The sequence below is a fragment of the Oncorhynchus keta genome, chromosome 1 (assembly GCF_023373465.1).
Source record: "Oncorhynchus keta strain PuntledgeMale-10-30-2019 chromosome 1, Oket_V2, whole genome shotgun sequence".
NCBI classification, from domain to species: Eukaryota; Metazoa; Chordata; class Actinopteri; order Salmoniformes; family Salmonidae; genus Oncorhynchus; species Oncorhynchus keta.
Genome location: NC_068421.1, coordinates 29,570,196 through 29,688,860, shown reverse-complemented (window position 1 = coordinate 29,688,860; position 118,665 = coordinate 29,570,196). Strand labels below are relative to the sequence as shown.

Sequence of the window (118,665 nt, the reverse complement as noted above, 5' to 3'; positions counted from 1 at the left end):
ATCTTCAAAGCCAACTCCTCCGTTGACCGCCTTTCCTTTCAGTTCTCTGCTGCCAATGACTGGAACAAATTGCAAAAATCACTGGAGCTGGAGTCTTTTCTCCCTCACTAACTTTAAGCATCAGCTGTCAGAGCAGCTTACCGATCATTGCACCTGTACACACACAGCCTATCTGTAAATAGCCCACCCAACTACCTCATCCCTATATTGTTTTGTTTTTTTGCTCCTTTGCACCCCAGGAACTCTACTTGCACACTCATCTTCTGTACATCTATCACTCCAGTGTCTAATTGCTAAATTGTAATTATTTCACCACTATGGCCTATTTATTGCCTTACCTCCCTAATCTTACTACATTTGCACACGCAGTAAATAGATTTTTCTATTGTGTTATTGACTGTACGTTTGTTTATCCCTTGTGTAACTCTGTGTTGTTTGTGTCGCACTGTTTTGCTTTATCTTGGCGAGGTCGCAGTTGTAAATGAGAACTTGTTCTCAACTGGCCTACCTGGTAAAATAAAGGTGAAATAAAAATCATTTTATAAAAGTTATCTTATCGTATTATTACATTTCTTATCCGGCAGGGGGCAATCTTCTACCATAAAATGTGCATCTATTTTGACATGTTCTCCAAAACACAAAACACAAATTATATTAAATTAATTGAGTAAGTCCTGAAGGTATTGCTTTGCATATAGAATTACATTCTTTATAATGTATTGTGAAGTTATATGTTTCTAAGAACTTTCTGTAAGAGAGTATATTTCCTTATTTATCAATAGAAACTGCTACTACCTAGTGGCTACTAGTACACTGCATGGGAAGGGAGAGAGCCCCATGAAGTGGGCAGGGCATGTCGTGTTGACAAACGTTAGCTTCTAGCTAGACTACGTCACCGTCTTGATTTGGGGCGGGGGCTTGCAGGAGATTTAATAGGAAGGTGGCAAAGACGCTGTGAATGTTTACTGTTTTTAATCGAATTGAGAGACATTTAACCACACAACCAATATATATATATTACAATACAGAAGGGTTTCACGTATATTTGAGAGATTATATCACCAGACGAAGATGGGTAGCTGCCTTACAGTTGGACCAAATGAAGCCGTGGTTGTCTCTGGTAGGTGTCCCCCCCCTTCCTGCCATGCTACTGTAGCTAGGAAGCTAACGTAGATAGCTTTCTATCATACAAGCTTAATTGTTAATATACGGTTATTTTAACCCATTCGTTTACCAACGGTTCAGTTAATGTATAGTGCTTCTACGCCTGCATTGCTTGCTGTTTGGAGTTTTAGGCTGGGTTTCTGTACAGCACTTTGACATCCGCTGATGTAAGAAGGGCTTTATAAATAAATGTGATTGATTGTATAACGTAAACTCGTACATCGCATTGGTCCGTACAATTGCCTTTATTTTAGCGCCCCAAAAACGTAATACTTCTAGATCAACTGTAATGTCAATGCCATTGTAAAGCACAATTTATCTCCTTTCCAACAGAATCAATTACATTACCTAAACGCTGCCCGTTTCTGCATAATTCAAGCAGGCAATAAGTCCCGTCGGGTCTTTTTAAAAATGGCTTTTTAAAAGCGAAACTAATGCAGAAGGAGAGATGTGTGTGTAACAGTATACATTTTGACCGTCCCCTCGCGCGAACCAGGGACCCTCTACACACATCAACAACAGTCACCCACGAAGCATCGTTACCCATCGCTCCACAAAAGCTGCGGGTCTTGCAGAGCAAGGGGAACCATTACTTCAAGGTCTCAGAGGAAGTGACGTCACCGATTGAACCGCTATTTAAATCAAATCAAATGTTATATGTCACATACACATGGTTAGCAGATGTTAATGCGAGTGTAGCGAAATGCTTGTGCTTCTAGTTCCGACAATGCAGTAATAACTAACAATTCCAAAACTACTGTCTAATACACAGTGTAAGGGGATAAAGAATATGTACATAAAGATATATGAATGAGTGATGGTACAGAGCAGCATAGGCAAGATACAGTAGATGGTATCGAGTACAGTATATACATATGAGATGAGTATGTAAACAAAGTGGCATAGTTAAAGTGGTTAGTGATACATGTATTACTTAAGGATGCAGTAGATGGTATAGAGTACAGTATATACGTATGCATATGAGATTAATAATGTAGGGTATGTAACATTATATTAGGTAGCATTGTTTAAAGTGGCTAGTGATATATTTTACATAATTTCCCATCAATTCCCATTATTAAAGTGGCTGGAGTTGAGTCAGTGTGTTGGCAGCAGCCACTCAATGTTAGTGGTGGCTGTTTAACAGTCTGATGGCCTTGAGATAGAAGCTGTTTTTCAGTCTCTCGGTCCCAGCTTTGATGCACCTGTACTGACCTCGCCTTCTGAATGATAGCGGGGTGAACAGGCAGTGGCTCGGGTGGTTGTTGTCCTTGATGATCTTTATGGCCTTCCTGTAACATCGGGTGGTGTAGGTGTCCTGGAGGGCAGGTAGTTTGCCCCCGGTGATGCATTGTGCAGACCTCACTACCCTCTGGAGAGCGTTACGGTTGTGGGCGGAGCAGTTGCCGTACCAGGCGGTGATACAGCCCGACAGGATGCTCTAGATTGTGCATCTGTAGAAGTTTGTGAGTGCTTTTGGTGACAAGCCAAATTTCTTCAGCCTCCTGAGGTTGAAGAGGCGCTGCTGCGCCTTCTTCACGATGCTGTCTGTGTGAGTGGACCAATTCAGTTTGTCTGTGATGTGTATGCCGAGGAACTTAACTTACTACCCTCTCCACTACTGTTCCATCGATGTGGATAGGGGGGTGTTCCCTCTGCTGTTTCCTGAAGTCCACAATCATCTCCTTAGTTTTGTTGACGTTGAGTGTGAGGTTATTTTCCTGACACCACACTCCGAGGGCCCTCACCTCCTCCCTGTAGGCCGTCTCGTCGTTGTTGGTAATCAAGCCTACCACTGTTGTGTCGTCCGCAAACTTGATGATTGAGTTGGAGGCGTGCATGGCCACGCAGTCGTGGGTGAACAGGGAGTACAGGAGAGGGCTCAGAACGCACCCTTGTGGGGCCCCAGTGTTGAGGATCAGCGGGGTGGAGATGTTGTTGCCTACCCTCACCACCTGGGGGCGGCCCGTCAGGAAGTACAGTACCCAGTTGGACAGGGCGGGGTCGAGACCCAGGGTCTCGAGCTTGATGACGAGCTTGGAGGGTACTATGGTGTTGAATGCCGAGCTGTAGTCGATGAACAGCATTCTCACATAGGTATTCCTCTTGTCCAGATGGGTTAGGGCAGTGTGGTTGAGATTGCATCGTCTGTGGACCTATTTGGGCGGTAAGCAAATTGGAGTGGGTATAGGGTGTCTAGGGTAGGGTATAGCGTTTCACATCCGTTACATGTGGGAAAATCGTTTTTTTTTTCACTCGATCTGTCCAACTTTTCACCTCAAATGTAAATAAAACACTATAAAGAGTTTATATAATGTGTCATTACATACCTATTTGAAGGTTTGTGTCGAATTTGAATCGGGGTTTTAAGTGATCTTAGAAGTATACAGCAGCTTTGAGAATGATGATCCCATGCAATGATGAAGCAAAAAATGACGAGGTATCCCCCTTACCCCCGCCACTGTCCATTTCTTGTTTCTATGAAGTGCTACACCTGGTGGAGAGAGATTGTAAGACAGAAATAGTTGCTTTATGCGTGCTGTACATTACGACATGACATGTCACGATGTAACGGAGGGTCCGTTACATTACCATGTCGATCAACGCTTGAATAGAAACAGTTCACAGCCCAGATTTTGAAGTCAACACAGTCGCTACAGTCCCATTCCTTTTCTTTGTAGCCTCCTTTGAATGTTGCGGTTGTGCACATTTGTACGGAATGGGGTGAGTTTACATTAACTAGTTAATGAAACGGTCATTGCATTGATTTTGCTCAACGGATATTTTTTATTAATTTTTTTATTTCACCTTTATTTAATCAGGTAGGCAAGTTGAGAACAAGTTCTCATCTACAATTGCGACCTGGCCAAGATAAAGCAAAGCAGTTCGACACATACAACGACAGAGTTACACATGGAGTAAAACAAACATACAGTCAATAATACAGTATAAACGAGTCTATATACGATGTGAGCAAATGAGGTGAGATAAGGGAGGTAAAGGCAAAAAAGGCCATGGTGGCAAAGTAAATACAAAGTAAAACACTGGAATGGTAGATTTGCAATGGAAGAACGTGCAAAGTATAAATAAAAATAATGGGGTGCAAAGGAGCAAAATAAATAAATAAAATGCAGTAGGGAAAGAGGTAGTTGTTTGGGCTAAATTATAGGTGGGCTATGTACAGGTGCAGTAATCTGTGAGCTGCTCTGACAGTTGGTGCTTAAAGCTAGTGAGGGAGATAAGTGTTTCCAGTTTCAGAGATTTTTGTAGTTCGTTCCAGTCATTGGCAGCAGAGAACTGGAAGGAGAGGCGGCCAAAGAAAGAATTGGGTTTGGGGGTGACTAGAGAGATATACCTGCTGGAGCGTGTGCTACAGGTGGGAGATGCTATGGTGACCAGCGAGCTGAGATAAGGGGCCACTTTACCTAGCAGGGTCTTGTAGATGACATGGAGCCAGTGCGTTTGGCGACGAGTATGAAGCGAGGGCCAGCCAACGAGAGCGTACAGGTCGCAATGGTGGGTAGTATATGGGGCTTTGGTGACGAAACGGATTGCACTGTGATAAACTGCATCCAATTTGTTGAGTAGGGTATTGGAGGCTATTTTGTAAATGACATCGCCAAAGTCGAGGATTGGTAGGATGGTCAGTTTTACACGGGTATGTTTGGCAGCATAAGTGAAGGATGCTTTGTTGAGGAATAGGAAGCCAATTCTAGATTTAACTTTGGATTGGAGATGTTTGATATGGGTCTGAAAGGAGAGTTTACAGTCTAACCAGACACCTAAGTATTTGTAGTTGTCCAAGTATTCTAAGTCAGAGCCGTCCAGAGTAGTGATGTTGGACAGGCGGGTAGGTGCAGGTAGCGATCGGTTGAAGAGCATGCATTTAGTGTTACTTGTATTTAAGAGCAATTGGAGGCCACGGAAGGAGAGTTGTATGGCATTGAAGCTTGCCTGGAGGGTTGTTAACAGTGTCCAAAGAAGGGCCAGAAGTATACAGAATGGTGTCGTCTGCGTAGAGGTGGATCAGAGACTCACCAGCAGCAAGAGCAACCTCATTGATGTATACAGAGAAGAGAGTCGGTCCAAGAATTGAACCCTGTGGCACCCCCATAGAGACTGCCAGAGGTCCGGACAGCAGACCCTCCGATTTGACACACTGAACTCTATCAGAGAAGTAGTTGGTGAACCAGGCGAGGCAATAATTTGAGAAACCAAGGCTGTCGAGTCTGCCGATGAGGATGTGGTGATTGACAGAGTCGAAAGCCTTGGCCAGATCAATGAATACGGCTGCACAGTAATGTTTCTTATCGATGGCGGTTAAGATATCGTTTAGGACCTTGAGCGTGGCTGAGGTGCACCCATGACCAGCTCTGAAACCAGATTGCATAGCAGAGAAGGTATGGTGAGATTCAAAATGGTCGGTAATTTGTTTGTTGACTTGGCTTTCGAAGACCTTAGAAAGGCATGGTAGGATAGATATAGGTCTGTAGCAGTTTGGGTCAAGAGTGTCCCCCCCCTTTGAAGAGGGGGATGACCGCAGCTGCTTTCCAATCTTTGGGAATCTCAGACGACACGAAAGAGAGGTTGAACAGGCTAGTAATAGGGGTGGCAACAATTTCGGCAGATAATTTTAGAAAGAAAGGGTCCAGATTGTCTAGCCTGGCTGATTTGTAGGGGTCCAGATTTTGCAGCTCTCTCAGAACATCAGCTGAACGGATTTGGGAGAAGGAGAAATGGGGAAGGCTTGGGCGAGTTGCTGTTGGGGGTGCAGTGCTGTTGACCGGGGTAGGAGTAGCCAGGTGGAAAGCATGGCCAGCCGTAGAAAAATGCTTATTGAAATTCTCAGTTATGGTGGATTTATCAGTGGTGACAGTGTTTCCTATCTTCAGCGCAGTGGGCAGCTGGGAGGAGGTGTTCTTATTCTCCATGGACTTTACAGTGTCCCAGAACTTTTTTGAGTTAGTGTTGCATGAAGCAAATTTCTGCTTGAAAAAGCTAGCCTTGGCTTTTTTAACTGCCTGTGTATAATGGTTTCTAGCTTCCCTGAACAGCTGCATATCACGGGGGCTGTTCGAAGCGAATGCAGAACGCCATAGGATGTTTTTGTGTTGGTTAAGGGCAGTCAGGTCTGGGGAGAACCAAGGGCGATATCTGTTCCTGGTTCTAAATTTCTTGAATGGGGCATGTTTATTTAAGATGGTTAGGAAGGCATTTAAAAAAATATCCAGGCATCCTCTACTGACGGGATGAGATCAATATCCTTCCAGGATACCCCGGCCAGGTCGATTAGAAAGGTCTGCTCGCTGAAGTGTTTCAGGGAGCGTTTTACAGTGATGAGTGGAGGTCGTTTGACCGCTGACCCATTACGGATGCAGGCAATGAGGCAGTGATCGCTGAGATATTGGTTGAAGACAGCAGAGGTGTATTTAGAGGGGAAGTTGGTTAGGATGATATCTATGAGGGTATCAAGCTAACTAGCTTCTGAACTAGCTTCTGAACTAGCTTCTGAACTACCTTCTGGCTAGCTTCCTGGAGTTTCTGGCTAGCTTCTTGGAGGATTTGTGAATCGATAGATTGATTATTTGATTGATTTAGCTGCCAGGGCCAGTCTACCTGTGAATATAGCAGTGGTGTAAAGTACTGAGGTAAAAATACATTAAAGTACTACTTAAGTCATTTTGGGGGGTATCTGTACATTACTATTTATATTTTGACAACTTTTATTTCACTACATTTCTAAAGAAAATATTATACTTTTTACTCCATACATTTTCCCTGACAACCAAAAGTACATTTTGAATGCATAGCAGGATATTTCTTGAACTGCATTGTCGGTTGAGGGCTTGTAAGTAAGCATTTCACGGTAAGGTCTACACCTGTTTTATTCAGAGCATGTGACAAATACAATCTGTCTCAACATCCTCACACTTGGTTTGGAGCATCATAATCTCCGGTGTAATCCAAATGAGGGACAAAAATATTTCAGGTCAAAACTATAGTTTTGAATGAGCTAAGTCATACCAACACTTCCATGTTTTGATTGTTTGAGTTACTACATCCTTAGCTATGTACACTGTAATATGATCCTCACTTAGCTACCAAGTGCAAGGCCAATGGATTTCTAAGCTTGCAGGGAAATTATACACAAGGCTATGTAATCATGTAGCCTACCCTTATAGAAGTCTATGAGTAGCTTATACCTACACATGTTTTACATTTGGCCCTGTAGTAACCTAGCTATTGCATGGCACCAAGACAAAGGAATTGTTGTGGTAACAACTAAAAAGGGTGTCAACTGAGCATCTGTAATGAGTGCAGATGAATGATAGTCATTCCCTGATGGAAATCTTGTGCCACTGCTCACTCACGCCTTGTCTGTTTCATTTCTCAGGTGCCTGTTGTGGCTCAGATGAGAAGACCTACATGGTGGGGGGCTGGGCCTGGGCCTGGTGGCTCATCACTGACATTCAAAGGTGAGACCGTCTGTGACGATGCCATGTTCTGCTATAGAATTGTCTTCATCAGTCTATCAGCAATCATGGGTTGTTTTGCAAATGGTCTGGAGGAGGCTTGTTTTATTTATTCAATGGATAAATAAGACCAAATGTTTCCATACAAATACTAAAGGTATTCCTGAGGTTTCGAAACACACGATCATTTATGGACACAGCTCCAACAGGTTTTTCAGCTATCGTAGATTTCCACAATGATAGCCTATAATTCAGTAAACGCACCAATCATCTGCGGACTAAGAATCAGCCAGGAGGTGTGTGTGTGGAAGACTATTATTTATTTTATTTTTTTATTATTTTATTGCCACACTTTCCTGACTGACCTACTGTATGTTAATGAATTATGGATGTTTCAAATGGAAACATGGCAAAGGACACTTGACCCCACCTTAAACTACAGGACACATTCACTATTCTGCCTTTTTTCCCCGTGTGTCACTTGGCCCCATTCTTACCATTTTACACAGTAGGTTAGGTGCTGTCCTCTGTTTATTAACTGACTGTAAGGCATTCTCCCCTGGGTTTACATGAAAGCATGCAATGTTTTGTTTAGGGTTTCTTCAGGGTATTTTTGCTCAATAGCCAGTAACTAGTCGTTTGGGGCGTGTCAAGGAAGTGGTGGCAATAGAAGTAGTAAATCTCCAGAAACAATAAACATTCCACTACAGAAATATTCCATCACTGAAATGTTGCCATTGTGAAACTCCTCATGTGACTTCCCAATTATATTTATTCAATGATTACATTTACATTTACATTTAAGTCATTTAGCAGACGCTCTTATCCAGAGCGACTTACAAATTGGTGCATACACCTTATGACAACCAGTGGAACAGCCACTTGCATCTAAATCTTGTTGGGGGGAGAAGGATTACCTACCCTTACTTACCCTATCCTAGGTATTCCTTGAAGAGGTGGGGTTTCAGGTGTCTCCGGAAGGTGGTGATTGACTCCGCTGTCCTGGCGTCGTGAGGGAGTTTGTTCCACCATTGGGGGCCAGAGCAGCGAACAGTTTTGACTGGGCTGAGCGGGAACTGTACTTCCTCAGTGGTAGGGAGGCGAGCAGGCCAGAGGTGGATGAACGCAGTGCCCTTGTTTGGGTGTAGGGCCTGATCAGAGCCTGGAGGTACTGAGGTGCCGTTCCCCTCACAGCTCCGTGGCGAGCACCATGGTCTTGTAGCGGATGCGAGCTTCAACTGGAAGCCAGTGGAGAGAGCGGAGGAGCGGGGTGACGTGAGAGAACTTGGGAAGGTTGAACACCAGACGGGCTGCGGCGTTCTGGATGAGTTGTAGGGGTTTAATGGCACAGGCAGGGAGCCCAGCCAACAGCGAGTTGCAGTAATCAAGACGGGAGATGACAAGTGCCTGGATTAGGACCTGCGCCGCTTCCTGTGTGAGGCAGGGTCGTACTCTGCGGATGTTGTAGAGCATGAACCTACAGGAACGGGACACCGCCTTGATGTTAGTTGAGAACGTCAGGGTGTTGTCCAGGATCACGCCAAGGTTCTTAGCGCTCTGGGAGGAGGACACAATGGAGTTGTCAACCGTGATGGCGAGATCATGGAACGGGCAGTCCTTCCCGGGAGGAAGAGGAGCTCCGTCTTGCTGAGGTTCAGCTTGAGGTGGTGATCCGTCATCCACACTGATATGTCTGCCAGACATGCAGAGATGCGATTCGCCACCTGGTCATCAGAAGGGGGAAAGGAGAAGATTAATTGTGTGTCGTCTGCATAGCAATGATAGGAGAGACCATGTGAGGTTATGACAGAGCCAAGTGACTTGGTGTATAGCGAGAATAAGAGAGGGCCTAGAACAGAGCCCTGGGGGACACCAGTGGTGAGAGCGCGTGGTGAGGAGACAGATTCTCGCCACGCCACCTGGTAGGAGCGACCTGTCAGGTAGGACGCAATCCAAGCGTGGGCCGCGCCGGGAGATGCCCAACTCGGAGAGGGTGGAGAGGAGGATCTGATGGTTCACAGTATCGAAGGCAGCCGATAGGTCTAGAAGGATGAGAGCAGAGGAGAGAGAGTTAGCTTTAGCAGTGCGGAGCGCCTCCGTGATACAGAGAAGAGCAGTCTCAGTTGAATGACTAGTCTTGAAACCTGACTGATTTGGATCAAGAAGGTCATTCTGAGAGAGATAGCGGTAGAGCTGGCCAAGGACGGCACGCTCAAGAGTTTTGGAGAGAAAAGAGAGAAGGGATACTGGTCTGTAGTTGTTGACATCGGAGGGATCGAGTGTAGGTTTTTTCAGAAGGGGTGCAACTCTCGCTCTCTTGAAGACGGGGTATTTACAAAGATAAAATGCATTGATGAAATAAGATAACAATATTTCAGCTGAGCCTCCAAATTATTCCATTACTTCTGCTCCTGATGTGTTGTCAGTGACATTGTCACATAATACTGATGCAGAGTGTTTTTCTCTTCTCCCTCTGTTATATTGTGCTGTTAAAGGGACAATCTGCAGTTGCTATATCCATTTTTGGTTAATGATATGTAACCATTGATTCTTGAATAATTTTACTTATAAAGGCCGCATGAGCTTTGTTCAACTGTCGTACTCCATCAGAACGCAAAATATAAGTTTGTTTTACTATGATTGTAAACAAAGTGAATGTAAACAAACACTGTATACTATAGCCTCAGAAGATGGTTAAAACTATAATTTTGAAATCATGGATGGTCACTCCTTGTATCCATAGCTCTGTCTATTTATTTGAGTGGTTGCATTTCTACAGCCACATCCCTTAGCTTTTTTCCGAAACAGTGGGGAGAGAACGTGTCGTTATTGTTTCAACTGCAGGTTGCCCCTTTAAGGTCTGCATTAACAAAAACACTTTTTTCCCCCTCATATAGGATTACACTGGAGATTATGACACTCCAACCCAAGTGTGAGGATGTTGAGACTGCAGAGGGGGTCGCCATCACTGTCACTGGGGTGGCACAGGTAAAAAAATATCTATTTCGTCAGTTGTATGAAACCGACACCATTGATTTCGAAAATGTCTTACCTATTTATAATTTTAATTGTTATTGATTTTAATATCTTTTAATTACAAATTGCAGCTGTAGCGAGCTCTTTGTGTAAACTAACTTATAGCCGTAGATCAAGTTTTTAAATCACAATGATTCATATTTGCGTATGCAACCAGGCCACAGTCTGTCTTTCCGAATCTCTCCATCTCTTCTCCAGATCAAAGTGATGACAGATCATGATCTTTTGGCAATTGCTTGCGAGCAGTTTTTGGGCAAATCCGTCCCTGAAATCAAAGGAGTGGTTTTGCAAACCTTGGAGGGACATTTACGCTCAATTCTAGGTGAGGAGAATCTCTCCAAAGGAAAATATATAGATTTTTTATATTACGGTCTTCTGTTGATTTCAGTTGGTTGTTGTCAGCTTTGTTCTCTGTTAGCTGATGTAAATCAGTGGCTAAACCTCAGCGTCACACATACACATGGGTTTTGCTGATGGGTAGTTTTTCAACAACAAAGAATTGCAGATGGGTAGCTTTTCAAACAGTTTGTTCAAGCTTTGTACTAAATATAGCCTGTCTAAATTAAAATAATTTAGAAAAAAGTAGAAATTACAGTCAATGTAATGAGAGCCTGAATGTGTGAAAGGGAAACTTCTAAAACCACAAAACTGAAATCTGAGAATATAGACTGCACTATTGAAAAGTAGACGTTATATGTTCTGTATTATGAGATTTTCATGTTTTACTTTATGATGATGATGACTTTAGAGATCTATGTGTTTTTATCAATGCATTTTATCTTTGTAAATACCCATGAATTTCGGTGATTATTTGACTACCATGTGGGATAGCCTTAATTAAGTGAAGTAGGTCTATATCCAGTGTTGTAGAGACTGACAGGCTCTTCTGCTCTTCCCTCTCCCCAGGTACACTGACGGTGGAGCAAATCTACCAGGACAGGGACAAGTTTGCCCAGCTGGTGAGGGAGGTGGCAGCACCTGACGTTGGCAGGATGGGCATTGAGATCCTCAGCTTCACTATCAAGGTGAGTCAATTGGTGGTGCCATGAAGTGTGGAGGGTAAATGCAGTTAAACACACGTTTTTATTTTAATGTTTTTGTTTTATTGGTGTGTTCTATCCTATGGCATTTAATGGATGATGTAAACCTGTTGATTGGGAGGCGACTCCACTTAACTAGTCTTCACCGTTGTTGATTAGGATTGAGTAATGGATTATTAGTAGTTCTAATAGCTGTGAGTTAGCCTAGACTGTCACAGTCCCCGTCAATGAGATCCACTTTTTATTATCAACTTGTCGTGTCTCTAGTATGGTTAAATGAGATTACATGCTATTTTCAAATCAATTCCATATGTGTAATTATTGTTATGTGATTAAACTAATCATGCAAACTTAATTAACTAGGAAGTTGGAGCACCACTGAAGCATTAGTTTATATAGAGCGGCTATCTCCCGAATCCACTCTTAAAGATCTGAAGATCTTTTATATCAATAGCAATCAATCATTAATTATTCTTTACATTATATCAGTCTCATCTGAACGTCGTAAAATTCTTGGTTATCTGCACGAACACTAGAATAAATTATGAAACAGTGATATACAAATTGGCATTCATTATTTACTAACTAATCAAATCACATAAATACATAACAAACAGTAGATATTGTTTACTAACAATGATTGGAAAGTCCCTAGTGGGTAAAGGCGATATGACCGTTTGGTAGACAAAAGGGAAGGGTGAGACTGAGAGCAGGAAAGACAAAATAGATTAATTACACAGTATATATTTATATTAATTGAAATGCTAATCCTTGCACATGAACGGCTGCTCATTCAAAAATAATTGCAAGTATATATTTACGCCCGTATGTCGTTGTTGTCTTCTCTGTTGGAATCTCTCTGAAACCAGTCTCTCTGGTTGCGTTTCCCTGAAGATTAAAAGTATTTTGTGGTTGTTAGAATGGATACTAAAGAGTACCATTTGGGAATGTTCTCATAGGATAGATGTTTCGGCGGTTGTTGGTATTCTCGTTCTAGGTTTACATCATTTTTAGCTCCGGACTAGTAATTATACATCTAAGATTTGCTCTTATTCTGTAGGGATCGATAGCCTTAGAGTTTAACCATTCCTAGCCATGTAGCCAATGCTCCATGTGGTATAGTCCTGTCCTTTGGTAGAGTTGTAGTTTAAACTACTTCACACACCAGCATCTCTAAGACATGTTTTGGTCTTAGAGATTCAGCCATTTGCAACCTTAGCTTACACTGGGGTTTGTGTGGTCTTAACTGGGATTTGCGTGGTCTTAACCATTTGCAGCTGGGGTTTGCTTAGTCTGATGTGAATTTCATCAGGAGTTGGTTTTATACGTAACAGTAGAAAAGGGCCGTCCATGGCGCGTAATGTGATGTCTAGGCTCATGGGGGTGTGGCTACTGACTAGTTCATCTTTAGATGTTAACCTGGCAGCTGGGAAATGTACACTTTAAGAGATACCGTTATGTGTGAAACACACTCGTCATAACTGTCCTTTAAGTGTCCACGGATTATTCTCAAAAGTAGCAATATGTTTTAATTCTCTTTTGGGGATTAGGAGTTTGGCCAAGTCTCTGTTCTGGGAGACACTCTCCCTCAATACTGCATGGTAGTTTCTACCCGGTATTTACGACCGGAGGTGATAAACCTGGGTTAGGAGAGAGTGTGAGAGAGGGTAGAAGCCATAATCTACACCCAGAAAGGGCCACGTCATGACAAGCACTTTACTGCAAGTGCGACAATCAATTAGATGTTATTACATGTTGATGTTGGACATTTTATTTACGTTTTTGTTCCCTCAAGTATCTCTGGTAGTGTATGGTAATCTGAGCTACTGTGTGTGTGTGTTGTAGGATGTCTATGATAAAGTGGACTACCTGAGCTCACTGGGGAAGACTCAGACAGCAGCAGTCCAGAGGGATGCAGACATCGGTGTGGCAGAGGCAGAAAGGGATGCTGGGATAAGAGTAAGATTCAATTCATTCAATAAATGTAATAATTCCAGAGGGGCAATTATTTATAGGGTTATGGTTGTCTGTATTAATGTACATACATTTCATTTGATAGGTTTGTAAGCTCATTTTATTAATTTCCCCTTTTCCTCTCCTCATACGCTTCCACTCTGTTTCTCTCTCCTCATCCTTTCGCCCTATCTCTCTCTCATGTACATTCTAATCTCTCTTTCTCTCTCTCATTGTCTCACTCTCTCTCACCAGGAAGCAGAGTGCAAGAAGGAGATGATGGATGTCAAGTTCCTGGCCGACACAAAGATGGCAGACTCCAAACGAGAACTTGAACTGCAGAAGGCTGCTTTCAACCAAGAAGTCAACACCAAGGTCTGCATGAACTCCATACTCCACTTTTGAATGTCAGTTAAATGAGTACAGTGCAATAGAAATTCCAGTCTACTAAATTATTCTATGATGTTGGTCCATCTGAGTCTAAATTATCAGTAGGCGTTAGTAATTTAGTAAATGCGACATTTTATGCGATCAGAGAGCCCGGAATTAACATTAAATATAGCCATAAGCAGCCAAACGCTCCCTCCAGCCAACCTCAACATTAAAAACTCCTCTATCAACATAGACGGCCATGTCATGATCCTGTCTCTCTGTCTGTGTGCTTCAACATGGACGTCTTGGTCATGTCTCTCTCTGTCCCTGTGTCTCCAGAAAGCGGAAGCCCAGCTGGCCTATGAGCTGCAGGCAGCTAAAGAACAGCAGAAGATCAGGCTGGAGGAGATGGAGATTGAGGTGGTTCAGAGGAAGAAGCAGATCACCATTGAGGAGAAGGAGATTTTCCGCACAGAGAAGGAGCTCATCGCCATGGTGAAGAGGCCTGCCGAGGCAGAGGCATACAAGATGCAACAGCTGGCTGAGGGACAGAAGTGGGAACAGCTTTTATATCATAACAGAGCATACCCACAGTACCGTTATACGCTTACCTAGCTGCAACATACAAACTGTCGTTCACTAGTGATTCCACTCAACTTTATGTGCATTGTCTTCTATCACAAAAACATTTTCTACACATGTAGATTGGTAGCACTTCATTTAACTGTAAAAAAAAAAAAAGAAGCTTGTTTTTTAACAAGTGAGCAGTTAAAATGGTAATTACACAATAATAGCATATTAATTAAATAGTTTCTTTTGGAAACTAGCGGATACTTTTTTGTCTCTTTTGGAAAACAATCTAGTTTCCCAGTTGTTCTGATACAAGTGTGTTGTGTCTTTCAGGATGAAGAAGGTTCTGACGGCCCAGGCAGAGGCAGAGAAGATCCGGAGAATAGGCGAGGCAGAGGCTGGCTCCATTGAGGCTATAGGGAAGGCTGAGGCTGAGAAGATGAGACTGAAGGCTGAGGCTTACCAGCAGTATGGAGAGGCAGCCAAGACTGCTCTTGTCCTGGAGGCCCTGCCCAAGGTAAGACTATGGAATTAATTTGTTGTTTTAAATGCAGTGTATTCATGCGTGCATTCGAATGGTTTAGATTTGATCAAATTAAATCACTACTGCCTTGACGAGACCTTCATACAGATGTATTCATATTGAGGTAGTAATGTGTAGATGTACAGTAGACACACTCATTAACATGCCCCCAGATAAACCTAGTAACAATGATACTAATAAAGCAGTAATAAACTGTTATAATCTAGTAACCGTAATAATGCCGGTGTTTGACTTTTTATTTCTGACTGGACAAAGTACAGTAGTATCAGTCATCAGCCAGTAGTTATCTACAGTATCTTTGTCAGCCAGTGTTAAGAGGTGGTAGCCTGCATGTATATGTGTCAGATTACACCATCTTAAAGTGACTCAGAAGTCAGATGATTTGTTGATGTAATATGCCATTATATACCATAAATGTGTCTTGTGATGTGAGCACAATAAAAACATCTCAATGTGCCCGAATCTTCCTAGATTGCAGCCAAGGTGGCGGCGCCGCTGGCCAGGACCAATGAGATAGTAATCCTGAGCGGGGAGGGAAACCATGTGACGGGGGAAGTGAACCGCCTCCTGGCTGAACTTCCTGTGTCTGTCAACGCCCTCACAGGAATTGACCTATCAAAGGTAATTAGGGGCTGGACAGGAAGTGGAACTTCACTTAGCGTCAGTATAATATTGTTCACCAGACATGCATGGTGAAAATGGTAGGTAAAACAGATTAGTGAGTCCATAGAAATATAATTACACCCATCATGGAACGTTGACTTGTATAGAGTGGTAATGTCTGTTCCAATAATTCTAATTCTATGAATTAGCCAATATGTCCTACAGAATCCTATTGGTGCTGCTGGATTATTCTAACCTACATGCAATTTTTCAGAAATAGTGAAATGAAACGTTAGCATACAATATCTCTTTCTACCCTAAATAGATTTGTTTTGTTCCCTATTCAACAGATCCCACTACTGCAGAGGATGACTGATGCTCAGGCCTGAAAACAATCTTTCCCTTCTACTCTCTGTTTTATGCACTCTCATAGACTGCCTTCAATACCCTTGAAATTATTATTTATTTATTAAATATGAACAAGTGGATTTTTTTAAACCTCTGGTGCCTTAATTTCTACAGGACCAGAATATCTGCATGTACCGCTGCTCCTTTATATACTCTATGTATCTTTTGAGTTCACTACTTTTTGAATCATGAAGCTTTTTACAATAAGTAGATCGCATGACATTGTTATTATTTAGCATGAACTGAGCCTTTTTGATTTTACTCATACACCTCTCTAGTCTCTACCTTACCATATCATGTCAGTGAACAGCTGTCAAGAAGAGCAACCTCTATGATTTTCTTTCAAAGTTGTAACTCACCGTGCCTATTATATACTTCATTATTACTCAGTAATTATCTCTTCTTGCGCTCATGTGACTATTTTATAGATTATGGAAGTTACTGTACTCTAATGTATATAACTTAATTTAACTGATTTAATTTGTGTCCTTTGATGAGTTATGGGTTTTCACAATCAGGTGACAAGTTGTATCAAGTGCTACATGAAACAAGGTGCTCACTGCTTACTATCCTCAAATAATTTATTTAGGTTTCTACTTAGTCAAAACTCTGAGTAACTGGGAATTCTTCCCACTCTATAAGAAATCATGTGTTTTCATGTAGTTTTATGTTGTAAACATAGTTTAGTACATTATTTCAAACACTTTCATTTATAGCAACATGAATGGCTTTTTATACTCATCCCAGAAACCTGATTGGCAGTCCTTTTGTTTCTTTGGCTATGATGCATCTTTCTGAATTGGCGTGAAGTAAATTGAATTACTGAATTGACTTGAAGTAAGTTTGAGGGAGAGATTAAGTACTTTGTGGGATTCTAATGATGTAGTGTCATTTATTGAGAAGTCTTTGTCCTGGTGAAAGTTCAGTATGTGAAATATTGAAGGGTTTTTGAATCCAAGAAGTAAAATGGTGTAACTCATAGCCAAACGCTAGTCATTGATCCTTATCATTTTTATTATACAGGAATAGGTATTTAAAAAAATATGAGCTGTGATATGTTTTTAAGAAGTAATTTTGTTCATTCTGTTGATTTCTTAATTTCATGTTTCAATTGATTAGTGTGACTTGATTATAACATTGACAGACACTTGTTGCAGTTTTATATAGTAATATAAGTACATTTTAAGCCATGTAAGACAGCTCTTCAGGTTCTGTCCACGATGTAATCTTTGTTAAAGATAACTCTGTATATCATACACTTGTCAGAGAAAGATATCACTCCCGCTTAGACAATGCTGTTCAATGTATTTAGTCATTTATCTTGCTTTTAATCATCTATAATTGTGAAAATGGGTATATGTACTGTTACACTATTGTCATTCCACATGACCTCCATGTTTATGATCTGTTTGTTGAGCTCATTCCAAGACTGAATCACAATCTCTGATTTATATTGGCTTTTTGTTGTATTGTGGTTAGTCATCGTAGAGGTGAAATACTACATTTCTGCTTGTTGTTTAGTATGACTATTTACGTTGTAATCTTAACCGAGGTGGAGAGTAGCCCTTTGTACAAGGACAGGGAAACGGCAGATCTTGGTCATTTATATATATATATATGTGTGTGGATGCCATCATCACTGATTTGGAGACTTGCACTATTCAACATGAGATCATGGAAATGGGAAATCAAGATGGGAAAACTCCCAGCTATCATGTAAGTGGACAGATTACAAAAAAGCACTGAGCAAATTATAAAGAAAATCATCGCTCAAATGTGTTTAGATTGGAAAAATGTTTCCTTGTCCTTTCCCCCTCCCAGACATATCATAATGTTCGTTTTAATTAGTCAAATGAAAACTACTTGTGAAGGACTGTTACTGTAATGTTTATTTTCGTCTGCCCTCAAATTGATTTGACTCTACTTCATTGCAGCCATTGTAATCTAAGTAATTTTGCCAATACTGTGAAAAGGTTTCAGTTGTGTAACAGCTGTAATTTGGATTTTTGAGTTGCATTGTGGCTTCATGACCAAATGCATTGTTCTGGCTAAGCTTTTATTTTTTTTGACAATCCACTAAAGATACTTTTTTACTTTTTGGATACTTTTTGTGAAAATAATTATCACTTTACTGTTGTGTCAAATATGCACTCCATCTTTTTGAGTCAATGTAGATGTTTTTATTTTTCAACAGGACTAGATATTTGTGAATGTTACACAATATTACCATATTTCAGTCTTGGCATCTGTCATGCTAATAAAATTACAACAAATAGTTGTGCTCTTTTTCTAATAATTCAGTATCTTCCATCGATGTGGACAGCTGCAACATTCATGGCATGTAAATCCCGATTTTTATTTAACTAGGCAAGTCAGTTAAGAAATTCCGATTTACAATGACGGCCTACCGGGAAACAGTTGGTTAACAGCCTTGTTCAGGGGCAGAACGACAGATTTTGACCTTGTCATCTCGGGGATTCGATACAGCAATTTTTCGGTTACGGGCCCAACGCTTTTCGGTTACCGCCCCAGTTAGTCTTGCGATACTTTATTAATTTGAGCCAAAGCCTGTCTCCCATTCAATCAATCCTTATCATAATTCGTTTTTAATGCATCTAGAAGAATCTCAGGACTTTCATCTCATCAGGAATCTCAAGGAATATCAGTCAGGCATTAAGTATCCACACCTAAAATATGCGTAATAAAGGTCCTAAAACCCACAGAGTGCCCACTGCGCATGTGTTCTCAAAGTTGCTGTTGCAGAAAGCAAGCAAATACCAGAAATAAGGCATTGGTGAGCTAACAACATAACCAAAATATCTATGTTCGATCATCTCGCTAAAATGACGTTTTCGCAAATGCCTTTCTCTTGACTTCGCGGGGAGTAAGTATTTAGTGTATTATTTGTTTTTGGTGTTTCCTTTAGCAAAAGTGTTACTTACTTCAGTAGCCATCAGTAGCTGGCTAACGTTAGCTAGTTAGCCTAGCTGATCGCTAGCAGCACAAAGAAGTGTTCAATGCTTTGGTGCTATGACTCGAGGTATTTAACACTAGCTTGTTAGCATTCATAATTGGCTTGCTTCTTTATTAACCAGTTAACTTGGGCTACAGTTACACGAGAAGGTAGCTAGTTAAGTAACGTTACAGTAGAACTACAATTCCAGGGTTATATTATACATTTGAAAAATATATACTTTTTGGCACGCAAATATTGTCAGTACAGTAGCTAAGTAGCTAGCGAGTGTTCATTTACATTTTGAATGGTCTATTGACTATTAGACAATGCTGCTCAAAGATGACACCAGCTAGATAATAATTAAGAATTCTTTGTATTCTAGATCAGAGAAGCCCTACCTAGTCTACAACCACGTTGAATGACTAGTGTTATTGATATTTACGCAATGATGCAGTAACATTTCTGGTAGACCCAGTCATCTGACTGAATATATTTATTGTAACTAGTAGCTACATGTCCATAATTTTCAAGAAATGGTCAGCTGGATACACTAACCAGCTACAGTGTAAGACGTATCATGCTTGAGTCATTGGGACTTCTGAATTCTGTCACATTTAGCTTCGTTACAGAACTGAAAAGGGTTCTGGGTGACAAGGCACCATTACATACATCACACAAAGCTGTTCTGCATTGCTTATTATTGTAAACTATTGACACGCATACCTAAATGGTACCCTATTCCCTATATAGTGTACTTCTTTTGACCAGAGCCCTATAGAGTGGTGAGGAGTTTATTGTGTCCGGAAGGAAATTCACCATTCATTTTCTGTATTCAGGGTTCACTCAAACATCCTTTTGAGTTTTGTTCTACTGTTGACAGTTACAGCTGATTTTGAGATTGTACATCGACTTGCTCCTTAAATATAAGTCATCTGACTTATTCTTTTCAGTCTGAATTGTTTAATCAAACTTTTCGTAGCTGGTTCCTTATATCAGGGCATAAAAACTACTATATGTTTCCTGAATTAGCCTAGTGTGCATGTGCGCCCAGCTGGTACACATGCACACTACTGTTGGCCCAAGCTCGTTTTCCCTGGCTAAACTAGCTGGCTAACTGAATGCTAGTTTTCAAATACTGCACCCTCAATTGTGATTCTAACAACACAGCCAGATATGTACAGTACCGTATCCTTTTTTTCAACTGACTATTGTAGTTGTTGATTAAATCAGACTTTATTAATATAATGAGCTATCCAGAAATGTCATGAGGTAATTTGCACAGGAAAATATCAGCTCTACAGATCACAATGACTATAATGAATGGCTAAATTACTTCCGGACACTAACGGTCTTTGGAGTGCCTCTTCCTCGTCACCACCCTATGGGCCTTGGTCAAAGTAGTACACTATATAGGGAATTGGGTGTAATTTGGGGTGCACACACAGAGATTGGTGAAGGCAGCTGGAGACTCTCTAGCCGGTAGCCATCATGCAGTCTGTCCTGCTGTGCCCTGAGAAAGGAGAAAAGGCGTCTCCATCTTAAGCCCGCTGCTATCTCTGTCTAGCTGCAGGCAGCATGTTTGCTGTTGAAGGCTGGGGTGAAAATGCCGGCTGATTACTGACTGCCATTTTAGAACGGTCACATAATGTACAGTAAATAAATAGCCTCATGGCTGAGTCATTTTACATGGTCAATGTGGTGTTTGACTGCTGATGTGTGTGTCTCTCTCAGCATGGTGAGGAGAGCGTTTCCCATGTTGCGTTAGTGGAAGTGTGACATGCTGGCCTGTCTGCCAGCTTCATCAGGTGAACCTACCCCCCGATTTCTCTCCCACACGCAGATGAACACTGGACTTCAGCAATGTAAGTGTTTTTATTTGATATAATTGAGTACTATAATATCAGAGAAATCAGTTTCCTCTTCATATTTCTACTTAATGAGTTGTATATCTGTTCCAGTCATTAGTTGAATGAATTAACTTTGGTTAGGCTAAAAAAGATTGTTCTCTCCCTCTATCCTTGTTCCCATCCTAGGGGATACTACACAGAAGATGAAATCTGCCAACTATCCAACCCCAGCAGAATTGGATGCCTTTGCTAAGAAAGTCGCCAACAATCCTCTGACCATAAAGATCTTCCCCAACAGTGTCAAAGTACCACAGAGGAAGCACATCCGCCGCACTGTGAACGGGTTGGACACATCCAGCTCCAGCCAGCGCCAGAGTTCTTACCCGTCTCAGGTCAGCAGCACCAGAGCGGGCCTCCTGGCCGTCCTCCGCACTTCGCCTGGCAAAGGCGTCCTCACAGACACGGACAGCAGCCGAGCCCATCTGCTTCCCAAACCATCCATGAACCTCCACAGCGGGCCATACGTTGCTCAGAGCACTTTAAACCTCCCCCAGCCTGTCCCCCACCTCCAGGGCATGTCTCAAACCCAGCCCCAGGCATTGGCACAGAAACAGGGCCATCCACAGCATGCTCTGCAGCACAACATGCCTCACCACATGACTTCACAGCCACCGAATATGCCTCAAACCTTACAGAAACAGAACATGGCCCACACTCAAACTTTACAGCTGCAACAAAGCTTGTCCCAGCTGCAAACGGTACAGCAGAATGTCCAGCGGCAGCAGGGTTTGCCTCACACGCAGACTTTACAACAGCAGCAGCAGCAAAATCAGACTCGGCCACAAACCTTACAACAGCAGCAGCAACAACAGCAGCATATTCTTCGTCCTCCGACTCTGCAGCACCAGACTCTTCCCCACCAACAAGCTTTACTACAGCAGGCTCGGGCTCAAGGTCTCCGGCACCTGCCTGAGGTAGCCCAGGCCCAGCCTCCACCTAGTCTGCAACTTTCCCAGGGCCTGCAGCACCCCCACTGCCTGCCCCAGTCACAGCCTCTCCCACAGGGCCTGCGACACCTGTCTGATGTTGCCCAGGCCCAGCCACCCAGTTTGCAACATTCCCAGGGCCTCCCCCCATCTCAGCCTCTCCCCCAGGCCTCCAGTGTTGGCCCTGGCTCCCCCTCTGCTTCCAATGCCCTGCAACCCCAGCCAGGCCCCCCCTATGGCCCCAGGAAGCTGCCAGATGCAGACGCCCCACCAAACGTAACCGTGTCTACCTCCACCATCCCACTGTCCATGGCGGCCGGCCTGCACCACAACCGGCCGGGCACCGACCTGAGCAGCATCGTGCACCAGATCAACCAGTTCTGCCAGGCTCGGGCTGGACTAGGCGCCACCTCGGTGTGCGAGGGCCAGATCGCCAACCCCAGCCCCATCAGCCGTAACCTCCTCATCAATGCCAGTTCCAGGGTCAACACACCCCACAACTTTGGCCTCCTTCCCTCGTGCCTGCTGGGCCACACAGAGAAAGCCCCTGGAGGGTCCCAGGGCCCTGCTGGTGCTAATGGCCTACAGCCCAACATGGCTGTCATGAACCGGATGCCACCTACTTTCCACACTGACACGAAGCAGCAGTTACAACAGCAGCAGTTACAACAGCAGCAGTTACAGCAGCAGCAGTTACAGCAGCAGCAGTTACAGCAGCAGCAGTTACAGCAGCAGCAGTTACAGCAGCAGCAGTTACAGCAGCAGCAATTACAGCAGGCTCACCAGCATCAACATCAGTTACAGCAGCTCCAACAGGTTCACCAGCAGCAGCAACAACATCATCAGTTACAGCAGCAACATCAGCTCCAACAGCAGCAAATCCAACAGCAGCGCTCCTGGAACCAGCACCAGCTGGCTCACATGCAGCATCTGCCTGATGGAGCCCAACCCTGCAAGAACCCCAGGAGGGAAGCCCCCTCTGGGCCTGGCTTCCCTGCCAAGACCCACAATTACCCCCAAAAGCTGCTGGCCCCACAGCCACAATCTTTCCCCATTAAACACCCATCAGACAAGACAACCCCCTCGCCCACCGTCACCGGCCCAGCGGGCGGCACCATGCCAAGCTACACCAACGGGCGCTACTTGCAGGTTCCATGGGACAGCGTCCTACAAGCAGCTGAAAGTGACGGTCTAGGCCCACAGGATTTGCCCATGGCCTTCCAGGGGGGCCCGGAAGGGGCCTCCATAGACTGCAGCACACCAGGATCACAGTACCGACCTGGAGCCAGACCCGGGGTCCCAGACCTGGGTCAGACCAAGCTGATGCAGCAGAATGTGTCTGATTACCTGTCTGGGGATTTCCAGGCGTTCCAGCAGAACCCAGGCGCCATGGGGAAGATGCACAGGCCCCCCATGGGTAGAGCTCCAGCCCAGAGCCCAGAGCTAGGTAACAGTAGAAATATCCATGCTCACCACCCAGGCTATAGATAGATATCTATCTCTCTTCACCTCACCAGTCGTGTGTTATGGTTGGTGAATGATTTCAAGGTTACAATCAGGTGTAAACATGTAGATATCTTGCAAGTGATCAATTGAATGTTCTCCCTAGTCGGTTGCTCCTGATCTCAATGTTTTTTTTTAATGCGTCCTCAGCCCTTTAAAATGGTATCTTTTAAACCTTAGTGCCAGATGAAAGGTTTTATATTGTTATTCCGGTGATGAGGAATACTTACTCATACCACAACATGGACATCTGCTGATTGTAGTATTTTCTGGGATACGCTATTGTGATCTAGGACTAGTTAGAGAACATAGTAGGGCTACTTCCTTTCCACATAATAAGTGCCAGTTATGCCCAGGTTGTCATGGACCCAATGTCTAAGAGTATATTCTTACTTCAATCTCTCCCGATATACAGTAAGGTAATGCTACAGCCATTGTGTCCTGTCCTCTTGTGTATGGTAAGGCCTTAAGACGGAGTGCTTTTGAAGTCATTTTTAATTGTTTATTTTATCCCTACCGTGTGCTGTTACTTTAATTGTCTCTACTTGAATTTCACCGGTGACGTTTTCAGTATGAAGACTTAGAGAATCAAGATGTTATGCTAAAAATGTACAAAAGGAACAAAAGCTCACTTCTAGAAAAACATTAAATGTCTTAGAATAACGTGAACCCTGTAGAATCAATCCCCTGATCTTGAAAGGGATTGTCTGTGTGCGCAAAGACCAAATTGATCACTTGCAAGTACAACTGAACATACCAGAGGGTTAATGTTATTTGCTACTTTGTTTCACCATTATACACTACTGTAAACAATTCCTTGTGGATCTTTGCTTGTCTGTGGGGGTTTTGGTAAGCTGAGGGGTATCCTACGAAGCAGGTTTGAGGACTAGAGAGGTAACTTTGGTCAACTGAGTTCAACTCGGGACAACCGGTCATACGAAAGTGGCTCACCTTTTAGCCAGGTAAATCTCTGGCAACAAATCCTTCAGCACTAACCTGCTCTGGGGAAGGCTAACTCCACGTACACTGAATGAAATGACTGAGCCACGAGTGGAGGACCAACAGAGTTAGATTTCCACCCTCTTGCAAAGATGGCGTCATGATCCCTTTCATTTGAGGAAGATTAGTGATTTAAATATTTAATACATTTTTTTTGTCTTAAAGAGTAATGTTAAAATATATCACATGACATATTTGGTCATGACAATGGATTTTATACTTCACACCTAGTAGCACTTTTAATAACTTTAAAAAATGTTATCGATAGGAGTGGGGGGAAAAGGTCCTTGTGGTTGTTCATTGATTAACCACACCAAGTTGGCATCAACGACAAGTAATAAAGTTGGTGCTTCTAAAAGCCCATTTCATTCCATAGTCTGGTATTTGAAAGTTTTTAATTTTGATTTCACCACAAATGAAAATGTGGCCCTGACTCGCCCATGGATTGATGTTTCAGCCATGTGCGACATACATGTGCAGTTACTACCCTACCCTGCGGCTGAGCAATATCCACTGTCGTAGTACGAATAAGAGCTGGATTGTGATGCTCACAGAATCTGGCTAGCTTTAGAAAACCCTGAGTAGATCTAGCTTACTTCGTAGGATACGTCTGTCCTTCACTTGCTAGCCAAACCCTGATTGTATATTTTCTCTGTACTACCTAGAAAGAAGAACTGAGGTCCAGTTCTTTTAAATGCAGGTTACCTCATGCTAGTAGATGGGTCTAGCCATAGAAATAGATTTACTTGTTATTCTAGTAATTGTATTTCTATGGGTCTAGCATGCTGCATTTTCCCTCAGTTTAGCTTGGGTGACGGCTTACTCTTGTGATGGCCCCACATTCCTCCTCCCTGATAACTCTTGAAAAAAAGCCTTAAAATGTTAACCTCGACACCTTAAATGTTGTATGACTTACTACATACACCATGCTGGATTTCCTCAAACTGCATGGTGTAGAATCCTATATCAAATAGTTATGATACTAGCAATTGTTTCTGCATATGTTTTTATTTAAGGACACTTAAATTGCTAAGTAAAAATCCTCCTTTTAATGGATGAAAAGTATGAATAATATTTAGTAGAGTTTTTTTATAGGTGTGTGTGGCACTGGGCTGTAACTATGGTCTTCAGACTACATTTATTTAGTTGTTTCTATGTGACAAATAGCCTTCAGTAATTTAGATCTTAGCTAATTTATTTCCTTGATCACTGCATTCTGAAGCCATAGGTTTTTCCTCATAGGTGCCATAGGTAAAGCATATCATCAGACACAAAACAATGCAAACCGACGTACCACAATTAGCTGCATTCAGTAAGAGATGGAAAGGTCATAAGTAATTTTATGTAGCCATTTCATAAAATGGCCATAATATATCTGCAGTAATAGTGGAATGATATAGTTTCATAGTATTACATACCTGCCCAATTAGCTGTGATATTCGTCTCCCGCCAGAGCAACATGTTGTTGAAATGGGAAAGCTGTTTTGACTTTGGCTGTGTTATTTAGTGGAAATCGGGTCAACCGGGCAATGTAAAAATCGCTCCGTAATTTCCTGGTTGCTAAAATTCCACACGGTTCCCTCAATTTCAGTTGTATGTGAGAAAACAAGCACTGAATAGTGTAGGGAATCATTGTACCATCTAAATCTCAGTTAAATATATTTTCAATAACAACAAATATATCGTTTTTACAGCTGTTACGAAGCTGGTGGACCAAAACCGAAACTAAATGGCTCAAGAGTGAGTCTCCATGTTATAGGGAAATGGGTTGCGGGAGAGGGTAGATTTTGTTTTGGAAGTAGCCTAATGCTGTTGCAATTCACCAAGCTTCCTGATAGAACTTGTCCCCTTTGTAGCACCTTTTAATCTTATGGATTGAGCTTTCTTCCCTGAGGGCGGTAGCTAGATTCTGTTGTTTGGCTCTTACTACTGTTGTGTGCCTGGCCCTTGAAGCTGCTAATGAATTCAAGCCTGAACACACAATAGTGTGTGTGTGTGTGTGTGTGTGTGTGTGTATAGTAATGATGTATGGGTTGTACTAGTGGAATAAAGGTTACTATTTATACTGTGTTGTCATGGATTTTAGAAATGTGAGATGGTAAATCTTTGCAGTGGAAATGGACCAACTGTTGCTACAGTGAACCAAGCAATGTACCTGTCGTTCCATTTTAGCTGATTTGACCTGTTTTATAATGTTGTACAGCTCGAGAAAATCAGGTTTACAGTTACTATTTCATATGAAGTACCTCCACTGGACTTAATATGGAATGTGTGTCCGCGAGAGCGAGAAAGGGTGTGAAGCATAGCCTAGGTGCTTTTGCACACTACACAGTTGTGCACTTCTATCCATTGTTGGGGGCCCAAGCTTCTAACTGTAACTACTGATACTAGACAGAAGTTCGTTCTCACGTGCCACAATGTTTCCAGACACTGTTAGGAGTCTGAATGATTGCTACTGAACCACTGACCAAAGTCACCAAGCTTTCCCCACCACCATGGCCCAAAGCCTAGATACAGGCTGTGTACAAAATGGCACTCTATTCGCTCTATAGTGTATGACTTGACCTAGGGTACTATTTAGAAAATAGGGGGCCATTTTGGACACAAACATTCTTTGGGCAGGTTGGATTGAATTAAGTTTAATGACTCTATTTTAAGGTGGGGACAAAAGTTGTCTACTGTCCTCTAGACAGTTGTAAGAACAGCATGTGGGACTGTGATGACTAAATTGTGCTTGTGAGTTTCTGCTCCACATAAGTGGAAATGTGACATAAATGGCAGTGGTTGGGGAAGCTCATGTTTCTCTACTTTGTAGAATTGTGTTATTCCAGTTTGCCTATCCTTCAGAAACTATGCCTTGCACAAACATTCTCCCCTAACCAAAATAAAGTTTGCATTTGCAAAACCGATTCTGTTTATTTTATTTGTAACAGCAAGGCTTGATACGTATTGAATTCTCAAAGGATATACAAACAATGAGTCATTCTAAACATGTACAGTGCATTCAGAAAGTACTCAGACCTTGTCTTTTTCCACATTTTGTTACGTTACAGCCTTATTCTAAAATGTATTACTTGTACCCCACCCTCAATCTACACACAATATCCCATAATGACAAAGTAAAAACAAACTATCACATTTACATAAGTATTCAGATGCTTTACTCAGTGCTTTGTTGAAGCACCTTTGGCAGCGATTACAGGTTCAAGTCTTTTTGGGTTTGATGCTACAAGCTTGGCACACCTATATTTAGGGAGTTTCTCTCATTCTTCTCTGCAGATCCTCTCAAGCTCTGTCCAGTTGGATGGGGAGCATCACTGCACAGCTATTTTCAGGTCTTAGATCGGGTTCAAGTCCGGGCTCTGGCTGGGCCACTCGGACTTTAAGAGACTTGTCCCAAAGCCACTCCTGCATTGTCTTGGCTGTGTGCGTAGGGATGTTGGCCTGTTGAAATGTGAACCATCGCCCCATTCTGAGGTCCTGAGCAGGATTTCATCAAGGATCTCGGTCTGTCCTGTTGCTTCGTTCATTTTTCCCTCGATCCTGATTAGTCTCCCAGGCCCTGCCGCTGAAAAACATCCCGACAGCATGATGCTGCCAACACCATGCTTCACCATAGGGATGGTGCCAGGTTTCCTCCAGACGTGAGGCGAGGCATTCAGGCCAATGAGTTCAAACTTGGTTTCATCAGACAAGAGCATCTTGTTTCTCATGGTCTGAGGGTCTTTAAGTGCCTTTTTGGCAAACTGTCGTGCCTTTTACTGAGGAGTGGCTTCCGTCTGGCCACTCTACCATTAAGACCTGATTGCTGGAGTGCGGCAGAGATGGTTGTCCTTCTGGAAGGCTCTTCCATCTCCACAGAGGAACTTTGGAGCTCTGTCAAAGTGACCATTTGGTTTTTGGTAACCTCCCTGACCACGGCCCTTCTCCCCCGATTGTTCATTTTGACAAGGCGGTCAGCCTTTATGGTAGTGTGGCCAGACGCAAGCCACTCCTCAGTAAAAGCAACTGACAGCCCTCTTGGAGTTTACCAAAATGCACCTAAAGGACTCTGACCATGAGAAACAAGATTCTCTGGTCTAATGAAATCAAGATAGAACTCTTTGGCCTGAATGCCAAGTGTCACATCTGGAGGAAACCTGGCACCATCCCTATGGTGAAGCTTGGGTCAGCATCATGCTGTGGGGATGTTTTTCAGTGGCATGGACTGGGAGACTAGTCAGGATCAAAGCAAACATGAACGGAGCAAAGTACAGAGAGATCCTTGATGAAAACCTGCTTCAGGACCTCAGACTGTGGCGAAGGTTTCACCTTTAACCAGGTAGGCCAGTTGAACAGGTTCTCATTTACAACTGCGACCTGGCCAAGATAAAGCAAAGCAGTGCGACACAAACAACAACAGAGTTACACATGGAATAAACAAATATACAGTCAATAACACAATAGAAAAAGTCTATATACAGTGTGTGCAAATGGCGTGAGGAGGTAAGGCAATAAATAGGCTATAGTAGCGAAGTAATTACAATTTAGCAATTTATGCAAGCCGGGCGGTCGGGTGCGGGCAGTGATCGGTTGAAAAGCATGCATTTAGTTTTACTAGCGTTTAAGAGTAGTTGGAGGCCACGGAAGGAGTGTTGTATTGCATTGAAGCTCATTTGGAGGTTTGTTAACACAGTGTAAAGAAGGACCAGATGTATACAGAATGGTGTCGTCTGCATAGAGGTGGATCAGGGAATCACCCGCAGCAAGAGCGACATTGTTGATATATACAGAGAAAAGAGTTGTCCTGAGAATTGAGCCCTGTGGTACCCCCATAGAGACTGCCAGAGGTCCGGACAACAGGCCCTCCAATTTGACACACTGAACTCTATCTGAGAAGTAGTTGGTGAACCAGGTGAGGCAGTCATTTGAAAAACCAAGGCTGTTGAGTCTGCCGATAAGAATATGGTGATTGACAGAGTCGAAAGCCTTGGCCAGGTCGATGAAGACGGCGGCACAGTACTGTCTTTTATCGATGGCGGTTATGATATCGTTTAGTACCTTGAGCTTGGCTGAGGTGCACCCGTGACCAGCTCGGAAACCGGATTGCACAGCTGAGAAGGTATGGTGAGATTTGAAATGGTCAGTAATCTGTTTAACTTGGCTTTCAAATAATTTAGAAAGGCAGGGCAGGATGGATATAGGTCTGTAACAGTTTGGGTCTAGATTGTCACCCCCTTTGAACTGTGCACCGCCCTATGGGACCCCAATCGCTGCCGGTTGTGATACTGCCTGGAATTGAACCAGGGTCTGTAGTAATGCCTCTAGCACTGAGATGCAGTGCCTTAGACCGTTGTGCCACTTGGGAGCCCAGGTCTGAATATTATGTAATGTGATATTTTTTTAATTTTTAATAAAATGTGGAAACAGTCAAGGAGTATGAATACTTTCCCAATGCACTGTACATAACCAGATGCCAAATTCTCGAGAGGCTAGCCTTCATCCTACTATAGGAATGTACTCAAGGGACCAGTTTCCCGGACAAAGATTAAGTCTAGTGCTAGAGTAGAAAATCATGCTCAATGGAGAATCTCCATTGAAAGTCTCCATTGACCTTAAATTCTGCCTAGGAAACCATGCGGTCTTCATCTCCGGCCGACAGTCCCGTCTTCTGCACCTCTCCTGAGTGCAGTTTCTCTTTCAGACACATGGGCAGGTACCTCTCTGGGTCCAGGATAGTACGTGGTCTCTGGACACACACACGCAATCCAAACTTCTAAACAATTCACATGCTTACACACAAACACATACAGTTGCAAGAAAAAGTTTGTGAACCCATTGGAATGACCTGGATTTCTGCACTGATTACTCACAAAATATTGTCAGATCTTCATCTAAATCACAATAATAGACAAACACAATCTGACTAAACTAATAACACACAAACAGTTGTATTTTTCACATTTTTATTGAAGACATTGAGTAATCATTCACAGTGCAGGCTGGAAAAAGTAGGTGAACCCTTGAATTTAGTAACTTGTAGATCCTCCTTTAGCAGCAACAACCTCTGCCAAATATTTCCTGTAGCTGCTTATAAGACTTGAACAATGTTGAGGAGGAATTTTTAACCATTCCTCCCTACAAATCTGTTTCAGTTCATCAATATTTCTGGGTTGTCTTGATTGCACAGCCCTCTTCAGATCATGCCACAGCATCTCAATTGGATAAAGGTCAGGACTCTGACTTGGCCATTCCAAAACACGAATCTTCTTCATTTTCAGTCATTCTTTAGGTGATTTACTTGTGTGCTTCGGGTCATTGTCTTGTTGCATCACCCAACCTCTCTTAAGTTTGAGGTCATGGACTGCTGCCCTGACATTCTCCTGTAAAACGTCTTGATACACTTTGAATTCCTTGTTCCCACAATGATTACAAGGTGTCCAGGCCATGAGGCAGCAAAGCATCCCCAAACCATGATGCTCACTCCACCATGCTTCACAGTTGGGATGCATTTTTGGTGTGCAGTGCCCTTTTTTCCTCCACACATAGCGTTGTGCATTTTTCCCTAAAAGTTCAACTTTTTTCTCATCTGTCCACAGTACATTTTCCCAGAGGCGTTGTGGAACATCCAGGTGGTCTTGGGAAAACTTGAGAGGTGCCACAATGTTTTTTTTTAGACAGCAGTGGTTTCCTTCGTGGTATCCTTCCATGAACACCATTGTTGTTCAGTGTTTTTCTGATAGTGGACACATGAACACAGACTTTCGTTGTTTGTAGAGTTTTCTGGAGGTATTTTGCTGTTACCCTTGGGTTCTTTCTCACCTCTTTCAGGATTGCCCTTTGTGCTCTTGGAGTGATCTTCACAGGACACCCACTCCCAGGGAGAGGAGCAACAGTCCTGAATCTTCTCCATTTGTAGACCATTTGTCTTACCGTGGATTGATGAACACCAAGGTCTTTAGCAATGCTTTTGTAACCTTTTCCAGCTTTGTGCATCTCTATAATGCGTCTTCTAAGGTCCTGTGAAAGTTTTTGGGATCGAGGCATGGTTCACACTAACCAATCTTTCTGGAGAAGAACAGATTTGTCAGTAACCTGGCTTTGTGTGCCTTTATTTAAAGGGCAGGGCACCTGTGACACCCACACCTCCAATCTCATCTCCTTAATTGAAACAACTGACTCCAAATAGCTTTGGGAGAAGTCGTTAACACAGAGGTTCACTTACTTTTTACAGCCTGCACCGTGAATGATTACTCAATGTCTTCAATAAAAAAATGAAAAGTACCAAAAAACATTTTTTTTTAAATGAGCACAAACGTGCTCTTTACTCCACAGCATTAAAAAAAAATGTAATAAAAGTCTCACTATCAAAATAGAAGTCTCACAATACAGGTCCCATGTACACACCTCTTTGTACTGGATCTGCTCTGTGAACTCCAGGTCTCCCATGCCAGTGGTGAACTTGAACAGTGCCAGGGTGGTAAACTGGAGGTTGTTGAAGGGTGGTTTCTTGTAGTGTTTTCTTGAACCACCAACCCCCTACGTGAATGTGGACGTGATGGTGGTGTATTTCTGGCCAGTGTTCAATTCCCATGACGGGGACTCCTCTGTCACGGCCACAACAACGAGACATGGAAAAGGTTAGAAATGTTGCTGTGGGGAAACAATATGATAAATGCTTGCATACAATTCCATAAACAATGATAAAGTGGATATACCTGCAGAAAATACAACAATAAAGTGCAAGATGTTACCTAAGATCATCTGAGAAGATGAGAGCGAGAGAAAGCGTTCACTTAGAATCTACTAATGAATTGTTAATGGATCCTTTTCATAGCTTAAACTCTGGCCTAAACTCTTACATTTTGCATCATGACGTTGTACTTTGAGTTTGGAGCCTCTGGAGTAGTAGAGGAGGCTGATACAGGCAAGGGCCAGAGAGAGCACCAAGGGCCCCCATACTCCCTACAACCACACAACACTACACACACCATGAGGAGCGCTCCCTGTAGGTGTAACGGATGTGAAACCGCTAGCTTAGTTAGCGGTGCGCGCTAAATAGCGTTTCAATCGGTGACGTCACTTGCTCTGAGACCTTGAAGTAGTAGTTCCCCTTGCTCGGCAAGGGCCGCGGCTTTTGTGGAGCGATGGTTAACGATGCTTCGAGGGTGACTGTTATTAATGTGTGCAGAGGGTCCCTGGTTCGCGCCCGGGTATGGGCGAGGGGACGGACGTAAAGTTATACTGTTACATAGGAAACTATAGGAGAACAGAGAACGTCACTTGGCATCTTCTTCTCCTATAGTTTCCTACAGGGAGGTTTTGAATTCAAAATAGTTTGTCGCATTTACATTACATTTTAATCATTTAAAATTATTGCTTTTATCCAGAGGCACTTACACTTAGTGCATTCATTTTGTAATCCTTAGAAGTCACACATTCTCCCCCCTCTCCAGAAGAAGTAGACTGCTCTTATGACACTGATGAACTCGCCAATGAAACACAGGTAGTTAAGTGGTGTATACTCAACAGGAAATATGGGCTTGCAAAGCAGATAGATCAAATGTCAGCCTCTGTTATAAGTCTTTGATAAATATAGTATTTGGCAAAGACAATGCATAAAGAAATTGTGTATCTGTCAGAAAATAAATGTTATATCATTTGTTTGGGGGGGCGGGGGTAAGGTGTATATTAGGCGTATACATATTTGGGGAATTTTTGGTCAGTAAGAGACTCAATTGTCATTCCTTTCTGTAGGAGCCCACTGGTGAAGATGCCCAGGTATACCACGTAAGTCAGGAAGTTCGTCAAGAATATCTTTTTCATAAAAAATGTAAAAAATGTTACCTTTATCTTACTGGCAAACTTGTACCACTTCTCCTCGAGAAGTCTGTGAAGAGGATCAGCATGTCAAGATGATTCTAGTGCAAGCAGGGTAGGACATTTAAAGAAAGTCACTCTGAGAACACACCTATACTATACTGTATATGGGTTGTTGCACGAAATGAGTGTTTTTTGATATTTTAAGTAGAAATTGTGAACCAATATTGAATTTTAAAAGCCTGTCATATTAAATTAAGTGCCATTTAATATAGACCACATGGAGAATCCAATAAATCTGTTTTTTTATATGAATAAAGGCTTGCTGAAGTGCCAAAATTCAGCGTTTTGACACCTTCCGCCGTCAACTGTGTCACTTCTGGGAAGATTTTAACACACTCAATCCCAAAATGTATCCAAGTTTCACCATTACTGAAAAGCCTTAGTTATTGTGTTGCTTTGACAAAGTAATTTCTGAAGACTATTATTTAAATAATACGTTATATTTAACCATGTTGTTGTTATGTTGCTACCAAGCTGTGTTGTCATGTGTTGCTGCCTTGCTATGTTGTTGTCTTAGGAGGCCTTTTGGTAGGCTGTCATTATAAATAATAATTTGTTCTTAACTGACTCGCCTAGTTAAATAAAGGTTAATTAAATAAAAATATTAAAATAATGTGATTAGTGATTTATTCATATCTGTCCCTCATTTTAAGGTCAACCCTGTTACGTGACCCCAACAGTAATTTTAATATGGTGAAACTATTATTTGTAAAATATTCTTTTCAAAAGAAACATTGAACATCAAATAGTGAAATCATAAAGTTAAAGCAGGTGAGCTAGTTATACTCTTTTTGGCAATTTTCTGGTGTTTTGTGGTGGAAGACTGAGCGGGGTCGAGGAAAACACATCAACCCCGTTACCCACAGATAGACAGACTAGAATTGTTTTAACAATGTTATTTTTGGGGTGAAGCTTGTATTCAATTGCCAGTCCCGGTTGCACACAACAAGCTTCCACTCTCCCATCACAAGGGGATTTATGTCTGATTTACGAAGAAATCTTCAACCCTGTTACTTTATTTGGCAATTAATGGGCACTTACTATAGTATATTTTTTTATTTAATGTCTTCAGATGTGAAAACATGTTTTTTATGAAGTTGAACATTTGCTCTTTATGTTAAAATGAGGTGAAATCAAACATTTTTGTTTTACCATGTTACATTTCTCAAAAGGCACTGAATTGGTGGAACGAATCATATAATCATTGAATAAAACTTAAAAATCAAAGATTTACATGTCGAAATTATTTCACTAGAGTATTAGAGCAAGTTGATCCAGACGAGGGCCAGAGAAAGAACCTGTGGTTCCATGTTGGCTGAACATCTGCTTCTTTCTGTACCACCAACTCCACGTTTTTTAGTCTTCTTCTTCGGTGGGGTTTATTGGCGGTAGGCATCCAACATTATGGTGCATTACCGCCACTTGCTGTACTGGAGTGTGGACCAGACACAGGGAGAAACTAAATCCTACCTAACAGTCCCGTTGCTCTTAAAAAATATAAAATATTCCAGACTATATCTAATGAGGTTCTACTCAATATACTCCTGTATCCCCTTGTCCCTCATACTAGATCTCAGCCTCTCTCTTTCCCTCTGATACTGCCCACACTGTAGCAACACATGACGTCCTCCACTCCTCGACTTTCCTCTGTACTTGAAATAAATGCCTGCCCCGTAGTATCTCTATTCCACTTCTCCTGCCATCTCTGCACCATCACTGTCAATATCAGGCTTTTGGCTTCTGCCTTGCTCATTGAAACTACAACATCAACATCCCCACTACTAAGTGCTTGTTTAGCCATGACATCAACTGCCTCATTCTCCACCGACCCCACATGGGCTGGTACCCAAGTAAATCTTACCTATATACCCATCTCTCTATGCCATGGGTTTGTAGTACATCATAAAGCAAGTCTTGTCTGCTACGTGAGATAAAGGACTGCAGACTCATCAGCACTGCACATGAATCAGAGCATACTTTCTCCAACCATTGCAAGGCTAACAGTATGGCCATCAGCTCCGCCATATATACAGCCAGATAATCTGTAATACATTTGCAGATTGCCATCCCACGTTCCTGCACTACAAATGCTGACCCAGTACATTCTGTTCTTGGATCTTTTGAACCATTTGTGTAAATGGCCACAAAATCCTGATACACAGTATCCAGACGTCTATTAAACGAATCAGATGGATCAACACCCTCCCTATCTTTCTGTAGTCTCTCCAACACTTCTAGATCAACTAAACTCCACAAAGTCTAAGCTCCTCTCTATGGCCACATGCAGGGCTGTCTGACCTGCAGAGCAATGCCAATCAATCAACCAATCAATCAATAAATCAGTGATGGACAATAAATACCTACCGTATTTGTGTAGTTCCAGCATTTGCACTTGGGCATTTACCAAAGACACACTTTGAATTTTGTAGGAGATTGTAGTCTTTAAAAACTTTTTCCCACTGTTGTGTTCAGCAGGTGCGCAACTTTCACTGGGGAGATTCTGAAATTGCAATTTTGTCCCCCTCAGTTTTATCATTGGAATGCTTTAGGACCATGCGGAAGCCACCGAGCGGTTGGGTAGGCTGTTTGGAGTGTTAATCCAACTGGTTAAAATAATTAGAATAATTCTGTTCCCCTCACTTCTAAAACCAAAGTTGAATACTGTTGCTTTAAGAATGTAACGGGCATGTTGTGCATGTATTGATGTGTGAGGATTGGAAAAATTTGTTTGTTTGAGTTGTTAACATGTTCACATGAAGTAAAGCGTTAGGGAGTAAGAGTAAAACTGCAAAGACAGTTTAATTGCAGAACAAGCCTCCAGGCATTTGTAACATTTTGGCGATGAGTATGGCCGAGTTTAGCTTACCTACACCATCTGTATTTCTCATGGTCCCCAGAGATCCACCTGTTCCAGTTGTGTATGGTAGCTATCAATCTGCATGGAGCTGACAGTGCTGAGGGACAATGTGTCTTCTCTACTCTACAGCCAGTGGATAACAAGTTTACATCGGCAGTCCAAGCTCTCGAGGAACACGACAGTGGCTCACGCAGTCTGATCATGCCAGTGGCGACCCGTCATTGAGGGCAGGTGGAGTAGAGCCTCTTGGCATTCTCTCAACCAGCTTCATGAGGTAGTCACCTGGAATGCATTTCAATTAACAGGTGTGCCTTATTAAAAGTTCATTTGTGGAATTTCTTTCACTCTTAATGCGTTTGAGCCCATCAGTTGTGTTGTGACAAGGTAGGGGTGGTATACAGAAGATGGTCTTGGTCTTACCAAATAGGGCTAAGTCCATATTATGGCAAGAACAGATCAAATAGGCAAAGAGAAAAGACAGTCCATTGTTACTTCAAGAAATGATTGTCAGTCAATCCGGAACATTTCAAGAACTTTGAACGTTTCTTCAAGTGCAGTCGCAAAAACCATTAAGCGCTATGATGAAACTAGCTCTCATGAGAACCGCCACAGGAAATGAAGACCCAGAGATACCTCTGCTGCAGAGTACATGTTCATTAGAGTTACCAGCCTCAGACATTGCTGCCCAAATAAATGCTTCACAGAGTTCAAGTAACAGACACAGACACATTTCAACATCAACTGGCCTTCATAGTTGTATTGCTGCAAGGAAATCACTACTAAAGGACACCGATAAGAGAAGAGACTTGCTTGGGCCAAGAAATATGAGCAATGGACATGCCGGGAACTAGGGCCTCTTTCTAGAGCTCCGACCTGAAGATCACTGACGTCATGATTCAACTTTGTTTTTCTTTTTCTTTCTGTTCAGCACTTTGAGATATCAGCTAATGTACGAAGGACTATATAAATACATTTGATTTGATTTCAGAGTTCCCAATTTTCTTTAAAACACCATGAATCGAGAGAATGCCAGACTTTGATGACAAAGTTTGATGACAAAATTTGCCCACAAGAACTGTTCAAGTGAGCACAGCACAACCAGTTGAGTCTAACATTGTATTGTATGCTGCTGCATAAATGATGTAATATCCCAGGGAAATATGTATACTGTAGCTAAGTAATACTAAGTGTATGTTGTGTAGTAAGTTAGTAGCCCGTGTGCCTCACCCTAATAATTTGGTCCCTTTTCCCCCTCATAACTTAGCCTACTGTTCTGGCTCAGTGGTGCACATGTAGCCTATAGCCTATTTTAAAGAAATGTCACCATTTAATATTGTAAGAACTTTCATTGTCTGCTCATATGCCCCCTTATTTATCCTACGGTTCTGAATTGGTGTACAGTGAGAATACTGTAATAACGGCCCATGTTCTGAATTCTGTCGCTGTACATTTCAAAAGGGCTGAACAAATAGTTATATTGACTACGTCGTCTTAGCTCATCTCAATTGTCAGTATATATAAGTCAGTATAAGTCAGTCATATCAGCTATGATTTTTTTTTTTATGCAGTAAATGAGTCTGAATGAACTGTTTCGCTGCCAGACAAGGCTCTGCTGATAGTCAGGTGTAGCAGTAAGGATTCACTCCGTGGTGCTGAAAGAAAGCTGTTTTTGGGACAGCTTTATGTATGCCCTAAAAGTGTGTGTGACACTGGAGAAGTCAATTAAATGTATTTATAAAGCCTCTCTTTACATCAGCCGATGTCACAAAGTGCTATGCAGAAACCCAGCCTAAAACCCCAAACAGCAAGCAATGCAGATGTAGAAGCACGGTGACTAGGAAAAACTCCCTAGAAGGCAGGAACCTAGGAAGAAACCTAGAGAGGAACCAGGCTCTGAGGGGTGGCCAGTTCTCTTCTGGCTGTGCCGGGTGACAATTACAACAGTACCTGGCCAAGATGTTCAAATGTTCATAGATGACCAGCAGGGTCAAATAATAGTAGTCACAGTGGTTGTAGAGGGTGCAACAGGTCAGCACCTCAGGAGTAAATGTCAGTTGGCTTTTCATAGCCGATCATTCAGAGTTAGAGTCGGCAGGTGCGGTAGAGAGAGAGTCGAAAACAACAGATCCGGGACAAGGTAGCACATCCGGTGAACAGGTCATGGTTCCATAGCCGCAGGCAGAACAGTTGAAAGTGGAGCAGCAAGGAGTCATCAGGCATGGTCCTAGGGCTCAGTTCGAGAGGTCGAGAGAGAGAGAGAGAGAGACGAACCCGAGGGTGGTGCCAACCCGGACAGGAAGATCACCTCAGAGATTCAGCCCACTCAAGTGACACACCCCTCCTAGGGACGACATTGAAGAGCACCAGTAAGCCAGTGACTCAGCCCCCGTAATAGGGTTAGAGGCAGAGAATCCCAGTGGAGAGAGGGGAACCAGCCAGGCAGAGACAGTAAGGGTGGTTCGTTGCTCCAGTGCCTTTCCGTTCACCTTCACACCCTTGGGCCAGACTACACTCGATCATAGGCCCTACTGAAGATATGAGTCTTCAATAAAGACTTAAAAGATCGAGACAGAGTCTGCGTCTCTCACATGGATAGGCAGACCATTCAATAAAAATGGAGCTCTATAAGAAAAAGCCCTGCCTCCAGCTGTTTGCTTAGAAATTCTAGGGACAATAAGGAGGCCTGCGTCTTGTGACCGTAGCAGGATGTGTAGGTATGTACTGCAGGACCAAATCGGAAAGATACTTGGGCTGGCTCCAATCTAATGCTTTTTAGGTTAGCAGTAAAACCTTTAAATCAAATCAAATCACATTTTATTTGTCACATACACATGGTTAGCAGATGTTAGTGCGAGTGTAGCGAAATGCTTGTGCTTCTAGTTCCGAGCAGTAATAACCAACAAGTAATCTAGCTAACAATTCCAAAACTACTACCTTATAGACACAAGTGTAAGGGGATAAAGAATATGTACATAAAGATATATGAATGAGTGATGGTACAGAGCGGCATAAGCAAGATACAGTAGATGGTATTGAGTGCAGTATATACATATGAGATGAGTATGTAAACAAAGTGGCATAGTTAAAGTGGCTAGTGATACATGTATTACGTAAGGATGCAGTAGATGATATAGAGTACAGTATATACGTATGCATATGAGATGAATAATGTAGGGTATGTAACATTAGTTAAAGTGGCTAGTGATACATGTATTACATAAAGATGCAGTAGATGATATAGAGTACAGTATATACGTATACATATGAGATGAATAATGTAGGGTACAACTATGAGGCTAGCTACTCTCCCAATGTCTCTCACTCGTTGTCCGTTCCAGGAATATGGGCCAGTGCTCACATGAAAATAAATCTCAGCGGTGCCTCCAAATTTGTTACCCTTCCAATGAGCTTATCATATAAATATACAACGCGAAAAGTACGGTTTACTTCACATTTAATCATGTCAGCACAGGTAACAGCTGTTTACAGTTTTTCTTTAGTTTGTCATTCTTACTCTTCCCAATTCGCTTAAACGATACCCCCTAGTGGCTGGAATACAACTGTATTAAGCCCCTTACATATACCAGGGAGCTAGTTTATTATGACAAATGTTTTTTGTTATTAGGGGTGCGACAGCAACTAGGGTATTACGCAAGGTTAAATTAAGTTCCTCAGTTAGGTGGTAAACCGATTGTTGTACTCTGACGTTTGTGGGTAGGCGGAGGGAGTCTGGAAGGGCATCTAGGAATCTTTGGGTTGTACAGCTTTTGATGATCCTTGGTTGGGGTTTGAGCAGATTTGTTGAGATTGCAAACGTAATAAAATGGTGGTCCAATAGTCCAGGATTATGAGGAAAAACATTAAGATCCACAACATTTATTCCATGGGACAAAACTAGGTCCAGTGTATGACTGTGACAGTGAGTGGGTCCAGAGACATGTTGGACAAAACCCACTGAGTCGATGATGGCTCCGAAAGCCTTTTGGAGTGGGTCTGTGGACTTTTCCATGTGAATATTAAAGTCACCAAAGATTAGAATATTATCTGCTATGACTACAAGGTCCGATAGGAATTCAGGGAACTCAGTGAGGAAAGCTGTATATGGCCCAGGAGGCCTGTAAACAGTAGCTATAAAAAGTGATTGAGTAGGCTGCATAGATTTCATGACTAGAAGCTCAAAAGAGACGGAAACGCAGTAAAAAAATGATTATATTCAAATTTGCTATCGCAAATGTTAGCACACACCTCCGCCTTTGCAGGATGCGCAGGGGATATGGTCACTAGTGTAACCACAGTAAATTCATCAGGCTTAAGCCATGTTTCAGTCAGGCCAATCACATCAAGACTTTGATCTAACATTAAGGTGAGATACCACAATCTCTTTCAATAATGAAAGGAATGGAGGAGATCTTTATTCCAGTGAGATTGCTAAAGCGAACACCGCCATGTTTAGTTTTGCCCAACCTAGATCGAGGAACAGATACTGTCTGAATGGGGAAAGCTGAGCTGACTACACTGACTATTCTAGTGGCAGACTCCACTAAGCTGGCAGGCTGGCACTTACTATTGGAAAACAAATGGAAGTTTCTCTCGCTGACCTACATAAACTACAGAGTGTATCTCGGGGGCGCAGCTTCACACACTGGCTGAGGCACCAGTGCAAAATGCGCAGGAAACCACTGGGGGGCGACATTGTTCTAATTGTGGCTCCAGTGGGCATGCTCCAAGGGCATCTACATGTCCACCAAAGGGGCAATGCTACAAGAACTGCAACAAATACAATAATGTTGCCTGTTGTTGTCGTTCATTAGCAGCAGGACAGCGTCCAGCAGATGCAGGTCGAAGTTCACCCGTCTCCATTAACTCTGTACATGATGACTCAGTTGCGTTCAAGCAATGTGACTGCTACATTAAGGGTGTTAAAACCTCCCTGGTGATTGACACTGGAGCAAAAGTGCCACTTTTGAACAAAGCCACATATGACTCATTCTTCTTACATGTACCACTGCATAGACCAGCAGTATCCCTCAACATCTACAACCACACGCTGATCTCAGTCATTAGGACTGTCTCACTGCTAGTCTGTTACAATAAACAAAACTACAGGAGCCACCCAGTTAGTTCTACGTTGCTACAGATGGCGCTAACATCCTCAGACTGGACTTATTTCATGCCCGAGGGTTCAAGCTGTCAGATTCAACTGGTGCACATGTGCAGCACTTGCCTAGACCAGTGCCTATGGAGTATTCACAACTGTTTGAGGGGCTTGGTCACCTTAGAGGTTTTGTCCATGAGAGTTGAGATCTCACTGCATTCATAACACACAGGGGGGTGTTCAGGTACAAATGCATGCCATGCCAGCTGTTTCCAGAAGATTATGACTCTTCTTCTGGCAGGCATACATGGAGTGTCAATCTATCTGGATGACATTGTGGTGCACGATGCATCACAGACAGAGCACGATTCTTGCTTGCAGCAGGTGTTTCATCAGCTCTTCGAGAACGGGGCTAGACTCAACACAGAAAAGTGTGTGTTCAGGGTGTCAGACGTTGGGATTCTTGGATACAAGCTTTCCAGCCAGGGCATCACCCTCATCCTGTCCCAGTTGGATGCCATTCTCACCTTACCTGAGCCTCAGTCTGCAGCATAGCTGTAGTCATTCCTCAGCATGGCAATATACTACTTATAGTTTCTTCCAAACTACACTTCGCATGGCACATGAGGGGCACCTGGGCATCGTTAAGGTGAAGCAACGGTGCAGGGACACGGTCTGGTGGCAAAATATTGAAAAAGACATTGAGTCCCTTGTGATGAGCTGCACAGCATGCCTGATGAGTGGGAAATCAGGCATACCCACTCCTGCACCCCTGACACCAATGGAATGGCCATGCCATTGTCCTCTACCACCTCACAGATGATCATCCAAACACTCAAACTATTCTGTCAGTGGTGGTTGCCCAGCCCCCCGTTTGTCTCGAATGATCTATCTGTGTATCTTGAAAAGCAATCGATCAAGCACACCTGGACAGCTGTGTACCACCCTCAAGCAAATGCTTGAACAGGAACCTGAAGGAAGGAATACGGCCTCAGCCTACTGAGGGATGACCTTTTGATGTGGCTCTGAGCCTTACCCTACTCCACATCAGGGTTACCAAACACTCCACAACTGGGGTGTCTCCTGCCTCCCTGATGATTGGCAGGAAACTGAAACTCCATTTGGACTGCCTCTGCCCAAAACAAAAGAACAAGCCTACTGCAGCAAGGCAAGCCTATGTTGGAGCAGCACAGCAACAGATTAAATAATGTTATGACACGTCTCACATAGTGAAACAACAAAGCCTGAAGGCCCAGGACTGGGTGAGGATCAAAACTGACAACCGCCAGAACAAGCTCTCCAAATTTTGGTCCAAGCCCCTGAGATTGGAATGGCAGCTAGGGCCTGCAACATTCCAACTTCAGGGTGGATTTCCAAGTCCATGCCGCTGAAAAACATCCCCACAGCATGATGCTGCCACCACCATGCTTCCCCGTATGGATGGTACCAGGTTTTCCCTAGATGTGATGTTTGGAAATTCAGGCCAAAGAGTTTAATCTTGGTTTCAGCAGACCAGACCATCTTGTTTCTCATGGTCTGTGAGTCCTTTAAGTGCCTTTTGGCAAACTCCAAGAGGGCTGTCATGTGCTTTTTTACTGAGGAGTGGCTACTCAACAATAAAGGGGGCGGCAGGTAGCCTAGTGGCTAGAGTGTTGGACTGGTAACCGAGAGGTTGCAAGATCGAATCCACAAGGTGAAAATCTGTTGTTCTGCCCCTGAACAAGGCAGTTAACCCACTGTTCCTAAGCCGTCATTGAAAATAAGAATTTGTTCTTAACTGACTTGTCTAGTTAAATAAAATAAAAAAAATAATAAAGAAAGGCCTGATTGGTGGAGTGCTGCAGAGATGTTTGTCCTTCTGGAAGGTTCTCCCATCTCCACAAAGGAACTCTTGGGTTCTTGTTCGCCAAGGCCCTCCTCCCCCAATTGCTCAGTTTGGCAGCCAGCTCTAGGAAGAGTCTTGGTGGTTCTAAACTTCTTCCATTTAAGAATTATGGTGGTCAATGTGTTCTTGTGGACCTTCAATGCTGCAGACATATTTTGGCACCCTTCCCCAGATCTGTGCCTAGACATAATCCTGTCTCTGAGATCTATGGACAATTTCTTCGACCTCATGGCTTGGTTTTTGCTCTGACATGCACTGTCAACTGTGGGACCTTATATAGACATGTGTGCCTTTCCAAATCATGTCCAATCAATTTAATTTACCACAGGTAAACTCCAGTCAAGTTGTAGAAACATCTCAAGGATGATCAATGGAAACAGGATGCACCTCAGCTCAATTTTGAGTCTCATAGCAAAGGGTCTAAATATTTATGTAAATAAGGTATTTCTGGTTTGTTTTGTAATACATTTGCAGAACAGAAAAACCAGTTTTCGCTTGGTCATTATGCAAAATTGTGAGTAGATTGATGATGGAAAAAAATAATTGAATCCATTCATCCAATAAGGCTGTAATGTAACAAAATGTGGAAAAAGTCAAGGGGTCTGAACACCTTCCGAATGCACTGTACATTCTATCCAACTGGCCGCATTTTTGGATTACCTGCCTTTTAGGCGCCTAACTTCCACTGACCTTATCACAAAACATTGTCATATTATTAAAGAGTTGTTAAAAAGTTAATTACTTATGTTGTAAGAGTCTGTAAGAAATTAGTACAAAAATTAAGCATCTATATTCAAGAGTGCGCATCAACTTACGCGGTAGACTCCTTATCAGAACTTGTCTCGCTGATAAGTGGTTTGTCCAGTTCATTTGGGTTGTCCATTGAGGTCCAGTCCTTTGGGTGTGGTACACTGTTGTTAGGCTTGAGGTTAGATAAAGCAAAGGGGAGGGCCGTACTGAACTGGAGGAACAGGTCTGTCCTACTCCTCCCACTCACTCGCTAGACAAGAGGAATGGCATTGTTGTTGTTCTAGAATATCTATGACGTCTATTTGTTTTCATGTTTTTCATGATTAAAATAAAAAAGCATTGGTCATTCGTACAGAAGCATTTCATTTGTATATTATTTTGGGTGTGTAATGTACAGTGTCTATTTTGTACACACCAGCATTGTGTGCCAAATACAATTTACTCCTCAGGGACATTAAAGTTCATCCTATCCTAATTGAAATAGTTTAATATTGATACCTGTAAGGTTACTTGAATATCTTAATCTAATTCTATCTTCATATGTAGTCTATTGGTGTGCCATCATCTTTCACTAATTCAGCTAAAGAATGATAACTGAGATTTTGAAGTATGTAATAAGGTGTTACCTCACAAGTAATCAGTGACCAGACAAGAAATACATTTGCTCATTCAGTCGTTTATTGTCTAATCTTGATTCTAGAGAGATAGATTCATTGCAAAACCGTCAAGTTCATTAGCATAGTTATTGTACTAAACCCTTACATTGCCCTAACCAACTCTGATATGACCAACTGATCTGCCCCCAGAACCATACATTTGCCCAATTCATGTGAGCCTGTCTGCCAACGGCAGTGAATGTGTTTTTTGTCATTTGTCCCATAATTCAAACCCACAGTTAACAAATTAAGAATACATTTAAGAGTAATACATGTGCTTAAATGAAACTATTTTTATTAGTAAAAAAATAATGAAATATTCAAACAACAAATGAACAATTTAGAAATGAAATGATACATGGCCATGAAGACTACAGTTGTAAAGTAGGACAAAGGTAAAACATAGATTAACTGTAGATTATACAGGTTATCAGAAATGACAAAAAATAGCAAACTGTGTATGCTAAATCACACAATATTCAGTGATAAAACAATGGTAAAACAAATGTGATAAAACAAACCTGTAAACTGAATATTATACAGGTTATCAGAAATTACAAAAAATAGCAAACTGTGTATGCTAAATCACACAATATTCAGTGATAAAACAATGGTAAAACAAATGTGATAAAACAAACTATCCATCAGTGAATAACACAAGAATAGTTCTACAGAGGAAGCCTATATGCTGTCACGCATGATGTCCAGTTTAATTCCATAAGGAGTAGCCACTTTCAGTGAAGGAACCCAGAACCATCTGGTTTTAAGGAGATATGGCCCACTTTTGGACGTGCACCTCGCTGTTTACAGTCCCGGTGAAACATATAGCAAATGCCTATAGGTCAGTGGAAGCTGGTGAGGGGAGGACCAGTCATAATAATGGCTGGAACAAGCAAATGGAATGGCATCAAACCATGTGTTTGATGTACTTTGCAAGAGGTTGCAAGATTGAATCCCCGAGCTGACAAGGTACACATCTGTCGTTCTGCCCCTAAACAAGGCAGTTAACCCACTGTCCCTAGGCCGTCATTGAAAATAGGAATTTGTTCTTTAACGGACTTGCCTAGTTAAATAAAGGTAAAATATTTTTTTATACTATTCCACAGATTCTGCTCCAGCCATTACAATGAGCCTGTCCTCCCCAATTAAGGTGCCACCAACCTCCTGTCTTTCCTCGAGATTAAGTTCTTGCCACAAAGTCGACAGACACCACATACGAATTTTGTTGATGTCAAATTTGTCAGAGATTCCATTATCTCTAGATAACGCTAGCTAATATCTGTCTAGTAGCTAGCTATGGCACGTGCTTGCTTGCTCTTTACATTTGTTTCAATCTGGAATATCAACAAGGCAACACTCCATCTTAACTCCTCCTCCACATTTATTGCACTCTTAGAAAAAAAGGTGCTATCTAGAACCTAACAGGGTTCTTCGCCGGTCCCCATAGGATAACCCTTTGAAGAACCATTTTTTGTTCTACATGGCACCCAAAAGGGTTCTGCCTGGAACCAAAAAGGCTTCTACCTGGACCCTAAAAGAGTATGGATTAGTTGAACAGTAAAGAAGAGAACCTCCGACAGTTTCTCTCTCTCTCCTCATGACCAGAATGTGTGGCATCCCGCTCAGGCATGTCTTTTACGTCGGCTTCTTTTGTTTTTGTATTTAACCATTATTTAACTAGGCAAGGCTAAGTGAGCTGCTGCCATGATTAAACAATAAGTGATTAGGTCAGTGAGCTGCTGCCATGGTGTTAAATCTCAGGCGATGGGTCAGTGAGCTGCTGCCATGGTGTTAAACCTCAGGCGATGGGTCAGTGAGCTGCTGCCATGGTGTTAAACCTCAGGCGATGGGTCAGTGAGCTGCTGCCATGGTGTTAAACCTCAGGCGATAGGTCAGTGAGCTGCTGCCATGGTGTTAAACCTCAGGCGATGGGTCAGTGAGCTGCTGCCATGGTGTTAAACCTCAGGCGATGGGTCAGTGAGCTGCTGCCATGGTGTTAAATCTCAGGCGATGGGTCAGTGAGCTGCTGCCATGGTGTTAAATCTCAGGCGATGGGTCAGTGAGCTGCTGCCATGGTGTTAAACCTCAGGCGATGGGTCAGTGAGCTGCTGCCATGGTGTTAAACCTCAGGCGATGGGTCAGTGAGCTGCTGCCATGGTGTTAAATCTCAGGCGATGGGTCAGTGAGCTGCTGCCATGGTGTTAAACCTCAGGCGATGGGTCAGTGAGCTGCTGCCATGGTGTTAAACCTCAGGCGATGGGTCAGTGAGCTGCTGCCATGGTGTTAAACCTCAGGCGATGGGTCAGTGAGCTGCTGCCATGGTGTTAAATCTCAGGCGATGGGTCAGTGAGCTGCTGCCATGGTGTTAAACCTCAGGCGATGGGTCAGTGAGCTGCTGCCATGGTGTTAAACCTCAGGCGATGGGTCAGTGAGCTGCTGCCATGGTGTTAAACCTCAGGCGATGGGTCAGTGAGCTGCTGCCATGGTGTTAAATCTCAGGCGATGGGTCAGTGAGCTGCTGCCATGGTGTTAAACCTCAGGCGATAGGTCAGTGAGCTGCTGCCATGGTGTTAAACCTCAGGCGATGGGTCAGTGAGCTGCTGCCATGGTGTTAAACCTCAGGCGATGGGTCAGTGAGCTGCTGCCATGGTGTTAAACCTCAGGCGATAGGTCAGTGAGCTGCTGCTCTTCTGGGGTTTGTTTTATATCCTCTGTAGTACTGCTATGGTAAAATGGGAGAGTGAAAAATAACATTACATTTAAAGTCTCTCTTAATCTCCATTAGCAGAAAAAAAATACTTCCAAATGTCTTGTAACTCAGACTAATATTTATTGTAAATGCCGTACTTCTTCACATTTTCAAACTTCCAGTCCTTATAGAACTCCCTATTTTTCATCAGGTAAAGAAGAATCCAGTCACAGAACCAGGCCCCCTGCAACAAAATGAGATCCATTAACAAATATAATATAATCTTATATAATAAAATATACAGAATATACTACTCAAAAAAATAAAGGGAACACTTGAACAACACAATGTAACTCTAAGTCAATCACACTTCTGTGATATCAAACTGTCCACTTAGGAAGCAACACTGATTGACAATACATTTCACATGCTGTTGTGCAAATGGAATAGACAACAGGTGGAAATTATGGGCAATTAGCAAGACACCCCCAATAAAGGAGTGGTTCTGCAGGTGGGGACCACAGACCACTTCTCAGTTCCTATGCTTCCTGGCTGATGTTTTGGTCACTATTGAATGCTGGCAGTGCTTTCACTCTAGTGGTAGCATGAAACGGAGTCTACAACCCACACAAGTGGCTCAGGTAGTGCAGCTCATCCAGGATGGAACATCAATGCGAGCTGTGGCAAGAAGGTTTGTGGTGTCTGTCAGTGTAGTGTCCAGAGCATGGAGGCGCTACCAGGAGAGTACACCAGGAGACATGGAGGAGGCCGTAGGAGGGCAACAACCCAGCAGCAGGACCGCTACCTCTGCCTTTGTGCAAGGAGGAGCAGGAGGAGCACTGCCAGAGCCCTGCAAAATGACCTCCAGCAGGCCACAAATGTGCATGTGTCTGCTCAAACGGTCAGAAACAGACTCCATGAGGGTGGTAGAGGGCCCGACGTCCACAGGTGGGGCTTGTGCTTACAGCCCAACACCGTGCAGGACGTTTGGCATTTGCCAGAGAATACCAAGATTGGCAAATTCGCCACTGGTGCCCTGTGCTCTTCACAGATGAAAGCAGGTTCACACTGAGCACGTGACAGACGTGACAGAGTCTGGAGACGCTGTGGAGAACGTTCTGCTGCCTGCAACATCCTCCAGCATGACCGGTTTGGCATTCAGACCAGTCATGGTGTGGGGTGGCATTTCTTTGGGGGACGCACAGCCCTCCATGTGCTCGCCAGAGGTAGCCTGACTGCCATTAGGTACCGAGATGAGATCCTCAGACCCCTTGTGAGACCATATGCTGGTGCGGTTGGCCCTGGGTTCCTCCTGGGTTCCTCCTAATGCAAGACAATGCTAGACCTCATGTGGCTGGAGTGTGTCAGCAGTTCCTGCAAAAGGAAGGAATTGATGCTATGGACTGGCCCGCCCCACCCGTTCCCCAGACCTGAATCCAATTGAGCACATCTGGGACATCATGTCTCGCTCCATCCACCAACGCCACATGCTTTAGTCCAGGTCTGGGAGGAGATCCCTCAGGAGACCATCCGCCACCTCATCAGGAGCATGCCCAGGCATTGTAGGGAGATCATACAGGCACGTGGAGGCCACACACACTATTGAGCCTTCATTTTTACTTGTTTTAAGGACATTACAAAGTTGGATCAGCCGGTAGTGTGGTTTTCTACTTTAATTTTGAGTGTGACTCCAAATCCAGACCTCCATGGGTTGATAAATTTGATTTCCATTGCTAATTTTTGTGTGATTTTGTTGTCAGCACATTCAACTATGTAAAGAAAAAAAGTATTTAATAAGAATATTTCATTCATTCAGATCTAGGATGTGTTATTTTAGTGTTCTCTTTATTTTTGTGAGCAGTGTATATACCTGTATTGCAGAGGAGGCTGGTGGGAGGAGCTATAGGAAGATGGGCTCATTGTAATGAATGGAATAAAAGAAACGGATACCATTCAATTTATTCCATTACAATGAGCCCGTCCTCCTAAAGCTCCTCCCACCAGCCTCCTCGGTTGTACTGATACTCAAGTCCATAAGTATAGCCAATACAAATGTCACCTTTAAAAAAGAATACTTACACCACCAATACAAGCTAGTCCTGAGCCTATATGGATAATGGTGGGTATGATACAGAACTTTCCAGCCTGTAGTAGAAAATAGAAGGAAGTAACAATAAGGGAATCAAAACATCAGGAAACAAAATAGATTTATCCTAAAAAGCCATTAAATAATACATATTTATCATACCTTCCCATGCACCATAATGTTGATGCGTATACCAAACACTTTGAAATGTGTTCGGTAGCTTTCTCCAGACCCAGTTTTAAAATAGCGAGCATGTCTGTTATGAGAGTACCAAAGATGTGGAAGATTAAAGTATGACTTCAAATGAAGTATTATGTGTCAACCTCGTGTGTGTGTGTTACCTGAAGTTGAATCCTGAGGACTCTCTGGACACATTAACGTCAATGTGAGTAAAGTCATACCGTGGCTGGCATTCTGAGGGATCTCTGTCAAGGTCGCACTCCCACCCAATTAGAATTCTAATTAAACCACCCTGGGGGGGGGGGAGAGAGAGAAAAGAAAGAAAGAGATTGTTTAAGTAAAGAAAGACAATCTCATTTCATTTAAAACTCAGCCCCACCCCCATTAAAAATTAAAAAGCAAAGATATATCCTGTACTGCATACATTTACCATACTCACCTTTCTATCTATCACATGAAACAAACCAACATCACCATACCCACTCCTACAACCGTATATCCAAAACATCTTTCCCAGCTATACATACAGCCCCCCCAACACACCATATCTCCTCAAACATCTCTACACATTTGATCATTTTATAGAACTCAAACCCTAAGGCGCGCAGAGACCATCCCATTTAACCATAGTAAAGAGTCTGTTATCCCCCCACTTTTGACCCTGTTCCTCCTTGTTAGCAAACTTTGTAGCTGAACAAACAGAAAATTCAACAAAACACATTTGGCTTTCTCCTTACTTGAATACTTGTATCCCATTATAAACATCCCAATAGTAAAAACCACCCCAACCTCTCACACAGACATTCCAACAGAGACATTAAAGGCATTAACCTGGTGCACACAGAAAACACATGAATTACAGTTTCTTTCATTTGACAGAAAGGACACCCCTGTCCGACTCCCGGTTCAACCCGTGCCAACCAGCTGTTAGTGGCCAGGGCTCCATGTAGAACCCTCCACTGGAGGTCCCCTGACCTCTTTGGTACTGGGGGTTTGTAGAGCCCCCTCCACCTAAAACCCACCATACTCTCCACCCCACATACCCCCTGCCACTCATGTGCCTTCACTCCTGTTAGGTTCCTAACCTTAACGCAGAGGTTGTAGAGGGCTTTACCTCCCACATCCTCAAACTCCTCCAGGCTCCTAATGTTCCTAACCTTAACACAGAGGTTGTAGAGGGCTTTACCTCCCACATCCTCAAACTCCCCCAGGCTCAGAGTGTTAAAATCTCCAGACCCCTTGCCAGTCTCCAGTCTCTGCAGTCACCTGCAGTGGCGGAAACATTGGTGGCCACTCTCCCTTTGGCCGCTCAAACATCCCCCTTACAGGCTCAGACAGTGCCTCCTGGACCTCCTACATGAATCTCTCCAGCAGCCAAAGAGACGTTATTCCAGTTTGTTGTGCCAGGACTTCTGGGGTTTTCCACCCCTCCTCTCCCAGCAGTCTCAGGTCACCCAGCCTTTGTAAACCCCCTGCCATCAGTTGCCTCTGCAGGGTGGCTGACTGAACCGATCTCAAAGGGATGGCTGAGTTGTGGAAGATAGGCTCCGCCCACATCCACAGCCCAGGCTCAACACCCCCTTCTCGTATCGGCCTTAGCAGCTGCCAGGCCCTCAGCATTGCAGAGCAAAAATCTGAGAGACCTGCTATACTCAGCCTCTCCAGCTTCATGAGGAACAGCTGCCGGTCCAACCCTAATCCGCCAGCTCTCCTCAGCAGTGCGCATGCTGGCTCCCTCCAGCCAACATCAGTGTGGTACAGCAGTCTCTGCACCACCTTTAGCCTGAAAGCAGCCATCCTGCTCTCCAGTTCCACCAGGCCCTGTCCTCCTTCGTGAATGGTCGTGTACAACACTGCTGCAACACTGATGGCCCGACCAGAAGAAGTACACCAGCTTGCGTTGCAGGTCTGCGAGCAGACCGGTGAGGGGATTGAGGACAGCTAGTTTATGCTACTGGGAAGATGCCACCAGGTTGTTAATTATCAGCACCCTCCCTCTGACACTTGGGACAGGAGCCACCTCCCCCTGGCCAGTCTTGACACCACTGCCTGTGACAGCCCCTCCCAGTTCTTCATTACTCACTTCTCCGAGCCCAGGTACACCCCCAACACTTTAAGCCCTTCACAACCCCACTGCAAACCCCATGGAAGTAGAGGAGGAGCCCTATCCCCCCTACTGAGCCCCCCTCCCACCTTGACCATACATGACAGCCCCAGCATACAACAGCTTCACACAGATCAAAAACCTTTCCCCAAACATCACATTAAACAGATACTCATGGTCCACTCTATCAAAAGCCTTCTCTTGATCTAAGAGACCAGTCCAAAATTAATAGACAATATGTGCTGGCAAACCCTGCATAGAGCCCCTCCCGTGCCTCACTTTAAAATGCACATTTAGTTGTTGCTCATTGTTGTTCAGATTCCGCTAGCAATAAACCTACCAACCAAATTAGCCTTTTTCATGAACACAACTACAGCTTTGTTCATTCTAGGAGCAGAATGTATACATTCAGCTCCTACCTGTTCACCGACCACGAGCAGAACCTCCTCCACCTTAACTCCATTCTCAGGAACACACCTGAATCCATGCGGTATCGACAGCGTCTCCTCCGCGCAAGGCTGGGAAGCCATCGCGCACACCACACCTGCCAAACTTACTCTGTCCTCTTCCACCCTAACTTTGAAAAAACTGTGGATACCGCTAAAACAAATATTGCATTAACCCTCCACCATAGAAAAAGACAATTGAAAGGAAAGACCAATAAAACAATCAAGAAAGTTAGTTAGGACAGAGCCCTCTACACCAAACATAAAATAAAATAAACTCCCAGCATGCACTGTGAGAGAGAGAGAGGAGTATTGATAGCAAAATGCTATATTATTTACATTATGTATTTTGTGGCTTACTCTTTGATGGTATGGTATCGTACAGAGTGTCCATTTAACTGCTTAAGGTAATTGAAAACATCATCGTCAACATCATCATCAATAACAACAACAAATAAACTTTTAAATTGTGAAAACTGACCTTCAAAGCCATGTCCTGAAAGCTGTGTCCAGTTTGGTTAACAATGTCTCCCAGACGGAATATGGGGCAGTAGGGTTCAAGAGCCTCATCGTAGCGACATTTCTTCAGATGGAATTTATCAGCCGTGTCCTGAACGTTGGCCCTGATAATTGGGTGAAACATTTCAAAGTTTTTATTTATCAAAATGCAGACAGCAAACACTTTCTGAAATATGTAATATTAACAGATTAAAAGACTCCAGCTCCAGATTATACATTTAAAGACAACTCTGGCAGTTTGAAAACCATATGCCTGTCAACTTTTTAGGTGGTGTTAATATAGACAACTTACTTTGAGAAACTGAATTTGGGAAATCGGATGACATTTTTTATGTAGATGGTGAAGTTTTCAGCTTCTCTTAACATATTATTGTGTTTATGTCTATCCCTGAAGGAATAAAAGGGAATGACGATTACTACTGTGGACACATGCTCATGCGTGTGTGTGCATGTATTTGCCTGTGTGTGTGTATGTGGTTGTGTGTGTTCATGCATGTTTGTTTATGAGTTTGTATGGCTATGAAAGTGAAAGTGTGTGAGTGCACTTACTGTGGTTGGCATCTTCTCTCAACGGGGCACCAGCTATATATCTCACATGTACCATTGGATTTCCCATTGTCTCTCAAGCAGCGGCCTGTCCTAACTCCTACAGAAAAGTATATTTCACAGTATGTTTGTGAGCAGACAGTATATGTAATTTCTCGTTTCAATTTGTTTGAATTCAATTTGAGTTTTCAAAGATTCCTACCATGGCCAGCTACCACCAACTCTCCCTCTGCACAGTCTTCATCTCCCTTACAGTGGCCATCTGGCACATTGGGGCTCTGTGGAACAATACCCCACAACTAGTATGGTTTAACAAATACAGACCAAATACGGACCAAATACAGAGTATATTGCCGTTTTAAAAGGGTGGTTAAAGGTGACAACATAAAGAAATGAGAGGGAATTTCCTTACCTCAGCACAGTTGCCCAACTTCTGGTTTGGTGTCTCTATAAAATTGGTAACAATGAAAAAAACTGCTTCCCCCTATAGGAAAAAATAAAGTGGTATTAAACCAGCCTGATATCAACTGATAAGAGTAAGTATGGCACGCATTTGCAGAAAGATGTGCATCACGAGACGTGATACATTGCATTCAATCAGCTTTAATATTGCTGATAGATTGTCACTTCCATCAATGTAATTGTCTGCATCATTTCCAATCCCCCGTATTTTTTTGTAAATATATACAGTACCAGCCAAAAGTTTGGACACACCTGCTCATTCAAGTTTTTTTGGGGGGGTTTGAGATGGTTTGGGATGAGTTGGACCGCAGAGTGAAGGAAAAGCAGCCAACAAGTGCTCAGCATATGTGGGAACTCCTTCAAGACTGTTGGAAAAGCATTCCAGGTGAAGCTGGTTGAGCAAATGCCAAGACTGTGCACAACTGTCATCAAGACAAAAGGTTTTGTAGAACCTCAGATATATTTGGATTTGTTTAACACTTTTTTGGTTACTACATGATTCCATATGTATTATTTCATAGTTTAAACATTGGATTAGCTAACACAACGTGCCATTGGAACACAGGAGTGATGGTTTCTGATAATGGGCCTCTGTACGCCTATGTAAATATCCCATCAAATATCTACTGTTTCCAGCTACAATAGTAATTTACAACATTAACAATGTCTACACTGTATTTCTGATCAATTTGATGTTATTTTAATGGACAAAAAATGCACTTTATTTTCAAAAAGGTAGTATATATATATATATATATATATATACACACAGTGGGGCAAAAAAGTATTTAGTCAGCCACCAATTGTGCAAGTTCTCCCACTTAAAAAGAGATGAGAGAGGCCTGTAATTTTCATCATAGGTACACTTCAACTATGACAGACAAAATGAGAAGAAAAAAATAGAGAAAATCACATTGTAGGATTTTTAATGAATTTATTTGCAAATTATGGTGGAAAATAAGTATTTGGTCAATAACAAAAGTTTATCTCAATACTTTGTTATATACCATTTGTTGGCAATGACAGAGGTCAAAAGTTTTCTGTAGGTCTTCACAAGGTTTTCACACACTGTTGCTGGTATTTTGGCCCATTCCTCCATGCAGATCTCCTCTAGAGCAGTGATGTTTTGGGGCTGTTGCTGGGCAACACGGACTTTCAACTCCCTCCAAAGATTTTCTATGGGGTTGAGATCTGGCGACTGGCCAGGCCACTCCAGGACCTTGAAATGCTTCTTACGAAGCCACTCCTTCGTTGCCCGGGCGGTGTGTTTGGGATCAATGTCATGCTGAAAGACCCAGCCACGTTTCATCTTCAATGCCCTTGCTGATGGAAGGAGGTTTTCACTCAAAATCTCACGATACATGGCCCCATTCATTCTTTCCTTTACACGGATCAGTCGTCCTGGTCCCTTTGCCGAAAAACAGCCCCAGAGCATGATGTTTCCACCCCCATGCTTCACAGTAGGTATGGTGTTCTTCGGATGCAACTCAGCATTCTTTGTCCTCCAAACACGACGAGTTGAGTTTTTACCAAAAAGTTATATTTTGGTTTCATCTGACCATATGACATTCTCCCAATCTTCTTCTGGATCATCCAAATGCTCTCTAGCAAACTTCAGACGGGCCTGGACATGTACTGGCTTAAGCAGGGGGACACGTCTGGCACTACAGGATTTGAGTCCCTGGCGGCGTAGTGTGTTACTGATGGTAGGCTTTTTTACTTTGGTCCCAGCTTTCTGCAGGTCATTCACTAGGTCCCCCCGTGTGGTTCTGGGATTTTTGCTCACTGTTCTTGTGATCATTTTGACCCCACGGGGTGGGATCTTGCGTGGAGCCCCAGATCGAGGGAGATTATCAGTGGTCTTGTATGTCTTCCATTTCCTAATAATTGCTCCCACAGTTGATTTCTTCAAACCAAGCTGCTTACCTATTGCAGATTCAGTCTTCCCAGCCTGGTACAGGTCTACAATTTTGTTTCTGGTGTCCTTTGACAGCTATTTGGTCTTGGCCATAGTGGAGTTTGGAGTGTGACTGTTTGTTGTGGACAGGTGTCTTCTATACTGATAACAAGTTCAAACAGGTGCCATTAATACAGGTAACGAGTGGAGGACAGAGGAGCCTCTTAAAGACGAAGTTACAGGTCTGTGAGAGCCAGAAATCTTGCTTGTTTGTAGTACTTATTTTCCACCATAATTTGCAAATAAATTAATAAAAAAATCCTACAATGTGATTTTTTGGATTTTTTTTTCTCATTTTGTCTTTTATAGTTGAAGTGTACCTATGATGAAAATTACAGGACTCTCATCTTTTTAAGTGGGAGAACTTGCACAATTGGTGGCTGACTAAATACTTTTTTTGCCCCACTGTATGTAGATATTCCATTAAAAAAGATACTGTTTCCAGCTACAATAGTCATTTACAACATTAGCCATGTCTACACTGTATTTCTGATCAATTCGATTTTATTTTAAAGGCACATTTTTTAGCTTTTCTTTCAAAAACAAGGACATTTCTAAGTGACCCCAAACTTTTGAATGGTAGTGTAAATGTTTTCCTTGATTATTTTCCCCTAACCCTGCCACCCCTCCCCTCCCCTAATTGGAGTAAACTGATGGACAATGACACTTAGGCTTCTACTTCCAGCTTATACAGTACATACTATATACATTTACCTCGACCAATATATTTTTCAAAAGCATCCCAGACTGACGCTTATCAATAAACCAGTTAAACAAGGCTGTCCTTTATCTCCTTCTTGTTCTACACAGTGGCTCCAGTTACACATTTTCTGGAAGCCTCATCACGATAGCTAAAAATCTGAAGCTTCATATCTTCATCAAGACGATCTAAATGCATATTCCCATGAAACTGACTGGACATTTTACTATGCATGACTGACAGTGAGAAATGTGAAGGGAGGGTTACCACAACAAATGTGTGTGTAAAGGCACAGAAACACATTCTACATATGTGAAACCAATTTTTTGCTCTGACGATGAAGCTTCTGGGGCGAGGGACAGGGACGCAACAGGACGTTAATTTCAGAACCGCAGCCTCAGCCTTTATTATATTTAAGCAATAAGGCCAGAGGAGTTGTGGTATACGGCCAATATACCACGGCTAAGGGCTATTCTTACGCGCAACGCAAAGAGGACTGCCTGGATCCAGCCACTAGCCGTGCTATATTGCCCATATAACACAAACCACTGAGGTGCATTATTGCTATTATATTGGCCATATACCAAACCCCCTCTGAGGTGCCTTATTGCAATCATACACTGGTTGCCAATGTAAATAGAACAGTAAAAATGATATACCTACCCATGGTATACGTTCTGATACACCAATCAACATTCCGTTAAAAATTATATTTATTCTAGCAGTCAAGCACAGTGGATGAGATAGATCTTATTTCTAACATTAACATGAAATGTATTAAAGGTTAGTGGTTAGTCTGACCTGGGGTGGAATGACATAGTCCACAGGTCCCCACACCATCCGTCCAAACTCTGATGTGTTGGTGACCGCCACTCCCTTCAGTTTGGTCATCACAGTACTCTGGATAGATTCCTCTTTGGTCTGGTAGGACTTCTTGCTCAGGAATACATACCTGTGTAGACCAGGAGGACAATATACTGTAGCTAGCTCAATGGGGATAATCTGCTTAAAACTTGGAACAAGTGGAGGTTACTGTCTGATAGGGGTTTAAAATATTGGTTGCAATATAGTTTTACATGTTACGTTTCTGTGAACTACAAATAGATGGACTAGATTGTATTTTATTAATAACATTTCATATGCCTTTAGACTGTTATAAGGGCCTATATCTTGAAAATGTGTAAAGGTATTTATTGAGAACCTTACCCAACAAGGTATCCAATGATGGATAATTGTATAACTCTGTACAAACTGCCGACTCTCTTGCTTCCTACAATTATGAATTTTCCTGTCTTGTAGTCAAGATAGGAAAGCACATTCAAAAGAACTTTGCTTTTCCAGCTATTGGAAGCCATCCCACGGCGATGATACTATAAATCTGAAGACAACAGTCGGTTGGTTATATAGCCACTGCAACTGTTGAACCCACAGAAGCCATCACAGTCCAGTACTTGACCAGGGCAAATAAGCTACTTTGGCAAACGTTATGTTGATTTCAGCGTAATTTCAGTGTGCTAGTGTAACACTCATTATATTCTATATATACACATTTAAACTCGCATAAAAAATATGATTAAATGAGATCATAGTTTAGTTTCTTACCCTGGTCTACGAGATTATTGAAATCTTGAATCAAGTTCAAATCTTGTCTCTACCCATCATCTTTTATTCGAACAACAATGTAATGATGACATTGTTTCCCTAGGTCATATTTCAATTCAGCCAATGAGTTTCAAGGGGCATGGATTTGAAATCTTCTGAAGAGACAGTTTGTGCATATATTAACAACAAAAAGCATTGAGTTGACAACCAGTTGTCCAATAGGGGGAGGGATTAACAGCACACTGTAGAGCAGAGTGATTTACAAGAAATGTGTGGCAGGCTTAGAATAAATCACATGATATAGATGTGCATCTGCAGGTCACAGGTGTAAGTTGATGCAACATTTCCCCACATCCTATGATGTTCTGTACAAAACAACAGTACACAATAGAATGTGAACGATTTCTGCTTTTGCATGAGACCCACGTTTTGAAAGGCAGGGATGCTTTTGTTACTGGTTTTACTGGTGATGACATGGAGGAGAAACACGAGTCAATAACAGAACAGTAGGCCGATGTGTGGGTTTCAATCTGAGGCGAAGATGTTAAAGCTGTCAACAGTTTGCAAAATGTAAAAAGTTTGAAGTATGTAACTTCACCACAAGGTCACAGGTCTAGGTTATTATTTCCATTATGAATATAGTGAAGGAAAGCCTTGCTCTATGTTCTCACTCATCAATCTCAAAATAAAAAAATAAACTTTAACAGCAGCTGAGACTTTATTTAACCTTTTTACAAAGCATGTTGAGATTTATAACAGAAAAATCATGTTTTGCTTTCAAGATAATATTTTTCATTTAATCTTTGTATTTAATTCTTTAGAGCAAACATTTTAAAACAAAAACGTTGAGGCAATTTACACCAAGGTAAATAATAAATGTACACAAGAAATCTGAGTAATATTTTATAGTAAACATTACCGTATAGAATACTTTAAAAACACAGACATCACAGTGTAAGTCACTTATCTCCATATGTAGAAATATGCAATACGTAACAAAATAATTAACAAATTCAAAACAAAGTGGCTCATCAATCATGTGGCTTTGTCATATTTCAAAGTTCTCATAATTACAAACATGAGTCAATTTAAAAAAGTGTGCTATATTCTAATTGAGTAATATTTTGTATAAAACCGTACAATATAAAATATTTTAAAACAGTCATCACAGTAGGCTAAGTCAATTATCTGAATATGTATGAATGTACAATACTCAAAAAAATACAAAAAAAATAGTTAACAAAATACTCAAAACAAAGCGTCTCTTGGATCACATGGCTTTATCATATTTCAAAGTTCTCATTAAATCACTCAACAATGCAAATTTCTTATGGGCATTTTGGCTGCTAAGGCTAAAGTTCAGTGGAACACCATGCAGATCCAGCGTGCAGTTGGAATATTGTTTTATGGTAAAATCCCCCAAGTTACACAAGGCTCCAGCTTTCAAAAGGCTAATTTAGCATTCAGCACTTATCTTACCAGTGACAAAGCATCACTCAGCATCCATTGCTATATCCTTTTGATGGCGTCGTTTGAAAAAGCCACACTGCAAGTTCGAAAAGGAAAGATTAGAATAGTGACGCCTTGATACTTGATACCGAAATAATGTACTGTGCACACATTGCAGTTAGACCTGGGTTCAAATTTAAATCTTTCAAGTAGTTTTAGTGTTTGATTTAGCCTGTCTTGAGTGCCAGATTGGCAGGGTTTGCACTTCTACGATTTCTCTATTGGTTCATGCAAGCTCAATCAAGCCCAGCTAAAATAGTTGAACATGTATTCGATGTACAAAAACATCAAAAACACTCATTATTACCTTAACAAGTATGACAATGATTATCGCTAGAAATAGAAAGCCTCCGATGGAGCCTCCAATGATGACGGGCAATGATTTCTCCACTGCCAGTTTGATAATCATCACCTCCACCTAGGAAGCAGAACCACAAAGCAGAGCAGACAGAGCAAGATCGTTAAACTTTTCCAATAATAAATATAATTTTTCAACTATTGTATTCAATTATTTTAATCTGACATCTCTATTATTGAATGTTTAACCCACTGATTCCATCGATCTCAATTCCAGTGCTTCGAATCGGTCTTCATCAAATCCCAGAGTGGCTTTAGCTATAATCTTCTCAGATGTACCCTGTAATGATTGATGATGGATGGTCACAACAAAGCATTTTGACCATAAAAATCGTAAAACGTGTAAGGATCTTCATCTCTATATTGCAGAGGAAGTCAATAAAGGTGCATCTACCCACCGAAAACTCTCTGATTGAAGCCTCAGCCTCAACCGTGATTTCCTGTACATCTGTCACTGAACACTGAATGAGATACTCCCCGAAGGCCTGGAGGAAGAACACATATTTACTACTCAAAAGGCAACATGTTCTCTTTATGTCAAAATAGTGACATTTAACCATTGTAGATATAAGTTACTTTGGCTAATATATTTCTTATTTGTCATTTTTTGGCTGACAAATTAAGGCAAATATGCTGCATAATATTTTGATTTCATTAATCATTTTATATTATAGGTGTAATGAGAAAGGATGGAACTCACATTTACTTCTGGATTTCCACATCTCTCCTGGAATCCAAACCATATGATTATGTCAGGGACCGAATACTGGGTACCAAATATTAGAACAATAGAAATGTCTGGATGTTTTTAACATACCTTAGGTGTAATACTCTTGATTGTAATTTTGGTGTGACGTGCCTGTACTGTTATTGTAATGTTAACGCGTATAGTTGCATTGTGTTTGTTCTCACCGTGAAGCTGGAAGGGAGAAAATATTTGAAGAAAGATGCAAACAAACACATTATAGAACACATTATAGAATTTCCTGATAAAATGTGTGTGCTTGCTCGCTTGTCTTGAAGGATCATTTGATTGATAGAATAGGATAGCCTGAACATGTGAAAGTTGGTTTGGTGTCTCTAGCTTGAACGGTTCAACAGTTACTGTTGTTGGTGGTGGGTTATTGTATGCTAATTTGATCTAATTTGAATTGTTATCATTTATAACGTTTTGAAAATGTTCATTTTTTAATGTTTTTATTTGAAATGGTTAATGAGCAGTAGCATTTGAAGTGTCACTGTGTTCTTGTGGTTGACATCGAATTCATGATGGTTTATGCTAATTTATGCAAATGTTGTTATGGCACACAAAGTATAAATAGCATAAACAATTATGTTATAAGTTGGAACAGTCTGGACATTCTAAAGTTTGTTTGGTCTCAATAGCTTATAGGTGGTTTAAGCACTAGAGTGGGCGGAATAGTAATGTGTACGTACAATTCTAGAGTGGTCTTGCTTTCAGCAAGCACATTAAAGACGCAAACATGCTTTTGTCATGCTTTTGTCACTTCTAAATTAGACTACTGCAATGCTCTACTCTCTGGCTACCCCGATAAAGCACTGAATAAACTTCAGTTAGTGCTAAAAACGGCTGCTAAAATCTTGACTAGAACCAACATATGTGTACATATTACTCCAGTGCTAGCCTCTCTACACTGGCTTCCTGTTAAGGCTTGGGCTGATTTCAAGGTTTTACTGTAAAACTACAAAGCATTACATGTACTTGTTCCTACCTATGTTTCCGATATGGTCCTGCCGTACATACCTACACATACGCTACAGTCACAAGACATAGGCCTCCTTATTGTCCATAGAATTTCTAAGCAAACAGCTGGAGGCACGGCTTTCTCCTATAGAGCTCTATTTTTATGGAATGGTCTGCCTACCCATGTGAGAGATGCAGAATCGGTCAAACATTTTAAGTCTTTACTGAAGACTCATCTCTTCAGTAGGTCCTATGATTGAGTATAGTCTGGCCCAGGGGTGCGAAGGTGAATGGCAAGGCACTGGGTGGACGAACCACCCTTGCTGTCTCTGCCTGGCCAGCTCCCCTCTCTCCACTGGGATTCTCTTTCTCTAACTCTATTACGGGGGCTGAGTCACTGGCTCTCTAGTGCTCTTCTATGCTGTCCCTAGGAGGGGTTGAGAGTGGGTTGAGTCACTGACGTGATCTTCCTGTCCTGTTTTCCTGTCCTCGAGCTCGTGCGGTGGAGGAGATCTTTGTGAGCTATATTCAGTAAGTTGGTGGTCTGTTGAGTCTCTAGTGGTTTGGAGGTTGTGCTTTGACAAAATGGGTGTGGTTATATCCTGCCTGGTTTCCCCCCTCCCCCATCTCAGCCTCCATTATCTATGCAGCGAAAGTCTATGTGCCAGGGTGCTAGGGTCCGTCTGTTATATCTGGTGTAATTCTCCTGTCTTCTCTGGTGTCCTGTGTGAATTTAAGTGTGCACCCTCTAATTCTCTCCCTCCCTCCCCTCCCAGAGGACCTGAGTCCTAGGACCATGCCTCAGGACTACCTGGCCTGATGACTCCTGGCTGTCCCCAGTCCACCTGGCCGTGTTGCTGCTCCAGTTTCAACTGTTCCGCCTGCGGCTATGGAACCCTGACCTGTTCACCGGACGTTTTCGCCTTGTCTCGGACTGACTGACTGACTCGACCTCTCTCTCGACCTCTCATTGCTCGGCTATGAAAAGTCAACTGACATTTACTTCTGAGGTGCTGACCTGTTGCACCCTCTGCAACCACTGTGATTATTATTTGGCCCTGCTGGTCATCTATGAACGTTTGAACATCTTGAAGAACAATCTAGCCTTAATGGCCATGTACTATTATAAACTCCATCAGGCACAGCCAGAAGAGGACTGGCCACCCATCAGAGCCTTGTTCCTCTCTACATTCCTCCTAGGTTCCTGCCTTTCTAGGAAGTTTTTCCTAGCCACTGCTTCTACATCTGCATTGCTTGCTGTTTGGGGTTTTAGGCTGGGTTTCTATATAAGCACTTTGTGACATCGGCTGATGTAAAAAGGGCTTTATAAATCAATTTCATTTGATTTGAACACATTATAGAAAGACAAAAACATTGCAAGCATACCTGAAACTTAAATGTCAGGTCTTTATTCTCAATGGTTTGGTCCGTGAGTTTTACAATGTTCGGTGTGGCCTCCCTGTAAACAACAAGGTAGCAGAAAAATCAAGATGAATTGAATGTAATTGAAATCCAGCATTCAACAGCATTAAGTAGGATTTAAAAATACATTATTTGCCTTGAAATCATCCCTCTCTTGCTTCTTTCAGTCTTAACTCACCCAGTCAGTTGGACCTTTAAAGCATTCTTTATTCCAAAGTGGTACGTCTTAAAATACAAAACCTGGGTGCCACCATTCTCACTAAAAACAATGATAGGAAGGACGAATATAGACAACTTCATTCAAATAAAATACTAAAATGCTACATTTTTACTCAACAAGAAGATCATTTAAGAAGTATCGGTATGGAAAGATTCAAACCATGTTAGGTTTGCTGTGATCTCAGCCTCTCGCATCTCTGATTTCTTGTTCACAAGCTGCCAGGAGATGGAGAAATGTACCTAGGGTATCAAAATAAAAAAGGAACATGTTGACAGATCAGAGAAAAAGGACATTTCGATTTTGATGGGAGACATTTAGCTTGAGCAATGCCACTAGGCTGTATTAGTGAAGTCATGGTGGGTATCGGTACCTGGGTATTTTTCTTGAAGACTGGATGTAAGAGATGACACTTCAAATAAGAAATATTCTCTTTAACTTGGTTCTCACAAACAGACCCTTCCATTTTCTGTGAATGATGAACAGAACAATAGTCAGTCAGTTGCTGACTACTTTGTCCAGTCAATGCAACAAAGCTGATCTAATATTTCCAACCCCAAATCTTGTTCTAAGGACTCAACAAATTGATTTCTGTTTCAGTGAGGAGAAATTACCATTGTGAACTTGTTAAAAAGGAGCATGTTGGGATATGCCAGGACAAGTGTTGTCATGTAGGCACTATCCCCAAAGTTGGTCAGATTGAAGTCAATCATCAAGTTCTGAGTCATTCCGATTATGACCATATCCTTGCTGTTACACAAATGACAGGATAAAAAGGACAATAAATAATCTGTTTGGGTATAAAATCAATGACTTATTATTTCCACCTTGTTAAAGATGTTTGTAGACAGGAGAAGACACGATATAGAAAAAGAATGGCATTGTGATTGAAAACGAATTTACCTCAGCCTTGAATCAGATAGGGATATGTTTCCCCTGCATTTGTCTTTCACCTTACACTCCTTCTCAAATTGAATCTGGAGATTTCAATTGACAGCACATACGATAGCATAACAATTATTATAATTAAAAATGACTCTTGAACAGTTTTTCACAACTTTGTTGAGTAGGCTACCAAATGCTCACCTTTTCTGTGAACTCTGTGGGAGTACAGAAATCCAGAATGCGGAGAGGTGGTTCAGTGGTATTCAACTTGAAGTTTAGCTTGATCTCTATCGGTGAGAAGCAGTTATAGCAACCCTGAAAGAGAGAAGAAACGACATGTGTCTATCCCTCTCTCTCGTGTGATTAAGTTTCATCAGTAAGTCTTACTGGAGACTGTTCATACTTTAAAATAGAGATTTAAAGATGATATTTGTAATGAATGTAGACGCCTCAGAAACCTACCGTAAAAAACAGTTTGATGGGGTTAAGGCAGTCTGTATCAGAAAGTATAGTGAAGATGCCTTCCCCATTTGCTTTGTCCTCAAAAGACAGGCGCTTTTTGTTTTGACCTGCATCCAGATCTATGTTGTAAGATATGGGAAGTTCTTCACCAGCTGAAAAACAAGCCAATCATGGAACAAAATAAGTGATTCAGTAGTTCCAAGAAAATACATCTCCATTTTCTATTTTCTATCAACTGAGACGATGGGTGATGAGAACTGTACTGTACATACGGCCAATATTTCCCCTTTGTGCTTGGAAGCAGATGGCCAGGGTGACCTGCTCCATCTTGGTTTTTGAGTTTGTCTGCGTGGATGTGGGGATGGTGTTAGGCTTCATGGTCAGCTTGGGTTTAAACACGATGACAGGGATTGTTCTGGTAGAAATTCAGAGTTTTGAGATGATTCAGTAAATGAACAGCGCATACACTCTTTAAACAAGCTGCTACCTAGAACCGTAAAGCGAACCCTTAGGGGTTCTAGGTAGCACCTTTTTTTTAAAGAGCATTCTACTAAATGAAACAGTATACATGTCACGTTCTGACCTTTATTTTCTGTGTTTTGTGTTTAGTTAGTATGGTCAGGGCGTGAGTTGGGTGGGCAGTCTATGTTTGTTTGTCTAGGTTTTGGGAATTTCTATGTTTCGGCCTAGTATGGTTCTCAATCAGAGGCAGGTGTCATTAGTTGTCTCTGATTGAGAATCATACTTAGGTGGCCTGGGTTTCACTGTGTGTTTGTGGGTGATTGTTTCCTGTCTCTGTGTGTGCACCAGATAGGACTGTTTTTTGAGTTTTCACATTTCTTGTTTTGTTAGTTTGTTCATGTGTACCTTAAAGCATTAAAAAAGTACCATGGAAAATTACCACGCCGCGTATTGGTCCTCTGATCCGTTTCGCCTCTCCTCTTCGGAAGAAGAGGAGGAAACTCATTACAGAATCACCCACCACAATCGGACCAAGCGGCGTGGTAAAGGACAGCGACGACAGCAGCAGCAGCAGCAACAACAGCGGCCAGCATCAGAGCTGAATCTGGACTACACAACTTGGGAGGAGATAGATAGGTGGGCGGTCGACCCAGGGAGAGTGCCGGAGCCCGCCTGGGATTCGATGGAGCAATGCAAGGAAGGTTACAGGAGAATGAGGTTGGCGAAGCCAGCACGGCAGTGCGACAGGTACGAGAGGCAGCCCCAAATTTTTTTGGGGGGGGGGCACACGAGGTGTGGTACTAAGCCAGGTAGCAGACCTGAGCTCACTCCTCGTGCTTATGATAAGCAGCGCATTACTGGTCAGGCACCGTGTTATGCGGTTGAGCGCACGGTGTCGCCAGTGCGTGTCCATAGCCCGGTGCGCTATAGGGCAGCTCCCGAGAGTGCCATGCGAGTGTGGGCATTGAGCCAGGGCGTATGGTGCCTGCTCAGCGGGTCTGGTCGCCGGTACGCAGTCTTGGTCCAGGTTATCCTGCGCCGGCTCTGCGTGCTGTGTCTCCGGGGCGCTGGGAGGGTGCAGTGCGTCCTCTGCCTGCGCTCCGCTCGTACCGGGCAACTGTGGGAGTGGAGCCTAGGGGAGAGGTGCGTGTAGTAAGCACTAGATCTCCCGTGCTTACCCACAGCCCGGTTCAACCTGTGCCTGCACTCTGGAGGGTCCGGGCTCGAGTAGTTGTCCAGCCTGGGGAAGTGGTGCCAAGGTTGCGCACCAGAGCTCCAGTGCTCCCCACAGCCCGGTCTTTCAGGCTCCTCCTAACACCAAGCCTCCTGAAAGTCTCCCCAGCCTGGTAGTTCCTGTGGCAGCCCCACGCACCAGGCTGTCTCTCAGTCTCCTCCCTGCAGGTGCTCCCACCTGTCCGGCGCCGCTGCCGGAGCGTCCCGCCTGTCCGGCGCCGCTGCCGGAGCCTCCCGCCTGTCCGGCGCCGCTGCCGGAGCCTCCCGCCTGTCCGGCGCCGCTGCCGGAGCCTCCCGCCTGTCCGGCGCCGCTGCCGGAGTCTCCCGCCTGTCCGGAGCCTCCCGCCTGTCCGGCGCCGCTGCCGGAGCCTCCCGCCTGTCCGGCGCCGCTGCCGGAGCCTCCCGCCTGTCCGGCGCCGCTGCCGGAGCCTCCCGCCTGTCCGGCGCCGCTGCCTCCTGTAGCAGCTCCACGCACCAGGCTGTCTCTCTGTCTCCTCTCTGCAGGTGCTCCCGCCTGTCCGGCGCCGCTGCCGGAGCGTCCCGCCTGTCCTGCGCCATTGCCGGAGCGTCCCGCCTGTCCGGCGCCGCTGCCGGAGCGTTCCGCCTGTCCGGCGCCGCTGCCGGAGCCTCCCGCCTGTCCGGAGCCTCCCGCCTGTCCGGCGCCGCTGCCGGAGCCTCCCGCCTGTCCGGCGCCACTGCCGGAGCCTCCCGCCTGTCCGGCACCGCTGCCGGAGCCTCCCGCCTGTCCGGCGCCGCTGCCTCCTGTAGCAGCTCCACGCACCAGGCTGTCTCTCTGTCTCCTCTCTGCAGGTGCTCCCGCCTGTCCGGCGCCGCTGCCGGAGCGTCCCGCCCATCCGGCGCCGCTGCCGGAGCGTCCCGCCTGTCCTGCGCCATTGCCGGAGCGTCCCGCCTGTCCGGCGCCGCTGCCGGAGCGTTCCGCCTGTCCGGCGCCGCTGCCGGAGCCTCCCGCCTGTCCGGAGCCTCCCGCCTGTCCGGCGCCGCTGCCGGAGCCTCCCGCCTGTCCGGCGCCACTGCCGGAGCCTCCCGCCTGTCCGGCACCGCTGCCGGAGCCTCCCGCCTGTCCGGCGCCGCTGCCTCCTGTAGCAGCTCCACGCACCAGGCTGTCTCTCTGTCTCCTCTCTGCAGGTGCTCCCGCCTGTCCGGCGCCGCTGCCGGAGCGTCCCGCCCATCCGGCGCCGCTGCCGGAGCGTCCCGCCGGTCTGGCGCCACTGCCGGAGCCTCCCGCCTGTCCGGCGCCGCTGCCGGAGCCCCTCAGCCCAGAGGCGCCAGAGCCCCTCAGCCCAGAGGCGCCAGAGCCCCTCAGCCCAGAGGCGCCAGAGCCCCTCAGCCCAGAGGCGCCAGAGCCCCTCAGCCCAGAGGCGCCAGAGCCCCTGTCCCTCTGTCCAGAGCCCCTGTCCCTCTGTCCAGAGCCCCTGTCCCTCTGTCCAGAGCTTCTGCCCCTCTGTCCCGAGCTGCCCCTCTGTCCAGTGGGGTCATTGAGAGGGGTTGCCATGGTGAGAAAGCCACGGAGGCGGACAAAGACAATGGTGAAGTGGGGTCCGCGTCCCGCGCCAGAACCGCCACCGCGGACAGATGCCCACCCAGACCCTCCCCTATAGGTCAAGGTTTTGCGGCCGGAGTCCGCACCTTTGGGGGTACTGTCACGTTCTGACCTTTATTTTCTGTGTTTTGTGTTTAGTTAGTATGGTCAGGGCGTGAGTTGGGTGGGCAGTCTATGTTTGTTTGTCTAGGTTTTGGGAATTTCTATGTTTCGGCCTAGTATGGTTCTCAATCAGAGGCAGGTGTCATTAGTTGTCTCTGATTGAGAATCATACTTAGGTGGCCTGGGTTTCACTGTGTGTTTGTGGGTGATTGTTTCCTGTCTCTGTGTGTGCACCAGATAGGACTGTTTTTTGAGTTTTCACATTTCTTGTTTTGTTAGTTTGTTCATGTGTACCTTAAAGCATTAAAAAGTACCATGGAAAATTACCACGCCGCGTATTGGTCCTCTGATCCGTTTCGCCTCTCCTCTTCGGAAGAAGAGGAGGAAACTCATTACAATACACATCTGTGGTGGACATATACAGTACAGGGCTTCCTGGACAAATATTCCTGCTGTCTATACTCACTTCAGGACAGTGACAATGCCTTGGCTCCCGACACTGATGTAAAGCTGTCTCCTCCCGTCTGCACTTTTTTTGTCAGAGAATGCACTCACAGACTGGCCAAAGTGGCGGAGTTTCATCTCAAACTCTGCAGCTTTAATTCTCTAGAAGTAAGAACAAGAACAACACTATGTGTGATGTCATGTTTGGGTTCTGTATAAAGTCCTTTCACTGCAGGCATCAGGATCATAGCAAGAGGCTCTTTGTCAGCAAGCTAGCCTTCTACTAAATCACCTGAGAGTGGTCCCTCTGAAGTCCTTCTTGGACTCCGTTATAGATATAGATGCTTCCAGAACAGCCACATGTCTCATCTTCCTCCAGAGGAGATCCAACTGCCACGTCATTGTATCCGTTTCCGTCCAGGTCTCCAACAGAAGAGATGGCCGAACCGAATCTGGCATATATGTAGCTGTCCAGCCCATGCCACTCCCAGGACTCCTTATCAAACTTACCCTGGGCCTGGGACACAACCCTCACAACCATCAGAAAAGTGCAGTTATGAGCACCGAAATACAATTTTACGAGTGCATTTCTACTGACCTGGTTTAGCTTGAAGATGATCACTCTGCCCTCCTCTCCTTTCTGGTGGAAGTACGGTGCTCCTACAAGCAGGTAGTCTGTCTTAGTGTCCCCGTTAAAGTCCAGGGCACATAACACAGAGCCAAAGTAAGAGCCCACCTGTAGAGTGGAGATTTGGGTTATTATTTGTAACCTCCGCACGATGGCAGTAAGCATCAGGTTGTGCACTATTAACAGTGGAACCAAAGATGGATACAGTACCTGTCCAAGTTGATTTCTTAGATTTCTTGGATTTCACAATATATCTGTTATACACATATACCTACCTGGTCACCCAGTAGTATTTCCTGCAGTTTGTGTGAAGTTGCAATAAAGACAAAGACCCCACCAGTCAGGCTGTGACGAGGGGCCCCTGAGATGTACAGAGTCCCTGAGGGGCCCATGGCAGACACAACACTGTAACCTGGGACACACAGACAGAAGTTAACAGAATACATTCAAGAAGGACTGCCAACTTCTGAAGAAAGCTTGGAGTGAGATATGCTATGTGAATTTCATTGCCCCTTGGCACAACCCCAAGAAGGGGCACTGAGAGTCGTCCCCCAGGAACATTGTACTGTTTTATAGCTAAGTTCCTGCAATTCTACGTATTTTGACATGGGTTAGGCCTATGACTAGGGTGGATTTGTTTTCAATAAAAACCACAGGTCAGGTGTATTAAGGATGCTTTGAACATTAAATGAACACTCCAAATTCGACGACTTTGTTACTTTTAGATTTCTGGGGGATTACATTTAAAGCATGGTAATATTTTTTAGGAGATTTGACACTTTATTCAGACGATAATGAAATGAGATTCTAGAAACAGTGGGAAGCTTGGAAGCAGGGACTGATCTCTGTTCTCAGGTGGAAAGTTGTATGTGGCACATGCTGGGGAGTGTTTTCACTACACCAAAGCTCTGCACAGGAAATGTTAAGGTTGATGGCAGTGGGTAACCAAATTATATTTTTGTCATTTGGGTCAACTCTCACTTTAAAACACGGCTAATTTTGCAAAATCACCCAACCTTCAAAGAAAATCTAATGAATATAAATGTTCAAGTGGTTTATGCCTACTAGTTGAAGATCCTTGCCATCATCTTTCTTTACATAGACAAAATATGGTGATTTGAGAGTCCCCTCACCATTTCTACCTAGCATGTGCACAAAACTAAAATGTCAAAAATTATATTTGATACCTGGAGCATTTAATATCCCATGCTAATTTTTATGACTATTCAAAACTGGCCATGAATGGCTGCAAAAATACAAGTAGGCATATCAGATTTCAAATATGTGATTACACTTTCAAAATTTGGAAGAAGTGGAATAATAAAATGAGTGTGGGAATAACAGTTGTGTTGCTGTTAGATTACATAAATCTATCCCTACACCCTAACCAAATCATTATGTATTGTCCCCCCTCTAGAATCAAACTTACACTTTTTGGTTCAAAATCTGTTTGTCAAAATGATTTTCAGAGTTACAAATCAGGTCACCCTACCAAACATACTGGGGACTAGTGAGGATTAAATCAACGTTAGTACATGATGTCAAAAGGCTGCATTCTGCAGTAGGGACAGGAGTAACATTGTTCATCAAACAGAGCTCCCATGCTGCTCTTTTTACTGTTTATAAACTCAGAGAAGAACCTTTTCTCTCCTGCTGTGGCAAGACAGGACAATGATAGAAGTTCCGCTCGTGATGTTAAATTGCAGGCGCAGATTCTCTGATTTCAAAACGATTTGGAGCACAGTTGAAAACATAACACGCTGACTATCTAATGGACTAATTGGAAAAATATATGCAGTAGTTTTCAATATTTGAGATATAAGAGGTGTGGTGTGAGAAGAGGGACAAATTTGTGTGTCTCGTGGCCAATGCATGAGAGTTGGCAGCTCTGACCTTCAGTTATGGCCTCGGGATGAGGATGAGGAATACAAAACAGAAACCTTCAGAAACTTTGTGTTTGAAATGGCATGTCCCATAATCTGTCGTGGACAAATTAAACTTTGCGAGAATTTTACTTCTGGGTAACCGAGATTACATGTCCATAACTTACCTAAGTAGGAGAACCTTGGCTCTGAGGATGACCCATTTAAGAAGGTGACCTTATTCTCCTTGGGGTGTTTTAAGATCACTCCTCCACTCCAGTCATTGGCCCCCACAGCGCCGAACAGTAAGGACCCCTAGGAGGAGGAGGGAAAGGATGTTATAGCCAGAAGCCAATAAAAAAATAGAGAGTGGATAGAGATACTATTATCATCCTCAAACTGCATCTCATATATGGTCAGACTACAGACTTTGGCCTTAAACCAACTGGAAAACCAGTGTGTAAAAAACAAAGTTGAAAACCAAACAACTTACATCTAGTGCAATGTGATTACTGAATCCAGCCTCGGCGAGTTGAAATTGAAAGCCATCCCCCTGCTTGATTCCTGGTTCATAAATCGGAGCAACACAAACATTTAGTTATAAAGTGAGTCAGAAATGCAAATTGCACCTTACAGCATGTCAGTGTTACCCTAGACCCCTACATTAAATTGCACACATACAGTATATGATGATAATTGGACACAAATGTTAAGGTTACACTGATGATTACAGCCTTTTAGTGTTACCTTCGATTCCTTTGATGATACTGGTCTTTAGCTTGGAGAGGATGCCCTCCAAGGCTTTATAGTCACCAACCAAGAACAGGTTACTCTCACTGTTGCTAATAATCTTCAACTCTTCTATTTTGGTTTGATTACCAACCTGTGATTCATAAATGTACAGAGAAAATCTATGTCTTGACATACCAGAATATGAGCTAACCTTTTCATTGAATCGATTAAACCTGTTACTTTAGTCAGGAAGATGAATTAAAAGATACACAAATGAGAAAACTCACCCCAATAGCAAATCTGGTGATATTTTTTGTTTCAAGCAAGTTCTTTGCTTTTCCCAAATGTTTCTTATCCCAAAAGGATATTGCTCCATCTGACACCACTATCATCATTTTCTTGGAGTCCTCTTTGGACCCATTCTCAGGAACAAAAACATGTTCACTGAAAATACAAATTTAAACAAAGCTCAACAATGTAATGATATTTGCAATCTAAATTATATAAAATATGGGCCTATAGTATGGTACTTACATTGTATAGATAATAGTATGGTACTTACATTGTATAGATAATAGTATGGTACTTACATTGTATAGATAATAGTATGGTACTTACATTGTATAGATAATAGTATGGTACTTACATTGTATAGATAATAGTATGGTACTTACATTGTATAGATAATAGTATGGTACTTACATTGTATAGATAATAGTATGGTACTTACATTGTATAGATAATAGTATGGTACTTACATTGTATAGATAATAGTATGGTACTTACATTGTATAGATAATATTATGGTACTTACATTGTATAGATAATAGTATGGTACTTACATTGTATAGATAATAGTATGGTACTTACATTGTATAGATAATAGTATGGTACTTACATTGTATAGATAATAGTATGGTACTTACATTGTATAGATAATAGTATGGTACTTACATTGTATAGATAATAGTATGGTACTTACATTGTATAGATAATAGTATGGTACTTACATTGTATAGATAATAGTATGGTACTTACATTGTATAGATAATAGTATGGTACTTACATTGTATAGATAATAGTATGGTACTTACATTGTATAGATAATAGTATGGTACTTACATTGTATAGATAATAGCTGAAGCAGTTATTGTGGCGTTTTCGATCTGTTCAATGTTTTTGACGGTTTCAATAGCTTTTGGCCCGTCTTTCTCATTCAATGACAGTTCAGTTCTGATTTCCGATCCATACTGAACAACAGCAAATTCACACTAAAAAGAAAACACCATTTATTTTGTTATCACAATAAAGCATTATCATTCATTTTATTTAATGCCAATTCAAGAGAAAGCACAGTTTTATTGCCAAATCTTTTGTTGAAGTGTGCATTAATGTTGATCAATACTTACATTGAAACACTTCTCCCAAACATTTTTCATCACAGTTGTGATGAAATCTTTTGCCCTTTTAAAGTCTTCGCTTTCAATGCTACCAGATCCATCAAGTACAAATGCAATCTCAGTCCCAGGATCTAAAAACAAAACAGCGATATCGTACATGAACAAAAAAACAAACATGAACATCACTTCCCTGTATTTGTAATAAATGTAGACCCACCATCCTTCTCATCATGCTCATCACTGTTGTTGTTGTTGTTGTTGTTGTTGTTATTGTTGTTGTTGTTATTGATGGAGATGTTTCTTTCCAGTTGATCTACAACTTAAATTCAGAACATGTAGACATTCGTTACTAACTTTACACTCCATATATGGCTCGGATGTACAGTGTGTTTCCATAGTCTACATTTCCCTATGTTCATCTGAGATCTAACTTTTCAACAGCTGTGTCCATCGGTTTAGTATCATAGGAATGCCTCCCTAGCGTGGCAGGATAATACAACTCATGCTTCAGAAGGCCAGACAGGAGTGTACAGTTTGCATTAAGATCCTCATCGGTTCAGTATCATAGGAATGCCTACCTAGCGTGGCAGGATAATACAACTCATGCTTCAGAAGGCCAGACAGGAGTGTACAGTTTGCATTAAGATCCTCATCGGTTCAGTATCATAGGAATGCCTACCTAGCGTGGCAGGATAATACAACTCATGCTTCAGAAGGCCAGACAGGAGTGTACAGTTTGCATTAAGATCCTCATTCGTGTTCTTCTTCTTCCTGACCTGTTGGCAGACCTGGTGAGAGGAGAGCAGAGCAAGTCATCAGGCCACATGGCATACTGTTGAGCAGGATAACTCTATGGCCCGATCAGTTTGATAGTGTACAAGATCATTTGCTTACTGACTTAATCCTCTTAATTCCTGGAGCAACATGGGGCCCAAGATAAAGACGATTTGAACTTTATATAGTTCGCTGGACAAACACCTTTCTTTGAAGATAAAAAATATGATGTCTGAAGTGGAACAGGAAACAAATCGGTGACTTTTTCTCAGTCTTGAGACATAACACTGTTATGTTCCAGGGCAGTGTATGGTATTTCCTACACCTTGTGCTCAAAAAGCGGATGTGGATGCCTGCGTGCATGCAAGTGTCTGTCTGAATGTGACCACAGTGACACTTAATGGTGAGAACACGACTAATATCTGCAGCAGACAGTCAGAGTACACTCTCAATAATCTTATCAACAGAGTTTGAGGAAGCATTTCTATGCTAAACTTACAGACAATTATGTATTGTTTTAGACCAGAGGTGTGGTCCTTCTCTGTGAGTCCATCTAGTAAAAACAATCTAACAGTAGCAGAAAATAATCAGTTACATCGGAAAAAGTGTTAACGGAAGAGTGGGACCCATTTTTCATGCTGAAAGGGAAGTCGTGTGAAAGGCAGACGTTACTAGCATCTGACGCCTACAGAGGAGGAAGCTGTGGCTTTGCTGAGAGACAATTGACTAGGCAACGATCCTGCTGCTACTCTAATGTAATTTACTGCTGTACAAGTACCCATGGCACCCACCCTGACCTGCAACCCCCCCCCCCCCCCCCTAATACTTCACTCCTCACTCCCCATCTCATTTATACACAGAAATGAAATACAACACAGCTCTTAGTTGTCTTGAACTACTATAACTATTTGTCATACAGCCAATATACTGTGTCATCATGTACAAATCATGGACAAATATCATAAAAATTCATGACAATCATGAGTGACTTATTGTGAATGGCAAATTTATTGACTCAATAAAAGGCAACAAAGCAGGTTAAATAGAGATAGAGATATTAAATAAATATCTCTATGAATGTAGAAAACTGTTGTAGAATAAATACCATGTGCCGCTCCTTCTCCCCAGTCAAACTGTTGGTCAATGCCACGATGGGTCGGAGTCCTTTACCTGCATTGGCTACAAATAAAGTTGACTTGGATTCAGCATATGGTTAACCAAAAACAATCCCTGAAATGTACTAGAATAACTGAACCTACTACTGAAATTTGTATGAGCAGGAGTGGCATAGTTTACCTGAGATATAGAGTTCTGTGCATTTTTCCAGACCACAGCTGAATACTTTCTGGGGTCTAGAATTTGGTGATGTAACCAATACCCTGTTGAATTTCATAAGAGAACATGGATAAGGAGAACATAATCTAGATGTAATACAGTACTCTAGGTCTATATGACATGAACACAAATTAATTTGACATAACATATAACAGATGATGCCATAGTGACTTACCCAGCTTTGGACTGAACAGTAGTTTGCCCAAATAGTTTATCATCGTTCGGAAAATGCTTTACTGGTTTTGTGAAAATGTTGAAGCCTGCTACTGTGCATATCACTGTAAAACAAAGAGATGTCAGGTCTGAAGCGACAATACAGACCTTTTATCACTCTTTACATTAATTGAATGAAAGAATGCCTAATGCTCAAAAACAGAATATACATACCAGTTAGCAAAATGTGTCCTCGAATCATGTTTCTAGTGGAACATGTTAGGTCTGAGAAAAATGAACTGCTTAAACCAAATCAGTCTGATCGTAACTTGCTTATAACCTATCAAAAGTTTTTTTAATAACTTCTGATATATGCTCTTCCGTACGCTGCACATGAAAAAAGTTATTCTGGTGTGCTCAATGCTATGAGGTGATGACATCACAACCTCACTGTCAGACAGACAGACGGTGGGGGTTGTGGGGGGTGGTGGCTCTTGCCTTGTTGTCATGTAAACCCTTGGGTTGTGTAAAAGTATGGGATCAATATCATGCCGAATGTTTTGTGAACACACAGCATGCATTTTGTGTTTGTGTATCATGATCTGTACAAATAATTTGTATTTGTAAATCGATATATTGCATTAGAATGTTTTTAAAACTGCAGATATGCAGCCCTCTCACAGTGGCGGCACCCGTCTGCAATACAGGGCCGACTTGGAGTGGCGTGCCCCTGCCCTGTGCACCACTGTGAAGTCGTACCAAAAGGTGTTTGTTTGTGGATAGTGATTTACATTTGTGGATTACTACTTATTTGTACAGATCATGATACACAAATACAAAAGACATGTTGTGTTCACAATACATTTGGTATGATATTGGTCCTATATGAAAGTGTTTGACATGCAGCACATTACATACAATGTATCATTACATAATACATTTAGCGTGAAGTGGAAATAGTAGGTGTGTATTTTCACTTCTGTTTTTGCAGGTTGCATTTTAAACTAGAATTGATATGTTGATATGTTTCCTGTAACTCCTCTCTCTCCCTTGTCTCCAGCAGACCAGCAGAACTGAAAGTGGGTTTCAGCTGTATCCAGTCTGGACCACAGACAGTGACATTACTCTAACCAAGGTGACAAGAGGCCCTCTGTGTACCTCTACAAAGTTGCTTTCTGTCACCAGGGTATGAGAGCTACGAGAGCACATGTCTAACTTAGATTAAACAACAAACTAGATTGACAAACATTCCCTATTTTCTATTTAAATTGATGAAAGGTGTTGCATGAGATGTCTGATATGAGCTACTCAGACTGTGTTGGCAGATGTAGCATAGCTATGACGGTTTTATGATTTGCAAAGCATGAACCAGGTTGGAAAAGAAATTCAACATAGAAACGATTTCCTGGTTGTCTGCAGTGTCTTTGGTTTTAACCACAAAGTTATGTCACGTCAACAGATGATTTGTCTTTCCTTGTTAAAAAGGAAGCAAGTTGCTTGAGTAGTCATGGTGACTGTATTTTGTGACAACACACACAATAGTTACAAAAACTATAGTGACAAGATGAAGAGAGACTCTCAATTGGTTTTGCTCGACTCCTCGCGTCCTGTCCTCTGTCCTCTCCTTGCCTGCTTTTGAAAAAGGTCAAAGGTAATCGCGGAGTGAAACGTGAAAAACAAATACAGTTGTATGAAATGACTCTCCTCCACCTATGCGTCATCAAGCAAAGGACTTCTAGAGGGGTGGAATCCCCAAATAAATGTGTAAAGTGCAAAAACCAATTGAACAAGTTGTGTGCAAGACATGTTATAGATAAAAGGATTCGCGTATCGCTTTTTTTTCTGAAAAAACCTACACTCGATCCCTCCGATGTCAACAACTACAGACCAGTATCCCTTCTTTCTTTTCTCTCCAAAACTCTTGAACGTGTCGTCCTTGGCCAGCTCTCCCGCTATCTCTCTCAGAATGACCTTCTTGATCCAAATCAGTCAGGTTTCAAGACTAGTCATTCAACTGAGACTGCTCTTCTCTGTATCAAGGAGGCGCTCCGCACTGCTAAAGCTAACTCTCTCTCCTCTGCTCTCATCCTTCTATACCTATCGGCTGCCTTCGATACTGTGAACCATCAGATCCTACTCTCCACCCTCTCCGAGTTGGGCATCTCCGGCGCGGCCCACGCTTGGATTGCGTCCTACCTGACAGGTCGCTCCTACCAGGTGGCGTGGCGAGAATCTGTCTCCTCACCACGCGCTCTCACCACTGGTGTCCCCCAGGGCTCTGTTCTAGGCCCTCTCCTATTCTCGCTATACACCAAGTCACTTGGCTCTGTCATAACCTCACATGGTCTCTCCTATCATTGCTATGCAGACGACACACAATTAATCTTCTCCTTTCCCCCTTCTGATGACCAGGTGGCGAATCGCATCTCTGCATGTCTGACAGACATATCAGTGTGGATGACGGATCACCACCTCAAGCTGAACCTCGGCAAGACGGAGCTGCTCTTCCTCCCGGGGAAGGACTGTCCGTTCCATGATCTCGCCATCATGGTTGACAACTCCATTGTGTCCTTCTCCCAGAGCGCTAAGAACCTTGGCGTGATCCTGGACAACACCCTGTCGTTCTCAACTAACATCAAGGCGGTGGCCCGTTCCTGTAGGTTCATGCTCTACAACATCCGCAGAGTACGACCCTGCCTCACACAGGAAGCGGCGCAGGTCCTAATCCAGGCACTTGTCATCTCCCGTCTGGATTACTGCAACTCGCTGTTGGCTGGGCTCCCTGCCTGTGCCATTAAACCCCTACAACTCATCCAGAACGCCGCAGCCCGTCTGGTGTTCAACCTTCCCAAGTTCTCTCACGTCACCCCGCTCCTCCGCTCTCTCCACTGGCTTCCAGTTGAAGCTCGCATCCGCTACAAGACCATGGTGCTTGCCTACGGAGCTGTGAGGGGAACGGCACCTCAGTACCTCCAGGCTCTGATCAGGCCCTACACCCAAACAAGGGCACTGCGTTCATCCACCTCTGGCCTGCTCGCCTCCCTACCACTGAGGAAGTACAGTTCCCGCTCAGCCCAGTCAAAACTGTTCGCTGCTCTGGCCCCCAATGGTGGAACAAACTCCCTCACGACGCCAGGACAGCGGAGTCAATCACCACCTTCCGGAGACACCTGAAACCCCACCTCTTTAAGGAATACCTAGGATAGGATAAAGTAATCCTTCTCACCCCCCTTAAAAGATTTAGATGCACTATTGTAAAGTGGCTGTTCCACTGGATGTCATAAGGTGAATGCACCAATTTGTAAGTCGCTCTGGATAAGAGCGTCTGCTAAATGACTTAAATGTAATGTAAATGTTTTAAATGTGTGCATGCTCTCCTTAGAGAAAACAGCATCTGATTCAAAGGGGGGTGTATACACTCTTGAGTATTCTCTGCCAAAGTAGGTAATGAAGGAGGTGAGCAGACTCCTGTTTGCCATCTAACGAATTGACACTCTCCTCGACCACTCGACCCCTTATCGGTTTCCAGTTCATGCAGGAGAGGAGGATGGAGGAATCGAGGAGAGGATGGACTTTTTCCAATTGAGATCCTCCAAAATACCCAAGTAATAATAAATACATTTATAATGATAACAAATATGGTTGATCTTTGTAAAATGTCTGCCTCTTTAATTTCCATGATCAGTCTTTACAATATTAATTTGTATGCATGTATTTTGTATACTTTTCTCTAGTCAACATTGTGTAGCACACAGGGATTCACATTGAAGGTGTGTTCATTACAACCTCTACTTTCTTGTCAAAAGACATGTCAACATGAGGATTAGAATAAAAAAATACTTTCAACCCAATGTTCATCTACAGTGCATATGCTTGTCTCACTCTTGATTTTCAACCCATCCAACAGACATAGGCCTTGTTACAGAGTGTGGTTTACCTTTGCATATCACTTGCAACTGAAGGCCCCCTTCAACAGGAAGCTACTGTGGTCTTCTGAGTAAGAAGACCACATCTGTGCTACTGCTCAGAAATTTGTTCCATTGGCTGCAGCTACAAATAGTATTTGGGTGAATACAGTAAAATAAGCATTTATGAACCTAAATTATCTATATGTGTCATGCACTAAAATAACCTGGTTTATGTGCATGAATATGCTTCATAGTTGTTAATAATCACAGAAAAAGCTGTCTACATGAACATATAATCTAAGTACTTGTGATTGTTATAACATGTGAATAACATATAAAATAAATTAAGTACCAGTTTAAATGTAACACTATATTAAATGTTTTCAGATATGTATCAAATTAAATGGGAAGAATTGAAAGAGGCACAGCTGCTCAGACAGGAAGTGACCTAATTGATTCCCTCTGTGTCTGAACTTAGTTGCAGAGGTTTGCCATTTACCTTGCTCATGTAGTAGCTACTGAATGTATGTGCCTGATACTTTCACTTACATTTCTGATACCACTCACCACCATATATTAAAATACAGAAAATGTTCTTGGTCAAAACTGATGGCTGTTTTTTCTGGATGGTATTATGTTATACCTCTGTTGCTTCAATGGGTAAGTGCTTAAGATAATGATAATATAGATATAGCATTTTATGTAGAGATATGAGAGAATAAATGTAGAATAGAAGAGTAGAAATTGAAGAGAAGCTTCCTGTCGTGAGTGTGTTGTGCATCAGGAAAATAATGGTGTAATTCTTTAAACCCTATATTTAGCTTACAATAGAAAAATGTATGTATGTCCTGAGAATTGTATATCTTAACCATTACATTGCAACGTTTTGTAAATGAGCCTGATAACCGTCCATACCCATCACTCCTCCTTTAGGTAACAAACATTGCCATGACTCCTGTAACACATCCACCCTCCAGGCTCCACTGGGCTCTGCGGTGCTCTTGTCATGCAGCTTTGGGTCTACCTCTCTAGGCATCAGCCCTGGCTATGGATGGGTGGTGTGGAACCAGATCTCTGGTTCTGGTGCCAGTCTGGTCAACATCACATCCTCTGGGAAGGTTGTTGCCTCCTTCGGTTGTCTGCATATCATGTACAATACTAACCTTCTTTTTAGCTTTGAGACTTTAGCCTTTTAAAATCATTTTTTACCTTATTTTTAATGTACAGCTTTGTAATTTCTGCATGTAATGAAAAGCGCTCTTCAAATAATATGTAAATAAAATATGAATGTATTATTATCAGGTGGACTTTCTGGACCCTAGGCAGGGCAGAGTGAAGGCTTTCCCCAATCAGGGAGGTCTGGGGAACTTCTCCATCAGAATCGATGCCCTTCAGGCCTCAGACCTGGGTTCCTACTGCTGTGAGCTACAGAGTAATGACCAGTGCCATCGAGTGGAAGTTGAGGAACTTGATCAAGGTAACACTATGCTAGTATCTACAGTAGTATATTGTTCCAGTGGCTCAGTTGGTTGGAGAATGGTGCTTGTAACAATACCTGAGTTGTAGGTTTGATTTTTCTTGTGACCTCAACCAAATATTTGTATCAAAAGAAAGTCAGTTTATTGTTACATTAGAACAATAATCTCTTATACTGTTGTATCCGAAAATCTAGGACCCTTTCAAGTCACCTGTAATGAGTCAAAATAATTGGTGTAGGCTTCATACTGTGTATGCAAACTGCAGAGATGCACTCTGTATACACAGCATGTGGTCGGTTTTTCCTTACACAATCACTTTATGTAAAGGCCAACATATTTCTGGTCTGGTTAGACAAAGCAGCCCTCTTGCGTAATGTTTTCTGTAAGGTACATGTAAATAAAACCACCTCTTCCTCTCTTCAGACAGTAGAGATCTGCAAGTATTGTTTTTCAGCGTTGGTGGTGTGGCCGTCCTCATAGTGCTCCTGTGTGGCTGTTTCTGCTGGGTGAAATGGACACGTGAGCACCTCCGTTCCTCTTTCTGACTCCCTCAGTCTTACTTCAGTACTGGAATGATATTGATGAAGCAGCTAGCATGGTATACTGCACAGTATAGAGTATGCTACACTGAGTGCGTTGACAGTTATTCAGGCTAATTTGAATCTTCCTATGAGCATTAAGCAGCATCCTTTCTTTCTGACGTAAATGTTATGATGCTGATTGGGCAACTTTGCAAGCTGCTTCCATGTGTCACATGAATTGACACTGGAGAGACGAAGCAGGTACGGGGAATCAAACATTTACTAAGGAACGGACATGGAAGGAGACAGGAACAGCGTCAGCACAAGGGTAACGAAGACAAAAACAATTAATGCATCAGAAGGCAACAGAGCAGGGGAACTGACAAATATAGGGGAGGTAATAAACAGGTAATGAGTGAGTCCAGGTGAATCCAATATCGCTGATGCGTGTGACGAGGGAAGGCAGGTGTGTGTAATTGATGATGGCAGGAGTGCGTGATGCAGGGCAGCCTGGCGCCCTTGAGCGCCAGGGGGGAAGAGCGGGAGCAGACGTGACACCATGTCAGTTATGTAGCTACATATCCTACTAAAAAGATGTACATTGCAGAGTTTAAACAGGCCTACATGCATGTCTTAATTCCACCCAATATGTGGCATTAAGCAGTGGAACATTTCAAAGTAGCCTAATATGTTTGTGAAATGTGATGTACTTTCAATAAAGACACAACGCCTGAAAAAATTATAATCTTATAGCAGTGCCTTTTCTTGTTTTATTACCTCTATAGTATTTGAGCACCCTTTTCAAATCTGATTGAAACATGAAATTAATGTAGAATTCTGTATAATATGACAGGATCCAGTACACTTCCTGAGGACGTTGCGTGTAGTGACGATGTTGGGAGAGATGTGGCACAGAAGAGAGGTAAAAAACGTAAGCACACGTAGGCTACACACACACACACACACACACACACACACACACACACACACACACACACACACACACACACACACACACACACACACACACACACACACACACACACACACACACACACACACACAGTGTATTTTAATGTCCATGTGGTTAAGTTTATGCCACATTACAACATCATTATATATTTACCAAAACAAGACCACAGTATAAAGTCATGGTGCATTTCCAGACTGATGCTCACATCTGTTTTTGTCTTACTTTAGGAGCCGGCAATGAGCGACCTATCTATGGTACGTTTATTATTTTAGATTTACCATTTTCATTGAATGGAATTTTAATGTTGTTGTTTTCTTTTCTACATGGACCGAGTTTGAACTGTTCTCTTCCCTCCCTTCAACAGAAAACAATGAGCACGATCCAACCAGAATGCAGCATGAACCGACCAGAATTCAGCAAAATCCAACCAGAATTCAGCAGGATCCAACCACAATTCAATATGATCCAACCGGAATTCAGCATGAACCACCAAGAAACCAGCACGAACCACCAAGACACCAGCACGAACCAGCTAGATACCAAAATAAACCAGTGAGAGATTTGAGTGAGAAAAGAAGAGGGTTTCATAGAGGTGAGCTATACTTTATGTAACATACAGTCAACATTCTATAATAATTTTCCCTTGTTCAATGATACCAATATTTTTATCCTGCTTGGTATTCATGTTCCATTCAGAAGTAATTGAACTTAATGGACTTTCCTTCCCCAGAACTCATGAGCAGATTGCGCCAATCAAGTCTCGGACAGCATTACTATGGTAAAGTCAGAGCTTTTTAATTAGCAATTTACAGTATCAGCTTGCAGTGATCCTTTTATGAATTACATTGACTCGTCGTGAACTCTGACAGCAAACCAAGCAGAGATCAATGAGCAAGCCAGAGCTCAGATCGACAGCCACCAAAGAGCAAACGAGGCAGAGACCAACCAGGAGGGAAGATTCCAAATGGACAACCGCCAAAGAGGTATCTTACACACTATGTTTTACAGTAATCTCTGATACAAATCAATATGCACTCTAGCATTTTGTTATCAATGCCTTGTCTCCTTCTCATTGCAGGAAGCTTTTGGAGAAAGAAACCCAAAGAGAGTAAGTTTTTTTTTCTCCTCACAACATACTGTATAATCATTATAACTTATCTTACATTGAAACCACTCCCTCTCTCTTGCACTCTCTCCCAGAATGTGAATATAAAAACCCTATCTACAACAAGAGTACAGACCAAATCAACAAATGATGGGGATGATGAGGATACTGGGTCTCAACACCTTGGTCTCCTTTTTGTTTGAGTTGTATTTTTTAAATAAAGTATTGTCTTGAAAGTGAAACAAATATGAAATAAAGTCAAATCATTTTTGCTTCAATGGTTTGAGATTATTTAATGCACCAATGAATCATCCAATGGGAATCAGAAAGGATCTAATCAAGGCCATTAACCCTAATGACCCTCAGCTGTGTCACCCCACCAGTGGATGGTCACCCAGGCCCAATGTCCACTGTTTGCTGACCATCAGAGATCATTTGTTATTCGCGGAGTGAGGGATATAATCCATACTTTCAACCGCACTTTAAATATACATAAATGACACTGTGAGTGGTCATAATGGGTATGTCTCTCTACATTCCTAAAGAGCAATTCACCCATTTTAAATTGAACATTTATGTCCAAGGTAAGTAACTTATGTATTCAACCCTGATCAATCAAATGGCAATATCATTGGTTATATATTTGTGGTTTTGGTTAATTGATAATGTCCTGATAATGTCCTGTGTATTCAAATTCACGCAGATGAAAATGGTGGACACTACAGGGCAATAGATATTGCTCTTCAGTGCCACTATCTCATGGGAGAGACAGACCGGTTCGTTGTCTTTTCTGTTCCCTATTATGGCTGTCTCGTCAAAAGACAAGTAGGCTAATTATTTCCGCTAATATTCAAACTCTTTCTTGTTTTGCTGTAGCACATAAAGGCTGACGTTAACTTCGCTTGTATTCTAATGTGCCTGGGAGATATTGCCAGCTTGACAGTGATCATCAAGGATATGCTAGAAGAGGGCCAAGTTGAGATCACCAAGAGAGTGCCTCTCATCTGTAAAATGCATCCTGAAAGGTAACAAAATCTTTGCCTTAATGTTATATAATACAAAAGTTGCATTGTTTGACAATCCACATTGAGAAGTTCTCCTGGGCACTGCGACAAAGACAAGGTTTCTCATCACCATCTTCCAGAATGCCACTTTCCCCCCTCTGAACCTGGACACAGTCCAGATCCCCTCCAGCCACAGCCAGAACTGCAAGTCCAAAACCAGGGCTGACCACTTTGTTACCTTTCGCTTTCCATTCACCTACTGTGGCGCTCAATCACAGGTCTGTACCATATTGATGGTCTATTTCTCTATCGGATCTCTTTCCCTATCAGGTCAAATTGATTATTTTCCTTGGGCCTACTTTCAGATTGATAAAAAATAATCTAACGGCCTATTCCACATCAGCGTAGGCTGATAATATTTTTGGTATCTCAGATTGTTCTTGCAATTCTCACAAAAAGTTAATTGGTAGGAAAATGTTTGACATGCCTTTTTACATTTGTATCACACAAACAATTTCTTAGAAAATCATGCTGAAAGTGGCAACTTCAGGCCCTTTTTAGACCTTTACATGCCTCCTGTAAGACCCTATGATCTGTGAACCAACATTCTAGTGTCATCATACTCCTTATAGTGTATTCTCAAATGTAGAGTATGTCCAGACTCAATTTTTAACATTCATTTATTCAAAATTTAAAATATGAATATCCTCTTACAGGTACTTCCACTCTCACCGATGGGAACCGCCAGTGACTGTGTGCTCTTACATGTTTACTACCATAACCAACAACTACAAGCCAATTGCAATTGTTCACAGATGATCAATCCCTATTGACTTATTTTCCAATGGTAAACAACTGGGTTCAGGACTTGTTGTTTCCATTGTCAGGTGTCCCTACAGGGGTGACAGCCACAGGACTGTGTTTCTGCCACTGGTCCACAGCAAGGGAGTTAAGTATCCATCACATTACAATTGATTTGTAGTCAGGCCATCCTCCTTTGTGAAATTCCATGAGTTTACAAAGTCTGAGTGCCTGTTAACTCATATACAACTCAAATTGCATTGTGTGAAAATTATTAGATACTTTTCAGTAACTGGGTGGTATTCATCACCACTTTCTGGGCACAGAGGCCTGAATGCTCCTGTTTACAGTGAAAATAATGAACTTATTGTAGACACTTATGTCAGCCAATTAATAACACTATCCCCCAGGTATACTTTCATTATGATACAGAAGTCTGCAAAGGAACCGGCTGCTCAATGCCCTGTAACAGAATCACTTATCATAATAATCTTATCTGTACATTTACTGTCATAAAAGACTGACAAAATTGGCTCATTGTAGCAATCGAACCCTTGTGTGTTAATGCAATTGTACATTTTGTCATGAATTATAGCATATTATTCCATTTAATAGTCGAAAATTGTGCATAAAGGCAATACTTCTGCAGGGATTTTTCAGACATGGGGAGCGGCTGACAGTAAACGTATTTGGCCAAGACAGGGACCAATGAAAACGTAGAATGCGTTGTATCCGGAAGTCGCTGTGTTTCATTGTTTGCCGACAGAAACGTGTGTAACTTGGAATCTTTATGACCTAAAAGTTGGAATATTGTGGAGGAGAGTCAGACCTACAACTCTATATAAGTAAGCAGTTATGTGTTTACTCTTTGTTAGTGTATACGTGTAATATAAGTTATTGGAACCAGCTATTGTCATCATTCCCTTTCGCATAGTTAAACAACAATAGAGTCCATCATGTCGAAAAGGACGGAGTGGGATACCAAGGGAGATTCAGACGAATCAAAGAACCTGCCAATCTATCAACATAAGGCCAAACTTCAACAGGCTGTCAAAGACAATTCATTCTTGGTTGTCACTGGCGAGACTGGCAGAGGGAAAATGACTCAACGTCCCCATGGGACCTGTGTACAGAATTCAAAGTTGACCCAAACCTCTATACCCTTTATTATAGCATTCGTCTATGTGATGCCCTTATAGAGAGATCTGAAAGGTTTAGATAGGTGTAAACTTGTGTTAATTATGTAGGATTTTGGAGTAATAGCAGGATTGGCATCACCCAGCCTCGGAGAGTAGCAGCCATCACTGTAGCCCAGAGGGTATCACAGGAGATGCACTTTAGTTGGGGTAGAGAGGTTGGATATCAAGTGTGCTTCGATGACTGCACGACACAGGTGAAAGAGCTCCAAGACACCTGCCTACTGGATCAGTGTTTCCCAACGCTGGTCTTCGAGTCACCCAACAGTACACATTTTCATTGTAGTCCTGGACAAACACCTCATTCAACTTATTGAGGGCTTGATGATTATTTGACAAGTTGAATCAGGTGTGCCTGTCCCGGGATACAATAAAATGTTTTACTGTTAGGGGTACTCGAGGACTAGGATTGGGAAACACTGTACTAGACTGCTCAAAGTGATACTTCACGTAAATGATTGGATACGCTTATGTGTTAGGCATCTTGAAAGATGTGGAGGGAATTGGAGTGTTGTGTATATCAGCAAATGTGTGTCTCTGAAAGGAGATGTGTGTGTTGTCAGGACACGCTGGTAAAGTACATGACAGACGGCTGTCTGCTGAGAGAGATCCTGGCAGACCCTGTTCTGTCTCAGTACAGTGTAGTCATTTTGGATGAAGCCCATGAGAGGAGCCTTAACAGGGTCAGTAATAGAGGCAACTACTTCAAAACAGTAATCTGATTATATCCCCAACTCCATCCCTCAGTTGTATAACCAAAGCAAGTGGTGGTGCTGCTGTTTTGCTGATAAACAAATCCCAGATTGTAAACAGTTGTGTAACATGTGTTTTACTTTTGGACATTTTGTTGGGTCTGTTGAAGCCGACCCTCTCCAGTCCAGATAAGGCCTCTTAAGGGTTGCTCTGTCCCCCTGAAGGTGGTGGTAATGTCAGCCACCCTGGAGACAGACAAGCTCTCTGTGTTCCTGGGAGGCTGTCTTGTCTTCACTTTGCCTGGAAGAACCTTCCCTGTCACCCCCAAGTTTGGCTGATACACAGAGCTCTGTTTACGTTAAAGAGGTAGGGAGTGAGCTTGCTTTTACTGACATAGGCCAACTGTTAGCATGATGTATGATAATTAATAAATTCAGTGATTGTACCACCCCAGGATTTAGCTCATTTAAAATCAGCTATTGATGCGCAGGTTGGCTCATAACCCACAATACCGGTGAAGGGCAGACGGGTTGAATAAAGAGAAACAATACCTTAAAAAATCCATGAATGTTTCATTATTGTGCAATTTATATAGTCTACATTTAGCCTAAAATAATGAAAGAAAAACCTAATCTGGTCTTATGCATATGCATATGTCTAAACGCTTAACTGTATGCACACCAAATTGCCTACACAGCCAATCACCAAATAATGATTTTGCGAATTGGCAGAAAAGGTTTGGACACACCTACTAATTCAATAGTTTTTCTTTATTTTCCTATTTTCTACATTCATAGAATAATAGTGAAGACAGCAAATGTGTCAACCCCTTGGGTTGTGCCGTGGCGGAGATCTTTGTGGGCTATACTCAGCCCTGTCTCAGGATGGTAAGTTGGTGGTTGAAGATATCCCTCTAGTGGTGTGGGGGCTGTGCTTTGGCAAAGTGGGTGGGGTTATATCCTTCCTGTTTGGCCCTGTCCGGGGGTGTCCTCGGATGGGGCCACAGTGTCTCCTGACCCCTCCTGTCTCAGCCTCCAGTATTTATGCTGCAGTAGTTTGTGTCGGGGGGCTAGGGTCAGTTTGTTATATCTGGAGTACTTCTCCTGTCCTATTCGGTGCGTTCTCTAATTCTCTCCTTCTTTCTTTCTCTCTCTCGGAGGACCTGAGCCCTAGGACCATGCCCCAGGACTACCTGACATGATGACTCATTGCTGTCCCCAGTCCACCTGGCCATGCTGCTGCTCCAGTTTCAACTGACCTGAGCCCTAGGACCATGCCCCAGGACTACCTGACATGATGACTCCTTGCTGTCCACAGTCCACCTGGCCATGCTGCTGCTCCAGTTTCAACTGTTCTGCCTTACTATTAATTGACCATGCTGGTCATTTATGAACATTTGAACATCTTGGCCATGTTCTGTTATAATCTCCACCCGGCACAGCCAGAAGAGGACTGGCCACCCCACATATGCTCTCTCTAATTCTCTCTTTCTTTCTCTCTCTCGGAGGACCTGAGCCCAAGGACCGTGCCCCAGGACGACCTGACATGATGACTCCTTGCTGTCCCCAGTCCACCTGACTGTGCTGCTGCTCCAGTTTCAACTGTTCTGCCTTATTATTATTCGACCATGCTGGTCATTTATGAACATTTGAACAACTTGGCCATGTTCTGTTATAATCTCCACCCGGCACAGCCAGAAGAGGACTGGCCACCCCACATAGCCTGGTTCCTCTCTAGGTTTCTTCCTAGGTTTTGGCCTTTCTAGGGAGTTTTAGCCACTGTGCTTCTACACCTGCATTGCTTGCTGTTTGGGGTTTTAGGCTGGGTTTCTGTACAGCACTTTGAGATATCAGCTGATGTACGAAGGGCTATATAAATACATTTGATTTGATTTGATTTGAAGACATCAAAACTATGAAATAACACATATGGAATCATGTAGTAACCAAAAAAACTGATAAACAAATCAAAGTATATTTTATATTTGAGATTCTTAGTAACCACCCTTTGCCTTGATGACAGCTTTGTACTCTTGGCATTCTCTCAACCAGCTTCATGAGGTGGTCACCTGGAATGCATTTCAATTAACAGGTCTGCCTTGTTAAAAGTTCATTTGTGGAATTTCTTTCCTTCTTAATGCATTTGAGCCAGTTGTGTTGTAACAAGATAGGGTTGGTAAACAGAAGACAGCCCTATTTGGTAAAAGACCAAGCCCATATTATGGCAAGCTCAAATAAGGAAACAGAAACAACAGTCATCATTACTTTAAGACATGAAGGTCAGTCATTCCGAAAAATTACGAGAACTTTGAAAGTTTCTTCAAGTGCAGTCGCAAAGACCAGCAAGTGCTACGATGAAACTGGCTCTCATGAGGACCGCCACAGGAAAGGAAGACCCAGAGTTACCTCTGCTGCAGAGGATAAGCTCATCAGAGTTACCAGCCTAAGAAATCAGCAATTAACTGCACCTCAGATTACAACCCAAATAAATGCTTCATAGAGTTCAAGTAGCAGACACATCTCAAAATCAACTGTTCAGAGGAGACTGCATGAATCAGGCCTTTGCGTTTGAATTGCAGCAAAGAAACCACTACTAAAGGACACCAATAATAAGAAGAGACTTGCTTGGGAAAAGAAACACGAGCAATGGATATTAGACCAGTGGAAATCTGCCCTTTGGTCTGATGAGTCCAAATTTGAGATTTTTGGTTCCAACTGCCGTGTCTTTGTCAGACGCCGAGTAGGTGAGCGGATGATAACCGCATCTGTGGTTCTCACCGTGAAGCATGGAGGAGGAGGTGTGATGGAGTGGGGGTACTTTGCTGGTGACACTATGATTTATTTAGAATTCAAGGAACACTTAACCAGCATGGCTACCACAGAATTCTGCAGCGATATGCCATCCCATCTGGTTTGCGCTTAGTGGGACTATAATTTGTTGTTCAACAGGACAATGACCCAACACACCTCCAGGCTGTGTAAGGGCTATTTGGCCAAGAAGGAGAGTGATGGAGTGCTGCATCAGATGACCTGGCCTCCACAATCACCCGACCTCATCTCAATTGAGATGGTTTGGGATGAGTTGGACCGCAGAGTGAAGGAAAAGTAGCCAACATGTAAGGGCATATGCTGGTGGCAGGGAAGTCAGGCGAAGGAGATCGAACTTGGCATAAAACGGAACAGTTTAATAAGTACTCAAAAACTCAAAAAACAAAATATACAAAATAATAAAAGTGGGTACAAAACCAGAACATATCTTGCACAAAGCTAACAAACAAACAATCACCGACAAGGACAATGAGGGGAAACAGAGGGTTAAATAAACAACATGTAATGAATGGGATTGGAACCAGGTGTGATACAAGACAAGACAAAACCAAAGGAAAATGAAAAGAGGATCAACGATGGCTAGAAGGTCTGCGACTTCGACCATCGAATTCCGCCCGAACAAGGAGAGGGACCAACTTCGGCGGACGTCGTGACAAAACAAGTGCTCAGCATATGCGGGAACTCCTTCAAGACTGTTGGAAAAGCATTCCAGGTGAAGCTGGTTGAGAGAATGTCAAGAGTGTACAAAGCTGTCATCAAGGCAAAGAGTTGCTACTTTGATGAATATCATATGAAATATATTTAGATTTGTGTAACACTTTTTTGGTTACTACATGATTCCATATATAGTTTTGATATCTTCAGTATTATTCTACAATGTAGAAAATAGTAAAAAAATAAAGAAAACCCCTTGAATGAGTAGGTGTGTCCAAACATTTGATTGGTATGGTATATTGTCTCTAGTGTATGTATGGGGAAAAAATATGGGGGATACTTTAAGTATGAACAAACCTCTTGTCCGTGACAGGTTATCAAGGTGGAATTGGATGTGCACACAAGTGAGATGGCTGGAGATATCCTTGTGTTTCTAACAGGTAAACCTAATGATAATCTCCAGAATATTCATGTAATGATTACAGGTTCATTTTTCTTCTTCGATACAACTGTTTATAACAGGGCTGTCTGATATTGTGAAGGACTGTTACATGTTGTATGCGAAGGCTTAATTCATAGACTACCGTTACGATTTGCAGGACCGTAAAGTGGAAGGGCTGCTGATCCTGCCCATGTACAGATCTATGCTCACTGGTAAGATTTCCGGCACTGTCTGAGTACCCCTCACTGTGACATGCACATATAGAAAAACAGATGGAGTTCCCTTTTACACACAGTTTAGCATGTCATTTGCTTGCTAAATCAAAAGAATAAAGTCATGACATGACTGCATAGAGCTGTTTTTATCCATCACAAAATGCAAGGCCTCAAATTTCATGACTGTAATTTGCTCACTGCAGGTATATTGTTGACAGTGAGTTAGTGAAGCAACTCAACCATAACTAAAGGGTTATGGACATCCTCGAAGTGGTTCTGATTTCAAAGTAAGTCCCGGAAGTCCCTGTTTGTCTGCTTCCTTTCATTTTGTGCCTAATGAACAGAACTGTGATGTTGTAGGAGCGAGGACCTGCAGAGAGCAGGCCGAGCAGGGAGAACCTCCGCCGGGACTTACTACAGTCAGAAGTTCTGGGATAGGTGCATGCAAGAGTACACCGTTCCAGAGATCCAGAGGACCAGTCTCACCGCTGTTATCCTCACACTCAAGTGCCTAGAAGTTCATGATGTCATCAGGTAGGTACAACTCCACTTCCTCAAGTGCTCAGAGAAACCAGTGTCCGTTTTTCAAGACTGTGATAATACAATACAATCCAACAAGTCATTTGAGGCCATGGTTGCTTGGTCTGTCCCTCTTAAGGTTCCCTTACCTGGACCATCCAGAGGAGAGGTTCATCCTAGAAGCATTGAAATTGCTTTACCAATGTGACGCCATCGACAGGTGAGAGATATAGACATACTGTATATTCGTGTACATCTGTCATTGCTTATACAAATCTCCACCAGATACATCTACAACCACATAGGGATACAACTCTGCTGTTTTCACCATCAAGAACAGAGGGAACCTACTACATACAGTATTGGCAGTTCTTCATGACTATCACGACTCAATCTTTTTAATAGCTCTTGTTAGCTCTTATCAATATCCCCCTCCCCTGTGTGGTGTCTGTAGGAGAGGTAAAGTGACCCAGCTGGGTGAGATGATGGTATAATTCTCCCTGCCCCCAGGGCTGACCCGGGCCCTGCTCCAGGCTGTCTCCCTAAGCTTTGAGGAACCTCCTGCTGCCTATAGCCACCATGCTGTCTGTGGAGAACATTTTCATCAGACCAGGTGGACAATAACGGCATGAGGCCTCGGTTTAGCCAATGAAGATGTGGTTATGTCAGAAATACACATGTATACATCATGGCCTTTACCGATGTATTCCATTGGAATTCAGTCAGACATAATCCCAAGTCATAGTTCTAATCTAAATGTTTGGCATTTCTCTCTCTGCAGGCCATCCAGAGAAGCAGAAGGAGGCAGATCAGAAGCACAGGCAGTTGGGAGTGCAGACGGGCAGCTGTAAGGACTTCACCATGTGGCTCAGTGTGTTTGAGAAGGACAAGGCCAGGTATACAAACATAACTCCTCTTGTTGTATTTAATAAGCTACATTAAATTCACTGCATTCATATTCATGAGTCTCCATCTAACATGAGCTTGTTTTGCTGCCTACTTGTTGTGATGCCCCGTCAGCGTGATGTAAAGACAACTATATACACCGGAGGGCGCTAAAAGTCAGCCTTCAGCGAGGAGACCCAGCTCAGAGAGTTCCTCCTACGAATACAACAGGTCAGTTTGTTGTTTGTTTATTTACTTATCCTATTAGTTTTTGTGTAGCTAAAACTATGATGTGAAGCTCTGAGCATGTATGTACAGATTTATAACCAGGGTATGTCCGTTGTTTCTAGAAGAGAGATTTCCCTATGGAGAAGTTTGATGGTAATAAGAGTGAGCTGTTCAGGAGATGCCTATGCACTGGTTACTTCACCAGGGGCGCTCAGAGATACATACACAAGGCAAGAAGGTCCGGCTTTTATGCCAGCAATGTTAAAAAGTCAAGAAAGATAACTGAAATGTTGTGGTTTTCTCTCAGGTCAGTTGGAAAGGTGTTTTGGACAATGTATGGGCACGGATCCATGGTTCACATTCATCCATCATCAACGGTAAAGACTTCCAGGACTATATTCTGATCACTTCAGAACAATCCATTAAATCCCCAGAATGCATATTACACATCAATCCCCATCTCTCCTGCACGTTAACCTGACTCCCCCTCCCCCGTAGCTCTTTGGAGGACCAGGAGGACCAGCTGGACTGGTGATCTTCCATGATTCCTGTGCTCCATGAAGTGGATGTGTATGAGCTGAGCAGCTTGGCCAGAGAGGAGGTGGCCAAGTGGGAGACCAAGGAAGCAGCTAAAAGGCAAACAGGTGTGTGATGGGCTAATCAAATCAAATTTAATTTGTCACACACATGGTTAGCAGATGTTAATGTGAGTGTAGAGAAATGCTTGTGCTTCTAGTTCAGAACGGCATAGGCAAGATGCAGTAGATGGTATAGGGTACAGTATATACATATGAGATGAGTAATGTAGGGTATCTAAACATTATATTAAGTGGCATTGTTTAAAGTGGCTAGTGATACATTTTTTACATCCATTTTTCCATTTATTAAAGTGGCTGGAGTTGAGTCAGTATGTTGGTAGCAGCCACTCAATGTTAGTGGTGGCTGTTTAACAGTCTGGTGGCCTTGAGATAGAAGCTGTTTTTCAGTCTCTCGGTCCCTGCTTTGATGCACCTGTACTGACCTCGCCTTCTGGATGATAGCGGAGTGAACAGGCAGTGGCTCGGGTGGTTGTTGTCCTTGATGATCTTTATGGCCTTCCTGTGACATCGGGTGGTGTAGGTGTCCTGGATGGCAGGTAGTTTGCCCCCGGTGATGCGTTGTGCAGACCTCACTACCCTCTGGAGAGCCTTACGGTTGTGGGCGGAGCAGTTGCCGTACCAGGCGGTGATACAGCCAGCCCGACAGGATGCTCTCGATTGTGCATCTGTAAAAGTTTGGGAGTGCTTTTGGTGACAAGCTGAATTTCTTCAGCCTCCTGATGTTGAAGAGGCGCTGTCTGTGTGGGTGGACAATTTCAGTTTGAGCATGAATTTACTGGTATAGAATGAATTGTATAACATTTGTTTCTGTAGCTGCTCCTTTATTATATACAGTACAGGTCTCATAAAAACATCTAATGGGGGGGGGGGCAAAGGTTTTTGAAATGGAAAACGTAATTGAGCATTCATATTGGACAAGATAAGTTACTGTAGTGCGTTTTCTGATCAAGCCAGGCCCCAAGGTGATTTGTATGCTATGTATGCTTGTTTTGTTCTTCTAATAGTCATTATGTGTGTTTGGTTTATTCTAGAGGGGACTGCTGAAGACGCATTCAAGAAACTGGAGAAACGGAAAGATGAAAGCTCAGTGAACGATGCCCGTTCTCGCTACCTACAGAGAAAACAGGAGCGGGAACAAGGCAAAGCACACTTATCCTCCGGACACTTATCCTTAGGGGAAGAAGGGCTCTGTTATTGGACTGACCAGGACAGAAGAATCTCCACTCAGGGGTTAAAAGTCTGACCGTCATAATAAACTGCACAGTCGATGTTCAAAACAATGTTTTACAACACAGGAGTCTGAGAGTTGAGGGTCAAATGTCCTTTGTAGCTCAGTTTGTAAAGCATGGTGCTTGTAATGCTAGGGTAATGGGTTCACTTCCTGGGACCACCCATGTGGAAAATGTATGTATGTATGACTGTAAGTCACTTTGGATAAAAATGTCTGCTAAATATTATATTTAAATATACATTAATAATGGACTAGGTGGAGATAATGAATCCTAGTCACATCAAATGTCTAGTACTGAAGATGTTGTATGCTATGTTATCTTTTAGTGGTATATTTCTTTTTTAGTTTCATACCAATCAACGTTTTTGTCATGAGAGTACATTTTGCCAGTGGAGGTCCTCCATTTTCTTCTGGTTCTGTGAGAGTTACAGAATTACATACATTTTGTCAATATGTCACCCAACAGTGTTGTCAAATCAGCACATTAGAAAACAGGAGAACAATCACAGGCACTTTATTTTGTACATCGCTGCCTTTAAAATAAAGGTTAATTTCGTAAATGCCAGTGCTCCGTGATTTTTAAAACGTATTTGTGTGTCCTCCATTGGTAGTCATACAAACCAAATAAGACTCATATCCCATCATGCTTTGCGGAGAAACTTGCGTCATTCACATGCGCTTGTTTTGGTCCGTCAATGTGCGAAACAAACGTGGCTTAAACAGAAATTGGCAATATTCACAGATAAACTTGTAATTCTTCACATTTCATCGATTCAATTAAGTCCGTTAACATATCGTGTTGATAAGTCATCTGACAGGTGAGTGAAGTTGTCGTCGTTGTATTGGAATGAATGTTGCTAGCAGTTTTGAAAGTTGGCTGCTTAATACAATGTCTGATATAACGCTAGCTTGTTCAATCTAGAAGCAGGTTAGCGTTGATTTAATATTTTCTGGAATCTACTGCCAGTACCGAAAAGCATCACACTAATCTAGCGACCATTTATTCTAATACACGTGCGTTCTTTTTTACCTGTTCACGTAATGCATTACCGTTAGTTACAGCGCGGGTCAAGCATGTTCGCTGAGGAGGATGAGTGGAACGATGACCCAGAAGCCAAAGCTCTGACCAAGACGGTCATCAGCAGTTTCAAACTGTCTGACAGCACCAATATCACGGTGAGCAGCCATCTCAATTTTCTTTATAATTAAATACCTATGTAGCTAGCAAGCCAGGCACAACTCACGTTGCCAGTGACCACATATTCAAATAGAGGGTTGAATTTTGGTTTTCCCATGGTATTTAATTTGACACCTTCATTCTCCATTCCCGGACAGACAACATTTGTTGGGAGGAAGAAGAGTTTGTTACGGACCCTCCAAACCCTGGGGTCCGTACCAAACTGGAGCAAGAGCAATGGTGCCCCTTGGGAAGCAGGCAGTGACAGCGAAACAGAGGCCATACTGACACCACACACCAAGAGGAAGAAGAAAAGAAGCAAAAGAGGATGCAAGAAAGTAGCTGTTTCAGGAGAAGAGACCGATAAGGACAGTGGAGATTTGTGTGCCGAGGAGACTGCAGTGCCTGTAGCTAAGAAGCCAATAAAAGCAAAGAAACCAATAAAAGCAGGTGAGTTTCACAAGCACAACTGTCAATTGATTGTCTTAAGTTGAAGAGGTTTGAGGTTTTCTTTATTTCCTAGGGTTCAAAAAGGTCCAGAATAGAGAGTCCATTATGGGTGGTAGTAAACAAGGAAAAGCAGCAACAGATGCTGAGATTGAGAGATTAAACCGAAAGCAATGGAAAAACAAGATTAAGAAAAAGAAGAAATGTAAAAACAAATACAAAATCAAAAATGGAGAGAATACCACCCCCCCAAAAAACACAAAAGCAGAGACCACTGTGCAAAAGGATACAGAAGATGGACCAAAAACAGTTTCTGGTGTGAACAGGGAAACCGTGGTCGTCCAGACACACCGCCATACAAAGGGGGAAAAACAGCAGAAAGAGGGTGAGCGTAAAACACAGAAAAGGAAAATAGTCCCAGGGGGAAAAGAGACTACTTTCAATGAGACTGCTTCCACTCCAGACACAGAAACAGTTCAAAACAATAAGAACTTGTCAGAGAAAAAGACAAAGGGGAGCATTCAAGAAAAAGCAGTTCCACTCGGTAAAGAGTTAATGACAGAAGAGGAGAAACCTCAGGAGCTGGTTAGGGAGGAGCAGCACGCGGAGCCACCCGGCAGTAAGAGGAGGAAACAGGACGAGGGCAAAGGGCAAGACCGGCGGAGAGAAAAGCTCAGGAGAATGCTCCATGGCCAGAGCCCGGAAAAGAAAGAGAAACCTGCTGAGCAGGAGGAGGAGACACGCACCACAGAGGAGGTGAAAGAGGCTGCAGACCGCTCGACTGCTCTGAGGTCCCGCATGGAACAGCGTTTGGAGTCAGCGCGGTTCCGCTATATTAACGAGGTTCTGTACACCACGTCTAGTGGGGAGGCAAAACGCATGTTCAGACAAGACCCCCAGGCTTTTAGCATCTACCACAGGGGCTTTACGGCACAGGTCCAGCGCTGGCCAGCTAATCCTGTCGACGCCATCATCTCCTACATACGCCGCACGTGAGTTGTGTTATGCTTCTATCTGACCCTAACATACTTGCATTGTTTGCAATAAGTCTGTTTGCATAGTTTTTGTATTTTTATTGTCTTGGTTCTGGGGTGGGGAATCCACATTGAAATAGCATGTGGCTTTCTTTGTAAGACCATTTGTGTTGATTTCAGGCCTGCCTCTCTGGTAGTGGCAGATTTTGGCTGTGGTGACTGCAAAATTGCTCTTAGCTTGAAGAACAAAGTGCACAGTTTTGACTTGGTACCTATCTGTGACCGTGTAACTGTCTGCGACATGGCCAATGTGAGTGCAACTTTACATTGATCCCGAATCTGTTTCATCCATGCCTGTTTACTACGCAGTCTGTTTTTCATGTAATAATGATGTATGATTTCTATTGTTGTCCCACCTGTCTGCAGGTACCGCTCAAGGATGGTACTGTGGACATAGCTGTATTCTGTCTCTCTCTTATGGGGACTAACCTTGTGGATTTTCTAGTTGAGGCTAACCGTGTGCTGGTGATGGGGTAAGATATATTGTGCAGAAAAACAAAGCTACAGTATGTCAATATGCTGGAGTAGAAGGTGTTCCCATTTATTTTCCATATTTATGTCATCATTTATTATTAAACAATTTGTCATTTTTTGCAGGGGTATCCTGAAAATTGCAGAGGTGGCAAGTAGATTTGAGAATGTGAGGAACTTCATGGGTGCTTTGTCCAGCCTGGGATTCAAGTTGGTCACAAAGGTAAGGCAGTAATCATAGTAAACTGGGATGGCCATGTTTTTGTCTTTAGCTTTAAGAAATGCATTTTTACAATACCCTACCCTATTAATTTTGCTCCCTCCTTAGGACACAGAGAATAGCCACTTTTACTCCTTTGAGTTTGAAAAGATTGCAGAAGCTCCAGAGAGGGTAAAGAAGGCAGCAGGACTGGAGCTGAGGCCTTGTTTGTACAAGAAACGATGAGGGCAACAGTGATGAGAACATGGGAGAAACAGTTCCAAACATATGTTCCAAATGGCACTCTATTCCCTTTATACTGCACTACTTTTGAACAGGGCCCATGGGGCTCTGATCAAAGGTAGTGCACTATATAGGGAATAGGGTGCCATTTGGGATACACCCCCAGGAGAGAAGTCAAGCAGGAAGGGCAGTAACAGAAAATGTATCTTCTACTGGATGTAACTGTAAATATGAAAAATTACTTTCATAGATGAGCTGGTGTTTTTGACCCCCAAACAATGTATCAAGGATTGTTGATATTGTCAACCGTTTGTGGGCTTTCAAATGTTGTTTCAAAGAGAAAACATGTTCAAAGTTGTTGACAACATTGGTATATTTTTTATTAAATCAAAAAAGAATTGTATTGCATTAAGTCTTATCATGCACAATAATTTAAGATTTATAAAGCAAGAAGAAACATTCTTATAAGATGTATAGTTTAAAGTCTGTTGTAAAAACTTCTGTCTATAAGTGCTTCAACATAATCGCAGCATTGCATTCTGCAGTCTAGTTTCAAAGGGTACTCGCAAGCCTCATTCGTCTCAGTGTACATGCAGTCTAGTTTCAAAGGGTATTCACAGGCCTCACTCGTATCTGTGTACATGGCACAGGATCTAGATTGGCCACTAGAGGACCACAGGTGATAATGTTATTCTCAGCCAGTTCCCAGTATCTACTATACCCATGCTCTCCATCCAGATAGAGGGGGGCTGTCTGGGGCTCGGACAGTGTCTGTGTTCCTCACCTGTGCTCTGACCCAGAGGAGGGGGAGCAGGCAGGGCTGGAGAGAGTGTGTCCTGCAGGGCTCCTAGCCGTGTATCCCACAGTGCCCCTCTCAGTTCTGGAACACACAGTTCGGGGGAAAAGAGGCTGGGGATGTTTCAGCACCTAGTGAGACACAGCGAAACAGCAATTCATAAATGGAATGTGATTTTTAGTAGGTCTAATAAGAACAAGTGTTACTGGTAGCTTTGGGAGGCAGTTTAGAGATGTTGCTGATGTCCCTCTGCTGACATGGGCAGCCTCCCTGATTAACACACAGAAAGGCCCTGGCCTTGAAGGCAGTAGGCATTGGTTGGACCACTGGTGGCCTCATCACATAGAAAAAAGCACCTCTGCTCTCTAGGCTTGAGACGGTCAGGAGAGAGGAGACTGCGGGCTTTTTTAAAATCTTTATTTAACTAGGCAAGTCAGTTAAGAACAAATTCTTATTTTCAAGGACGGCCTAGGAACAGTGGGTTAACTGCCTGTTCAGGGGCAGAACGACAGAATTGTACCTTGTCAGCTCGGGGGTTTGAACTTGCAACCTTCCGGTCACTAGTCCAAAGCTCTAACCACTAGGCTATCCTGCCGCTTGCTGTTTCACATGGGCTGGTTGAGCTCAGAGCGCAGGTAGGAAACCACATCAACATCAACCAGTCCGTCCCACTCTGCCTGGAGGAAGTAGCATAGGGGTCCCAGGGATGGAGCTCCTACACTCACGACCCTGATGTCATCCTTGCGTCCCAAGCTGTCCTTCAGGGCTAGTAGTCTGTCCCGGGCCTGGGTGGATCAGCTCGTTGGTGCTCCTGACCCTGCCAAAGAGCTACTTGGAGTCTTAAAGCAGGGTGTTCAAGGTTTGGCTGTGAACCCAGCTCTCCTGCCAAACCAGCACTAAAAACTAACACCAAGGGGTTGTTGGTGTTGGCCAAAGCCTGAACATGTTGCTCCAGACTTTGCAGCAGGTCTGATAAGTCTGCAGAGATGGGAAAAGCTTTATTAAATATCTAACTTAGCTACCTAACTTTTCAAACTTGGACTACGACAAAATATTAGTAGGTCTCGTTCCCATAGTTACATGGGACGTTACGTCAATTTTTATGGTCCATGTTGTGGGATCTCTTATGTTCCATAAGGGGGCGCTAGGAGATGCTAAATAAGTCATTGGAAGTGAAATATATTTTTAACTTTAATTTACATAATTTAACATGGACTAACCCTATACCAGGATTTAAAATGCATTATTCAGAACCAGAGTAGTATAACATATAGTTGACTGCCCCAGCATTGGTAAACAAGACACTAATTTCTTACTATGATTGGTATAAAGAAACTTGCCACATCACACATTTGGATTAAACTCATCACAGCAAACTGCAGTCTGTATTAAAATTATGCAAATCCTGATCCAACCTGATTTACTTTATTCTCTCAGGTGAGAATAAATATTACTGCTCTTCTGCAAGTGATGACGTGAGCTCTATTAGGAGTGTCTTATTTTCCAGACACCCTCAGGGTTAGTGCAAAAAACTTAAACTGAGTGAGTGAGTGAGTCTGGACATGTTTAACTATACTTGAGGGGACCAGAAATCCCCACAACAATATTAAACAAACATACATTTGACCAACTGGGGACATTTTGTTAGTCCCCACAAGGTCAAATGCTATTTCTAGGGGTTTTAGGGTTTAGGAGCTAGGCTTAGGTTTAGGTTTTGGGGTTAAGGTTAGGGAAAATAGGATTTTGAATGGGACTGAATTGTGTTGCCCCCACAAGGTTAGTTCTACAAGAGTGCGCGTGCGCGCGTCAATTAATTTAGTCTTAAACCTGTCAAACAAGGCAGTTTTAACAACAAGATACACATTTACAGTAACGTTAATGATAATGCTTTGGATTTTACTACATTAGATAACCAAAATGAACAACCTTTCAAAGTTTAATACTTGTGGGGACCAGAAATCCAAAACAGTAAAACAAACAGTTGCTACGCTCAACATCATTTCTAGCAGTTTTACAATACATTTCTTTACAACATATTATGATTATTGAAAACACCAAAGCATGACATACATAATACACTAATAAACAAAACAAAAAATCATGAAAAATTCACAAAATAATGCATTTTAATATCCTGGCATGAATCACGTAAGAGTGATGCACAGAATACTCTAGCTGAGTCAGCAGACCCATCTGAATGTTCTCTGACATATAGTACAAAAGCCTGTGGTTGCCTACAGTCAAAAGCTTGCTAATGAAAAATAAAAAATGTCTGTGTAATGTATCTTTATCTAGAGTTGAAGTCAGAAGTTTATATACACTTAGGTTGGAGTCATTAAATCTAGTTTTTCAACCACTCCACAAATACCTTGTTAACAAACTATAGTTTTGGCAAGTCGGTTAGGACTTCTACTTTGTGCATGACAAGTCATTTTTCCAACAATTGTTTACAGACAGATTATTTAATTTATAATTCACTGTATCACAATTCCAGTGGATCAGAAGTTTACATACACTAAGTTGACTGTGCCTTTAAACATCTTGGAAAATTCCAGAAAATTATGTCATGGCTTTAGAAGCTTCTGATAGGCTAATTGACATAATTTTAATCAATTGGAGGTGTAATTGTGGATGTATTTCAAGGCCTACCTTCAAACTCAGTGCCTCTTTGCTTGACATCATGGGAAAATCAAAAGAAATCAGCCAAGACCTCAGAAAAAAAATTGCAGGCCTCCACAAGTCTGGTTCATCCTTGGGAGCAATTTTCAAACGCCTGAAGGTACCACGTTCATCTGTACAAACAATAGTACGCAAGTATAAACACCATGGGACCACGCAGCCATCATACCGCTCAGGAAGGAGACGCATTCTGTCTCCTAGAGATTAATGTACTTTAGTGCGAAAAGTGCGAAAAGTGCAAATCAATCTAAGAACTACAGCAAAGGACCTTGTGAAGATGCTGGATGAAACGGGTACAAAAGTATCTATATCCACAGTAAAAGGAGTCCTATATCAACATAACCTGAAAGGCCGCTCAGCAAGGAAGAAGCCACCACTCCAAAACTGCCATAAAAAAAAGCGTGAGGAAGGATAATTACATGGATATATTGAAGCAACATCTTAAGACATCAGTCAGGCAGCTAAAGCTTGGTCGCAAATGGGTCTTCCAAGTGGACAATAACCCCAAGCATACTTCCAAAGTTATGTCAAAATGACTTAATGACAACAAAGTCAAGGTATTGGAGTGGCCATCACAAAGCCCTGACCTCAATCCTATAGAAAACGTGTTGGCAGAACTGAAAAAGCCTGTGCGATCAAGGAGGCCTACAAACCTGACTCAGTTACACCAGCTCTGTCAGGAGGAATGGGCCAAAATTCACCCAACTTATTGTGCTTGTGGAAGGCTACCTGAAACATTTGACCCAAGTTAAACAATTTAAAGGCAATGCTACCAAATAATATTGAGTGTATGTAAACTTCTGACCCACTGGGAATGTGATGAAAGTAATAAAAGCTGAAATAAATCATTCTCTCTACTATTATTCTGACATTTCACATTCTAAAGTGGTGATCATAACTGACCTAAGACAGGGCATTTGTACTAGGATTAGATGTCAGGAAAAGTGAAAAACAGAGTTTAAATGTATTTGGCTAAGGTGTATGTACACGTCCGACTTCAACTGTATGTGATGTTGTAATGTTTTTGCACCATGGAATTTAGGGACCACAATGGAAATAAGTCTCTGACTTTTGCGATATCCTTGTCAAGTTTTTTTAAATGCATTTACCGAGTATGTTTTTTTTAACCTACCAAACTAAATCAACCAGACTCAAATGATACCCTATTTCCTATACAGTGCACAAGTAGTGCTCCCTGTTATTTACACCGTGGATCTGGCATCAATGACAATAGAGTAGCTGAGCAGCTGGTTGTACTCCTGGCCTCCTCCTCCTGGTACTGTCACTGCTGCCTTCCCCTTCCTCAACTCTGGAGAGCACAGGTCCTGGGTCAGAGAGGTCAGGGGTGCCAGCGACTCGCGCTTCTTACAGGAGTTCAGAGAAGATAGGAGACAAGGGGACAAAGCACATCAAATGTTGAATAAAGACCTATGGATAGAAGCTATAGGAATAGATGAATGAAGGCAAGAGGACCATTCTCATGAATTCAAAGCGTGTATAATGTTTTTTTGAGAACTCATCAGTTAGAGAAAAGATCTAAGAATGACTGACCTTAGATGCTGGGCGGTCTCCTCCATTTATTTTGCTGCAAAAAACAATTAAAACAATTCATTGTCATTTGAGTTAGTGACAGATAGCATTTCAAATATTGTCTAATTCTACTGTTGTTTTTATACAGTTGGGTTTCATCCTCACTCACTAATAAAGTTGTATGGCCAAATATACCTGCATGGCCAAACTGCACCCCTTGGAGGCGCTGTTGTATGAGTGAAAATACTTCCACTGAGCCACTGAGTGTGTGCATGCATTATGCTATGTGAATATATAAGTAGAATGATGGTGACCCCAGACATCATCATTGATCTCTCTGATGTCAGAAGCAGTAACTCTCCTCATCTCTCATGATCCCCATGACACCAACCAGGCCAATGAAGACCTGCTCTTTTCAAAAAGTGTTGCTAGTGCTGGTGACCCGTGGGTGATGCAAATCTCGGAATAGCTATTCCCCTGGGGCATCATATTTTCTCTTGTGTATACTGTCCGACTGACTGACCTTTCCAAATTAGCCTGACGGATCTTCCCACAGGAACCAGGGATAATGGGACAGTGATGCTCATCACACCAATGGCACCTTGACCGAATGTACTGACCAAAGATACAATGAATAAGCCTGAAGTGCAGTCAGTGTGTCTGTCTATATATTTACCATCCCTTCTCACATGAGTCATGACAAAGAGGAAGTTAGTCTACGTCCTAAATGGCACCCTATTCCCTACACAGTGCACTACTTTTGAACAGAGCCCTGTGGGAGAGTTTTCATGGACCATTAGTGGATTTGTGGATCAGATGCTTTTAAAGACATTTAGGATCTCAAAGTGTATCCAAACATTGTGGTAGTGAGACACCTGTCTTATGATCTGGTCAGATCCAATGACAGCAACAAGAGGCGACTGCTTTATGCATTCCTCTCATTCCAAGCATTGCAACTGGGATTGAATTACAATATGAATTCTTCAGCTGTGAAGTTTTTGAATAGCTTACCTTACTTCCAGAGTAGTAACTCTGAGTACAGCTCTATAGTTGCCCTATGATAACATTAGATGGAAAATAAATCTGTCTTTACCACAGAAACAGAGAGAATCAGACTGTGTGAGTTGTCTGGCAGAGCTGTGGTGGCTGACGTACCTGTCTGCTCCAGCCACAGAGCATCCTGTTTTTTGAATAGCTCTGTGCTACTTTTGTCATGCCTAGCTGTAGTAACCGTCAGACGCACAGACCTGGTTTCCTGTTTGTCACCTGCCAACCTGCTGGTCGACTCACCAGAAAACACACAAAGTGACAATGAGGAGGATCGAGATGGCCGCAGCCGAGGAGAAGCAGACGATGAAGACCATCACTGCACAAACACACAGGAGAAAGACATCAGGTAACACAAAATGGAAGTAAATGGAATGGAACACCTGTTGTAAATGGAAGTTAATGGAATGGAACACCTGTTGTAAATGGAAGTTAATGCCAATTATATGTAATAATATGCCAATCATTTTGGGATGTTCACCAGAAACCATTGACATATCTTACATTTTGTTGTATCACTGATGCAAGATAAGGAGAGTGTACACTCACTGAGCTGTTTATCTTCACTGGTGACCTCCACTTGAATGAGGACTGAGGCCTTATGGTGGTAGAAAGAGGCGTGGCAGGTGTAGAGGCCCGCATCCTGCTCCGTGACCTTTGATTGGAACAACAGAGCTCCGCCATCCATCTGGACCAATGAGCCATCATTTCTTCAACACGCAGCAGGACACAGAAGGTCATTACATAGTACACACGCTTCTTTGATCTGTTTATCAGCTAAGTGGCAAAGAAGACATTCATGAAGAGAGAATAAGATAAGCAAGTGAGGGGGGAAACTGCTATCGCAACACTTTTTGATACCTTCCAAAATATGATAATAAAACCACTGCTATAGTTGACATTGAGTGGCATAAATCTAACGAGACGTTGTATTTTGTATATCTACTTAGGTGTATAAATAAGTAACTGTATCATCCACCTTAGCAGATACGAACGCAGCTTTACACAGAATAGCTTGACAGAATAACTCCTAACACAATTTAGGAGCCTGTGTATGGGAGGACAGGAGAGTGTCAGGTTTATGAGTCACTCATTGTCCCTGATATTAGAGTTCTTTAGTACCACTGACCGCATGGCCTGCCAGTCAGGACCTTCTCCAGGCCCCACAGCACAGAAGTCCTGATAGTATCTTATTAAGGCATAGTGGCAGCTTTATGACACTGCACTTATTTGATTGTCTAGGTAAAAGCTCTCATAAAACAATACATATGAGAACTTCCGTTTTGAAGAAAAACAATGATTGTACAAATTACCGGCCCTGTGTAGTGGTAATATTACCCTACTCTGTCTTCCATCCTACTGTAGTGCTCTCACTCAGCCTCCAAAGTTCAGAAGCTGGAGGAAATGAATACTGTATTAAAAGAGAGTCTAGCAAAGAGTATTACCTGTGACAGGTGAGGTTGTAAGTTGGTACACTGCCATACACTTTGAGCAGGATCCTCTGGTTTTGGAAATTCTCCTTTAGAGACATTCGGTGTATGACGGACTCATCTCCATAATGTTTGTCCAGGGGAGTGGTTTGGTTCAGTAGTCTGACAGATGATATGTCTAAGAAGGGGAAGGGGAAGTGGTCAACAGGGGGCAAAACACAAACCACTCCCTAAATACATACAATCGATAGACAGGTAGTTGTATTTGACTGTTGACTGGGATGTTGAAGCATGGCATGCCTGGCAGGTACTGTATGTCTATGAATGTCACGACAGAAGTGTCAGTACACTCTTAGAAATGAAGGTACTATCTAAAACCTAAGAGGGTTCTTCGACTGCCCCTATAGGAGAACCATTTGAAGAACCCTTATTGGTTCCAGGTAAAAACCCTTTTGGTTCAAGGTTAAAAAAAACTTTTGGGTTCCATGAACAAACCTTTCTACAGAGAAACTAAAGAGAGTTCTACCTGGAACCAAAAAGGCTTCTCCTATTGGGACAGCTGAAGAACCGTTCAGGAAGCCTTTTTTCTAACAGTGTACAGAATGTATGTGTTGTATAACACGTCTTTTGTGGTGTTGGGGGCTTTATATAAAAAAAGGGAATAATTTCTGTCTGTATTTATTCTCTATTACACTTACAGTATCTAGGGACATGGACTGTCCTCCTCTCCTTAAGTCCATGGTGATTTTGAAAGAGGCAAGTCAGGTCCTGTCCCTCGTGGAGGGCCAGTGGAAACTCATAGGTGAGGTTGGTTAGCACTCTCACACCTTCATACCCAGAGCGGAAGGAGATGCGGCCTGTGGTGTTGTCAGGTAGAACCCAAGAGAGGTGTGCTCTGATCCCGTCCCCTCTGTACTCACACACAGCCAGCCACAGAGATCTGCTTTGCCTCGCAACAAAAACACGCATCACAGTGGACTCTGAGGGAAGGGAGGGAGGGAGTGACATTGTGTGGTGGTTGGATACAATGGATACGTCCCTAAATGACACCCTATTCCCTTTATAGTGCATTACTTTTGACCAGGGCCAATAGGGGAAATAGCGTGTTATTGGGGATGCACATAATGTATTGTGGAGAAACATGGATACTACAAGTCATAAAGTAATTTACCCAATCCACGCAGCAGTATCCCTCTTCTCTCTGGCCTTTCAAGACCCAGCTGATCCACCACACAGGTGACATTCTGACCAGAGAACATGGAAGTGGGGAGCCTCAACACACTACAGACTGTCACAGAGCCATTGGCATGGTGCTCAGGCTGCCCCTGATCCTGCAAGCGAAACATATGCTAGAGTGTGCAAATTATATCCAAATGATTGCTGGTTTTTTTTCTTCATTTTTTGCTGTATCTATTTTTGATTCCAATCACTCTTTACCTGCTCCTGCCCCTCTTTAAGCTGACTGGTACTATTGTCACTGTCCCTGTCTCCAAGACTCCAGGAGATAGTGGCAGCAGGTCCAACACTGTCCACAGTGCACTGCACCAGTGTGTATGCTATATCTTCCTCCCACTCAGAGCTGGACTGGATGGTGATGTTAGGAGGAGCTGCATGTAGATAGAATAGCGATATAGGATACATGTTCTCAATGTAAATAAAATAACAGATACAGGATACATGTTCTCAATGTAAATAAAATAACAGAGATATAGGATACATGTTCTCAATGTAAATAAAATAACAGAGATATAGGATACATGTTCTCAATGTAAATACAATAACAGAGATATAGGATACATGTTCTCAATGTAAATAAAATAACAGAGATATAGGATACATGTTCTCAATGTAAATAAAATATTTTAACACTAGAGCTTTAATTGATGGTGTTCGATGATTTGTTGAACATACCACACACAGGGAGTGTTATCTGTCTTCTCTCTGGCAACACAAACACAGAATGATCTATCACACACTCCATATTGAGCTCCTGGGCTGAGCAGGCAGGCAGGACTAACACACTGCTGACAGAGTGGGTTCCATTATGGGATGTGAGACTGGACCAGGAGGGCCCAGACACACCCTCAGGTAGAACCCAGGACACATTGGCAATGGGGACAGAGTCTGCAGCCAGGCACTCAATGAACCTGTTACCCAGTCTGTCCTGGACATCAATCCTTATGCTGGGAGGAACAGTCACTAGCACACAGAGGATAGAAGGCAATAAACATGCTAATCGCTTAACTTTACAGTGTGCAGGACAATAAACATTCAGATTTTTACTAACAATATTTCTTACATTTAAAAAATACAATTTATGATAGACGTCACTTGTATTGACATAATGCTGTCTCGCTACAAATTACAGACTGCCAGATATGGCATTGTCAAATGATGAAGATGATATGTTGGCTGCATCCCAAATTATATGATATGTAGTCTACATCCCAAACATTTTACCAGGGCCCATTCTCACTATAGTGCACTATATCAGGAATAGGGTACTATTTGGGACACTAACTATGATATGTAGACAAGACTGCTCGTACCAGACTGCTTGACTTGTGGGTTAACGGTAATGTCCAGCAGTACAGATGCCCTGTGGCTGTAGTAGGAGGCCTCACACTCATACAGCCCTGCATGGTAGAGCTCCACAGGACCCTGCAGGGTTAGAGCACTGCCAATCACCTCCACACCCTCAGGGAGAGACTGCTCTTCTCTAGGAGACAACACAAGACCAGACACTGTTACAGGTAGACACTCAATTCAAAGGGCTTTATTGGCATGGGAAACATATGTATACAATGCCAAAGCAAGTGAAATAGATAATAAACAAAAGTGAAATATACAATAACAAATTAACAGTAAATGCTACACTCACAAAAGTTCCACAAAAGGGAAAATAAATACACATAAATATAGGTTGTATTTGCAATTGTGTTTGTCCTGCACTGGTTGCACTTTTCAGGTCACACATATTGCTGCTGTGATGGCACACTGTGGTATTTCACACAATAGATTTGGAAGTTTATCAAAATTGGATTTGTTTTCTAATTCTTTCTGGGTCTGAGAGAAATATGTGTCTCTAATATGGCCATACATTTGGCAGTAGGTTAGGAACTGCAGCTCAGTTTCCACCTCATTTTGTGGGTATTGTCCACAGTTTGCACTCTCCAGAGGCAGGTAGCCATGGTTAGAGCGTTGGGCCAGTACCCGAAAGGTTGCTGGATCGAATCCCTAAGCTGCCAAGGTAAAAAAAAAGTTAACCTACTGTTTCCCGATAGGCCGTCATTGTAAATAAGAATTTGTTATTAACTGACTTGCCTAGTTAAATTAAAAAAGAGCAGCACCTCTAAGAGCTTTTGTTCTCACATAGTTAGATCCAGGGATAATGTCACCAACTTGGTGATTGCTATTCAAAGTTGATAAAAAATGGTCTGACTGCAGCAGATATCTTCTCACGCCACAGACGCTGTGAGATGCTGTGAGACATATACTATTGTTGCTATACTGCGACATGTTATGTTCTGTTCAGACAGGATGGTGCGTTACCGCTACCAACAGCGCAGGTGGTGAAATTACATTTAGAATTATAAGATGGGTACTAGCTAGTGTGTACTAGCTAGCTAGCTAGTGTGTACTAGAGCAAACATGTACTATCTAGCTAGATAGTGTTGTACGAGCTGGCTAGTGTGTGCCGGGCTAACTAGTGTGTGCTAGCTAGCTACACAAGCAACAGTGGTTAATTAACATAATGCCCAGACGGATCGGAGCTAGTGCGCCGACTGGTATGTTCGTAGCACATTACCAACAAATGTCTAAATTATAGGTTGCACGTGCGCATAAAATGCAAAAATACCATATGAGACGCATGTGCTTTGAGGTTTGTCGCCCATTCGGTGTCAGCACGCAAAATCTGCAGCTGGATGCTTCTAAAACAAATCTGCAGGATGTGTGTCTAGTCACTAGACTCTAGTGCCTGTCTAATGCCTGTGGTTTTCAACCAAACCTCTCACCACAGCTGCCTAACACGATATGTATGTGATGTTAACACCTGTGTATATGATGCAAATAATAGTATAGCAACAATAGCAGGAATGAATGAAATTGCTATAAGGCAAAATGGGACAGCAAACTTTGTTTTTTGTAACTGTTCGCTGATTGATAAGATTATCACAACATGTTAATGTTGTCCTTTATCTGAGATGAACTGAAGTTAACAATCAAGAGAGATCAACAGACATCTTGTCTGTATTATGATAGTAATACAGGTATCCTTACTTGGTGCATACGATACTGTAACGTGGTACATCCCCAACGACCTTTAGCCCGATGGTGGTTTTGCTCTGTCCTTCCTCCAGAACCACTGACTCTACAGCCTGGCTCTTGTTGCTGCGGTCTGCCAACCCTGGGTTCAGCAGCCGAACAGCAGACAGATCTACACAATAGGAAGTGAAAACAGAATATCCAACACAGAGTCTTTTATTAAGTAGAGTAAATGAAAAGCAGTCTCCTAAGACCATACTTTTGGCTCCAAATCCTCAGTTATGACTCGTGATCAGTACTCACAGAATGCCGGCAAAGTGGTGGTCCGTAGCTCTCTGTGTGGGAACTTGGGGTGGTCAAACAGACAGGTGATGTTTTCCCCTTCATGAAGCTCAGCTGGGAAGCGGTATGACCTGACCAATGTGTCTGCTGCATCCATGACAACCTCCTTCTGTAGCATGGAACTGGCATCCCGATTGAGCAGCACCAGGGTGATGTCAGCTCGGGGTCGCCCTCCAGCTGCACCACAGTTGACCACCCAGAACTCCTCCCCGTCCTCTAGAACCAGGTATGTCTCAATGGTCACATTGGGAGCCACTGCAGGCAGAGATAAATAATAATTGTACATGAGCAGGTGGGAATGGTCCATCAGTATAACAAGAGTCCTAAATCTAATGTCTGGGCCTCTAGGGCTGTGGTTTAGATTTTTGAGAAGGCTGAAGTGAAAGGATAGACGTATGAAAGATTAGCACAGGGCATAACAGGGCTGCCGGTTGGGTTTAGGAGGAGAGTGCTGACACTTCTCACCTGTTCCATCTGTTCAGCAGGCTACAGCTGAGAGCAGATCTGCTGGCGGGGCTTAGAACTACAGGACTATGCCTACATCCCAAATGGCACCATCTTTCCAATATTACTCTGGTTAAAAGTAGTGCACTATATAGGGAATAGGGTACCATTTGGGAAGCACACTATTTTACACATCTCAATACAGACTTACTGCTGATATAGAAAGGCATCACTCTATTGCCGATTATCAAAGACTTTGATACTACCACATATGGATAAGGGAGGTGTCATGACGTTGGCCTCTTTGGGTATAGCAAGCCCCATCCCCCTCTCCCTGCCTCCCCCTTTCCTCCTTCAACTAGGTTGCTGTGGTCAGAGAGACGTCATAAATTCCTGAGGATCTCCTCATGGACACACAGTATAGAGAGAGTAAATTTTCATAGAGGACAAAGGAAATCCTTCCACCTCACAGAACTTGAGGTACGAACAGATTTCATGTTCCGGAGAAAGTATAAAAGACCGGTGAAGAATCCAGCTATGAACTGGTCCATTTGTCACAACTTGGGGATGCTCATGGGAGACGGTGTGACTACATTACCATAAATCTGTTTATATAATATAAACCTCATATACGAGGTTTATATCTAATTGTTGTATAAGATGAATGAGTGAGTATGATACTGTTTGTAAAAGTGTGTAATATGATTTTGGACTGTTTAATGAAGGAAAACTCAAAAAGGGGATTGGAGTTTAAATCAGAGGACCGCCCCTGAGCCCAGTTAGGGTCAGGCGTCCTGGGACAGCCCTTTTCTGCCTTCCGAATAAAACCCAGACTCGGGTTTTCGATCAGCAGACCGAGCTTACCTCAATTACGAGATGGCTAAAGGTTGCAGACCATGTTTTTCTCCATTAGGGGAGACACAGGTTGTAGACCATTGCTGAATCTTTTAACCATACCACGCGGTTAAACCCTTAGACTATCGATACCGACAGAATAAGAACAAGTCTTTGATATTAATTACTAGTCTGCAGCTAGGAATTCAGTATCATTGAACGCAAAGAACGACAACCGCTGAAACATCTATTCTATAACAAAACGAATGAATGTTACTCTGAACTATCCACTATAACCACGACAGAGAGAGAGAGAGAGAGAGACGGACAATTCTACAAAATAAACAAACTTTTCACCAGCTATCAAGATGATACACTGAGCGTAAATATATATATTGATTGCAATTGTTCCCGAATGAGTGAGTGTTCATGTGCAAAGGATTAGCATTTCAATTGTTATAATTATCACTCTGTAGTGACTTCTTAGTCGACCCCCACTTCCCCTTTTGTCTAACAAGCCGCCATGCCGGTTTAGCCCACTAGGGCACATTCTCCTATCATTTTATGTAACCACATTTACCTTGTTTGTTTGTTTGTTTATGCATTTCTGTGAATTACTTAGTTAGTAATAAATAAATGATTTAAGACAATTGATGTATGGATGACTCATATTGAAGACGGGGTTTGTGCAGATAACCAACAATTTCCGACGTTTGGAATGAGACTAACTAGAGGTAAAGTAAATAATTCATTAATTTGAAGACTAATTGATCAGATAAAATATCTGAAAAGTTATTTTAGGAAATTATAACTTTGTAATCTGAATATTATTCCTTGGTGCCCCGACTATCTAGTAATTACGGTTACATGATTAATCAGTCTTATCGCGTAATAACTATCAGTCTTCAGTTAATGATAACAAAGACACGACATAGAATATTTCTGTCATATGATCCTCTTTGACAGGCTGTATATAAAACGTGTCTCTAATGTGGTAGAGAGGGATATCGACATATGATAAGAATATGATGACGGTGTATGTTCTGTCTCTGTCGTGCCACAGCTGATTGCGACGACTGTACAGGGAACACACAATATCTGGTACATGGCGAGAGTAGGGGTTGGGGAGTGGGGAGGTGACCACGTGGAACAAAGGAAAGTAAACATCTGTGCCAGTGAGCTCGGGGTGGTGCCAGCCCCAGCATTATCCAATATCTACAGATCATTCTCAGACATTGATTCTTAGCACCACAGGTCATGTCAGAGTTAACCTCTTCCCAAACGAAATCCTTGCCCACGAAAGTAAGAAATGCCAAGTACTGTACACACAAACATAAACATCAAGGATGCGTCTCAAATCTTGTCAGTCTTCCTGGTCAAAAGCAGTGCACTATAAAGGGAATAGGGTGCCATTTAGGATGCAGTCCTTGTGTACATGAGCTGGCATGCTTACTGAAGGTCTCCACCCCCACTGTGACATGTGTGGTGGGGTCAGGCAGGGTTGGGTGCTGGACCACACAGGTCACCCTGTCCTGGTCCTGTAGGTGGGTGGGGAAGCGGAGAATGCTGGTCACAGTGGCAGTGCCATTGGTATAACTGGTGTTCCTCATCCCCACAGAGGAGTTGTCAGTAGGAGGACTGCCGTTGATCTCCCAGCGAATCAGAGCCACAGGTTTACCATTGGTAGCTGAGCATGTGACTGACTGGTAGTGGGTAGCGTTGTCTGTGTCCTCTGTCACCTCTGTGTGGATATCAGGTCGAGCTTCAAAACAAAAACATTCAAACACATGACGGGGATGATGCTGGTACCAGAAACAGTTATGTTTGTATGATTCTGTCTTTGCTATGACCTGAAGGTACAGTAAGGTAAGGATACAACAGGCAACGATAATGTCACATATTCTATCCACCCCCAATTTCATCATGAGGCCATGTTTACTTCTGTTGTTTTTCTCTACCATCTAGGTGTTAAGTACTTTTGCATCACCCATTAGAGGCCCCCTTCGAATACTCTTAAAATGCATCCTTCCTTACTCACTTTCTTGAAGTAATCAATGATCTGATCTGACATAACCTAACTGGTCAAAGCAATTGGTTACACCAATCTTGTCATCTCAGATGAGTGATTACTTATAGGAGGGGAAAAAGGAAGGATGCAGTATTCTAAATGGGCCATATTCATCAATCAAGCTTACCCAGGACAGTGAGAAACATGCTGTTAGTGATCTCCTCTTCATCAGTGGCAAACACGCATGTGTACTCCCCCTGAGCCTCCAGAGTAGACACCCTCATCTTCACAGTCAGATTGGTGGGAGAGGCTGGGGTGGAGAAGTCTGGGTCTTTGCTGAAAGCCTTGTTGTTCTTGTAGCCTGTTAATTTCTTCATCGATCGCTTCATTCTAGAGTCTGGGCGTTTCCATGAGGCGTCTGTGATGTCATTCTGTCCCAGGTACTGACAGCGGAGGAAGATGTCCTCTCCAAGGATCCCAGTGACGTTACGATCAATCTCCATGTCCTCCTCCATATCTGTGAGAGAAAAAAACATTGTGATATGCATAAATGATTAGTAATTCTGTCATGATGTGTCCCAAAGGGGCACCATATTCCCTAGTACACTACTTTTGACCATAGCTCTATGGGCCCTGGTCAAAAGTAGTGCGCCATTTGGGACGCAACCTTCGTCACTCACAATCACTCATATCTCAGTGGGATGCACTTTGATTAATTGATGAGATATTCCGTATACGTTGCTAAAAACAACCAACAGTAAATGTGATTTCTGTTGAGAAGGAGGGGCAGTGAGATGGTGGATGTCTGTTGGTGTGATTTCTATAAAAAGGGTTCCCTGTCTGTGTGTGTCCATCCCATTGTCTCTTGGTGAGACTGGATGAAGCAGATGCTTGTGTCCCAAATGGCACACTATTCCCTATGGGCCCTGGTCAAAAGTACTGCACTATAGTGAATAGGGTGCCATTTGTATATGGGGCAGAGAACATAATGACTGTCAATGGAAGCAATCACTTTGTGGAATGCAGAAGATAGAGATGCTGCAGTGCTAAAAGGTAATATGTACTAAGTGATGAGACTTATCTCTCTAGACTAACATGGGTTATGTGTTGATTCAAGGCTAAAGACGAGGGCTGAACTGTGCACATTGATTGTGACACTTAAATGCAGCCGGGACTGATCCCACCGGTGGAGATTTAATGTAAGACTCCATTTTGTTAAAGAACAGAGCTACAGTCTGTCTCTAAGACATTGGCCATGATTAGGGGATGTTTCAGTGAAGGGGACATAAAATAAAGCAGCCTGACAGTTTTGAGTATTGGGAGGATGATAGTACGCATATTCCAATGCATACCAACTCACTCTCCTCTCTCTCGTCTCTCTATTATGGAACACTTAAGGACACAGTTGATCTATTAGCCAGTGAAAATGGGAGTCAAATTGAACCTTAAGTGCTGAATGATGACAGCTGATTACATTGGGTCATGGGGATACCCAGTCTAACACTTCACATCACCTATCCTATAAAATACTGCTGTTGGGACACTTTGATGAGGACCACACTTATGTCTCCAACTAGAAATACTCTGACCAAATCAATTCAGAGAACAGCAAGAAGTGGTGGGTTGTATATCACAACATATGGAAACAATCAGAACGTTGAGTATATCCCCAAATGCTCATTTATTCATTGGTCACACAAATATATCTTGTCTTGTGGGTTTATGGTTCATAAAAATGGAAAATGTATTCAAAAATGTACATAACTGAGGCACGCTAAAAGGATACACTACCAATAAACACATAGTAACAGCCTGAAATACACAATAATGTCCACTAGCACTTTTTCTGTGGCCCTAAGACACTGACAACTATCTCTGTTTAAGGTTAGGGTGCTTTATGTATAATGAACAAAAATATAAAACACAATATGCAACAATTTCAACAATTTTACTGAGTTACAGTTCATATAAGGAAATCAGTCAATTGAGATACATGAAATAGACCCTAATCTATGGATTTCACATGACTGGGCAGGGGCGCAGCCATGGTTGGGCCTGGGAGGGCATAAGCCCATCCACTGTGGGCCAATCAGAATGAGTTTTTCCCCACATAAGGGCTTTATTACAGACAGAAATTCTCCTCAGCACCAACCCACCACAGACAATCCCTTGTGGCTTATGGTAGAGAAATGAACATTAAATTCTCTGGCAACAGTTCTGGTGGACATTCCTACAGTCAGCATGCCAATTGCATTCTCCCTCAAAAACATGAGACATCTGTGGCATTGTGTTGTGTGGCAAAATGGCACATTTTAGAGTGGCCTTTTATTGTGCCCAGCAAAAGGTGCACCTGTGTAATGACCATGCTGTTTAATCAGCTTCTTGACATGCCACACTTGTCAGGTGGATGGATTATTTTGGCAAAGGAGAAATGCTCACGAACAGGGATGTAAACAAATGTAGGCTACCCAAGTACCATATAAGGCCAGTATATCGTAGTATAGTCACATGACGCTGCTGTGGTTTCATCTTGGCTTCTACCCAACAGCAGGCATTCACGTACATGGATGCTTGCAAATGATTCCATTTTCAGATGGTAGCAAGACAACTGAAAATGTAAACTTATATTGACAAAGAACTGCTTTTGATCAAAAAATAGATCAGTGCGGTGATGTAACTAATGAATTGTATGATGATGTGTTAGTGGAGAGATCCGGGGATGGAAAGTCATACTGTCAGTGCAGTGGTTCTAACCTACAGACCTATTTATTCCTCAGAGGCACTCATTAATCTGCCGATTGAAAATACACCCTGAAGAGGTTCCTCAGTTAAGTTCAAACACATCAAACTGTGAGGTTTTTCTGACTAACATAAAATAGAGTTGACGAATAACACAGGGATTTCCCCTAAACTCAGTGGTACACTTAGTAGAGCCATTGCAATACTATTAATGGTATCACTGAAGGTCATGAATGGAATTGAAAAGGTCATAAAGCAACCAAAATGGTTTTAATAGCTGATACCATTGGACAATAATTGCAGACTAACAGCCAATATTGTCATTTAAACATGTCAGCAATAAACCGTTGTTTAAAATAAAATGAATCGACTCCATCCTTTTTCGTGTGTTGATAATGCTACAGTTAAAAGACATTCAGAATATTTCAAATTGATTCTGCTCTTGGGTTTATTGCTTGTAAGCCTTTATATTTAGACTAATCAAGCAGGAAAACTATTGCACCTCTGTTCGGTGTAAAATGCCACAGGTTAAACAAGTCTTTAAGGTCTAGTAAACTAAACCCATAAACAGAACTGTACACTCACAGATGGATTATAACTCCTCAGACTTACCCAGCATGTCCAAGCAGTGAGACACATTTAGGACAAAGCCCAAAATCAACAGCCCTGAGCATCCCATGGTGGTATCACTGAGAGTGATGATTCAATTTGACTACAGCAAGTCCTCCTATGAGGGTATTCAAATATGTGTGTGTGTGTGTGTGTGTGTGTGTGTGTGTGTGTGTGTGTGTGTGTGTGTGTGTGTGTGTGTGTGTGTGTGTGTGTGTGTGTGTGTGTGTGTGTGTGTGTGTGTGTGTGTGTGTGTGTGTGTGTGTGTGTGTGTGTGTGTGTGTGTGTGTGTGTGTGTGTGTGTGTGTGTGTGTGTGTTCAAGAGAAGCTGTCAGAGTCAGCTGTAGAGGGTGTGTGCTCCAGACTTCTGAGCAGGGCTGTTTTTACAAACACACACAGTGTAGGGCTATGTTGTTTAGAACCACCTTACCCTAAATGTTACTATGTGCACAAATCTGTTTGAACAGAATTGCTTCTTCTATGGATTAGTTGTTATTTCACATCTCACTTAGTAGAAAACCAGCGTTTTCACTTCCTAGTAGTAGCAGCTGCATGTCATACTGCAGGATATGTCTGTTCAGCTCCTCAGTCACCTCATACTGTATAACAAAGTGTCCCTGTTGCCCGCGATGATGCCATGCATCCTCCAGCCCAGCTCATCCCTTCAGGAGTCCTACGAGACAGAGAGAGACACAGCCTGTCTAAATTGACGCCAACTCACTGTTTCTCGCCTGCTGCTCTGGAAATCCCTCACAAAGGCATTGTTTTACAAGACAATATTTCTAATATTCTAATAATTCACTTCATGGCTGTGTTTTCCTTTTAGTCAGACTTGGCAATTTACTAAATATAATTTGTCATTAGAAATGCCCTGCCGGGAAAATCACAATGGGAGACAAATGTGTAGGAATACTATGCACATAAAGAATACTCTTCAATTCTCCAGCTGGCTACATCTGTGCTGCTGTACCTCCAGAACAACTGTCTTCCAGAGTATGTGAATCATGGAGCAGAATGTGCATGAAGTAAGACCCTCTTTATTTATTTAACCTTTATTTAACTAGGCAAGTCAGTTAAGAACAAATTCTTATTTAAATGACGACCTGCCCCAGCCAACCCCGGACAACACTGGGCCATTGTGCGCCACCTTATGGGACTCCCAATCATGGCTGGATGTGATTCATCCTGGATTCAAACCAGGGACTGTAGTGACGCCTCTTGCACTGAGATGCAGTGCCTTAGACCGCTGCACCACTCGGGAGCCCCTTTACACAATAGGCCAACTGGGAATCCTCCTCAAATTCAACAGCCTTTTTCCTCAGTGTCTCCTTTAGCTAACTTTAATGTTACACCAGTTTTCCAGGATCATTCTGAGGTCTGATGAGCCCAGAAAAGCAAAATATACAAAGGCTTGACTCCCCTGAATTTGTAAACATGTGGTCATCTGTCGGCCACTATGTAATGTAAGCTAGTACAGTATCTTAGAGGCTGCTACAGATGGATGAGTATTGCAGGGTTTGTTTATTTCACTAACATTCCATCAAATCTTTAGTAGTATGGTTCTTTTTTGCATTGTGGACTACACGATCACCCTCTTAGTAAATGTGTTTCCTGTCAAAGCTGATAACCTTGTACTCACCTTTGGTACTAGTGTTACAGTACATCATAGTGATCTATTGGCAATGACACTAAGTGAAATGACTTGACTAAAAAAGCTGTTGAGTCATCAGAAAGTTTGTGGTTTGTTTGTAACATTTTGACTCATTCAGAGAGATAGAAAACCGTTTCACACACACAGCTGGTACTGACAGTGAGGTTGTAGCTGAAGCATCCTGTGTTAATGGACTACAACTGAATCTGGAAGCCATTAGAAAATACATTTGACTTTTCAGATAAGTATCCTCTCTCTCTACTCTCATTCTCTCGCTCGCTCTCTCTCTCTTTCTCTCTCTCTCTCTCTCTCTCTCTCTTTCTCTCTCTCTCTCTCTCTCTCTCTC

General features: G+C 42.7%; 7 protein-coding genes, 1 long non-coding RNA gene and 1 pseudogene across 64 annotated transcripts; 5 read left to right on the top strand and 4 right to left on the bottom strand.

The window, feature by feature from the left end:
• Positions 1–890: 890 nt before the first annotated feature.
• LOC118367219 (flotillin-2-like) lies at positions 891–18,438 on the top strand. The gene is made up of 11 exons (XM_035750444.2): positions 891–1,120; positions 7,559–7,640; positions 10,535–10,625; positions 10,872–10,995; positions 11,580–11,698; positions 13,559–13,672; positions 13,922–14,041; positions 14,378–14,592; positions 14,942–15,125; positions 15,624–15,773; positions 16,106–18,438. Exons 1-11 carry the CDS (start codon positions 1,072–1,074, stop codon positions 16,142–16,144), a joined length of 1,287 nt encoding a protein of 428 aa, XP_035606337.1. The 5' UTR covers positions 891–1,071; the 3' UTR covers positions 16,145–18,438.
• Positions 18,439–18,566: 128 nt separating this feature from the next.
• LOC118367116 (protein FAM222B-like) lies at positions 18,567–27,363 on the top strand. Of its 2 annotated transcripts, none has more exons than XM_035750220.2 (3): positions 18,567–18,957; positions 20,851–20,981; positions 21,153–27,363. In XM_035750220.2, the coding sequence occupies exons 2-3, from the start codon at positions 20,897–20,899 to the stop codon at positions 23,441–23,443; spliced, it is 2,376 nt and encodes a 791-aa protein (XP_035606113.2). In that variant the 5' UTR covers positions 18,567–18,957; positions 20,851–20,896; the 3' UTR covers positions 23,444–27,363. The 2 variants fall into 2 exon arrangements, with proteins under 2 accessions (XP_035606113.2, XP_035606200.2); XM_035750307.2 differs by having other exon boundaries at positions 18,567–19,047.
• LOC118367038 (uncharacterized) lies at positions 27,360–44,080 on the bottom strand. Of its 2 annotated transcripts, XR_004822072.2 has the most exons (4): positions 43,969–44,080; positions 33,281–33,323; positions 31,841–32,040; positions 27,360–30,182 (listed from the first exon to the last, which is right to left on the bottom strand). It is a non-coding gene; the product is annotated as an uncharacterized LOC118367038 (long non-coding RNA). The 2 variants fall into 2 exon arrangements; XR_004822066.2 differs by lacking the exon at positions 33,281–33,323.
• A 479-nt stretch (positions 44,081–44,559) lies between these two features.
• Positions 44,560–58,438, bottom strand: LOC118366813 (P2X purinoceptor 5-like). Of its 50 annotated transcripts, none has more exons than XM_052520820.1 (17): positions 57,851–58,438; positions 57,455–57,626; positions 57,050–57,200; positions 53,542–53,613; positions 53,332–53,428; positions 53,133–53,229; positions 52,876–52,971; positions 52,546–52,687; positions 49,676–49,806; positions 49,497–49,590; positions 49,328–49,393; positions 47,407–47,492; positions 47,013–47,281; positions 46,849–46,930; positions 46,644–46,725; positions 46,480–46,561; positions 44,560–46,438 (listed from the first exon to the last, which is right to left on the bottom strand). In XM_052520820.1, exons 2-13 carry the CDS (start codon positions 57,601–57,603, stop codon positions 47,212–47,214), a joined length of 1,251 nt encoding a protein of 416 aa, XP_052376780.1. In that variant the 5' UTR covers positions 57,604–57,626; positions 57,851–58,438; the 3' UTR covers positions 44,560–46,438; positions 46,480–46,561; positions 46,644–46,725; positions 46,849–46,930; positions 47,013–47,211. The 50 variants fall into 50 exon arrangements, with proteins under 50 accessions (XP_052376780.1, XP_052376760.1, XP_052376714.1 ...); XM_052520800.1 differs by lacking the exon at positions 46,849–46,930 and adding an exon at positions 46,931–47,012 and having other exon boundaries at positions 46,644–46,848; positions 47,095–47,281; XM_052520754.1 differs by having other exon boundaries at positions 46,644–46,971; positions 47,013–47,094; positions 47,136–47,281.
• Positions 58,439–58,549: 111 nt separating this feature from the next.
• itgae.2 (integrin, alpha E, tandem duplicate 2) lies at positions 58,550–75,519 on the bottom strand. The gene is made up of 31 exons (XM_052520672.1): positions 75,328–75,519; positions 75,116–75,218; positions 74,902–74,984; positions 74,711–74,784; positions 73,511–73,619; positions 73,049–73,150; positions 72,841–72,962; positions 72,554–72,702; positions 71,719–71,875; positions 71,447–71,582; positions 71,193–71,263; positions 70,888–71,014; positions 69,113–69,249; positions 68,808–68,945; positions 68,502–68,726; positions 68,232–68,371; positions 64,680–64,822; positions 64,408–64,559; positions 64,147–64,260; positions 63,964–64,037; positions 63,675–63,810; positions 63,434–63,529; positions 63,223–63,302; positions 63,022–63,102; positions 62,808–62,880; positions 60,534–60,635; positions 60,417–60,443; positions 60,115–60,201; positions 59,910–59,996; positions 59,667–59,777; positions 58,550–59,396 (listed from the first exon to the last, which is right to left on the bottom strand). The coding sequence occupies exons 1-31, from the start codon at positions 75,353–75,355 to the stop codon at positions 59,343–59,345; spliced, it is 3,318 nt and encodes a 1,105-aa protein (XP_052376632.1). The 5' UTR covers positions 75,356–75,519; the 3' UTR covers positions 58,550–59,342.
• A 3,979-nt stretch (positions 75,520–79,498) lies between these two features.
• LOC118366487 (uncharacterized) lies at positions 79,499–83,356 on the top strand. Of its 3 annotated transcripts, none has more exons than XM_035749200.1 (11): positions 79,499–79,661; positions 79,979–80,119; positions 80,304–80,478; positions 80,903–80,998; positions 81,854–81,922; positions 82,201–82,227; positions 82,338–82,565; positions 82,704–82,751; positions 82,843–82,956; positions 83,052–83,081; positions 83,174–83,356. In XM_035749200.1, the coding sequence occupies exons 1-11, from the start codon at positions 79,524–79,526 to the stop codon at positions 83,227–83,229; spliced, it is 1,122 nt and encodes a 373-aa protein (XP_035605093.1). In that variant the 5' UTR covers positions 79,499–79,523; the 3' UTR covers positions 83,230–83,356. The 3 variants fall into 3 exon arrangements, with proteins under 3 accessions (XP_035605093.1, XP_035605034.1, XP_035605145.1); XM_035749141.1 differs by having other exon boundaries at positions 81,854–81,931; XM_035749252.1 differs by having other exon boundaries at positions 79,935–80,119; positions 81,854–81,931.
• Positions 83,357–83,653: 297 nt separating this feature from the next.
• Positions 83,654–94,869, top strand: LOC118366393 (probable ATP-dependent RNA helicase DHX40; annotated as a pseudogene).
• Positions 94,870–95,030: 161 nt separating this feature from the next.
• Positions 95,031–98,352, top strand: LOC118366276 (ribosomal RNA-processing protein 8-like). Of its 2 annotated transcripts, none has more exons than XM_035748861.2 (8): positions 95,031–95,191; positions 95,430–95,549; positions 95,709–96,000; positions 96,074–96,989; positions 97,152–97,281; positions 97,398–97,504; positions 97,629–97,725; positions 97,831–98,352. In XM_035748861.2, the coding sequence occupies exons 2-8, from the start codon at positions 95,448–95,450 to the stop codon at positions 97,945–97,947; spliced, it is 1,761 nt and encodes a 586-aa protein (XP_035604754.1). In that variant the 5' UTR covers positions 95,031–95,191; positions 95,430–95,447; the 3' UTR covers positions 97,948–98,352. The 2 variants fall into 2 exon arrangements, with proteins under 2 accessions (XP_035604754.1, XP_035604836.1); XM_035748943.2 differs by having other exon boundaries at positions 95,042–95,191; positions 95,436–95,549.
• Positions 98,353–99,140: 788 nt separating this feature from the next.
• Positions 99,141–116,816, bottom strand: LOC118366088 (uncharacterized). Of its 3 annotated transcripts, none has more exons than XM_035748493.2 (15): positions 116,672–116,816; positions 113,508–113,837; positions 112,766–113,074; positions 109,996–110,289; positions 109,708–109,864; positions 107,976–108,145; positions 107,338–107,625; positions 106,864–107,033; positions 106,598–106,757; positions 106,125–106,406; positions 105,442–105,604; positions 104,546–104,706; positions 104,240–104,315; positions 102,971–103,004; positions 99,141–102,783 (listed from the first exon to the last, which is right to left on the bottom strand). In XM_035748493.2, the coding sequence occupies exons 1-15, from the start codon at positions 116,736–116,738 to the stop codon at positions 102,622–102,624; spliced, it is 2,823 nt and encodes a 940-aa protein (XP_035604386.1). In that variant the 5' UTR covers positions 116,739–116,816; the 3' UTR covers positions 99,141–102,621. The 3 variants fall into 3 exon arrangements, with proteins under 3 accessions (XP_035604386.1, XP_035604472.1, XP_035604556.1); XM_035748579.2 differs by having other exon boundaries at positions 99,141–102,780; XM_035748663.2 differs by having other exon boundaries at positions 107,338–107,367.
• Positions 116,817–118,665: the final 1,849 nt, after the last annotated feature.

Coding starts and splice junctions, on each gene's coding strand:
- LOC118367219 (XM_035750444.2), top strand. CDS start 1,072: ATGGGTAGCTGCCTTACAGTTGGACCAAATGAAGCCGTGGTTGTCTCT. Junction 1,121..7,558: donor TGAAGCCGTGGTTGTCTCTG/GTAGGTGTCCCC, acceptor TTCATTTCTCAG/GTGCCTGTTGTGGCTCAGAT. Junction 10,626..10,871: donor CTGTCACTGGGGTGGCACAG/GTAAAAAAATAT, acceptor TCTCTTCTCCAG/ATCAAAGTGATGACAGATCA.
- LOC118367116 (XM_035750220.2), top strand. CDS start 20,897: ATGCTGGCCTGTCTGCCAGCTTCATCAGGTGAACCTACCCCCCGATTT. Junction 20,982..21,152: donor GAACACTGGACTTCAGCAAT/GTAAGTGTTTTT, acceptor TTCCCATCCTAG/GGGATACTACACAGAAGATG.
- LOC118366813 (XM_052520730.1), bottom strand. CDS start 57,603: ATGGCTTCCAATAGCTGGAAAAGCAAAGTTCTTTTGAATGTGCTTTCC. Junction 57,201..57,454: donor ATCATTGGATACCTTGTTGG/GTAAGGTTCTCA, acceptor TGGTCTACACAG/GTATGTATTCCTGAGCAAGA. Junction 49,591..49,675: donor TCCTCAGGATTCAACTTCAG/GTAACACACACA, acceptor CTCTCATAACAG/ACATGCTCGCTATTTTAAAA.
- itgae.2 (XM_052520672.1), bottom strand. CDS start 75,355: ATGATTCGAGGACACATTTTGCTAACTG. Junction 72,963..73,048: donor TGAGCATGATGAGAAGGATG/GTGGGTCTACAT, acceptor TTTTGTTTTTAG/ATCCTGGGACTGAGATTGCA. Junction 59,397..59,666: donor TCATTGTCATACTTGTTAAG/GTAATAATGAGT, acceptor TCGAACTTGCAG/TGTGGCTTTTTCAAACGACG.
- LOC118366487 (XM_035749141.1), top strand. CDS start 79,524: ATGTATGTGCCTGATACTTTCACTTACATTTCTGATACCACTCACCAC. Junction 79,662..79,978: donor TACCTCTGTTGCTTCAATGG/GTAAGTGCTTAA, acceptor TCCACCCTCCAG/GCTCCACTGGGCTCTGCGGT. Junction 80,120..80,303: donor ACATCACATCCTCTGGGAAG/GTTGTTGCCTCC, acceptor TATTATTATCAG/GTGGACTTTCTGGACCCTAG.
- LOC118366276 (XM_035748861.2), top strand. CDS start 95,448: ATGTTCGCTGAGGAGGATGAGTGGAACGATGACCCAGAAGCCAAAGCT. Junction 95,550..95,708: donor CTGACAGCACCAATATCACG/GTGAGCAGCCAT, acceptor ATTCCCGGACAG/ACAACATTTGTTGGGAGGAA. Junction 97,505..97,628: donor AACCGTGTGCTGGTGATGGG/GTAAGATATATT, acceptor CATTTTTTGCAG/GGGTATCCTGAAAATTGCAG.
- LOC118366088 (XM_035748493.2), bottom strand. CDS start 116,738: ATGGGATGCTCAGGGCTGTTGATTTTGGGCTTTGTCCTAAATGTGTCT. Junction 108,146..109,707: donor TACAGTATCGTATGCACCAA/GTAAGGATACCT, acceptor GTTGTCTCCTAG/AGAAGAGCAGTCTCTCCCTG. Junction 107,626..107,975: donor CCCACAAGTCAAGCAGTCTG/GTACGAGCAGTC, acceptor TCTGTGTGCTAG/TGACTGTTCCTCCCAGCATA.